The 120,589-nt window shown below is 38.6% G+C and overlaps 1 protein-coding gene across 2 annotated transcripts; it reads right to left on the minus strand.

The window, feature by feature from the left end:
- Positions 1-955: 955 nt before the first annotated feature.
- Positions 956-119,220, minus strand: KAT6B (lysine acetyltransferase 6B). Of its 2 annotated transcripts, none has more exons than XM_076338465.1 (17): positions 118,984-119,220; positions 110,670-111,565; positions 57,816-57,924; positions 51,372-51,487; positions 51,125-51,206; positions 49,972-50,104; positions 45,398-46,329; positions 44,359-44,480; positions 42,600-42,715; positions 40,392-40,533; positions 37,132-37,293; positions 34,551-34,644; positions 11,503-11,734; positions 9,217-9,376; positions 8,331-8,597; positions 6,780-7,089; positions 956-4,832 (listed from the first exon to the last, which is right to left on the minus strand). In XM_076338465.1, exons 2-17 carry the CDS (start codon positions 111,288-111,290, stop codon positions 2,347-2,349), a joined length of 6,084 nt encoding a protein of 2,027 aa, XP_076194580.1. In that variant the 5' UTR covers positions 111,291-111,565; positions 118,984-119,220; the 3' UTR covers positions 956-2,346. The 2 variants fall into 2 exon arrangements, with proteins under 2 accessions (XP_076194580.1, XP_076194578.1); XM_076338463.1 differs by lacking the exon at positions 118,984-119,220 and adding an exon at positions 117,105-117,165.
- Between the last annotated feature and the right edge of the window lie 1,369 nt (positions 119,221-120,589).

Raw genomic sequence — 120,589 nt, forward strand, 5'->3', positions numbered from 1 at the left:
GAATTACCATTTGACCAGCAATTTTAGCTCCCATTCAGATCCACTATTTTAGACTGCTGCCCCATCATATTAACATTGAACAGGTTATGCGCATAAATCTGTAGTATCCATTTCTTGATTTGGCAATGCCACACACTAAGGTTTTTATTTAAATACATACGTATTTCTCTGACTTTTGAGCATATAAAATATCACCTATAAAGCTGCTTTATATACTGGAACGGGGACATACAGTTTTCAGTCAAGATGACCAATCCTTTCACCTTAGCTACCAACCCTCCCGCAGTTTCAGTGGGCTAGAGGGGGGATTCAGTGGAAACATTCACATTAGAAGCATTTTGACAAATTGTTACAAGGATTTTTTTTCTGGTGCAGATTCACACGCACCCAATGTGAACTTGGTCCATTCACAAGCTCCACGTAGACAGCCTTCTTGAGTTTTACAGACCTTCTATTGCTAGAAGTGTTCATATATGTGTGTACGTGTTTGTGTGTGCACATATACATGCATATACACAGAACTCGGAGGTTCAATGCAAGATTTGTATCGTCTTGTAAACCAGCAACAATGACAAAGGAAGAGATTACAATTCTATCGTTAAGATACAGTCCAAAACATCATGTCTGTTACTATCATATACCCTTTTACACATATATTAACACTTTCTATAGGAAAGAAGTTTCATACATTAAATATTGACAACCTTGTAATGTATTAAATACATATTTATTCAATATTTTATTAAGATTATTAAAAAAAATAATCTTAGATACTCTTTATTTTCACAAGGTGTATGCAATTATGATGAGTAACCTACACTTAGGCTCAAACAGCCTAATCCAAACCCCATCAACTTTAATGGGCTTTAGATCAAGCATGTGAGAGCACTGTAACAAACACTGTTTCAGGAGGTAATTCCCATGCAACATCAAACTATGACAAGACACAAGAGGCTAAAAATGGCTCATCATAATTTATTTTATGTTAAAATGTACAGCTTGGGGGGGGTGTTTTTTTGCAGTTTTTATTTTTGTTTCTTGGGTGGGGTTTTTTTGTGTGTTTTTTTTTTTTTTTTAAGTGACTGACTAAAAAGATAACAGATAAATACAAGAGTGTCACTGGGTCCTATTTTTACATGTATCAAGCCTCTTCTGTTCGGCCCTTACAGTCACTCTGTACAGGTACAAAGGCTACAAAAAAGGAAGCAATATAAACAGACACAAATAACTTTTGCCTTTTTACATGCGATCTGTAAGCTTAGTTTGAGCTATTCACACGCTACTGCTCTATTTTTTCCCTTAAAAAATAACTCCAATATTTTATAAAGATAGAAAAATCTACAGATGGAATGAAAATGTAAAGTTAGAGGCATTTCCATAAAATAGCAACTTTACACCAAATTCACTACTTTTTTTTTAAATCCTGCCAAGTATTTGGACATATATGAAAATGTTTCAAAACTTGACAAATAAACACTGAGATGTTTCAATCAACAAAAAAACATAACAGTATTTATAAAACAGAAAGCTGCCTTTTTTCCTACCCCCAGCCCCAAAGAAACTGGTCACAAAAATGGAAAAGAGTCTCAACTTTACACTAAACATACAGCAATAAAACCCTTTGAACTAACCAAAATGTGAATAGCTTTTGCAGCTTTTTTTTATTATTTTTTACAAGTTTTATAATTAACAAAAATATAGTTCTGTTTTTTTTACCCCTCAAACTAGGGTAACCTAATCAAGGCAAAAAAATTAAGAAATGGCTTACTGTTAAGCACAACACTTGTACAGTACTACAAAATGCACTGTCACTAACAAAGACATTAGCGGCATGCGGAAGTGTCACCTTCAGAAACAAAATAATACAATAAAAGAACTGCTAAAAGGCATTTACATGTGGGGAAAGGAGAGAGAAAAAGCTCACGATCCAGTACTGTCTGATAGTTTTGGAGTCTATTTATCCACATTTTTAATGGGAGCAGGCACATAAAATGGCTCTGAACCATCAGCTGCTGTGTAATTGCAGTTCATAGAAAGAGTTCTTCCTTTCCAGAGAACTTCAAGCTCAATGAAATAAACAAAAAGTGGAAAACCACCTAATTCCCCCCAAAAGAAAAGAGAAGTTAAATCCCACAAAGTTAAAAAAACAAAACAAAAAAAACAAAACAAGAAATAAAGAAAAAAGAAAAACTTGTATAAGGCTTTCTGCTGCATACAGCTTTTAAATGGTGCCAACAAACGTTTTTGCATTCACACCAATTGCTGGTTTTGAAATCGTACTCTCCAAAAGATATTTGTGCAGATCAATCCAATATGCCAGTTTGGTAGTCTGTCTCTCCAAAGGGCCTACCTTCTCATGTAGGATCCATTAAGAGACTGTTTAGACATGCCTGTATTCATGTAGCCATGATGCCCCGGAGGAGTATACATCATGTTACTGTGGGGTGCTGTCTGCATTGGTTGCTGTGCATATGGCTGAGTTCCCATCATCCCCATCTGCATCTGCATAGGGTACTGGGGTGTTTGATTCATATACCCATGATTACTGTGATATCCACTATTCATCATCGGTTGGGACATACTATAACCATTCATAGCATTAAGGGTATTCATATTCATGTTCACTGAATTGACATTATAAGCTGGGGCTGGCATCAAATTTACACTCATGTTCATACCACGCTGCATTGTTAAGGTCCGCGCAGGCCCTTGCATGGCCACAGTCTGTGAAGCACGCCCATAAATTTGTGGCTGATGGGCTGCAGCAGCAGGTGGCAGAGGCGTGGATTTGGTTCTTACAGAAACATGACCTTTGCTGGCCATCTGAGTCTGCAGTCTTTGGGTGTGGGATATCCCAATATTTGATGAAGTCATATTACGCTGCAAAAGGGGAGGTGGCAAATTCATGGGAGGAGGAGTAAGGTTGGGGGGCGGGGTCATGGTAGCCTGTGCTTGGGGTCCTCCAGGAACAGCATGTGGAGACTGAGAAAGCTGAACGAGCCCTGTATTACTTAAGGGGGTGGACAAAGAGGCACTGTTTGCATAGGAAGTTACAGCAGCTGAATGGCTGTAAGGCAAAGAATGATCCATAAGCGTGTTAGTTAACTGTTGCAGTTTGGCAAGGCTGAAGGTGGCAGATGGCTGTGAGTAATGCCCTGCTCCAAATTCACTCTGCCCCATTCTTTCATATAATCCAATGTTGGCATTGCCAGTCTCGGGGATTTCAGTTAACTGCATAGGTGGTGTAAAATTAGCGGCCATGCTGCACTGGGATAACTGTTGGTTGCTGCTTGGAGGCCTTTCAACAACACAACCTTGGGGAGATTTTACGTTACAAGTGGGAGGAGAACTGATGTTTGTTTGTTGCATCATACTGCAGCTTCCATTAATGTTAGACATCTGCTGTGTCACTGCACAGCTACTCTGTGTTAGGTTACTAGATGTAAGGCTACTGTACGAGCAACTGTTTTGTGAAGAGTTGTTTCCACAGATACTACTACCCATTGTAGAATCGTAACTGCTTGGGTTTTCATAGTTTTCTGTTGTGCTCTCAATGCTCCCTAAGTCACTAAACCCACTATCCACAACTTGTTGCGAATGATCAGAAACTGAAGGGACATCCATCATTGGGCTGGTCTCCATGTTCTGTAGAGACGGCACAGAAATGGCACTTTGATCTGGGCTGATCTGAGCATAGCTGTTCTCTAAAGGAGCAACATTTGGACTATTAACAGAACGAACTGACTGGCTGGGATGAGAGTGCACAGATGAAACCGGGCTGCTGTGGTCAGACTGCTGACAATCATCCAGTGTGGTCATCTGGGGACTTTGGTCATTATGGGCATAGTTTTGCAAACTTCTACAGGCCTCTTGAGTCTCTGCACAGTCCTGAAACGTATCTTCATGTTCGCTTGCTTCTTGGGTTAGAGACTGTACTGCTTGAACTGTCTCTGAGTCAATCTCCATGGTCTCAGTACTCTCTCCCTTGAAATCGGAATGTAATTCTTCACCAGTTTTTTGGTCCTGGTTGTTATCTGTATGATCATCATCAGATTCAGGCACCGGGTCTGAATCTGGAGCAAGTTCCTTCTGGTCACTTTCACACTCATCAGCTGCAAGGTCAACACCACAATCCATTAAGTCCTCTTGATTTGAATTACCAGTTTGAACATTTACGTCTAAAAAAGATTGCTGTGTTTCCAGCATTTCTTTGAAAGCTTCACCAGGCAATTCCTCTTTCTCCACTTCTGTTGAACCCATGTGGCTATCATCTTCATCATCTGCATCATGATCCTCATTGTGAGAAGGTTCTTCGTCATCCTCCTCCTCCTCCTCCTGATCATCCAAATGCACAGACTCCTCTTTTTGCAAAAACACCTCTTCTGCTTTGTCTTTTTCTTGATCTTTCGAATTGATTCCACCTTCTTCTACATTGCTTTCTTCTTCCCCAGCTTTCATCGTATCATTTTCTTGTTTTTCAAAGGGTTCACTGGGTGGATGCAGAGGTTCAGGTTCTACCTCTTTTACCTCATCATCTGGCGGTGGCAATACTTCAACAGGCTCTTTAATCGCTTCCTCCGTAACAGCAGGAACTGAGCAGGGCTTGTCTTCAGCTACTTCCTTTTGTTCCTCCACCAGCACCTGATAGTCAGGCTCCATAGGAGTCTCGGGTGGAGTGTATAAATTAAGCTTAAAGCCAGGTTTTCTTTCTTTGCTTTGCCTCCATTTAGATGGACCACGCTTAACTCCTTTGGGCCAACCCTGCTTACTCTTTAAAGGTTCAAGATTGTCTTTAGTGCTTTCTTCCAATACAGCTGCATCCTCTGTATTATCTTTGGGAGGCAATAAATAGAGACAAAAGAAAAGTCTTAGCTTGCACAAACTAATCAATATTTTCAAACATAATCCCAAAAGTAATTATAAACTCAAAATGTATTAAGAAACTCTGGAACAAGAGTTATAAACAGATCTCAAACCACAGTAGAATGACATAATATCTACAGCTGAAACACACTACACAGATATGTAAAGTTCTTCTTGTTTGGTGGCCTTTTAACAGTGACCATCAGAAACACTATTTATACACTAGAAGAATCCCAGAGATTTACATCACAAGACATGTAAACTAAAGTAAAAATATTCTCCAAATATTGGATTATCAACCTTTGTTTTTAGAATAGAGGTATGCCATCACTTTATATAGATATTGATCTAATGCATATTCATCTTTTTTGGTAGTAGTAACACGAGAGCCTGGAGTTCCCTGTTTGGCCATTCTGGAGGACAAGGCATAGTAAGAATATAATCGTGCCTTAGTACCAACACTGAAAAAAAGGTCATTCATTCTGTTATCTTCTCATAGGCAGCATATCATGACACAGCTCACAATACATGACAAAAGCCAAAAGATAATTGAAATTAAACACAGAGTGCATCAGAATACTAAATTAATCCATTGGGTAGGGTTTTTTAATAGTCAAACACATTCACTCCTCTCCTCTCTCCCCAGATACCACTCACATATACACCAGAAAAAGGAAGAATTCTCAGGATATAACATGCTGCATTTGGGAGTGTAACGGCTTCAGCGATACTCCTTTGCCAAGTTCTGCCTCTCACTGTAGTGTTATAACACTCCTACAGTCAATTAATGTGATGACATGGTCCATGGACAAATACACAGTATCAGTCTAGTTAAAGCAGTGCAAACCTGACCACTGGAACATAGCTGGAACACTCTGAATTTGCTACTATTAGTTTAATTCATTTCTGTTGAGAAGCAGGAAAAAGCTGTAATATTCTAATGTACCTGTGCACCGGTTTGTAACAGCACCAACATTCGTAAGCATGGTTGCTCTAGTCGCACAAAAGCTGTTTAAAATAGATATCAGTGCATGATCCCTCAACTGAGGATCGCAAAGATTAAAACTTCCCATGCAATTATGAAAATACTGAAATAGTACCAACTAGCTTCTTAGAGAAAAATATATATATACCCGAGAATCCAGTCATTCATTCTGGAATTAAAACTTGTAAGTATAATTTGAGAGCCAGGAGGTCAAGGAATGAATATACGTTCAGAATAGCTCATTAGTTATTTCGCTATCCATCCATTAGCTTTTCTGCCAGGAAATATCCCTGAAATCAAACTAGATAAGCAGCTTTGAAAGAACACAGTTAAAACTATCCCTCTCTTCTTGGGTGAAAAAAATAGGGACCCCAGTGCTGAGGACATATTGTGCCCCAGAAACAACAAGTGTTTCACTGAATTACCAACAATGCTGAATAGAAAGATATTTGTGTAAATCAAATCTTACTTTTTGCTTGTATCCTTTACAAAGGATACAAAACCAATATTAGACAATATTCCAGTGATACCCCTGCTCTGTTGAGTATGAAATGCCCTGTTGCAGGGACATAAAAGTTGTTTTTGGCAACACGACAAGGATTGCAGTGCTTCAGATTGGAAAACATTTGTTTTCTGGATACAAAAAAACAGATTATAATATTAATGGGTCAGGAATAACAAAAGAAGTAAACACAATAGAAACAAAACAAGAAGTCTGATGCCACCACTGAATTTTAATAAACTACGTGCGATTAATGGCTCCAGGAGCATCTCTAAGCAGAAAGCATTATTAAGATCGTAAGATTTTAAGACCAAAATGGCTAAATACATCTCGTTAAAAACTTCCAGATTTATAACAAAAGTAAACACTGCCTTTGAAGGCCACCTGACAAATTAATTTTGTGAAGATATAAGAACATTTTCAGCTTACTTGTACAATTGTCATCACTCCTGTAACAATGAATATCTTTCTCCTCCTTGTTCTGCTCTTCCTCCTCCTCCTTCTCCTGTTTCTGCTGCCCAGGTTGATACTCAAAAGCTTTTCTAATCACAGGCTTCAAGTCATCATCTTCCCCATCCATCTCACAGGTAGGTTCCAGCTGCGGCATGGGACGCTCTTCGTCTGAGTTATCAAACGGCTCATTCAACACCTCTGTTGTTTCCGAAATTGTCTCTGTTGTAACACTGCTATTAATCCTTCTGCGTTTACGGCCCCTTTTCTTTTTCAGTACGAAAGGTCTCTGAAAAATAATTCCACAAATATAACTCTTCCTACATGCCTGTTTGTTAGCTTACTCTGGACATAAATAAATAAATTTTTGTAAAGTGAGTTTACAGTAATCTATTTACTCATTCAAAAAAAACCCCTTACATTGCATCAAATTCAAAAGTAGACAGAATATAGAAGTAAAATGTCTACAGTTAGAGCAGGTATGTATTTATACATGTACAAACCTTTTTGTAGGTGAAAATTAAGACTAGAATTTTCTACATATTGTAGTGACTTTTACCTTCTTCTGTCAAATAATATTCATAGCAATATTACATAAACTGTACTTACACATTTTTCCTCTGTAGATTTATAATTCCCCAACAACCTTCACAAGTATCAAAGTTTATTCTTCTACATTTCTGGTTTCTGCTATTTTAGAAATAAGTATGTATATAGAAAAACAGATAACAGCAAAGGAAGTGCACCTCAAGCTTCACATGGTCTCAACAATACACTAAAAGAATCCTACAGTTGGCTGCTATGAAGAAAAAAAATGTTCAACAGTTTATATTTCTATTATTCTGCATTCTCACAGATTTATAGTTAAAGTTTGCTCATCTAAAGTATAAACAAAGGGACACTCAATTCCCTAATTCTCACCAGAGACACCTAAATACATATGCTGAGTGCTTTAAAATTTTGGGATGCTTAGTTTACTAATGTAAACCATTCAAACAGTTGATTTTTCAAACAAAATTAAGAATTACGTAAACGCTGCAGTAATCAGATTTTAACATTTAAATCTCTTGGAAATTAGAAGAATATGGGTTAAAAAAACCCTTCTGTTTTAACAGCGTTTGCTTTCGAAAAACAGTATTCCCCTTTAAGGAGTTCCTATATTAAAAACAATAAAAAGACAAACCCCACAAGCTGGACTCCATCTTAAAATGAAAAAAGGAAGAACCATTAAAATATTGAACCAATACCAATGCCAAACAGCAGAGGGCAATCACTGGTTTAAAAATTAACAGGAAATTCTGATTTTGTGTGTCACTGGTACTTTACAGTTCTGTGAAAAATCCGAAAGATAAAAAATCGGATGGAGAGGAAAAAAAGAGAGAAGACAGGAGCTGTTCAGTGTCCAAACACTATAGGAAGGATTGAAACAGTCTAGTAAGTGTTCATAAAAACCCAGATTGTTATTTCGATGATAACGATTTGATTGAAATCAGAGATGAATGACTAAACCAAACCATTGAAGTAACACACCTTTCTTTTTATGGCCAGTGACTGTGGCTTTGTCAGCCGGGGAGGCGAACTTTGCTGAGTCTCATCCCCGCCATCCTCTTCGCTGCTTTCCTTAGATTGCTCTGTGGCTTGCCCTCGCTCCCCCACCACTGCCACACTTTCTGGAGGTCGCAAATATTTATTTTTAGATTGTACTTTTGCAGGTGATTGCCTACTATTAGTTCTCGTGGAGAATATTTCTTGCTCTTCCTTTTCCCAGCAGCTAGCTTGTTCCATCAGACGCTCAGCCTGAAGGGTTGAGGTTAAAATAACGGGTCACTGAAACAGCATTTACTTAGCCATATCCTTTACATTCAGCTAAAAAGTTACAATAAGTCGACCCTGATTAGCACCGCTGGCTAACCTAGCAACAACATTTCAGCTGAATCATCTAGTAGCTCCTTTACAACAGTTAGGATAACAAACCAAAGAAGATTGCATTTCATGGGATATTTAGCACTATTAATGATGCAGCGAATTGATTTAAGTTCTTTAGCACTACATTACATGCCCACTGACATGGATCACTTTGAGCAAGTTCATAACACAAAGAATCGATTGACACTGCAGCCCCTGAGCTCTGCACCAAATTTGATCTGATTACATGCTCTTCAACTACCTCACGAGTGATAAATACAGCTTCATGACAAGTGGTTCATTTTTTAAGTTTTCATATTCATCCCCCCAAAGTTACCACGTCTTGCTGCACAGCTTACAAAAATTGTGCATTACAATAGTATCGGTATCCTCCATCATTAAGCAGTGATCAAAGTTAAAACTACTCTGTTTAAGACAGCCTAATGTTGAATATTCAGAGTGATGAAATCCAAAGGAAGGGAAATTCAGAATAAGAAGTTTCAGCTATTACCTCCTTTTCTGCTTCTCTCTCTTCTTCAGAAACGGCAGCATTAGAAACTAATAAAGGAGTCCATCTCAAGCTTTCAGGATCCACTTCATTGATGCGTGGATTCGCTTTCAGTTTCTCCATATGACTTGAAATCAGCTTTTCCCTTCTAATAATTACAAATCTACAATCCAATAAACAGTAATTTATTTTATAAAGTGATCACCTTAAACAGCTTTCCTACAGTTTAAATCCTTTTGCACAATAACCTGTGAAAATAGATGGGTAAATAAATGGATACACCAAACTAAAAATATCAGCTGACACACATAGATAACATGCTTACACTACTGACTGTTTACGAAGAAGAAGTGAGGAAACAACCGTTTATGAAGTGAAAGCTCAATACTAAACATCACTAGGGCAGAGAGGAAAGTAAAGGTTTTATAGTTGACTACCCTAAATCCATGCAAGAGGTTTAGTGTTGGCACTTCAGTCACTGCCAGAACAATTTCCAATTTTAATATGACATACAAACATAAACAGAAAACAGTGTGGATCATCAAGTGAATAGTGAGAAAGTCGTTAATATTACAACTGAAGACGGCAACTAATTGGATAAGAAATCAAGTTAGAAACATAGATTTTCTAACAAAGCATAACAATGTACCTTAGTCCTATGCTGATGCAGTAGAAAACAACTTTCTAATTACTATGAAATGAAGTAGCATACCAAAAGTAGGTAAAGACTAACATAACAGCATACACTAGCACATATCCCACCAAATTCCCCTGTGACAAAGAACTATACAATTTTAAACAACAAAAAATATGTTGGGGTTTTTTTTTAGCAAGGATTTCAAATGCTGTAAAAATCAGGTAGGTTAAGTGACAACATTGCTTTTCACTGAGAGAATGTTTTTAAAAAAACCCATCAGATCCAGGTGAACCCTTTTCACAGAATTGTGACAAACCTCTACTTCACTACATGCAAGAAAAATTAACAAAATGTAGGAAATCGTAAGAAGCCATACCCGATTCTCAAGGTAAGTGTCTGGCAGGAATTTCAAAGATGTGATTTCTTTTCCTGGCTCAGCCACCGACCTTCTAGATACCTTTAGCCAGGTCAGTTCGTGTCCCTGTCTAAGCTTTACTACCTGTGAAAAAAGACTAACTGACCTTGTTCATAAAGTATTTTGAATTCTACAGATGAAAAAACGTTATTTTCTAACTGGGTGTCAGTATTCAGGGCCTATAATAATTTGTGACAGGGCAGAAGCTGCATGTAAGTAATGAATACATATTTGATTCTCCCTTAAAATGCCTTTGTCCCATCAGGTTGTCCATAAATAACCACACCAGAAAGTTATGGTTTTAATGCAATGACAGCACTCCTCTTGCTACTCTCGTAACACCATCCTGTAAGCCAATCCCCTTTTTGAAGAATTGCATTCTTACTAGTTCAAAACGTACTAGTTTTGAATGCTAGTGCTGGTGCACATAAAAGTTACTGGGGCTGAGCTATTCCTGATCTTAATTTTATTTTTTGGCAACCCACTGTTTGTAAGGCAGTTTTGCTTAATTATAAAGTTTCTACGATTGGAATATCCAGGAAGAATTACAAAGATCTTCAGAAACACAAATACCATTGAAAGTCATTTAAGGCATTTTATGAAGAAAAAAAAGCCTAAACAACAAACACAACCCACTTAAAATCTAAAATATCAATCAAGATCATTAGGAAAGGAGATATTCGCAAAACAGGAACTCACATTCCCAGTGCACTAATTTTCAACATTGATTGTAACATTAAATAGAAACTTTAAAAAGTCATTTGCATTCCCAGTACCTTGGGCAGGAGGACTTCATGTAGAGCTGATCTGATTCCATGGCTTGTGTGAATTCAGTAATGATTGAAAAAGGGGGTGCGGAGAGAAAGACTGCCACCCACAAACCCAAATTTTTCCCTCACCGGTATTCGAAGCAAAGATATTTGCAAAGCAAGAGTTGGGAACTGTACTTACGGAAGATGATACTGAATGAAACAAAATTCTTCACTGAAAATGTTTCAAGCTGGCCACACCCTTCTAATAACCATTAACATGAGAGAGGATCCAAAAAACCACCATTTGTTTAGGGAGAAAAACTCCTTATGCAAGACCCAGCCGTACTGACTTCTTCAGTAAGATGGTTATCATTCATTTTAAAGTCAGAATTTTACACAGACATTTTTCACATCAACTGTTTTGTAAGTAGAGAAAGTGAGTGTTTTGCCTCAGTATTTTTTAAATTTTTACAAGATTCACTGACCTATCTTCTCTTTTATCTATCATGCTATGTTGCTGCAGGGTTGTGGCAATATCATGTGGACACATTCCAGTAGCTCGACTCATTCCTTTGATGCTGATTTGTTTTTCATGGTGGCAGTTAAGGTATTCTAATATGACGCTTTTCCAATAAGCCAAGTATGAGAGACGACCCAGATCAGACAATGGCTTTTCAGGGGATCCTGCTTGACCCTCTCTTCTAGAGAGTAAATAGCCTAGAAGGAAAAGAAACAGAATACCTTACTGAGATAACAAAACTAAAGAATTTTAACTACTCCTTAAGAAAGTTGGTATTAATAGAAAGATCAGCATGACTGTTTACACTATTGGTAACTCTTGCAATTAAAGAAATCCTATCCATGAAAGACATTGGTTTTCATCATTATAGTGACATAGAAAAAGATTAAATCCTTGTAAGAGACTCAGATCTTATGTTATGAGAATCAAACATTAACTAACCCCCCCCTTCTAATCATAAGGCAAGGAGGAAAGAAAAAGCCAACACGTTTCAGAACAGGTCTCATCATACATGATCTCATGTAGAACTACAACTGTCTGGCCTTTTGAGAAACTTTCACACCTGAGTTACGTCACTGAAGCCAAGAATTTTCAGAAGAATCTCAAGAGGAAGTGTCATGGATAATATCAGTTAAGTCAGTTTTCTTCAAGAAGTCCCAGATGACATAAGTTTTTGATTAAAGTTAGTTGTTTTATTTCAGGGGTGACATATAATTCACAAGTTGAATTACTAGGAGAATTACTTAGGAGAAATAATTAAAAAATAATCTCCCTTAATTCACGTTTAAGAACATTCACATAATTCCAGTTTGCAGTCTTCAAGACAGTAACCGATCAGCTATTATACAATACACCACCTTCATTTTATATTCTGTGTATGTTGTAAGTCCTTTTTAACTCTCTTCAGCTTTAAGAAGCTTTTACAATTTAAAGTGGAACACACCTGCTTGGAGATAACAGAAGAAGTCTGGTATTTGCCACCATTAAAACTAATTCAGGAGAAAGAAAAAAAATAACACAATTAATAAAATGTATCCTTTCATGGTAATTCATCCCTCCATGATACATATTCTGCACTGTGCCTTTACAAACACTACCAAAACATGGGCCTTAAACATCAGGCTTACAAAAAGCTTATTCCACCATAAGCATAGACATCATGCTTATGCAATTACATTACTCAAAGTCATTTGGAATCCACCAACATACATGGTTCTTTTGCCTTCCAATATTCTTAAATACTTTTTTTTTTTTTTTTTTTTTTTTTTTTTTAGAGTTGGAATCCCTCATTTTATTTTTCAAAAAGATTCCTTTAAAACATATCTAGTACGGCCACGTCACATTTGCTAAACAAATCCTCTTGACATCTTCACAAGTTTCTCCTTGTCAAGGTAGCTATAAATTAAAAACGTATGATTAACATCCAGCTTTGAGTGAAGCAGTGGCTGTTTCCTTATTTTGCTGTATGTTCTACCATATACAAACTGTACACACATATCTATTTTTTTATATATATATAAAAATATGAAATGCACACATACATACATGTATATTTACTCAGCCTGAAACAACGGTCTTCCCTTTTTTGGGAGCAATACAAAAGGTCGACAGAGTTTGGAAAATATATATGCACTGGTCATCATACTCTAACCTCCAGTTTGCATAAAAATGTTTACACAGAAAAGCAGACATCCTACTACATTCCAAGTGATAGGTAACAACGTAGATACTGAAATAAGTAGTGTGCCCTTCATACCTATTAACATGATTTATGATAAAATGCCAGAGCTTCAGGAGGAACACCATCCCACATCTGCCTACTTCTACATAGCACACTGACGCCTACGTAAAGCCTGCCTACGTCTGCATGGTACCACTGGAAACTCAGCAAGTAAATTTATTCTGTTTTACAGAAGAAAAGCTACCTTAAAACTGAAGAAAAGGAACGTGTTTTAACATTTGAAGTTGCAGCATATTAAAGTTTTTTGTAACTAGATGATACATCTTAGTACTACATGTAACTGTTATTGACAGGAAAAGCCAAACGTCGCATTCAAAACCAGATTGCATCCTGAATAGTTTGAAGGTAAAGAATTGTTGTTTTACTTCCAGCTGCACAAAAGGAGACCTACAGCATATAGCCTATTCTGCATAATTTTAGACAAAGCTTCACTTGTACCAAGAAAGAATTTTGGATCAGCTTGTTTACAACATATAAAGACAGGTTTTATACTAAGACATCATTGCCTACAGAAAAACATGCAAAACTGCAGCAGTACAAGTAGTGATACAAGTCTCAACACAGGAAGAGAGGGAGAATAACCTAGATTTTTAAAATAAATCCATGAGGAGAACTTACAGTTGCTTCAAGTAACTTTACAGTTTAACCTACCAACTTCACATTCAAGAAAACTTGGGCACTAATAGAAGGTGTTTGTAGGCTGTTTACAAGACCTGGATGTGATTCTTGTATTTCACTATACTTTAAAATTACTTTGACAAGAACTTTCTTCCTCCACTTCCATTTTCCTCATACGTAACAGGGCTATAACTATACTTTCTTGGTAAACATCTTACGAGGCTTAATAAGAAACCACTATCAAGACTTTGGAATCATTAGTTAGGCAACCACAAGTAGCTTTAGAGTTTTACTAGCCTATCCTTGCTCATCGGCTCCTTCCAATGGCTGGGGACTTTGAGACTAGTTCTTAGTGGTCATTTTCACACGGTTTTACTCTACATTAAGGCAGTGAAACTTCACCTGCATGACAATAACATCTGTCGGTATTCTTCTCCTTCCATTCTACAATATAACCTATGCTTATCCAAGATACTCACATTCTATAGGATCAAAAATATAAATCAGAGGTAACAGTCTCAGTTACACGTAGCGAGCACTGAATGGAAAGTTTCTCTTAACCGATTCTGCGATTTGAATGACATCTATTAAATTAAACTTACCAAAGAGACGCCAAATAATTGATCTAAGTTGCAGGTAAATAAAAAACACTGATCTCGGTAGCTCGTGTATCTATCCTGAAGCATCTGAAATGAGTACAATATGCCCCTGTTAAACAGATACCCCCAGTGTCATTGTGTCTGTCTAATCTTAATAATGGATAGCCTCAAATTGGAAACCTGAAAGAACTTTCTTAAACTATAACCCCTACACAAGACTATGAACAACAGCAACATTCAGAGAACAAAAATATAGCTCCTCCCCACCCCCCCCAAGAGTAAACAAGTCAGACTGTATGTTACACAAAAAAAACCCCCACAACAAAATATAGGACCTAATCTAGAAGAACAAAGAGTTGTATATCTTATCTTCTGGGCATATGAGTGATAGTATCACAAAATTAAACAGCAAAAATACCATTAATGATTTTTATTTCTTGCCTTATCTCCAGCCTTCATCATGAAGCAACATGCTATTTACAGCCTTTGGTTTTTGTCATGCAAACCTCCCCAGAACTACTAAGGTTTTATCTTATTCAAGATTTAAAACAATTAGAAGAAATTAAATCTGAGAAAAGGAAAGTTAGTATAAGATGCATATATATTACGCCTTCAACACGAATTTAAGAGATAATCAGACATTAAACCATACATTTAAAGAAATTAACTTGAGCAGTATCTTGTAATTTCAATCTACAGCATTCCTAGTACATAACTCCCCTGAAATAGCTACAGCAGAGTCCACAACGCACTTATGTGAAAACAATAACTTTAATACATCTGTGCCAGTCTCCAGAAACTTTCAGTTAGTTAACTACTGATTTTGTGATGCTCAGTTCTGTCTCTTAAAACAAATTAAACAGCGTGAGATCAGAGGTCCAGCTTAATAGTACGCTGTTCTGACAGTAGCCAACAGAAAAATCCAAGGGACAGACTAAAACAGGCAACCATCTTGTGAAACTCACATGCAAACAGAATTAATCTGGCTCTGTCCAAACAAATGGAACCCGGCAGATGTGTATCATCCCCACACTTTTTGGCATTTTCTAAGAAGTTGGTAAGACTTGTTAAGTATCACTGTCTTTTGCAAGCAGCACAGAGTCTATCTTCCTCCTCCATTCACTGCATTTACCTATGTATTCACTAGTACAAGTCTTTATTGTCATGTCCACTAATATGCCTGGTACCGATGTGAACTGACTTGTATCTTCCCTAGCTGTCTCCTGAAAATCTCCTAAAAATCGGGATCGTATCAGCTCCCTTTCAGTCCTATGGCATGAAAGCATTTTATGCATACTTCAAGATACAAACTCCCATGAGCAGCTATTGCATTACTAAGCCTCTTTTATCTCCAAATCCCCAAGACACATCCTTCTTTCCCTGTCATACACACTTCCAAACTTTGCTACCTTAGCTTTCTAATATTAAGCATAAACCACTCCATGGTTTTAAGTAAGGCGGATACGATTTAGCTTGAGACAGCTGAATTGAATTTTATTATCTATTGAAGAAATACAGGCTTGTCCCTTTGCTTTTAATGTGGTAGCAAAGGCAGGCTAACCCTCAAAGGTTTAAGACAACAGAGATGCAGATTACTTAGAGGCCGGTGGCATAGGAAGAAGCAGCAAACAAAGACACTAAATAATTGAACTGGTATACTGAGAAAGACCAAGTGAACAAACTAAAATTGTCAGAAGTTGTCAAATGAAGTTTGAAGATATTCTTTAAGGACTCTCCTGCAATCTGTGTGCTCTCTATGTATGCTTTATATTCTACAGCAACGAACAAATCAATTTATCATTTCATTTCTGATGAATAGTCAAAGAAAAGAGATCTAGCTAAAAAAAAAAAATATCCAGGTTTTTTTGAGCGTGTTTAACTAACCACAGTCATTATAAAGTCATTAGATTTTCAAGTAAGCTGAGTAATTTAACTTGATTCAAGTAAACCACAAAACTAAAAACCCCAATCTTGTCCTCCCTTCCCTCCAGCCCATTTGCAACCTGGATATAGGTGTTTGAATTACACTCGTTTGCGTGCACACAAGAGAGCATGGCCACACTGTGGCTCAGTTACACAGAAGTAGTTGAACTGTGGTATGCATATTGCACAAGATTGAACGAACACTTCATTAGTGGTTTCCTATTCATCTGAAAAGCAAGAGAACTTAGCTAATATGAAGGTTTTGAACAAGTATTTCTGATATAATTGTGTTTACTATTTCTAAGAAACTTTATATCCTGGAACAATTCTAGAATGCTGTATTTTATATTAAGTACAAAGATCAGTTTGTTTAGCTTAAGAGTAAGCAATAGTCGGTTGGTTAGCATCCACACTTTGGAGAATAAGTAACTGTAGCAGAGTAGGTTCTGAGAAGGTGAAATAGAGGGCTATATTTGACTTGTAAAGTTAAGTATATTAGTCCTCTTTTTATGAAAGTATCACAACATCTCTTGCAATCTCCAATGGGCAATACAATTGTACATTTTATTGAAAATTCAACATAGCCAAAATACAATCCACCCAGAGCATCCTGAGGCAGTTTCAATGCAATATACTCTGGAAAATGCCAGCAGCTGAATCTCTAGTATAATTTCCTGTGTTCTACTATCCCCGTGCTCCCTTAATGAAGCGTCTGACAGATCAACCTCACCACACACAACAGACACTGTGCCATACGCAATGGACACTGTGCTGATCTAGCACAATTCCTCCACTCCTTGAACTTCACTGCTTACAGGTAGGCAGGTTCTCTGAGAACAGTGCCTCAAAGAGAGGCACTTCACTCTTGTGGGGACATCACATATGATGTTTAACTATTGCTCTGAAAATATCTTTCACCTCATTGCATCACATTGCAATGCACTGCATAGTCTTCAGCAGAAACAGATAGAATCAGCAAATCATGTCTGAATGGCAAAGAGAGTACTGAATCTCATTCCGTACCTGGACAAGTACTTACAAATTGCAGTTCCTTTCTCCAGTGCTACTAGCAACAAATTCACGTATTTGTTTTTCCACTTACGCAAGTTAAAAATTAAAACAAAGAGAGTCTTCGAAGTGGACCCTGAGGGTAGGGATTCACGAGTCCTACATTTCAGCTTGGATAGATTTTTTTGTTTGCTACAAAAAGCTGGAAGTAATAGTTTACACTGAAAAACTTAAAAGAAATTTATCTGAGAGCCCGTGATTTAGGAAACAGTTTTATCTATCAATCACATAACGCACTGGAGATAAAACGCAGTTCTGATCTTACTAAAGAAGTCATATTCAGTATCACTTTCTAGGAAATCAATAATATTAATCTCTCTGAATAAGAAAGTTACGAACACTAGTGAAGAAAGTCTGTTATATTCTTGTAACTGAGACAGAACTCAACTTTACAAAAAACCAAAAAGACAAACATCTTAAAGTTAGGATGTGTACTACCAGAGTATTCCAGAGTCCTCATCTTGGATCATCCTAGCTGTTCCAGAGAACACAACTCTTCACTCAAATTTTGTAATTCAAACTTAGATCTTCACTTTTTTTTTTTTTAAATCATCTGCAGATTAGATTGGCCTTTACCTTAAAGAAAAGCTGCAGTCAAATGCAGTGTTTCTTTCAAAAAAAAGAACCACACTGGTGGTAGTTTAATGCAAGAAAAGCAGCAGAGCTTTGCTTCACTGCAAACACTCATTACAGAGAAATGATTACATCCCATTTCATCCCTCCACATTCACAGAATTATTAATAAACATAACACACAAAGCTCTCAAATAGGACCAACTCTTACAGAGCACAAGAACAGTACATAAAATGCAACATAGCACAGGTCCCTAGATTAGAATAACTCCTAAGTCTTTCAGCAGTAACCCTGCCACTATAACTTATTGGACTTTGAACAGCAGTGGACTTGGCAAATAGGAAATCTTTATTCTATTCAGCAGGGCTTCATCAAGACAGCTTCCTTTTGTGCTTTTTAGGCTATCATCTTCCATGCTTCCCAGTAAAATTGCTTGATCACCATCATGGTACCTTGCTTCAAAGAAGAAAATTTCTATTGTGACTCTTTACTTTATTTACATGGAAGAAAAAGACTCTCCACCTTTTAAAGTACAAAGATCAAAATTTAAGAGAAGTATCATTGCAAAAGCATTAATTTATTGCTTATGTATTAAAATACCCACAAAACAGATGAAACTATATTATCACATCTGAATAATCTTCCAATAATTTTTAAACCCAGAAAGTCAGATGGTATTCTTGTAATAGATAATGACTGAGAATCAGGGTGGGGAATAAACCATATGAAGAACCAAATTCAAATCTATCAACCTTGGCTTCCAAAATTAAGTCTCTTTTGCCACTGTAATTCACCTCACAATAAAACACAATAGCAAACTTAAATGGTTCCAAACTTGCTCAAGCCTTGCCTGCATAGAAAGCCCATTTTAAAAACAGGTTTCAACTCACAAACAGGAATGACATAGCTTAGAACAACTGTCAGGTTGTCAGCTCTCACAGAGTCATGAAACAGCTACTGAGCTGCTACAACATACAGCATGTCATAGTAAGGTAAACCGTCACCAGCTTCAGTTTGCCTATGAGATATGTCATCTGTATGTACTGGTATTCAGCCGCTGAGTTGTAAATGGCTTAACTGCCTGTTAATCAAGGACAAGACAGACAACAAAGACAGAAGCACTGTTGCTATTCTAAGGGACGTGCTTGCTCTCCAGCTGTGCACTAAGGCCACCACAATCAAATTAATTTGAACAGCTACACAGAATTGCTGTCAATGCACAACTAAACTCCATTTTATCTTTCTGAACCTGTTCAGCTATACTAACAATAGTAATACATCACTGATCCTATAAATAGGCTTGAAGAAAGCTGCCAGTGTTGAGTACCACATCAAGTCCAGTTCAAAATGCACCTATGCAACACAGCACTTAAATGACAGCCTGCTGACAGCACTTCACTTCCAAACTTCCTGAAGTTTACTCCCAAATTAAGTTCTCCTACCATGAGCTAATCTAATGCTAACAGCAGAAGTTTCAGAAGACGGCATGTGTAGAAATACCTGCAGACAGAATTTAATATAGATCCAGAAGCACCTTAGCATTTGTTATGTGACTTATACCAAGTCAAATGTTCTATCATCTTTGTAATATCATGATGATACAAATCCATTTATTTCACTCATTGTTGTAGTTGTCCACTCTTGTCTTTTTTGAAAATGCATGTAACATTTGCCACCTTTCAGTTACTGAGGATGTTCCCCAGCTGCCATGACTTCTCACAGATGATAGGAAGAGGTCTCACAATCATGTAAGCCAGTTCCCTTGGGTGAATCTCACCTGGTCCTATGAGTCTGTATATGTCCATTTTACTTAAGTACTCTGTAACTTGATCTTCCTCTACCATGGATGGCATCTCTCTCTGCTCCTTAAGTTCTGCCACACCTGAGAACAGGCCCTGTCAGCGAAAGCCAAGGCAAAGAAAGTACTGAGTACCTCAGATCCCTTCTGAGATCTCCACCGCATCCCCATGTTGTTACACAATGCCCACTCCATTCAGCAGCAGGGCCATGTTCTGCTTACTCTTCCTTTGGCTGTCCACGTACTTGTAAGAGCTCTCCTGTTGCTCTCCACATCCCTCAGTTTCAACTCCAACCAAGCTTTGGCTTAATTCCATTCCTGCACATGTAATCGATACCAGTACCTTCTGTAGACTTCTGTTTTGCTCAAGTCAGGAGCTCTTCCTGCAGCCTAGCAGACTTACTGTCACGCCTGCTATTTTCAAGAACATTAGAATGAGTCATTTTTGCAGTTTGAGAAAACTGTCTTTGGAGATCAATGTGCCCTGTGCTCCTTTGCCCCGCACAGCAGCCTCTTACAGGACACCACTTACCAGTTCTCTAAACAAGGTAAAATTTTGGGCCTTAGTCTGCTAGTTGCCCTCCTCATTTCCCTCAGGATATGAAACCCTACTATTTCACAGCCACTACAGCCTGGGCTGCCACTGACTATTACTTCCCTGATCAATTCCTCTTTGTTTGTGAGTAGCAGAACCAGCAAAGCATTTGCCCTAGCTGGTCCTTCCAAAATCTGTGTCAAAATATTGTCCCAAACACCCTGCAGAAATCTGCTGGACTGCTTGTATCCTGCTGTGCTGCCCTTGAGCACAGTGTTTCAAGTAGTCCTTGAGAACAAGGGCCTTCCACTAGCAGATGTCATCCAGTTGCTTGGAAGGTTCATCCTCTTCCTTTTTTGATCAGGCTGTCTGTAACAAATGCCCACCACAGTATTCATGATTGCCACCCTATCCTCTGATTCTGAGGCATAGGGACCTGACAGGCCTATCACCCATCCCATAGCAGAGCTCCATGCTTCCAAGTCATTCCTTTGTGTAGAGCACAACCTCCCTTCCTTGGTTTCCCTGTCTGCCCTTCCTCAAGAGACTATTACCATCTATTGCAGCAGTCCAGTCTTCTGAGCTACCCCACTGCACCTCTGTAACCCCAATGAGGTTACAGCTCTATGACAGAGTACAGTCTTCTAATTCCTCCTTTTTGTCTTCAGGACTTGAGAAACTGGAATAATGGGATCTCAAACACAGTGCAAGAGGGCCTCCTTTCCCTGCCCAACCCAATCACATTGTCTCTTGCAAACCCCACTCTCCAAGAAGCCCAAGACCTGGATGGCTACTTATTCCCCTAGAAGTTCTGTCCAAGTTAGTTTCTGATGTGCCAGTGTGGTCATTCCAACTGGTGCCTGTGACACATCACCATCATGGTTGTTGTGACAACTCCAAACAGCTCTCCAGACCCTCAGGACACCCCATTCTGGGCCAACTGTTCCATTAGACTGCCAGGTTTGCACATCTTGGTCATCAGTGCTATCCACGTGTTCGTTAAATAGAAGCTGGACACAAGGCTACTCCACCTCACTTCAAGACTTCCTACTTGACCAGCAACTTCACCTGCTGTCTTTTGATTCCCGAACATAGTTCAATCACTTTCTGAACTAAGAATCCATCAACATGCTCCCTCCTTCTATGCTGTGCTCCAAAATGCTCATGCTGAATTCGGAACAGAATTAGTCGTACACAAACTTATTTCTCCTTAACCACTATCACACAGCTCTAAAATGCAGTGTCTTGTTCCATTTCCTACCATTTAGTCTGAATACTGCTCAGTACAAGAAACTAATACAAATATTCTATCATATTTTACAGTGTACTGAGTTTACAGCAAAGGTCACTGCATTTGTATGTTATTCTACTGTTATGAAAAAGTGAAAACAATACTTTAAACAAGTATGGGTCTCCATGAAGTGTTAAGGTAGACAATTATAAGAAAATTCACCAAGAGGCAAATATATTCTCCTATTATTTAGGATTCATCTTGGAGAGCACTTCTATGATCTTGTATCCAGACAAAGATTGGGGAAAGTTCAACACTTTTGTGTTTTTTATATTAACATTGTAGATGCATTTCTGCCCATTTTAAACGCTATTTTCCTATCAGGAAGTATTATATCTAGCATGAATATGCCCTCTAAACTATATATACTCACAGCTGTTTAAATAACAGATGACAAAGTCACAGGTATTTCAACTAATCGCTTGGTCCAGAGCAATTACATAATAAACAGGAACACTGGACCTCAAATGCATGGTGCACCTCTGCACCAGCTGTACAGATTAACTGCATTGCAAATCAGAGCAACAATACATGCAATTAAGCATTTGGCTCATATCAGTTACTCACCTCATCATGTTACGCACTTAAGCAGTCAGCAATGAAGTCCACTGACCTAGCCTATCTGCCAGTGAAGTCGGATCAAAAGTATCACCACTGACCAGAGCAAAGGGATAGGAACAGTATACTGATGTCATGAAAATGGGAGTCAAATAGGAGCAGGTTGCTTGGATCGTAAGAACAGATTTTAGCCTACTGATCCTTCCCCAGTTTTACACTGAATGTACCCTTCACAGCAGAAGTCCATTTAGAAACATACACACTACATCAGCAAAATGAGAAATTAACGCTGTGCTAGCATTCTGGACTTCAGTCTGATTTATAAGGATAATAGCTTTTCTTCATGCACTGTATAACTTAAACTTGTCAATCTCAGGTTCACAGTTATGCATGCACATCACAATCACACATATAAACATTCACATACGCTTCCGCACACAGCAAAGATATCCCAACACCACTGAAGTAACTCTCATACCGAAAACAGAATCAAGTTACTTATGAAAGCTTTCCAGATACACACTTTAAAGATGCCAATGCACTGCTGAAAACCCTGAGCAGACAAGAGCCGCAACAAAATCCAAACTACTGCCAGAAGTTGGAAACAGCTTGAGATCTACTTCTCAGAGGCCCCTAGCCATAAAATGGAGCCTTTCTGTAAGTCGTAAGCAATAGTTTGTGCTGAAAAGATTGCCCTTATGTAATCAGCACTGTTCAACTCCTATTTATATCTTATCAATATTTGTGTCAGAAGAAAACGTATTCATGAGAATCTATCCATAACAAAAGCAGCAACCAGTGAACTACTTGCCCTTGCATGTTCTGAGTTCTTCTCAGTCTCTTTAAAGGCCAGCCCCCACAAATGAATAACCAGACTCGGACAGATGGAATCAAGCACTTTTCCATTAAACTTTGTTTTGTTTGAAACATAACCAAGTAAAATAAGTCCCTTAATATGGAAAGGAAGAACTTGTAAGTTTTCATGCAATGTTCTGTATCAAACCAGAGATCTGAAAGAACAGCAAGTGCTAGTAACTGTTTTTATAATACACCAGTATCTAAAGTGAAGATTTCCCTCAAACCAGCATTTCAAGTTACCCTAAGAGACTTCCTTTTGTCTTAGAAAAGATCAAATACTTTGTTTTGAAATTATATGAACAGGTTGCGAAGACACAGGTTCAAAAGGGTAGTCAGAAAAATCAAAACAGCTGAGTATTCAGACAGGACAGCTCAAGGCAGTTAGGTCAGCTCAGCATTCCAAGTTCAGAGGTATGACCATGAGTGGAAGGCAGAAATAGGTAAGGTGAAAGTGTGAGCTTATTAAGACTTAAGATTCCTAAAACTGTAATTCATGTTACCGTTTTTTCCATAACTAGTCTGTGTGCGCCTCTGAACTGTTCTTATCTATGTCAACGGGAGGAAGGTCAAAGATAGAGGACCTTAAATAGGTGTTAGTACCCTCTTTGAAAGCACTTTTGAGGCAGCTTCAAAGGACTCCAATGCCAAGATCCACACAAACACTATAAAAAAAAAAAATAAAGACTAGCTGTAACTTGAGATGCTTAGATCAGTGAACAACCTGCTACATTCTCTTTCCTTCTTTGTCTGGTTAAAGAAAAGCTTTCTTTGTGATGAACAGAGTAAGCCAAAGATTCTTTCATTATTGTTACAAGAAATAATGCCTGCTCTCATTCCCCTCCACATCCTCAAGTAAACTCAACACAGGGGGCCCAAAACCTTTAGTTCCTTTATAGAAAGCTTCACAGAAGAGGTTAGGACTAAACAAACGCCCTTCACGAAGGGAAGGAAAGGTAAAGATGACTGCATTACAGTCAGACCAACAAAAGGTACCCTTTGAGTGAATTAATTGGCTAACACTTATTTTACCTGTGCCAGTTGCCAGTAAACCCCTTGAGTGGTGGTTCTGTGTACAAAGTGGACTACTTATAAGCGGAGTGAAAGCATAAGCAAGAAGAGGAATTGAAGTACCCTTAAAAGCAAGACTTGCATCCAACAGAGGGCATCAGTCCTGACTACCAATCGGATGAATAAATTTGTCAGTAGGTTAAGTAGTTTAGAAGTTCATTAACAAGGCTGGATTGTTCTCGACTTTATAAGCAATGTTTTAAGTTATTATTTAAATTTACATTTTTAAATTATTAAATAAGTGACACTGAACAGTAAATTGTTTACACAACTGTAACTGTTGAAGGAAATTTCCTTTAAGAACTGCCATTACCTTCTGGTGTTCGATGTTGACAGCACAAATACCGTTGTTAAAAAAATATATCAAACGTGCTAATTAGAAAATACTACTTGTTTGTCACCTTATAGGCTCTACGTACTCCTACAAGACTCAACTGACAAGACATGAAGATGGACCTAGGCAGCTATGCCTAATATAACAAGTAAACTGAATACGCCCAGAACCTTTACATGGCACTGGGGCCAACCGGCACAGACAGATGGCATCCATACCATCAAGGTCTGACTCTCAGCTAGAGCGTTAACCTGGCTGTTAACATAATTCTCCCAGATTCATGGCTAAGGAAAATTGTTATCACACTTGGGAACTGACAGATGCCCTGGAACAAAACAATAGCAGGGATGGTTTTAACAGTTTTACAGTAGATAACCAAGTTCTCGAGCCCGAGAGCTTTTCCTATCATTGTTTTATTCATACCTACAAAAGATAGCCTAGTAGTACACTAAAGAACGTGAACAAAAGCAAAATGGGGAGTCAGTACTGAGAAGTCAAAAGGCACATCTAGGATATCACTGCAAATACTGTATTTGCTCAGGTAAGTGGTCACGACACATACTTCATAAGGCACAACAGAAGATGCAAACTGCATTTTTGTCTTACATGAGCAGCAAAACGTCATTGTTGTTCATTTGCTCTACTAAAGCATGCTGTAGAACAAGGAATTAACCAAGTAAGATTTAGAAGAAAGAACCAACATATGAAGGAGGTTATGAGGGAATCTCATGGTGATGCCTAGTTAGCCAGCAGATACAGAAACTGCGTGATAAAAAAAGCACACATTATCTACCAAGCACCAAACACAAAAATCCATTTATTACAGCACACTTCAAAAAGCTAAGCCCAAGACATGGCAACCTGCTAAATATCTACTGTTACAGCAGTAAACAAGCAAAAAAAAAATTTCTTTACAAGAAGGCAGAACTGCCTGTTAAAAGCGATGGCACTGGAAGAGACATCAGTTAAGAAAGCCACAAGGTTCTCTCATTGAGGTGAGATGCCTCACTGTGCGTCAACAACAGGGTGACAGGCTACAAAATACCCAGTTTGTCTACTGACTTGCTGCAACAGAACTACACTCTGCAGTCAAAAGTAGGAATTCCTGATCATTAAAGATGCACTACTTCATTAAAATCTGTTTTCAGCCACCAGTCTTTGGCAGATGGCTTCTCCTGTTCACTAAGGCCCTATAAAGACAGCTTTGTCCAACAAACATTTGTTTTCATTGTTACCATGTTTGGCCTTGCCTTTTAGCCGTTTTCAATGCTATCTAAAATAAAGATGCTCTTCAGTTAAAACAGTCTTAGCTTCTATATCTGAAGTGACATGCCTGATTTCTTTTGCAGTTCTGATAAATGCATACTGTCTTGAAGCTATATAAAAGCGATGCCAAGAAATCCCAAGAGGCTGATTTTCTTGGAATAATCTTAAGTCAACAAAGCTTGATTCAAAATCCATCTTTATTCCCCCCTCATCTAAATCTCAGCTTGACAGAATGTTCCTTATTAGTTACTTAGGAGAGGCCAAACCCATGCCTTCAGGTCAGCAACATAATCAATCATCAAGAAAAGAACATAAAATAAGCAGCAGCATTCAGGCTCCCTCACAAATTCACAGCTCCCACAGACAGACATTTTCAACTCCCTCTTAAAGAAAGAAAAGAAAAAAGGCAGATAATTCAACCTTTCATTTGGACACAGTACATCTGTAAACACACCAACAAAAATGACCACAAGATTGACGTGACAGTGTTCTGTACTGGGGTACACAAGTAAGTCAGTAGTAAAAAAAAACCCAACAAACCAGAATGATTCAATATGGGCCACCACAGGTAGTAAGTGACACAGGCCTGTTTTATACAGATCCTTAAATCTGTGGTGTTGACTTCATAAGCATAGTTTGAGAACACATTTTTCCAATAAAGCCTATTAAAAAAAATCCTGTTCCTCTCCACCCTCAGCCTCTCATTCTCACCCTCCGTCATTTGCCACACCCTCAGCAGTAACAAAACAGTTCTTTTGGGACTGTAATGTGAGAAAGGGAATGCTGAAATGCTCTTGGTTAAAATAAATTTTATCTTAAAAAAAATTCCACTTCATTCCCATCTCAATTCTGTTTACAGAGCACAGAAAAGTATAACTGTAAATAACTTATTCCTAGATCGTATTTCTGCTGTATTTCAGTATTTGTTACAGCAAACTGTAAAACATCTTAACACCAGACTTTGGAAAAGAACAGTGTAAGGGTGTTTACAGAAAGACTTCTTCATTCCACAGCCACCCTCTTTTTTTAAAATGTTATATCTACTTCATATCCATATTTGAGTAAAGTAATTATACATCAAAAAAACATTCCTTCTGATTTTCTTGAAGTAGTTTTAAAAAAATATTACTTTCTGACCAATTGTATTATTTCCCATGACCAGATTAAGGGATTTAGACTATCAATTCTATATAAACACATACCAAAGAAGTAGATCCAACCACTTACAGCCCACTGCTGCTTCGGTCTAGCTCTAAACAGCAGGCAAGTATCAGAAGTAGTTCCCAGCAGTTCCGTAAGCATACCAGAATTTACATGCCATACATGTGAATACACTTCCTCTGACCTCTCCTAACAATTTGCTCCATTACAGCATCCACCTTTACCTTTTCTTTTTTCCCCAGTCAGCTTCGTTTTCCAGAAGTTAATTTATGAATTAGTATGAAGAACACAAGTTTTCTCAGTTCGAGGTCTGTGTCTTGTTTCCAGTTGAATACAGAGTTTTAAGTCAGTTGCGCCCCTCAACCTGTTACTACAGGGCAAGTCTACACAGCTACTTAACACAAGTCTACACAGCAAAGAAATTGTGTGAATTCATTATAACAAAGAAGAAAACTGTATGTCTTTTCATTACTTCTGCCCTCTTTTGCCCTTTTAGTGCTTCTATTAATAGTCTGTCATTGTTTCTGTGTTCAAGCAATGTTGCAAGAAGAAACACCACCATTTCCATACTGTAATGGCTTTGCTCGTTTGCCTCATTCCAGCTTCCTACCAAAAAAATTAAAGCCCTTCAGTAAAGAAAATTTGTCACCTTTTCCAAGGCTCTTCCTTTACTGATATAACTTTCTCAGAGCCACTGTAAAAGCCTCAGGCAGCATTTTTACTCTATCCCACCACTTAATTCCAACACATTTATTGTATTTTAAAAAAGTTACTCATCTTCAAAACAGGGATGACATTTTCTCAAATGCTAGTATCATCCATCAGCCGTATGTTGCCCTAAATGACAGGTCACGTGTTAGTCCATTACTAGCTTCAATTTTTGTTCAACTTTTTTTTTTTTTTTTTTTGGATGACTGCATAAACTTGGTGCTTCACAAAAAGTCATTGCTTTTCAGGTTTCCACAGCACAGTAACCTAATTTGCTGTTAAAGCAGAAAGCCTAGAAACACTACAGCAGGAACCAGAGATAAGAGAGTTATGAAATCAATCTTTTGGCACAGCAACATTTCCAAACTTTCTTAATATACCAAGCACCACAAAGGCAGCGTGAAAAGATGGAACTAGAAGAAGAGCACACTGTCCAAACCACAACTAGCCATGGAAAGCTCAACCCTGACTCCTTCTGAAGACACTGCAAAAACCCAGGACATAGTAATGGACATCAGTGAGAAAACTAGGTCCAAAATTGTCTAAAATAAATTCTTATTTTCAATAAAAAAAATAAGATTTTGTCTGTATCAGAAGACAGAGCTTTTGAAGTATTTGGGCCATGAAAAAGTTTCAAATCACTAGCTGATCCTAGAAGAGAAAATGCTGTTTGAATTGAGCATATTCAGAAATAAGCAGTTTTATTTTTGAACAATATTCATGGTTTTCTTCAAGCTTAGCAGAAATCAAACCTCTTCCCCTTCACAGAAAAACTTATCTTACAGCCTAGACCACCTCTTTACCAAACTTGTAGGGAGAACAAAACTGCGCTAAAGACCAGAAGAAAATCTCATACTCTTCACAATCTCCTTAAATTGTGCTTGAAGACTATCCTAGGTTTCATGCAGTGCAGTTTTTTCAGCTTGTTTCAAAACTGTCTCAAAACCACTGGCAATAAGAAATAAACCCACTGTCAATACAGGTCTATGTTACATGTCGATGCTTGTGGGACAGCTTTTGTGCCTGAAGTAATTCCCTGGACTCAATCCACAGTTCTTACCACTTCTGCATGACTGAGCCCTAAGCAACGGAGATCTTCCACATTTGCATAGAGATGCAGATCTTCTGAAACAAGTGCAAACTGGAAAGAATTCAAGAATGCACTTTACAAAGGTATTCATCCTTTTTTTGCCTATTCACTGCTCCATCACCATCCCTTAACTTCTCAGTGAAAGCGCATGCAGGATCATTACGTGATCCGGGTTTAACAAACACCTTCGAGGACATCTGTCCTTACTCCCCACCCACTTTTAGCCCAGAATATTTCACTGATTCAGCTTTTGCGCACAAAAGCCCCTAAACGGTTGCATGTGGACAAGTGATTGTAGGAATTTACAGTGGAGGAGAAGACAGGACTAGAACTGAGATCAAAGAAACAGGCTGTAGTTCCAGATCTTCAGTCAAGTTCTTCAAAGCTGGGAACAGCAAATGAACACTCCACCCTACCAAATCTTGTTCATAGGCCTTTGCTGAGCCGTTTCCTATTGACAAGCAACGTAGGCTAATGAATGTTGCCACTAACCTCACTGACTTCGAGCAAAAAAGTGGATCTCTCTCTCTCAGTTACCAATTTATAAATATCGGTAATGGTACTGTCCTCCTTTATCAATTGCTCTGATACTTACCCATTAAAGTATTTAGGAGGGAAGACATAACTTTTCATGATCAGTTTATTTTCCCTTTACTTGTAGAGCCAATTTTTTGTTCCTCTCATCCCTTGTAAACTTGCCTTCCCTGGTGTTACACATTAGATACAAAGACATTTAACAGAGCCACTTTTCCTACACCAGAATACAACTCCTCAAGTAATACAAATTCTGTTTGTTTCTTCCACTGCCAGGCTTGAATTGTCTTCCCCTGTCATGGTTTCCTCACAAAAAAAACTGAGCTACACATCCCAGAAGGGAATCAGGGGTTAGTTCAAGCTAATGGAAAAAACAAAGCCATTAAAAGTTGCACGCAATAAATGATACAAAAGGTCAAAAAGTCAGCACCAACTTTCCTAAACATACAGACAAGTGAAACCAAAAAAAACCCCACACACCCAAAACAAAGAACATATGTAGCCCAAATGGAATCCCAGCATCATTAAAACAGGTCTCCTCTCTCAGGCAAGACTAATCATTTCACAATGAACAGATAAATCGAATCAAAAGAAGGCATTCAGAAGGGGAGGAAGAAACTGCTACAATCAATTGGACAAGATAAACAACAGAAGGCTATCAAGGACTTCGCTCCTCAGCGTTGAACCCAGTTGTTACTGTGATGCAAATGAACAATCAACATACTAGCCAGCACAGTTGTAAAGGTTTATCCTAATATTGCCACATGCATTTTTTTCCTCCCACTGCTGCTGGGCCTCCAGCATGGAATTTGCAATCCAGTAAGCAGAAATACGGGACTGTGATGAGATGAGCTTTGTGAGGAAGCGTGAATCAAAGGATTGCTTTAAACTTACAGAAAACAAATATGAAATACTGCAGTATTCCATTCTAGAAATACTGAACTCTGTGTGTTAGATATGCCAAATAAAGAAATACTAATATTTTTTGGCACTGCAGCCTAATGAATAGAAACAGAAAGCATATGAAGATCCTAGGCTTTGTGAGAGCTCAGATCAAGAAAGTAAAGAAAGACTTCTTGTATAGAGAAGCTGCTGAAGTTTATAGAAGAAATGGGACTGCACGGAGAAGAGCAGCTACAACACTGTAGCTTCAGTACTTGCACTGTCAAAACCAAACCAGCAACCGGCTGAACTGACAGAGGACATAAAAAGACTCGCCCAAATGCAAGTATACGTAATCCTCGTGACAGGAATGATAGCTGTGTATCACCACAAATGGACTTATACATGGACATGAAGTGCAACAAACCCAGAATGGGATCTTGTAGAACAAAAGGTTGCTCTCTGGTTTATTTCTGGATCAACTTAAACTGGAGCCTACTTGCCCAAAATTTAGTTTGCAGCAAATACGAAAGATTCATGCAGAAGTCAATTGTTCTCCTTCAGGTACAATCCTGCAATCACAATCCAGTCAACCTCACAGAATAGAAGAACAACAAGGAAATGAAAACAACAAAAAAAGCCCAAACCCAAGAAGTTTGGCAAGAATTATCAGTCCTGTAAAAGGCAGGAAGGTATAAATATAACAAGCAAATTAAGGCCCTTATTCTTTTTCACGAACTGCTTTTGTAGATTTAAATACACTCCAAGTAAAAACTAGGTTCCCTATGTGAAAAATCAGACTGTTATAAAATAACATCTAATAAAGCATACTCAGTGTAAACAAAATGAAGACTTCATGTAAACCATTTTGTCTTCAGTATGACATGCTTCTAGAAAACAAAACAGGTTAAACTGATTTTATCTTACAGTAAAGTGAATTAAGCAAAATGAAGCATTATCAAGTCTGCAATTTTAGAAACAAACAGTTTCACCATTTGATAAATATTTAGAACTACATTTTTTTTCCATTTTTAACAGCCCAACAAATTTCTATCACAGTCAAAACCCATAACTTCCCTACCCCCCCCTCCCCCCCAAAAAAAAATCTTACCAGGCTTTAAAAACCAGAACAAATACAGACGCATATATCGTGTTTTTAAAAATAACATTTCTAATTTAAATGACCAATGACATACAAAAAACTACACATGAAATTTTTGCTGAAGACGATCAAGCTAGAGAGCTCAAGCATTTTACAGCACGCTTTCTTCTCACAAAAAAACTGAAGTACTCTTCCTAAAAATCTCTTTTCCACATGTGAGATTATAGATTCCTGAAGATAGACAGATAGACCTTACACAAAGCTTTATGTTGGTGTCTACAGAGTAAGAAATAACAGTATCATATCAGTTCCTATTTGAAATACAGCTAAGTTTAAATGTAGTTAGCGAAAAGTTAAGTTGGGAAAAAAATAATCAATAGTCAGACAAATACCTATTTTTCTTTTAGCAAAATGAAATAATTTGTTTTCCCTTCTCAAGTTATAGGATGACCACATAGACTCATCTGTAAAGATTAAATTAGCTCAAGACAAAGGAATGCATCACAATCTGAACACACAAATGCATTTCACTTACCGAAAAAGCAGCAAGTTATGTACCACAAACTACATTGTTACCAGACTGCTGACAAAGCAGAAGTTGCGTAGTGGCTTACGGCTGCGTTCTTTCCAGCCTTTCTAACTGTCAAATGTTGAGATATATACAAAGTAATGTGAGCAGTCAACTGCTTGCACACAGTTCTTGAGACTTTCCCTTTTGTGGTTTGTAACTATCATTTTCTGATAATTACTCGCTCAGTTACATTTTTATTATTTTAGTCTAAAAATTGTTGTGGTTATTGTTATAAGAGAGACAGATACCAGTGACTGCTTCACAGAATTCAAAATAGAGCAGGTTAGATGCATTACCCAAATGAAGACAAATGAAGACTTAACATTCAGAGCATAACATTTATTTTCCAGTAACTTTATGAGAACATGACCATCTAGATAATGTTACTGTCAAAAAATGTCTTAAAGTATTCTAAACTTGCTCTGTTCAAGTTTAGAATAATAACTGGGGTTTTGCTACATCCCATCTTCTCAAGCCAGTTGGAGCAACTTATTCTCAGGAGACTACAAGTGAACAGAAAGGATGAAGTACAAAGATGATGTTAGTCAATCAATTACAATATAGGAGGTAGAAACACAAATAAAATTCCAAGAAAAAAAAGTAAATAATTGATTCTGAGGTTTTTTTGTGTGAAGACAGATTTTGGACTCACTAATCCAGATGGGGCCACGGATGCCCCGTTTAATGGCATTCAGCCTCCACCCTGCAATAGGATATAAATACAACCAGCGAAAACAAGCCTTGAAGTTTTACTTTCCTTTCTACACCTAGGGAAAAACAGCCACAAGCAGTTCTCTCGCTACCTTTCATTTAGTTTGCACCTCACACTCACTACAGAGCCAGACTTTCTCCATCACCTCTTGGTTCTTCATTCTGTCAGAAACTGAGACAGTCTGATGCCCAGTTAGTTACAGGAACCTCTGTCCAGAAAACAAAGGGAAAACACTGTGGAAAGGTACTGAAGGACTGACTGTGTGCTCACAAAGTGGGCAGTCTCTTAGCCACAGCAGAAGCTAAAGCTAGTCTCTGGACTATGCCCAGCATGTATACAGCTGCGGCCTATACCTGTGATACGAACACGTCTGCAAAGAGGAAAGGCGTAATAGCAGCACCAGATAAGCTTCAAGCTAAGGATACCATTAGGTCATGTTGCAAGTCATCACAAAAATCCTAATGATTCAAACAACCCGATGTGCTTCCAGATTTTTCCAGAAGCGTAAGAGGACAGAACACCCTATTGATTTTTCCAGATTAAATAGCACATTTCACAGTAACAGACAGAGCACAGATCTAGAGAGACAGAATATCCATATCCAGACCTTCTGTGGAATCCACAGGTTTCATAGCTGTACCATCAGTTTTGTAGACATAACTTTTGCAAACTCAACCAGAATAATGTTTGTTGAGAGTGCTTTTTTTTGAAAAAGACACCACAGAGTAAAAACCAAAGAAAAAGCCTAGAAGTACTTACCAGTTGTGCCCAGTAAGAGTTCCCCATCTCCTTTTGCAAGAGATCCTAAACCTAAAATAGGGCCAATTTCTACCTAAGTAAGCTTTAAGTTCACTCCGCAGTTCGAGAAAGATGCAGTACTTCTCACTGCCTTTCCTATAAGGTTGCAGAAGGCACAAAATGGAACAGCTGTTGTGTTCCGCTCCAGTGATGGCTACATTTCAATGGTGGATCAAGTGGTCCGGAACCATCCTTACCTCACTCACAGGGGTATAGTGAAGACTGTTTATAAAGCCATACATGATGAGACATACTAAGTATCTTTATGAACTCTACAGTGTAGTCATGCTGGGCAGAACACTACAAGACACAGAACTTGAAAACTCTACAGTTACAAATTATTGTCTTTGTCCTGCTGTTATACTGCAATGTATTTTTATCTGCATTTTAATGTTCTTGCATACACCTTCAGGGCAAGAATCCTATTATATTAACTATCTCTATTGTCATGTAATTCTACAGTGCTTTAAAAAACATAAGTAATAATGAAAACTAACCACATACAATATAAGCTAATTCCTTATCCTCCCTCTAAATTACAGTAGGAAGTTGGGTTCAGTAGTACTGAGGACACGTAGCTGAGAAGTTTCTTTAGACGATTTTGTTTGGAGTTTCATTGCAGCTTAAAGATTTGGGGAATAATAAATCTATATTTAAACAAGTGTGCCTGAAGCTTTCTAACAGGTCAGGCAACTCGGCAAAATAAAGCAGCGAGTACATATACAGCCATGAGCACCTACACTTTTTTTGGTAACAATTTCCACTAAGGAAGTGATGAACTTTAAGACAAAAACCAAAACACATTCCTTCTATGTAGCAATTCTTCAGCTAAAACATATCTTCTTTCAGCTAAAGAACTAAGTTAGAAACATTAGAATGTAGAGAATGCCTTGGACTAACACCTTCTTAGCTTTAATCACAAATAATTGCCTCTTCTTATACTAATGAGCAAGGCAAAATGGAAAGTAATTTAGACAATTCATTCAGGGTAATAGCTTTGTGAGCTAGTATTACTGCTGAGAGATTCATTCTCAATTTCCTTGAGTACAATAACAGAGCAGCAGTAAGTTTTTCACTTCAGGAAGTTTTTCTATCCTATGTAAATATAAACAGGAATCCCATTATCTATTGATAAAAACAACAAAGCAAGTTTCATATGTTACAGTTTCTTATAACAGCCATCAGCTCCCTGGATCACAAGTGTAAATAAAACACTTCACTTACTGAAATCAATGAGAAACCTTCCAAATCCTTGCCTTTGGTATTGGGGCATGATCATTATGCAGGAGACATTATACTTCTGCTGGCAAAGCTTTTCCTGTGGGAAGGAGAAACAGATCAAGTATGTCAAAGCACTGCTGAAGTGGGCAATTGCCTGCACCTGCCACTGTCCTTGTAAAATATCCCAATAAGGTGAACAGATGCATGGGGTCAGTACCAAAGTCAAATAATTCCACGTTAATATTTAATTTTAAGAAGGAAGTATCAAACATACTCTTCAAAATATTGTTTTTATTAGTTAACTACTCAGCATCTTAAAAATTAAATACATTGTCTAAACAGCGTAAGTGCTGTAAAGGAAGAGGACGGGAGGAAGAGGGAAATATTTTCATGCTTCACTGACCATTCTGTCAAGGATATAAAAGTGGAAAATAATATCCGTACACATGTGTTTTGTGCAATTGCTATGCTAAGTGCCTGCTCGTTTCCATCTTTATTTTGTCTTCTTTCTCTGAATGAATATGGGGTCGGGGTGGAGGGGAGGAACCCCATACCCACAGAACTAAGAAGTCTTACTTGAAGCATACTAACTTTTTCAAAGCTGAATGCTTCTCACCTGAATACAAATTAAGGCAGAATGCTCAGAAGCCAGAGCTCTTTTAGACAGAATGAAGTCATATAACACACAGGCAATAGAGGCAAATATTACACTGATTGTTTAAGACAACAGAAGGAAGAATCTGAACTAGGACCTGTTCTAACAATGTAAGGTTATGGATTCTTTCAGATTTATTGATAAAAAGGAAGAGCCTTGAAGCCTTGTTACCTTTAAAAGATCACATACAAAAAAAAAAAAACACCACCCAAAATCAGCCCTAGGTAGTCTTGAGGGAGACCAAATAAACCAACCAAAAATATCCAGGTCAGCATAACTGACAAGAAGTTGTGGCAAGCACATGGATAGTTTAAGACACCACCTATCACTTCAGCCTCCACACATAAGATGACACCAGACCAGTGATGACACTGACAGGATCCCATGCCAGTATGTTAGTTCCCAAACATTTCTTCAGCTGTGAGAGCAGATACCTATGCCATATTTCGCAAGGTTTCTTAGTTTCTATGGTATGGTGAAGTATTTTCTCTGTACAGGCTTCCCAAACTCTCAAGACTGCTGCTAGTACAAAGTTCACATCCTGGCAACGTATTTGTAATCAGGGAAGAAAAGCCAGAGCACTTCTGCCAGCAAAAGCACACACACTTTAAAAAAAAAAAAAAAAGGGGGGGGGGGGGGGGAGCGGGGCAGGACAACACATACAGTTCAGTAAATAATTTCAGTACTTCGGTTGAATTTGAGATGAAGTTTTTGGTTGTTTTTTTTTTCCCCTAAGTTTTGGTAGCCAAAACATTTGTGATCATCAGATGTGACAAACAGACTGGCCAAAAGCAACAGGAGTAAAGCGGGGGGCGGGGGCATCCTCGCTGAAAGAAGGAACAAACATCAAGAGACACTCATCCTAACACCTGCAGTACCTTAAATAAATCTACTAGAAAATACTTGCCTATATCAGAGTTGACATGTTTGTATGCCACAGGAACTTCTGACTGACCTAACAGACAGTGCAAGTTGTGCCTACACATCTCACTGTTACCGTAATCCCAGGAAGGCCTGCATCTCAGAAGAATTGCTCAGACCCCCAAGAGATCACTATAATATACAGGTACTCTGACATGATTTTTAGACTTCTTTAAAATAATATCTTCATACAAATCACTTCTTAAAGAAAGAAAATTATATACTGAGGGAGGTGGTGACACTAGGGGCAAGAAGTACTGAATTTCTGAGTAACTATACCAATTCATCATATCTCTTATGGACAAAGTGACTAATGGAAGCTTTTCCTGTTGCAGACACGTCTAATTATACTTCACCATTATTTTTGGTCATCTTTGTCAAGACAGTCCACATAAGCATTATTTTTATCTATAGCAGCCATCTAGTGCTTTAAAATTCAAAGCAAAACCACAACCAATAAAGACATCCACTCTAAAGCAGGCATCCACCATAAAGTTAGGCACTGCATTCTTACACTCAGTGCAATGAGTAACGGCATTAGATCAGACTGTACACAAGAGAGGAACACAGCTGGCTGTTTATGTCCAAATAGCCAGCGTGAACTCCTAACAGTAAAACCATGAAAACACATCAACATTTTAAATACCTAGCACTTTTACAAGTTAGACTTGGTATATTACTGCAAAAATGGTAGGGGGAGGAAAAAGATTTAATTTTCAACTGAAACCACAACACATTCTGGAAAAAACAAAACAAAAACCAGTAAAACCCACAATCAAACCAACAAAGTAAAACCCCAATGCATGTGGCTGAACGCACATACAGTTTCCCAATTTGCATCAGTCTGAGACAAGAAAGTACGAGTATATTTGAGACAATGCATATTATATTTGAGATTTACAGAGAAGATTCCAAGCTTCTGAATTGTTTTAGTTTGCTGTTGGCACAATTATTAAGGAGAGCAGGAAATTACAAATGTTCAAAAAAACCACTTTTTTTTTTTTTTACCTTAGAGAAATATCCAACTAAATGGCAGCCTTTCTCATCATTTTTTGTAAGGACATAGAAGAGGAATGGTTCAACATCATAATACAAGGTTTTGTGGTCCAGAAAGAGCTTAGCTAACAAACAAAGATTCTGACAATAAATTTTGCTCACATTTCCATCAACCTAGAAAGCAAGACAGATGCAGTTATTTCCAATGCCACCAACATGTTAGGACAAAACAACTTCTTGAATCAATCACATCCTAGAAGGAAACATGACCAAGATGGTGTTACAGAAAAAAAAAAAACCAAGCAAGAAACCCCCCACATTCAGGTTCAGAAGAGAAACGCCCCAGTTTCTTGTTAAATAAGAATTCTCCAGTTAGTACTGATTACTTTGCATTTCGAAGTATCCTCCAAGGATCCGGATTTATTAAACAAAGTAACTTCACCTTTTAATTGTTCAAGTGAGACTTACCTCTTTCACTTCATTCCTGGAATGAAAATGAATGACTGGCAGACATCAAAAATGTTCTAGTTAAAACTACATTAAACTGTGGTTTGCTAGAAGGCAGTGGTGTACAACGACAACAAACAAAAAACCAACAGTGAAGTGTATTACGTTGAATCCTTAAGGTGTAAGGCCAATGAATGAGATGCCAATTACGTATCAATTACAGCAATGTTTTAGATAAATTAGACGACAAAATTTCTATGCTAGACTAAAACGCTATTGAGCAAGAGAAGTAAATTTTCAGGCTAAGTACTACAATTAGTCTAGGTATGTTACGAGTGTAAAGAGTCAAGCTGTGACTCAGACAGCTGTAGAAAAGCTAGATGCAGATTTCCTAGATCAATTTGTTACTCCCTGAAAGGGACAGCTCAGTCAAAGGCAACAGCATTTTTGAAATAATCTTCTTAATGGAAAGGTTTGCTTATACTGACGTTCTTTGATAAAGTCACTAGCTGTATTTCATTCACAGAGACAGCCAAATGGTATGCACACCGTGCCAAAAAAGAAGCCAGATTCTATTCTAATTTGTTTTCAGTAAGAATCCTAGTTACAAATCTGAGTAAAACCCAACCTTTTAGATATATTTAGGGATTTCAAGGTGACTTCAGTAGTATAGTTGCATTATCTGGATTAAAGAAAAAACATTTAATGGACAGCTACTGCTCCTAAAGGCATCAGAATAAACTTGCATACAGCACTTGAGAACCTATCAAATACATTAAGCTCTCATACAACTCACTCCATTTGTCCAGATGCTTTTTATCCCTTTTCACACTTATTAGCAAGTATGCAAATTAAATGCAAACATTAACCAAGTAGAAATCATCACTGGGTAAGCCATAAGCCTGAAAACCCAAATTATGTAAGCTATCATTTTCAGTAAGAACATTTGTATAGAAATGTAGGAAATTCCTTAAATTTCAGGCAAACACAGCTTGTTCATCAGTTTTAAATGCAAGAAAAAAAGAAAAAAAAAAAAGGACTGCAACTTCAAAAGCAAGCATCTGTCAGAAGTTTCTTGCATACAGCATAGTAGTAAACTCTGTCAAAGTCTTCTCTCAAATCTGTCAAAGTCATGCTATGGGCAGAGGTACATAAATCTTAAGTGCCAAACTCATTTCTATTTCTCTCAAAAACAGAAAGCATGAAGGAAACCACAAGCCCTTCATTCTGTCAAACAGAAAATGGCTGCACAGAATTCCTGAAAGTATCTGTGAGGAAAGACATCAACTGATGAGTAAGTTTCTAGTTATCAGAGTAACAACTGACATTGACCTTTGAAATAAAAAACCCACTTTATTTCAGAAGTCTTAACATAAGTGCTTATTGAAGCACCTAAAATAGAGAAAGGGAATAAAAGCAGTGGAGGAAGAGTCGGGACATTGCTTTCACATGCACCTTGTTTTCCATGCGTTTTTGTGTCAATCCCCCACCCGCCCTCACCCCGTTTCTCAGAGCTGTATTTTACTTTATTTTTTTAAGTAGTATTTATTCATGTGTTGGCAGAAGCTAATGAAAATAAACTGGAAAGCAGGATTTGCCTATTGTATGCTGCACAGCTCTTAACACCTGCTAACAGAGAAGACGCAAGTCATTTTGGACTGACTAGGACAATTTTGTTTCTTGATAGGAAAAGAGTTAAGTCTGTTTACAACTTAAGTCTTTCGTTGGCAGATCTACAATCTTTATAAAAACTGCTCAAGTCAGGAAGGAAGCAATCTTGATGCAGATACCTTTTTTTTTTTTTAATAGCACAAAACCAAACAAGTTAACCAAGTATTAAGATCTTGTTCTAATTTAAGTAAGGACTTCAAGACTGCATCTACCATTGTTTGAACAGATAATGGCAATGACCAAGCATGACAGACATTTATACAATATCAAAACACAAGTTTCAAGTAGAATCTATGATAGCTGCAATTAAAAAGAAGTTATCAGTATACACATCTCAAAACTGCTGTTGATAAACAGCCTCAAAAGAAGTCCTAGTAACCCCGGCAGTCTTTTTTGTTAATGCAATCGGTAACAACTCTTGAGACATAGGAATGTGGAGGTTAATGCATAGCTTTAGTAACTGCAGGCATGCTATTTGAAACACGGAATTCTATTGTCCAGGATATCCTTAAACCCCCAAACTTTAACAGAAGTTGTCCCCCAAGAGAATAGTTCAGATTATAAAAGAACACATATCCACAAGCTCAACTCTGCACCTTCTAAGTTAGAGGCAGTGTGTTCTGGCCAAAGGTGGACTGAACCTCCATCACCTAACCAGGATGTTTCAGGGCAAGTTTCTCCAACATCCAAAAGGAAGGCAAGAGCACTTCGTAGCTACATTTGTATTTTTAGAACAATACACAAGAAACTGCTTTGCTTGCTTTTATACATTGGAAGCATCTACATTATGATTAGTATTCTCCCTACACCCAAGATACTAAAATAGCCAGAAATGAATGGGTGCAAGAGGTACTTTTGCTGATATGCGAAAGGCAATCCAGTCAAGGAGCTTCCATTGCAGTCCCCATCTAAGATGTATGCTACACAAGTATCTTAAGAGATTGGGTAATGCATGAAGTACAAGTAAAGAAAGTTAAGAAACATGAGAGAACATGGCAGGGTGGAACAAGACAGGGAAGATGGACTTGTTTTTGCAGTGTAAGAAGAATCTCCAAGAAGTATTTAAGTATGTTAAAGTTTTTACTAGTTCTACAACTGGTCTGTAACGTCTACAAACCGGTTACTTTCAGAAATTCAGATTTTGATATACCTACCTCAAATACTGAAAGGTCATTTCTTCTGTAGATTTCATTGGCTGGAGGATGAAACCAGCCACATTTCTTTGAGTGCCTTAACAAAATGTTTTTACTTTTCATGTATTTAAGACAGAATTCACACAGGTAAAGCTTTGGTAACCTATATGAAAAGTAGAAAGATATTTTGTACAAAAATTTTGTTACATTCTGTAAACAAAAAAGTTACCACAAAGTCAAAGGCCCTCATACCCATAAGGTACCATTAGTAAATGCTGCTTAAGTTTGAAAAAAAAAAAAAGTCACATTAGAGTGAATGATTAAACATACACATCAGCCATTAGAAAAGGAAGATAAGGAAAGGTCAGATTCAATCAATCACAATGAACCTAATTCAGAGTTGGACTGTGGTCAGCTGTTTTGTGGTCCAGCCTCCGGCAGATCCCAGTTACTTCCCCCTTCCCACATTCCACCTAAGCTTTTGCTGTGGTCCCTATCAAAGCAGGCACACTGGAGTCATACCTCAAATTTCATCCTTCTTCCAATAAAGACAGAGGAGGCACACAGCAGAATACGGGGAATCTCCTTCCCTTTAATTTCCCTTATTTTGTACGTGGGGAAGGCTAGGAGATGCTTTTTCTTTCCACTGTCTTTGAAATACTTGGGTGGGACAGCAAACTGTAGGAGGATTGTACCCTCTTACCTCCACCTAAACTACCACTTTACTTGGAACACAGATGCCCATCCAAACAGTTTGAATATAGGCAAAAAGTCTCCCTTCCACACGCCTCCACAACACAGGCAACATAGATGTTTGTACTCCTCCAGGAAGGATGCAGTTCAGACTACATACAAGTAACCCGCATGCCCTGCGTAAGACAACGCTGACAAGTGTGCTACATACCAGAAACTGCTCCTTTCAGTGAATTTTATGGTTATTTACCTTCATTTTTAAATTACTGAAGCAGTGGAAGACTGCTGCAGAAATTAATTAGTCTACCAAGTTTTAGAGCAGAGGACAATCTTTATGTGCTCTGAAGCTACTGGCACATCCTGGGATCACACTGGGATCAAAGCCATGGTTTACACTACTCCAGTATTCTAAGAAAGTTTATCAACAACACAAAAAGTTTGAACTGTTTGTTCCATGATGTAATCCCACTGCACTCAGAGCTGAGAACCATACTGCCTCCTACAGATGCCATCCACTGTTGCCTCATACTAGTAATTATCCATCATTATGCCTCTATCTGGGATTAATTTACTTGATGGAACAGGTTACACTCTCCTTCATAATATGATATAAATTGAGGGAATAAGAAAGTAACCAAAATAAAACATTAACACTATAAAAACAGTAGTAATAAGAGGAAATCTAAATGCTCTCTACACTTGTTTTAGCCCTTGATTTTTATATTACCAATTCACGATATATCCCTCATTCCCACCACGCAAAGATGACGGTATCTAGGAATAAGAGGGATGGAGAGAAAAGGTAGTTTACAAAAACACTACGCAAAGGCATTTTGGAACAGACCACATAACTTAGTTGCTTGCTATAGTAGTAGAGCTTGAAAAACATACAGTTCTGAAAATCTCCACGCATGCCATAGATCCAACGGATTCATAAAACATTTCTTTTCAGCACAGGCAAAAATCAGCAGAGATCTGCTGAGCACACATACTAGTTCATGCTCTCTGCCTGACTCCAAGGTGCGTCCTGGCAAAGAAGGCCAGAAACGAGACGCTGTTGCCACAACTTGCTCACTTTGACTTTATTTATCTAGCATGTTCAGACTTCTCCCTGGTCCCTAGAAAAAGGAGGTTAACAAATTCTGGATGACGAACAAGACTAATTGCTCTAAATGGCCAGAAGCCAGGACATACCTGGTTGCAATAGTTTAAAGAAAACCAACACAAACAAAACCAAAATCAACAAAACAGAAAAAAAAAAAACCAAAACCCCCAAACAAAACCATGCCAATAGACAGTGCAACATTATGTTTATGCAGGACTAGGTAAAAACCCGTCTTTTTAATGCATCTTTGATTAGAACTATTTAAAAAAAAAAAGACAAGACAAATCCTCGCTCTCACTTATAATTACAAAAGCACATTTACTTTTAAAAGTTGTAAGTTATAAACAATTACAAAAGAGTAAGAAAATAAATTACAATTATCACATTAGTAAAAATTCCAACAATGTATGACAATCTTGACAACTCGCTACCTTGCATATTCCTGTGGGTAAGGTGAAGAGTACCAGGTCTGGATCTCGTATTTCCCAAACTCAATCACTGAAGGGTATCGCCCACTTGTTTCACCAGTGTTTTTACACCCAATTTTCTGTCAGGTGCAATAAAAGCAAAATATTAGTCATAGGAAAAATAAAAGGAAAGTTAGCTTTATATCCTCAGTTTCACCCAGCGAAGGTATGAGAAACCTGGAGTATTCAAATCAGTTGCTTAAGTTCTTCCAATCTGGACAGACAGACTTTGTAAACAGTCAAATATAAACAGTGAAAATGTCTTTCAAGGTGCCAAACAACTAAACATGAAGTTAAGCAAGCAGTGCTTACAAGTAAGTGCATACAAATAGACGGTGCACAGCCCAGCCAAATAAAAGGCACAACTGCCTCAGTTCTCTTCTTCTGCAGCATCGAGTGCAAGGACTTCTCTACAGTTCTGGCTCAAACTCACAGCTGTCCTTTTGTCAAAACAATGAGGGAGAAGGCATCAGCAGAACCGTTCTAGAGTCTTTGGAATTCACCTCATAACAGTCAACAGTATACGAACATACACTAATCTCAGCTATCATACTGAAGTTGAGCTGATCAGAAAATGAGTGCTAGACTCTAAAGGGCTGGCAAAATACAAAAAAGGAAGAAAGGTCAGGGGGGAGGGGGGGAATTATTTTCAATGCCACAAATTTTAGAAATCTTACCGCCTAACATTTTTGGACTACATATGAAAGACAAAGAAAGGAGATGAGAACCATTTCCACAAGCAAATGGAAGTACAAACTAATAATGAAGTTGAATCTTTAAACTTGATTTGGGTTTGTTGGTTAACACACTCTGAATTAAGACTATAAAAAGGTCACTGCATTGACCCATAGCAGGTAATGTCAGTTCTTGTACACTAAACCTGAAAAAAATTAAGTGACTTCCATTACTGAAAAAAATACAAGACATACTCATTTATGATGCAGTTTTATAAAAAGCAGCAGTTGAAACATTACATGCACCTCCCTTCTGACCCAGGTTCTCAAAGACACGGGTTGCTCATTTCACAGACACAGAAAAGTAAAAGTCTGTGTTGCTATAGGAAGATTGAGCTGCTGTGTCCAGCTTCCTTGGCACAGACACACACACAAAGAAGAGCTCAGTGTCCACAAGCTTTAAATTACCACTACATACCTTAAAGAAGAGCATTAACACCAGCTGATATAAACAGTTTTAGTCAGATTCAGCTCCAATATTTTCACTGCTAGAAAAAGTCTATAGTATTTAAACTCAGAGTGTGTTAAATCATTGGGTAAAATGAAGTTATGAACTCACTAAACCCAGTTTCCTACCAAACAGTATTTGCTGGGACAAACTTAGCCTTTCACAGTGGCTCCTTTATCCGCAGAGAAAAATCGTCAGGCACATTCTTACCAACCATCATCCTCTCAGTCCTGACCAGGATGTCAGCTATGCTTAATCTCTATACTTAATCAGCGGTAGTCCTGTGTCCAAAATGCTCAAATGTATCTTTCAAAAATCTATCCCAAGTGTCACTTATCATCTGACCCATTCCAGTGTGATGCCTTGTCTCCTACCTAGGAGAATGTAACTGTATATACAGTGTCACCCAAATTAAATTCACAGCAAGCATGACACACTACATCAAAAGGAATATATTAAAAATGAAGATGAATAGACGTATGAAAATGAACTGAGTTTTTATTTACAGAAATAACTACATTTTATGTAACATGATTCTTACCTCCAGGGAAAGTTCTCGAGCCTGCTTAAATACTTCCAAATCCTCCTGTGTAACAGTGTCCTTGCTTCCCACCAGAAATACATCTGTATTTTCTTGTTTGATGCTTAGTTTGATTTCAGTATCTGTTATTTAAAACCAGCAAAAAGTTTATTCACAGACATGAAGGTTACACGTGCCTTACCAAAGTGATACTCCTAAATAGGATTGTAGCAACTATAGCTGTTACGACTCCCCAGTTTAACTAAATTTGGGATTACTAAGTAACAGAAATGAAACCTTCCCCCCTTCTTGTTTGGTAGTTTGCTGTTGCATGAGCTATTTTTGGTACTTGCTTGTCTGTCTGTATACGCCTTTACAGTCCAGTTCTATTAAATCAGATTTGAACCTCATGAAATGGAGTATATTCTATCACTAGAACTATGCCACCTGATAAATTCCAGTATACTCTACAAGGTAAAGTTAAAAATAAGAGAAAAAAGTTGCCCTTAAAAGTTGGAGACCAATGCTAAGCTAAGTCTACATTCAAACATTGTATTTTTTCTTAAATAAAATTATAAAAAAAAAAACGGTAGTTCACAGCAGTACAGATCAAGTGTTGTGGAGACTGTAGCAGGATGGAATTGTTCATGAAAAAGCAATGGAGCAGAGGGAAATGAATTGAAATGCCCACCATTATAAGCACTGACAGCACACAATCATGATGACAGCACTACTGCCAGAGAAAGGGCAAGGGAAGAACAAGGAAGTAGCATGAAAAGTGGCTACTCATGCGGTACTACACAGCCATAAGCAACATTATGAAGGCATTGGGGGCTCCTAGGGTCACTACAGATGCAAAAAATAATAAAAAGGTGGTGTGGTATTAGTCAGAAAAAACATTTTGGAGATTTAGTCAGCATTAGATAAAAGGTCAAAGTTTCGTTGCTTTTGTATGAAAGTGAAGTAAGAACAAGAGAAATAGCTAAGACCTATGTGACAATATAAGAATTTTGGTTTTGGACGGGACGCAGGTTTGGTTGGCGCTTTGACCTTTGCTTACCATCATCCTGATCAGGTTTAATCCTTCCGTCTGCCAAGCTCCCCTTCCCTGGTGAGGGGGTCCCCATCTGAGGGGTCACTTTATACTTTAATCTGCCTAGAATCCTGTGCTTTTTAAGGAAAGTTGTTCTCTTGAGGTGAGCAATTGCTTTAAAAGCATGTCCTCTAGACACACCCCATCCAGAGGTACAGGCATGAGAAATAAACCTACTCCTAACCTCTTTCTTTCCATAGAAATGGCTATTAGATTTTGATGTGGAAGATAATTCTGGTTTACGACGCAAACGCTTGGGTGGTGCATAGCTTGGGTGTCCCTTTTTTCGAGACTGTCCCTGAGTGGTATAGATATGAGAGAGTCCATCAAAGAGTCCCTTTAGCTGACTGTTATTAGGAAGGCTACTAAAGGAGGGTACACTTGACTGACTGGAAGAACTTTGGGGAGAGTTAGAAGAAGTGGAAGTGCTGGATTTTTGCGAACTGGGGCTCTGACCAGAGATGGGGGTTGGGGGTAGAAGTGAAGAAGGTGGAGGTTTTAGCTTTTGTGTGGTACCTGTAGCCAACACAAGAGAAGTGCATGACTGTTTCTGAGAGACCTTTTTCCTTGGACGATAGTGCTTTGAAAAGTCTATTATTTCACCTCGTGATCTGCGACCATCAGGTGATGGTGTAAAGAACTTAGTAAGGCCATCAATGAGCCCTTTGGTTTTCTTGTTAACTTTAAGTGTAGAGGCAGATATGTAGGTGGAGGTGGTGGTGATTTTGGTGGTGGCACCAGGCCGAGTGGGGTCTGTAACAGGCAATCTGCTGCTTGAATCCTTCACAGATGCAGCATGACCAGATGAAGGTGTGGTACAGACTTTAGTCTTTTGACCCCTACCAGGTGACCCCCTTCCTGTGAATGCATTCACGGATCCTTCATCACTGGTTACAGACCTATGCAAAAATTTGGAAAATAAAAATCAGCATTAAAAAAAAAATCTGTAACTACTGCCAAATAGTACTACAGTTTATACAAGTTACTTATGCCACTGTACTTAAAAGTCTTTAAAGAAATTTAAAGACATATACACTTTGGAAATACACTTCACACTATGACATAACATCCTACTCTTTCCCCCCCCCCCCCTTTTTCTTTTTGTTCCCCCCACCCCCTTCTTTAAAAGATAGTCCACAGCACGTATAAGTAGAAGCAGCTGGGATAGCAAGATCTCCCAAGTGCACAGCCTCCCCACCTACTTTTAGGCATGGCAAAAGTGTGCTGCTTTGGAGAAAAACATCAATGCACTGTGTCCGAGTACAATAACTGCTCCATCACCATAGAGTTTATTGTACACACAAAGGAGATGCACATGTTCAGTGTTAAGAAATCACTGCGTATCAAAACACTTAACCTGAGACTACATTTGCTTAAACTGTAGGGAAAGTCTGTTAGTCCTTTAAAGCAATACAGTCAGTTTTCAAGAAACTGCTATTTTTTTCACACACTCATTGGATTATCTATGTCAACGCTAGTAGTAAAAATTACCGCCAGAGACCTAAAAGCAAAATGAGGTAGTTTATGAAGAGCATTACAACAAAACCAAAGAAATAGACTCTGTTTTCTTTAGAAATGGTAACAACAGCAAAAACAAAAATAGCAAAGGAAAGGAAAGAGCAAAACTGTAAGACCAAGCGGTGTTTGTAGAAAAGCCGTAAACCAATCAGGCCTAACACGGAAGGTGTTAAGAAGGAAGAGTGGTGAATGTTATTTTAAAGCTAGGAAGAAAAAGGGCATGCTGAAACCAACATTTGCAACAGCAGAAGTACAGGTTTAGCTGGTTGCTAATGACTGAAGAGAGGAACAACGCTGAAGGATACGCTGAAGAGTAGTATATTGTAAGTATATAGAAACAAAATGTTTAAAAAAATATTTGCAGTAAAAGAAATAGGTATCAGGAGGCATGACCAAACTGCAAATCCAAACAAAGCTATATAGTTGCATCAAATGCTTCCATTCCCTTTTCCATCCTGCTCTTTGAAGTTAGCTTATTTACTTTGCAGCGGAAAGTTTTCTTCCACAGATTTTGCCTTCTTAATTGAGATGCTGAAGTAATTAATTCCAACAGGTTACTTCTAATTAGAGATTGAACAGCCTGGGGCTACCATCTGGTTTACTGAACTCCAAGGGCCCACCAGTTTAAGAACTAGCCCCTTTTCCACTCACACATCCTTAAATTTGGTTAGCTCCTAAGTGGTAACAAAACCAAAAGCTTCTAAGTCTTTTGAATCCTTTGGTGCCATAAGCTTATGTCCATCACAAGACCTATTCTCACTACCAGATGTAGTAATCGCCATCAGTGCCAGAGGCCAACACACACCTGGTTTTAGTTAATCTTACACAGTAATTTGCCTGTGAAGGGCTTCCTACAGATGGTCAACAGGCAAAAAATTATTCCAGTACTACTGGACAGATTTTCTTTGTACTACACAAAAAGAACTGAGTGGCATTAGCTAACCTTCCTGTATTTCCTGTGACCGCATACTTTTATGTATGACACTGTCATCTTCTGTACCCCACAATCACTTTTAAATAGGATTCCATGAGGAAGAGTCTCTTCTCTTATCCCATCTCCTAACCACTATTTTTCCAGAACAAGATTACTTTGTTTTATATTTTTATATATATATATATATGACATTGAAGTAATAGAAATGTGCCCACAGTAATGCAAATATTTATTATACAAAGAACCCCCCCCCAAGTACTACTCTAACATGCTCATGTGGCTCACGTGCTACAAAGAAAATCTTTATAAAAATATTCATAATCATCATCCTAATGAGAACTTCTGCATCCTTTAGCATGACATTTATTTTAAAATAAAATAATCCCTTTAGCAAAATGTAATAGTAAACCCCTCACAACCTTTCCAACCTTTCTTTGACATGTACGAGGAAGGAGGAAAAGCAGAATTACTGTGTCAGACAGACATTCCTGCTAAATCCACTGTGGGAACCCAAATCAGGGACATGTTTTTAGAGAATTAAGATGGCAGTACTGTATTAGAACCCTAACCTCCAGTTGAAGGCTTAGGAGTTTTCAAAGGGGTAAAACCAGAGGTGTAGCTAGAGTCAGAGGTGTAGCCAGAGATAGAGGGAATATTTTTATTATGCACACACAATGGTACGTAGGAATTTCAGTTAAAACACCAAAAGTTGTACGGGTATTTCAATGACCTTCAAATTCCTAAGTTATTTAGTCAGGAGGAGAATGGAGAAGTAAAGGAATGTTTCACCCACTCTTCTTTTAACAGCATGTTCTCATGAGCCACAACTACATCTTTTACTTTCATGTAGGGCCACATTTCATCCTTGCCCTGTACTACTTTCCTAGAGCAACATACACTGAACTTTAGGACAAGGACCAAAAAGGCAAGACAAGAGATCCTGGCAGAGAGAGAGAGGGCAAAGAGAATATAGCAAGCTGCACAGCACCAAGTACATCAACTTGACTAGTACTGCGAGTATATTTTTTTCCCTTCTGTTTTTACATGTTGGCTCCACTGGCTCCAGAAATCCTTATTTTGCAAAACGCAAAGTTTTATGGCAGCTACCATGCAACTCTGAAGAATACCAGACAGGTGTTTAGACTATAGAGAAAAATGGTTGGGTAACAGCCACATGACAGAACGAGTAGTAGATAGAGCCGGAAAGCTTTTCAGCTGCTGAGTTGACATGGCCAAACAGATAGTTAAATAGGAGGAGAAGAAAGGTGTATGTGGATAGGAATATGTGATGGAGGGCAACATGCTACTGGAGTTAACACAGAATCTGTTCCTGTTTAACACTCAGTATAACGTCAACTCAGCATTTGAATGCTACTTAAACAATCCTCCAACCAAGCCTTAAGATGTCCAGCTACAGTGTTCCCTGTAAAGATAGATGCCAGAACAATGACAGCACTCTCTTGTCTTAGATAAACGTATTCCTGAGAAGCAAGAGGAATTGCAACCTCTTTCCCTAGTAACCAGTGGCAACTTAACAGCAGAATTCAAGTAGTAATTTTTTCCAGAGTACCACTGAAACCAGAACTTCTGTAATACTTGCATAGTTTGCTTTTTGAAATGGGTTTTGTGAGCTGATATTAACTAAATAAAGTCATTTTTATACAACTTTTGAACAGGTCTTTGAGCAGAACAGTCTCCTGAAGTTGGATATAAGTAACTCTCTATTATCCACTTCATACAGATTCTGTATGTACTTCAACTATTTGAAGTTACATTTAAAAGATAGCTGTGGCATATGTTATCATACAGATTTTCATTTGCATCTGCTATAGGTACAAGTTTTGTTAAAAAATTATGGGATGTAGACAAGTAAGTTACAGGAAGTTTTTTCATCACTTTCTGACATGACACAAAAAGCACCCACTGTAATTAAGAAGTTATTGGCCATTGGGCTGAAAGGCATATACTAGAATACTTGTCACCTACTTTCACCAACTTGAAATACAGTTAAAAACTGTAGTTGAACCTACATGAACTCTTATCTGACTACATTCTCAGAAACATTAAGAAAAATTCAAGAGAAACCTACAACATTCGTTGCTTTAGTTTATTTTTCGGTCGTCCAATAGGTTTTGCATATCGTCGCCTTATTTGGGCAGCTTTCTCATGAAGTAGCTTTCTTCCTTTCTTCTTTGGTCTACAGACCTGGCAAATCCACATCCCTGCATAAAGGAAAAGAAGTTTAATTGTACACAGTTTATTTAATCTGTACTGCAGGTGTCTACCAAGATACATGCCAAGTACACAAGGTCAACAAATTATCTTATGAACAGTGCATAGGGAAGGGGAAGTGGACAGAGAAAAGTGATCCACTTCTACCCATACTTTGAAATTTTTGAAAGTGCTCATGGAAAGGGGGGAAAAAAGAGCCAACAAGGATCACAGAAAAGATTGTGAGCAAATGGGTTCTTAGAAGAATTTCTGTTCTAGCTTGTCCCTCCTTATACTACCTAGATCTTTCTTCAGACACAATTAAGATGGGGGAAAAAATTACATGTGCATTACAAAGCAACCTAGGCCAGAGTGTGCTGAAGAAAATACCAGATCACACCTAGGTACATTTGTTTTAATATAAAACAAGGTGAATCTGACATCCTTTTAACGTTAAGGTGGCCATATCTGAACATGTATTTATTTCAGATAAGGCTGGGGACTTGGGGCGGGGCTAGGGGGCAGCAGGGGGGAAGCTGGGAAAAATCTTTAGTGTAACTTTAAGATTAAATAGGGAAAGCCATAAAGATGTGAGAGCAGAAGTGAGAAGTGCTATATCAGAAATATAGAGATTAGAGAACCTGAAGACACAGGTGTTTTGTTTGTCTGTTTTTTAAATTACTCTTACAAAAGGCATGAAGAAGCAGGCTCTTTCACCTGCTCTAAGGATTTCTTTGTCAGTGTATGTACTCCAAACATTTTAACAGCCTTCGTAAAACTTCACCTTCAGTAAATTGGCCAACAACTCAATACAGTGAATTCATCTGGTCAACTGACCACAGACCTTTACTATCTTCCCGAGAAAAAAAAAAATCTCCAGTAAAGAAAATTCAAGTATTGGCTTTGACATGGTTGAAATCATACTGTTTACCAATGCAAAAATAACTAGCATGCTCAAGAGCTTTTGGTCCCTTAATACGAGAAAAGACTGTGAATGAAAGTATTTTCATTGAAAGGATTTTTATTATCACCTTTTGGCATTCGGGAAAGTGGTGGGTCACAGCACTCCATGTGGAACCCTCTATCACAGGAGTCGCAAAAAAGCATGTTATCCTGAAGGGGGATGGGGTGGGGGGTGGGGGGGGGCGGGAAGAGGAAGAGGAAAAAAAGACTTAATACAGCATTGCTTGAAGTTGTACGTCAGTGATTTGTATTTGCACATGTGCTAAGTACAGAACTACAGTAAACAAAAGTCAGAGAACACTCAGTCTAACTTACTGCATTTTTGCCTTGGATCCTACATGCACTGCATGTCTTGCATTCAATACACTGCCATCTTAAGGCCTTCACATTTGTTGTTAACTCAGGACAGAATTTCAAACATGATGGATGTCCTAAAAGAAACCAAAATATTTAAAGCTTGAGATTTAAGATTGGTAAGATTGATTCTTAAGTTCAACAGGATGTAGCCAGCACCACCAGAACCCTGCAAGCACCAGCTGTTTTCAGAACTCTGCAACACATTATTTAACTCATCTACTTCATACAAATATACAGAATAACTGCCATAAAACTCATTTGTGAAGAGGCAGAAAGTTGACTTCTACTGTAACTGACACCTGTGAATGGTCTACACAAGTACCTGAAATTGAATTTTTATTTTTACTAGGTTATTTCCATAGCATATTAAACTGCCATTGGTTCTGAAAAAAGTATTTTTTACAAACTTGACTCCACTCCCCTTTCATAGCAGTGCAACGTAAACAGAAGAAATCTTTAGATAAAACCGTATTAGTTATTTTTTCTAAATATACTATCTATCAGAGAAACTTAATAGTCAAACTACATACATTTTTCATTCCAACTTATTATTTAATTATATACAAAGAACAACTTCAGAGCAGTAGGAAGGAAAAAAAAAACGAAGCAGGCAACTGGCACGAGAAAAGCTTACTGCAAAGGAATATTTAAAATGGTGGAGGCGGGGGGGAGAGTAGCTGAACTACCGCCTCCCATGAAACTGTATTTTATTCCCTGGCAGGACCATCCTCTTTTCATGGTAGCCTAGAAGGCCTACATGGTTTTTCCAATTAATACAAGATATGAGACAACTGAACACATACACCACACCACCTTAGGCAATATGGGCAGTTATGCTTCATGTCTTCAACAACCTCAATAGAGTGTACCCTTAATCCAGAAAAGATAAAAGCACTGCTAAATAGGAAGGGATAAGACTTCCCAGGGAAACACTTTTTGACAGTATTATATTCAGAGATTATCAAGAACATCAACCCACAAGTTGTCAGAGAGATAAGAATCCCTGATGCCATGCTGCACTTATAGATGGCAGCAGTGATGTGATGTGCATGAAGGATGCTTTCTTCTCACTGTCAGAGTCAGGATACGTGCTGTCTTCCAGGAAATGGTCTAGTCATGGTGATTCAGACTTTCTCTATCCGCTGTTTCTCAGTCCAAGACTGAGCTAAATCACCACAAACAAGAATACAGGCTAATCCATAAGCATTTGCTATTTTCATCTTCTAATAGACTGAGGCATGAACGGCAAAGATGACTGATGGAATGCAAAGGCCACTTTAATTAGTGCAAATTTCAGGTTTTATTTCCTTTTATTGTATGTACCCAAGCCTTAATCCACTTTTTGTTAAACTTTAAAGACAACTTATATTGTGTAACTAAAGCATATTTTCAAAATAAAATGCAGGAATATAATCTATTAGTAAAGAACAACCAATAATAACTTCGAAGAGTAGTTTCAAAACCAAAGATATTGAAAAAGCACTGACATCTGATTCTTAGCATACAGTTTAAGACACACTAACAAACTTTTGTGGTTAAAACTGAGTATGCACTTCAAGTGACTATTTTTCTTAAAAGTGACAAATATACTCTGTAACTGCATAGTTGAGTTCGATGCTACACTGTTCCCTTCAATAAAGCTTAACAAGTGCTTCATTTAAAAAAATCTGCTAAGAAATAAGAAAAAAGCTCCCTAGAGTGGCTGATATTAGTAATCAATATCACAGAAAGACTTATTCCATCAACCATGACTTAACAACTATATTAAACACATTAAAATGTAATCATAAACCAATTACCTCCATATAAGAACTGGAATTAAATGTAATCTACCCTGCACAGAAGTGATTTACTTCAAGGAGCAAGTAGAGTTGTGGTTTAAATTGCTGATTTTAACTCTGCCTTAAGTAAATACCTGAGAAGTATAAACATAAGAAACATCCATTCTCAGTGGTGGTAACTATGCACAGATTAGGTGTAATAGGATTTCTTTATTTCTCTGTTATCTATCAACGTAACATTTCTCATTCAATCAATTACACAGCTTAATACATTTGTTAATAACCTTAAGTGTTAGATTTTACTATTGGACAAAAATTCAAGAAAAAATCCATTGGTATTAAATATGAAGATTCTGCCTGCAACTCCCAAGTCCTTGACCCAGAAATAACTAGAGGCTGGAAGAGTGCAAATGGGAATCATCACTACACGTTTGCCATGTTCTTTTACTGTCTTTCCTAGGTATGCACTAGCAGAGACGGCACAGAACTTTTCAGATGTCAAAATACCATATGGTATTGTTCTTCGGTAGCTGATAATACTTACGCTCTTCATTTTGGACACAAATTGACATAGTGCAAATATAACAATAACAAGTAGAGGGTAATGCCTACCAGACATGAAGTAGTAATCAACACAGTTTTCACTTTTAAAAGGGACTCTGTTTAACTACTTTCATAGTTTAACAAACTTCTGTAGTCAGTTAAATGGAGTCACTGTGACCTTCAGTGATTTTACAGCTAGTTTCTTTAAACTTGAAAGAGTTGAAGAGGGAAAGCATGTTTCTGGCTTCAAAATTCGCAGCATTTCAGCTCTAACTGATCTAAACTGAAATCGAGAACATACTATCTTCTCCGTATCCAGAAGCTGATACATCTGCCAAGAGGTTTTCAACACTCGATCAATCTCTAGTTTGAAGTGTTTCAGATGGTAATTTCTCCTGGTTCAATCACTTGACTTTCTTTTAAACCCCAGCAGCATCAATATTTTAACGTAGCACACAAGTTTAACAGATTACTGGAAATTTAGACCTTTGAGAGCTGGCAATTTCCACCAGGAATACATATAGGCTTACTTTAAAATAAAGCTATTAAAAATTAAACGCTTTAAAATTCATTCTTATCCATCCCAGTTAGAAAAGGTTAAGATTTGTGATGCATTGACACAGCAGAAATAGGTGAGATCAGGAAAGTTAAAACAGAACGTCTCACTCCGTTGTGACTGAAGGCAACTCCTTCAACCTGCCCACTTTTGTTTCCTCATTGTGAATTTGGGCCTTGTTTATTCTTCAAAGGATTTGACAAAACAACTAGTCTTTTAAAAGAACAAGCATTATATCAGTGACAACAATTATGTACAGTGCTAAGTTACATACGCTAGTATCTCCAGTTATTTTTAACTTTAATATAAATGTTTGAAACTAATATGTAAGATAATTCACAAAAAGAAGAACGCCCTTGTGTTTGATAACCTTTTAGGTAGAAAGCATTATTATTTGGGGTGACTTTAGCTATGAGCAGAGAGGATCAGTGCACCTATCTCAGGCATGTAGGAGGTTTTTCCACCTGCAGGTTTCTTAGCAGTTAATTTTATCCAGCTAGCCAACATCCTCCCACAGACGGCAATAATTAAGACAATTCCCATAATCCCTTATTCTTAAAGTATACCCTAAACCTCCTTTATAAAGCAATCTCTGCACAGTCCTTTCCAAACATTTTCTGTCCCTATTCTTCTTGACCTGACTCTGTCATCTTTGTTGTTCTGCTCTCCAGCCTACCCTACCCATCTTTGATTGGTATCCCTCTGGCCTTCTCAGCCTAACATACTATTTGTTTGAACGGACAGCACCCACAGGTATTCTACTTTTAGCTACTCCCCCCGCCTTTTTTTAAGTATTTATTATAGTTCCCCAGTAACACAACTTTTTTTCCTCCTCTTTTTGAAACTCCAACTTCCTCTTAAAGTCTGTCAGCAGCAGCTCTTTAATTGCTTCTGCACCTCTCAATTGGGAAAATGGAAGTAGAGTTCAATTCCAGTTCTCAAGTCTATCGATTTTTCAAAATCAAAAGATAGGGAAAAAGGGGCGGGGGGGGGGGGGGGGGGGGGGTGGGTGGGGAGAGAGGAGGAAGGGAGAAGAGAAACAACGTTTGCTTTTGTAATAGGATTTTCCTTCTCACATCTGACATCCCTCATCTTACTCCTTTAGAAAAATGCCCTGTGCAAAGTGACATAGCAGTGCATCTCATTTCTGCTGCCCAAATACCACAAAATAAGAGTAATATCAATGAAATGTGCAGATACCCAGATAGTTTCTGCTTTCAGAATGCAGAAGCATTACCTGAAGAGACACAAGCAACTGACACAAAAACATAAAGGAAAGCAAGACATGCCAGTAGTGGGCACTGCAATTTAATCTCTGATGAACTGAACAATTTGCTTGTGTGAGCAACATGCAATTTCTTTTATGTTTGTTAGACAGCAAGACCAGCTTTTAGATACACTGCAATGTGCAAAATTACAAATCCAATTACAATAAACCTCCACTTGAGTGAAGTTTTGTTATTTATAAATTGCACCGAGATTGGTTTTTATTTTAGTTAGGCATCAGTAGCTAAAGTTTAACCATCCAGCAATCTGACTGGCAGTCTCAACATTTCATTCTTTATATCTAATACATCTGAGGAACTAATTAAAGATAATTTAGTCTTAATGAGGCAGAGAGAATGTATCAGTGTTAATTCAAATGGAAGCTGATCCATGAAAGTCAAGACTTCCAGTTCTAAAGCGTCTTAGAACTAACCAGGGGATTATGACACAACAGAAGAGTAGTGATATCTAAGCTCACCTGATTAATGTAAACTCTGCATACCAGAGTCTAACCAAGCACAAATCCTATTAAATTTCCAAATATTAGAATACAGATTTGAAAATATAGGAAACTGTAAACCATTAAAGGAAGACAGTTTAAAATCTATGGGGTTTGGTTTTGTGTACTGGGGTGAAAAAGCCACTTCCTTACTTCACTGTTTAATCATTTGCTTAAATATACTTAAAAAATACACTGGCTAAAATACAAAGAATCTGTCCAGGGTGACAGATTCAGAAGCACACATTCAAAAGCATGTCCTGATTAACTGGAAACACATTTTTGATCCACACTCTTTTTACTCAAGTACTTATGTAGCTATCACAGTACCCAAGACAGACTATCTTCAGTACACCTACAAAATGATGATATACATGAACTGAATTCGAAAGACACCGAAACAATACTTTCACTTCCAGCCTTCTCAAAAGCAGTGCTGGCTTACGCAGACCCTACCGTTTCTCTAATCATTTCCCTCCCGAGCACCTTCCTCTTCTTTCTTGTGGCATAGAAGCTGCTACGGCTCTGCAGTGAACTGGACTGGGGAACTGATCAAACTTCTTGTCTTTCAACTGCATTTGTTCCTCAATCCAGTTTATACGCAACCAGGTGCCAGCACAAAGGAGTAGCACCAAGCAGTTGGATGTTGCAGCCTGTGACTTTAAGCAGCACTGCTATTTTGTCTTTGAGCTGAGATGGGATGGTCTACATTTCGAAGTTTTACCAAAAGTACTTCCCAATACAGCTGTAAGCTTATGGGAGCAGAAGTTTTTTTTACTGGCACAGCTAAACAAAAGCAGTCCACTCAACTAACAAACTATACTGGCCAAATAACTCCTCTCCCAGAATAAAGCAATTTCCACAGTGGATTTTTTCAGGATAGCTAAACTGATCAGAGGATTTTCACATCCGGAACTCTACAGTTGCGCCAGAAAAAGCTTTATGGCATAGAGTTGCTAAAGAGATTTGCCCAAGTTTCTTAGCCAAATCCCTCTGTGAATCAGGAATAACCTAGGCCAAGAACACATCTGGTATCATCCACGCACAAGCACTGCGCAAAGCAACAGTGTGCTACAGTATTTCATTTTCAAAACTAACCTAGTTGCTCACTTTAAGGGAAGTGCCTGCATTCAGAACAGCCACATGGAGTCTGCAAGATCTGCTGTAACTCACAGGAGCAAGGTACATATGATCAGTAGAGAGTCACTATCTTGTGCCTGACAAGTAACAGGTGCCTAAAAGCTTTAGTATGTTATTTGAAATATTATTCAGAGTCCCACTTGAGTAACAAAAGAATTTTATAAAAAAAAAAAAAGAATTGGATACACAAGGTACACAACAGCAAAGACTGCTACACAGTTTTTATTATTATGATTATTCCTCAGCTCCTGAAACGTTGCAAGTCTGTGCAAGCAAAATTTTGGTTGTCATTTGATGTCACAATGCAAAACTGAGTTTTCAGATCAAACGTAGATCCCAAACAATAACAGAATTCCTGTATTTTACAAGTGTGGTTTCCCTATTAATTTACTCAGCAGATCTATACTTTTGGCATAAGATGAATTCACACCTCTCATTTGTAGTTATCCAGATGACAAAATTTTAGTAAAAAAAGGCTCTTCCACCCCCTGCATTGTTTCAGTTCTCAATCTATGTCCAAAGAGAGGATGACATTCAGAAGTTTAAAATATTTTTAATACCTTAAAGAGAGACTTAAACATAAACATTTCTACTAATTGTAAATTCAACCAACTTACCACTGCTGCCACAGTCTGCACAAGACAACAGCTCTTCTGGTTTTTTTTCACGATTTGATTCTTTCGTTCCCAAACAAAAGCTACATATCGGGATGGGATCAGCTCGTGGCTAGATTTAAAAATAAACAGACAGAGTTAGCTAGCAAAAAATAATTACCAAGACAAACAACCATTTTACTAACTTTGGAATACCAAAGTTTATTATCTTAACATATTTCATAAAAGTTAAGTTGGCCCATAATAAGCAACCTTGTGTACTAATGCATGTAAACCTCTCCAATATGAGACTAGCATTAATAAAAATGACGAAAAATTAGAACTTGGGACACTATTCTTGAACACACAATTTCAACTCCAGAACACAATCACTTGTTCCGATGTAATAGTGCTCAAAGATTAAGATGCAAACTGGCCTTTATTACAGATGAATATAGTTCCTTTCCACAAGAAAACCAGGAACTTTTACAAAAACTCTCAAATTAAAGACATACTTTATTACTCTTCCATCGAATACAACTCACACCTCCCTCTGAAACTACCATTTTCGGGTAAAAACACTGGATTCAACAGATCAACAGTTATCCATTCCAGTCTGCTGAGTCCCATCAGCTATGATACACAATTGGAATAAACCCATGCAAATCATTCAAAGCAATACACAGAACTTTTCAGAGAAAGACTTAAGAATTCATAAAAATTTACTTTCCGATCTTCCTAATCTGCTATGTGATAAACTATCAGAGATTAAATACCCCAAAACAGTTTCTGCAGTAAATTTTAGAGCTTTAATGAAACCACTTACCTGCATCATCCAAAATATTCATGTATTAATGCCTACATAGAAGTATCTGTAAACAGGTCTGTAACAAATAAAATGATGTGTAACTATTTCTCAAGTGGGATACTCAAATAATAGAGTACCTTCCCAGACTAGCTTCTAACAGCTAGTATCACAACTACTCAAAAACTAAAATAGTTTCTTTCGCAAATTCAGTTTCCAGATTTAGCTAAACAACGCTGTTAGTTTTATATATCAAAGTAATTATTTGTTGTTTTCACCTTCAATTTTTACATTTCTGCTCTATGCCACAATACTTTGAAAGCTGACAGACTATCTTCACTTGACCTATGAATCTGTATGCCATTACTGTTCTGGGAAGTGGGGAATGCTTGTTTTTAAGGGCATTCTTGAGAAGGCATCAGTTCTGTGTAGATATGCCCTTACACCTCAACACAATACAGAAACACTGAAACTAGGTTTATATTCTTGAGCTTTAGGATCATCTTAAATCAAGCAGCGGATTCCAAAGAATACTGACACCAGCAAGGTAAAGTTGTCCTACCCAGCCAAGAGGAGCACATGTATCCTTATGCCCTAGCCCACAACCACTTGCATATAAACATACCCTGAGGCACAGTACTTTTTCTGAAAGCTTAGTCCTCAGAAGGTCTGCCTGCTGTTCATCTCTCCACAATCCAATTATCAGAATATTGACATACTTGTATACCCCAAAGAATACACATAAAAGATGACCAGAGCCAAAGACTTCTCATAAGTATGGAGATGTCTGTTCTCTTCCATGAACTACAAAAGGGAACTGCAATATTACCTTTCTATAACTAATAGGAACAAACATTGTCTGCAGTCCTTAGTCTTACTAAGGCCTCCATTACGGATTATATGGATAGCTAAAATATTAAATTGCTACCTGAACAAAAATAATTGTTGAAGTTATAAAACTGGCAGATTTCCAATTTAGTCATGCTTTAAAAAAATTATTGATATTCTTTGTCAGTTTTGGCAGGATGGCATTGAATGAGATCAGTAACTCTATAGGTGGGAAAGGATATACCAATTACCTGCAGAATTTGTCACTTGCAAGTTAAAAACAATGCATATACGAATAAAAGAAAATGAGTTAGTTACTATTCTTGCCAGTAAGATATAATTCAACAGATCTGTCCCATCTTTATACTTTTAAACAGACTTGTATTTGGAACAAAATGATATTAACAAAAAAAAAAAGCATAAACTACACCCATAATCAGCAGCAGAAAAATGGTCCAGAGCTGTCCAAACACAACTGTTCACTTGCAGCATCTTGTGGATATTTCTTAACTGCTACTTAAAGTTTAATACAGATAATTTTAAAAGAAAGATTATTCTTTTAGTGGAATCCAGTAAAAATCTCCTCTTGGCAACCATACCATTCTCCTTCCCTTTGATATAACAGTGCTTTAGCCATTTCAGAAAGGCTCGCTCTGATAAATAATTTACAAAACATCACATATCATTCAAATCCAGGTCCACAATCTCATTTATCTTTCCAAGATTTTTTTTCTTGCTCTAGGAAAAGACATGGCCATTAGCCAACATTCATTTACTTCCCTATTTCACCATCCACCCCCCCCCCCCTTTTTTTTTTTGTTTTTAACTGAAGGTAAAATAAAGGACAAAGGTTGTTGGCAGTTCAGGGCTACAAAGACTGATGTTCCCATACCAAACCTAATAATAGGGAGCTTGCAAATCCTATCACTTCACACACAAGTTTTCAAGAAACTTACAGGCTCCAGTATATATTTTGAAGCCATTTACATTAATAACTGTATTACTGGGTCTGATCTCTGAGCTACTGAAAGTTAAGAATACACACATTCTTGTCAGCACAGTAAACAAAACGTGTTTCACACTGCTTCAGCTTGCACAGTCAAAGCAAAACTATATCCATATTGGTAGTAGTATTTCTGGCTCACAACTGCCTCAATTAGGACAAACTAAGTGGGGTTTGGGTTGAGTTTTTTTGATTTTTTGGGGGGTTTTCTGTTTGGTTTGGTTTTTTGACTGGGTCAGAATATAATCCAAACAGAAATGCATCTCCTACCTGTAGCTCTTTTCTTAATCACTAGTTTCTCTTCTAAAATATAGCAATCGAGTATCATTATCTTCTGAAAAACAATGATTAGTCACCAGGAAGATTATTTCCATTTCATCTCTTACAGGAACTAGTATGCCAGTTATTCAATACTGCAATATTTTATACCAGATGAACCAGTAATATTTTTCTTGTTATTCAACCTCAGTTTAAAAGGAAAATAACTTTTTCACCTAATATTTAAGAACCACATTAATAATTGTGTTACAGAAACTGTAAGACTATGGTGTCTGCTCTGTTACTGAAGATAGGTCTGAATAATGCTTATCCAGTAACATACTATTATTTCAACAGCGCTAATAAGCTGAGAAGAATTTTTCATTCCTTTAATTTTGGGAACAAGGTGAATTACAGGTTTCAAAAGGGTTTAGTTTTCTAGGTCACTAGAAATTGTACATCCAAATTTAAAAGGCTGCCCTGTTCAAGTAACTGTATTTCCAATTGCAGTAGGGGCAAATTTGCAGAAAATTCGTACCTTATGCCAACATGCAGTTGCATTCAGAAACTGAAGCTTCACAAAAAGCAGCCTGGCAATAGGATTTTTTTTTTCTTTTTTAATATATTATATACCATAGAGCAGTATCGGACCATCAACTCAGCACCTGTAAACAGGTTTTTTTTTATTTTACTTTCCAATTAGAAATTGAACAATACTTATTTAGGCATTATACTATCCAACTGTCATAGTCAATCAATCCTTTAAAACATCATACATCCAACCACAGTCCGTCAGTCCTCTAAATAGCGTTAAAACCAAGTACCACATCATGGTATTTTTACTGTCATCAGTAATTTTGGCTCAGAAACCCTCGTGATGCACACACTGTGATCATCTGCCCAAGTTTACGTTCCTAGTTTCCTACAGTAAGTAGGAAAGAAAGGATTATGTTGTAAAATACAGTACATAAATTTCTCAAATATATACGAGTTTTAAACAGATTGTGTTACCTTACACTGACAAATGAATTATTAGAATTTGGTAGGAGATACCTTTTTAATCCTGCTACACATACAGTACAAATGTTAAACCAGGAATTATTTTTAAGATTCACAACAGGAAGTCTCAAATATATCCCCCCTTCCCTTCGGGCAAAAATGCAGAGGCAAAATTATTCCTATAAACAACCACCGACTGCAGCTGATCAGAACACTGACGTAAAAAGCTGTGTGAACCAGAAAAGCTATGCAGGTACATTTTCAAGAGAGTGGCTTACTAAAAAGAGTATCACAGACTACTTAGCAGGCCCCAGTCAGAGTCTCCGCTTTAGGCATTGTATAAACCCTACCTCTGACCTCATAATGCACCACCTTCCTAAAAAGGGCACTAAAAAGGAAGTAGTAAGGTCTGCAGTCCAGTTACTCCCAACAAAAATTTGGTATACCATATACACTGTGATTTTTTTTGTGCTGCATAAAAGACCCCACAAACAAACCAAAACTATCAGAACAAGTATCATATCCAAGTGCCCGCCATTAAGTATCTAGAAAGGCTGAAGACCATCAGATGGTCAAGTTCGAAAGCAACTGACTTTCATCAGGAGGGCAATGCAAACCCATTAGTGATTTCACCTCAGTGTGCCTACATATCCTCAACCTGAGTGATGGGAGAAGGAAGATTTCTGAGCTGTTACCCAACCATGGAAAGCAGGAATGCATGAACAGCAGAACAAATCATGGGGATTGGGGGGTGGGAGGAGGAGGGGGCAAGGGGAGACTGCAAGTTGGTGCAGCAGGTGAGGTGGAGAAGGATAGCGTCACAGCTCATCCTCTTGCATGCATTTGATACAGGGTAGAAAAAGGAAGGAAGAGCAACCACCCACATAACAAAGGGAAAAAAAAAAAAAAGAAAATGCATGATTGACATCATTCACCATAAAGAATCTAAAATATCATCCAACTTGAACATCTGGCAGAGCAGAAAGAACAGGGAATTAAAGAGCAGAGATTAGTGTTTCCAGATTTGGGTTACTGCAGTAATTAGAAAAATACATGGGCTACCCAAGAAATAGAGGGTTTCAGGCCTAAGAAGGATGCTAGCCCCATGTCCACAAACTGGCAAGGACTCAAATTATAGCCCCAAAGATGTCAGTGGAGCATTGGATGCTACAGCAACCTTACCTTAAAAAGTTCAGGTTCCTCCCCCACACCCTAATCTTCATTTTAGAATAAGCACACCCCCAAAATGGAATTTCATAACATTTATAGTTTTAAACCCATTTTAGACAATAACTGTGATTATCCTAAGACTGTGTTCACTAAAAATTATACGAATGTGTGTACATTAAATTGTGATTATAGCTTCATCATTTCAGTCACTTCAGAAAACAACAAGAAAAAAAACATGCTTAGTGAGTTTGTGCTACAGATAAAGGCTAAAAATAACAAAAATACTGGTTTTGGTGACTTCAGGAAGTGTTTTGTACTTGATTAAAAAAACCAAAACAAAACATGAGTTTCAGCTATTTAGCATAGTTTACAAGTTCTGAAACATTAAGAACCCACTATCCTTACTGCCTTCTCACAGTTTTCACGTATACTGCAAACCCTGAGATTGGTCCACACAAAAATAATACTAATTTAGAAACAACAACATAGTGCTAGCATTTAGTTAAACTAGTGCGGTTTCCATACTTAAGCAAAAACTTAAAAGCCATTTATGCAACCAGTAAGTGATTTTATTTATTTTAATGAATCACAGCTACCTGTTCTGAGGAACTAACAGGCTTTGCCACTGCATAAAATGAATCCTTGATAAAAATTCAGCTGGACGTCTGTACCTTATGCCAGAATTTGTCTGAAAACTCTGGCCCAAAATAACAATTTTTCTCCTACTGTTGTTTCTGTGCTTGTGGAATTTCCATGCTCATCTGACTACATTTGTAATTCCCATTAAATTCCTAAAGCGTTTAGCATGTTCTAACATCCCACTCCCAAAAAAAGTCACACTTAAGTCCTGAAAAGTCTTATTTTTGAGTATGCAAAGTTACCCACAACTATAAATCCCATTGAAAGCAAGGAGATTACTATTTGCATTGCTATAGCACTCTGAGGCTTTAAACAGATTGCCTGAAAACTGTTAGGCATTAGCTGTGTACACACAACTATGGTTCTAAGTGCCAGTCTCATTAAATGTCACACACATTAAAAGAAATGTAAAGTTTCACACGCACGCCCAAGAAATTTAAGTTTGAACAGTAAACCAAAAACCTCAACTGTTCAACATTTGCAACTGTCTCTCAATGCCTTTTCAGAACCGACAACCTGCTGGAAGACACATCCTTATACATGATACACAAATATTAGATCTCTATTATCCTATGAATAGAAACAGCACGCAAGTAATTTCAGGGTTAACAGAATACAGGGGCAAATTTTATTGAAAATGGGAACTGCCACAACCTTCGCTAGGGATCCACTGTTCTGGTCCCAATCTTTACCCTACTTCAATAACTATTTCACCATTTACAGCCTTAGGAAGGACAGAAGCAGCAAGCTTGCTTTCTCAGAATATCTACATTTCACAAAGCACCTTCATGGGCTATCTGCCTTTTTTAGGGTTTTTTTGACCACCACATCATAGTTTGGGAAAAAAAGAGAAGTCTTTGAAAAGGAAATACCACCAGTAGCATCTCTAAATACTGTTTTATAAAAAATAATATTGAAAAAACAAAAACTGAATGAGCGACAGGTACTGGTTTCTAGTTTCAGCTACTAAAGCAGTTGCTCTTGGTCACAGGCAAGGCAAGGTATTATGAGTACTTTCAGGTGCAATCCCCTTACTGCACCCATTTTGCGGGTAAAAAATTGAGTTTACTCTCCACATCTGGGGGGAAAAAAAAAAATCCATCACGTTTCAGGAACTAGTTATTAGAAGGTAAGCTAAACTTTGATTTTAAAACAACTTCTTAATGACAACTGTCCCGTAGGTCCCATGTTAGCTCTACAGTACCACAGAGGTATCACATGGTAAAAAGTACACATTAACTCAAATGGTGGTAAAAACATGCTGACAGGCTGTTACTGCGGAAGTGTGAAAACATTACACCTGCTACAAACCTTAGTTGTAGCACCTATACATTCAGAGAGCACAAAGCAAAAGCCAGCACAAGGGCAGTTCCAAGAAAAGAGAACATTCCAGCGTGCCAATTTTTTTATTACACCTTTAAGACAGTAAGTTACATAAAGTGTGTGTTGAAGGAGAACTGTAGTCTGAAGCTTCTCCTCTTTCCCCAAAAAAGTATCTTCACTGCTAGAATAAAGGTTCGTGTTCTCTTTTGCTCTATAAAACCTCTATAAAACTATTTCCTTACTACACAGCGGCTTCCTCTGCTCACATCCCTCTCCTGTACTTTCAAAGGGTATGTCTGTATGGGAATTATGATATACAATGTAACTGTCAGAGGTACGTAAATTATCCAAAACGGAGAAGTTTAAAACCCTTCGTGTCCTCCTGGATTCACACACCCCAAAAGCATCTAACTGCAACAGTGATACTAGATTTCAGAGTTCGAAACGCATTCTTGCAGGTCCGTGACCTCCGCTTCGTGTGCGCACACATAGAGCGATCAGCAGGTGACTGGTGAAGAAGATTGTGAGAGCACACATATAAAGACCATCTCTCATATAATGTTCTTGAATCATCTTGAAAACTGGAAATCTCACTTACATCTTGCACTCCTGATGAGGTGGGAAACTCCTGAAAGTGTGTCCAAATTGGTATATTTCTACGGGTAACAGCAGGAGGGGGAGCACTCTCCCAGCTCAGCCCGTAAGACTACGGTTCCTTAAACAGGCTTAAGAACTCTATTCACCTGAGCACGCTAGTCCCCTTGCAAACCAGAGCTGAAGTGATGTGTGCAGAGCATACAGTAAGTTATTCCTAGCTTTTTCATTGTTCTTCAGCTAATAATTCCATGTAATAGCCTTAAAACAACTTTTTTTTTTTCTTTAAAGCTAAGAGGCGTAAAACCAAAAAACTTGCCTCTTCCTTCCCACCCTGAAAAATATGGCCAAGCCTACAATGCAGACTTGTATGTTTAGAAATTTCTCTCCCAGAGTATTTTAACTAGCTCTTACAGGAAAAGATACCATCTACCTCCCTGGACATGATACATCCCACCTGAACACAGCTCTCCACATCACTTTGTGTGCCTTACTGTTAACCTCATCAGTCAACAAGCATCACTACAGCTGACGGAACTGAATAGACAAAAAGCTAACCTGCATCTTCATAAACAAGCACTGTAATGAGGAAGACACACATGAAATAGCATACACTACTAGACAGTTTTCTAAATACAGTTTCTATTTTTAAGTTACTGAAAGGAGCATTCCTGCTTCCTCTTCTAAACTGTAAAACAACACAACCTAGAACAGGAGAGCTCGCAACAATTACTGCTTAGAAAACAGAACGCAAGTTCAGGCTTCAAAAGTCTCTTTTCCTTGCAATATGGAAGAGACAATAAAAGTCAAATTCTATTTCAAATGAGACTTCTGTTGTTTCACAGAATAGTACAAGATATTAGAAACAAACCCAAAACTAATTTCAATGTATTAAAGTTGCTTCAGCTGTATTCAAGAAACTAAGATTAGTGCTCTGCACAGTGAATATTGCTCAACATGCAGAGAAGAAGAAACCCTGATCAAAAAAGCCACAAAACCCCCACAGAAACACACACACACACCCCTTTTCTAGAAAGAGTTTTATTCATTTGCCCCGGTCCTCTTAATTAGCTTCACATAAGCCAACATGCATTCATGTTTTATTTGCAGTTTATATCCATGGAAAATTTTGAAAATCCACTTTCTGTTGAAAAACTACCACCCAAAGCAGATCTCCTGGAGAACAGTGCGAAGCAGCAGCTCAGAAATACAGATAAATCTCCCAGTCCTCTGGAGGCTCAGCTTTCATTTTTAAACAGAATCAATCTAATGCCTCCTTGCAGAGGAGCGGCTTTCAAACCATATTCCAAGTTTAATAGACACACAAGACTATTGTAGACAGCCTAAAAACACCACTTTGGATATGCGTAGACCCGACTATCATGTCAAAAGTTAGCGAACTCAGATACTTTACTTATTTAAATTGCATCCCTTCGTCAATTCCTATGGCAGCACTACAGGAGAAAGAAGGCTCTTCCCTCCTGAATGGGAGGGAATTTGTTATTTCGTGTGTGGGTTTCCTGCTTTGGTCCTGCAACTGGGACTAAACAGTTAAAAGATGTATTCACCTGTCCAATATTGTAGTAGTAAGAGTGTTTTTAAAATAATTTAAAAAGTCCTGTAACCAAGGCTATTAATATAACTGGGCTATGAAGAAGGCTATCCACAAGTCCCCTTTTCTGCGTTCTCCACTGTGAGATTAGAGCCCAACTACAGATCCTGCCACTAAGGGGTACTTACGCTTACCAGCCAGGTTATAAACAGCTTAAGCTGTAAATACATCTTATGTACACTGCAGTTTTCTAGTTGCATCTTCCTGCAATTCTGATGACCATCACCTACATTGCGCAAATCTAACCTTGGGCCAAGCAGTCTTCAGACTTCTTGAAATCGTCTCTTCAGTGGTTTTTAAGTGAAAAGACATGGGGTGGGGGGTGGGGTGGGGGGGAGGAGTTAGTTTAGTACTTTTCAGCTATGTTATTGATACTTGTGGCAATGTATTCTCTTCAGGAATACACCATTTATAAGTTGTCTCTATCAAATACATGAGACTGAAAAGACCATGCACCATCAGTACTGCGTGCAGACAGTGTTCCCCAATTCCACATTCAACTACTATTGGGTTTGTTACCTTCTTCCACCTTCTGCAAGGTACCCTTGGGAAATTAATTCAAAACATATTTCTAAGTTAGATTTTATATAAAGATAAGTGTAAAGAAAATGGATCCAAGTTAAGATGTAAAAAACCTGATGTCTTCAGACTCATCCAAAGGGATATTTTGATAACAGTTAAAATTAGAAGGGCTCCAAAACTTTTTTCTTTTTCAACTCCAAACTTCACCCTTTCTGTTCCCTTACTTGCCTACATTGAGACCAGCAACTGGTTCAAAATCTATGTATCTTCGACTCCAGTTTCTGGCTAAAAAAGGACTTTTTTTTTTTGTTTGTTTAAATTAAACTCTTCAGTCTGGCACACAAAACAACCTCAAGTGTACCAACAACAGATTTGCTTTTCTTCATTCCCTCTCCAAAGTAGTCCATTGACTCCCACAGACCAAAGTGAAATCACTACTGCAGACCCAGCCAAGCAGATTATACCTAAAGTTGCATTACTCCTTACACAGAAATCGTTAGTTGAAGTATGAGGTCATCTTCCAAGTGATACTTTTGCTTTTTATGTAGCTCCAATTCTTTTTCCCAAAGGAATAAGTTTTCACTCTTCACACCTCCCTCAAAACCCAATCCTTTAAATCCATCTAGACATCTTAAGAGCATCATACATTTCTGTTACTCCCCATGCACTCTATCTCTGTCACAAAAACGATGCACTTAAGCCTTAGAACAATTACCTACCATTATCATCCTCATCATGACCTCATCTTGTATACCATCAACCACAATGCCATCAGTTGTGTTTGACAACATGCAGTTTAAAAAAAAAAAAAAAAACCAACACCCACACATCATCCACATCATTAGTATGTAACCCTTCCAAGCATCTCACCTTTAAGTACACTTCTAGGTATTCATTCAGAGGTAAACTTAATTACTTAAGTATCTAGCTTTCTACAATCCTGCTCATCACTTGTTTCTTATTTTCATATTTTTTCATCTCTCTCAGTTTCTTCATATGCTTAGGAGATTTCCAAACTTTTTTGCATGGAATCCATTGGTTTTTGTCACATGTACATACAGTTGTTTGAATGGGATTGCATTTCCTAACTCCAAATTCTACCTGTTACTGCAATGTGACTAGAATGAAGCAGGCAACACATCTAATCACACAGGCAGGCAAGCAGTGGTGCAATTCACAGACCATGATCCCATGGGCATGTCAATTTTTACATTCTTTGGGGAAAAGTATTGCTTTTAAGCAGATTAAACAAACTCCAGTATGAAAAGCACACACTTCATTGCCATAATATTATGTTTACTCAAATGTTTGTATATATGCATATTTTTATTCATAACTTATTACCAAAGTCATCCTACATAAATGTGTATAATATGTTTGCAGCGTGGCACAGGATAATTATTAGTTGTCTTGATGCTAATTGCTCAGGGAAAATGTTTAATTGCATATTAAATTGATCATATGCATATTTTATTTAGTTTACTCTTTGGGGCAAGTTTACTGTCAGCACTATCTAGATTTGAGTAGCACTATACAAAATACAGAAGTAGGGCTTTATGAGACTGGGTTAGTGTTTAAAATGCATTTTTAAATAAAACAAGCAGAGCCCCGTTCTACTTCAAGATGAAGCAGCTGAATTTCTGCACAAACTCAGGAAATATCCTGCCAGTTGCCTTACGTACCTAAAGGAAAAAATATTAGGATCAAAGCAAAATGATTAAGGCTCCAAATTCCAGAATCTGATATGGCATTACAAGAGAACTATTTCTTTACATTTCTTCCACCGATGCGATTATGAAATAGAAACTTTAAAGAGAGCGAGCTATGGTTTGTTTTTTTTTTTTTTTAAAAAAAGGATTTCGTTTTAACACATGCATATAACTTGACATCCTTTCTGCTTGAACAATTATTTTAAGAGCAGATGTAATACAAATAATGTCACTGTAAATAACACAGTCACTTCTCTTACTGAGGCCCAAGCGGTAGAGAACTAACATAGCTAAACACCTATATTCTTATGGGCAACAAGTGACAGCAGCTAGGCCATTGACCTTTCTGTTGCTGAGTCACTGCTTTTTATTTGGTAAAAACACATACAGCATATTTTATACAAGACCTAGGAGAATAGCAGTTTTTCACTTGATCAAATGTTGAAATCCATGGCAGAGGGGTAATAAAGGTGAATAGGCAAAGTAGCCCTATACCCCAAGGAGTTACCTAAGAGACTGGCATTTCAAACTAATGAAACAGATTGCTCTAGTAGTCCCTGCTTCTTTGTATGTATAGGTAATGTTCAATATTGACATACTGTGAAGAAATTAAACCCCCCCCAAATCAAAATGTAATTTTATAATTAAAAACCCAGATCACTGTAGTTCATGTTACAAACACAGTAAAATTATCTCCATTAGAATATAATAAAGCACTGTTAAGTAGCCATGCTGTAACCCAGAGCTCAAACAGCTCAGAACAAAACCAGTAAATATTTCACAGAAGACCAGCTTTTCTTAGAAAGGTTTCCAAGTAGGCCTATTAAATAAAGTTAAATAAGTGTCTCTTGAAGGAAACGGGCTTGAGATTTGCCTTCAACTATTACATTTAAGCCGGGGGGGGGAGGAGTAATTATTGCAGCAATTTGTATTGCGTGGCTTCTGGAAACAAATCTAGTCAGACTCTCAAACCCTGGTTTTAATCTATCTCCTACGTTATTTCAAAGTCTGTAGTATCAAACAAAACCTATGAAGTCCAAGAGGCCATTCTCTGTCCTACCAATAATATTAAAGTGCCATACTACTCAGGGAAAGCGTACGAGTCCTAGCATCAGAATTTGTACAACAGAAAAAAGGATAGAAGGGTCATAGCAAAGTTCATTCAGCCAGCAGTTTGCTTGCTGTAATTTTGTGAGGGATTTTTAAGCAGTGCTTCAAGGTGGTTATGCTCTGCCTCAAAAAAGGCAACTGTATTGCTGATAGCCTACAGAAGGTGGTAAGAAACTTCCACTCCAAAAAGGCATAACTGAAGGAAAGAATGTATTAAAAAAATCATCTCCTAGCAAATCAACCTAACAATACCACTGGACCATGCTCAAGTTTGAAATTGAAGTCTTCTAGCATCAACCTCCCCGCAACACTGACAGGATTTAATGTAACAGGAAGCTGTTCCTGATCACTTCCATTCAATAACAGAACTAAGTAATGAAATAACCTGTACCTACAACATCATCCACAGTTAAGGGCCACTGCCCATTAAAACAAAAGTCTTATCTGTAATACTCAAACTACTTCCACTGCAACTTTTCTTCTGCAGTGCAACTGCAAAAACACTTACTTTCATCTAATTCCAAATGAATGCAGAGCATGGTTGGGACAAGAAACACTGATAAACTCATGTAAGACATACTGCAGGAATCCACTTCATGAGAAGATTTTCTGTGCGGAGATCTTTCCCTTGCCTCTTCCTTCACATACAGGAGAAAATGAGGTATTCCAGTGGAAACAGGGAAACAGAGAAGCAGCATGACAAGGGCTACCCTGTATAACTCACTGAACAGTCTTTAGGACTGGATTAACCTGTAAGACCAACGGACAAGTAAACAAGTAGGTCAATTTTTCACTTTGTGTACTCACTGTTCAGCTGTTTTAGCACTAGCAGATAAAAACAACAAAATTCTGGCCTTGATCTCTTGCAAGGAAGCCTGCAATTCTGATCTCTACAGACTCTACATATTTTAGGCTCCCTTATAGGCTAGTGTGAGAAAAGTATCTCCCTTAACCAGTCAGAAGTAGCAAGTAGACAGTGGATCCAGAGGCACAAGCAAGGAGACAGGCTATACCGCTACTTCTTAACAGTCTAAAGCAAAGTATTATTTACAGCTCTTGTACTTTGGTGACTTAACTCTCCAGTATTTATTTAAAATGCTTACAACTAAGCATCTATGCTTATAGCATAAGAAAGAATGCCACCAATTTAGTGAAAACAAAAAGTTACGTGGTGTTTAACAGCAAAGCTAATTTAAATGAGTAATTACGTTTAGGATGAGCACAGTATCTCCCTCAGTTTTGCAAAAAGCAAGCATTTGTGAAATATGCCATGCAAATCAGATTTTTTAAACAGCGTAGGAAAGGTTTTGAAAACTACTTGTCTAAAACACAGATCACTTCAATAATAGCCTATAAAGAATTCTATACAATCCAACCCACAGAAGCGGCCCTTTCTCTCTCTCTACTTTGATGCTTACAATATAACCTAAAAGCCTTCATTACTAACAAGAAGTCTTGCTAACCAAGTCAACATCTGAAAGATTCAACATCCACACCTTGGCATTTTTTGAAGATAATTTAACTGTACTGGATAGATTTCTTGAAAACAAAAACAAAAAAAACCCAAACAACCAAAAAAACCCCCCACCCTGCAGTATAAATTGTACAGAAAGTCCTCTCCAGACTTAAAATTCTGGTTGACATCTTGACTCCACTGTCGTCTGAGAGCTGTGCCACTGATGTCAATGAGTTCGGATATAACATATCATTCCCCTATTTTTTAACTTCTTGCAAAATTTTCTTTGAATATGCCATTTGAAGGGTGCTCAGCTTTAAGCAAACAACTATAATTTTTACTGTTTGGGAAATAAGATATACTCGCAGCCCAAGCTAGTTTCCTTTAAAGTTTATTTGAACCCAAACACGGGGTTCACATTAACTGACCAATAAAAAAGACATACATTTCACGTTCCAAATGTAATCAGGTAACGTATATAATAGTTAACACAAAGCACTCTAAAGTTACTTGATCTGACCAGAGTGCCTTCTACCACTGCCAAATAAATAAAAAGTATGATCTAGTTATTCCACACACCCCAAAATAGTTTCATGATAGGCTAATTAATCATGAACATAACTTTTCAGACATTACATAATTTCACACAGACTTGCTTGTAGCTCCTGCCAAAAAACCCAACAATTTGTATGAGAAATAAATCTACACTTGAAGAGAGATGACAGTGACAAAACATGACGAGAGGAAGAAAAAGAGGGGGGAAAGGAAGGGGAAAGTACTAATATCGCACAAAAAACCCTGTATAATTTTATTACTCAAAACACAGCAAAGCTTAAAAGCCAAAATACATGAATCAAGTGAACCCAGCAACTGAAAATAACTTTTCACTGTAATCTCTCTTATTTTTAAAAATGACAGACTATTTCTTGAAATGATATTTGATAGAACTTCAGAAACACAACCTAAATCATGCAACTTATTCTGTGACACTTATCTGAGATCAGGAATCTCCTAATAACAGTGGGTTTATTTCTCATTTGGGATAGATCTAGTAGTACTCAGATCAAGTACAGAACAATTCTGTATTTCAGCAAAACAATCTTAGATTTACATTTCCAACCTGCCAATAAATTAATATGTGATTAATTCAAATTCTATGTTAAAAACATATACAAAGAAAACCAAAAATCAATTTTTCCTGGTAACATATTTTTAATCCCCCTTGTAGGACCCTCTGATAATGCATTCAAACCCCAAACAGCCAAGGGCTGTTATCACTCTAACTGATAAAGTAACAACCATGAAGGCAGACAGAAGAGTTGATTTAGGGGGCAAAAAAAAAATGGGGGGGGGGGGGAGGGGGGGGGGCACGGGACCGGACCAAACTGATATTCCAGAAGCATTAATTTCAACTCCAAGGGTTTACAGCAGCTACCTAATTACCTAAGTGACAACACAGACATGCAAACATGGGACTCTTACCTATGACACACAAAAACCCCACAATATAAGCCTATGAAACAGCTATGTGTTAGTGACCAGATTGCTTTCTTCCATTAAAAAAAGGAAGAGGGGGGTGGTGGAAGAGGGCATGTTTCCAGTCATTTAGGACATCTGTAAAGGTGTTGTATTTCTACTACTCTTACATTCAGTATCTTCGATTACGCAGAGAGAACAGCACCATTCTTTGGTGCTGGCTGGGAGACTTGAAGGCTGCACACATCATCTGCCAGGTTCCGATGCACTGTAGCAGGAATTCCACAATTTGTTCACCAAGTGAATTGAGAGCAGGTAGAAAGGACAAGTACCTTTGCATCACAACAAATACTATTTTCTTTACAGACAGAACATTTAAAACATTACTGGCCACTCAGTACAGATTTCAGTTAATTTTCTTTAGTAAAGTTCATTCAGTAAAGTTTCATTATACCTGAGAAAACAAATTTGCACTTGTAAGATATCTGTAAGATAATAGTTATCACAGCTGCTGGTTGGCAAAATTAATGAGCTTGTGGTAACAGAGGTTTCTTAGAAATTTCTCTGCTACATACTGAATTCTTAGGGACAGCAACCCCTTTCCTTCTGTGGGGGAAATTCATGGGTTGTAATTCTGCTGCTACTGACCACTAAACACAGCTCTCCTCTCCTCTCTTCCCTCTTCTTCCTGTCCATCAATGAATCAATAAAAACACAGTTGAAATGCCCTCAGGAAGAACACCACGACTACAGTCTCTCTAGCTTCCGCTTTTGTAGTGGGGGCAACAGTCCCTCCTCTCCCAGTGACAGCAGAGTAAGAAAACTTACTCCCACACACACCAACAAAACTCACCTAACCCCGAAAGAGTCAGGAATTTCAACTGTTAAGAAAAAAAAGGCTCTCAAAAGGTCTCTCTTCAAATCCCATATCAGTGACAGTCCACACAACCTGCAGATTTATATACCTTTTAATTATATCATTGCAATTTAATGATTCTGTATTCATATGAGCACAATTATAAGTTTGCCAGTTATTCACTGAAGTAAAGTTTATTGTTCAAAGTGTGCTGGAAAAGATTGAGAACTAGTAACTTTGTTACCTATCATACCTCATATCCCTTGCCAGATTAAAAATAAGGCAAAGAACATATCCATACCAGAAGCCACCACTAGGAAAAACCGCAGCTGTAAGATAAATTTGCTGTTAATATCATGATTCTGTAGGTGTTTCATAACATCTTCTCTCTCCCAGAAGCTCAGGGGAAAGAAGTTGCACTGTAGCATCCCCAAAACGTCAACATTAATTATGAGATCTTTCATGCATTCACAGTATCAAATGTTGTCTTATGGATGATAGGGAAAAGGAAGAATGGATACAACTAGGTATGTTCCCCTAAATACTCAATTTTAAACCCAAAAACATTTAAGGTCTGCAAAATTTAAAGTTAAACTAAAAATGCATAAATTTCTGCTTTAAGATCTGCATCTCTTCAAAGTTTAAAAAAAAAAAAAAACCACAAAACCACACCACACAAAAAAACCCCAACAGACCACAGAAAGAAAACACTACCTACTCCTTCACAACAACTACAGATAATACCAACAGGTACAGAAGGAAGTAAAAAAAAGTTAGGACATCTGGCAAATTCGTATTTGTTACTTTTTTTGCATCTTGTCATCTTCTCCATTACAACTGCAGGAGAAAATATATTGCAAGAGCCTCTCTACATTCTAAGACTTCTATTTCCTGGGAGAAAATGCTATTCTCCTGCCCATAATCACAGCTAATCACACAGTATAGTCACTACTCCAGCACTGCCTTCTAGGAAAAATCAAGACCTTCACTAAAATGTCTGCCCTCCTCATCAGAAGTTGCAGAATCTGCTGACACAGCATCCTCTAGAGCATCTGCACTGCTTGGAGGGGAAAGGTGGAGTAGAAGCAGAACAGAATACTGAAGCCATCAGGTTAGGCAAAAGGTATTCCCCATACAAATCTATACAGCCTCCCGAAACCATTGTCTCTTAAGTTCACTGTCTTTTCCCCAGAATACCTCTGTTGAATCATCTCCGTAAGGAAGTACGAAGAACTTCTATGGTGTGTCCAGAGAAGGAGACAAATTCATAGTAAAAACTAAATTGATGTCAAGTCAGACAACAGGGAAACATGGCAAACCAGTATCAGAGTTCTGAACGCTGCCAAGGATGAAGGTTCAACAATCTCTTGGGCAGCCTCCTGACTTTTTCCAGGAATAAATCCTTCTACTATCACAAGCGCATTCTCTAAAAGCTTGAAATCTCCGAATTCAAACAGAAATAAGAATCTTATACAACCTACCAGCAAACAGATCACAATGGTACCACCTGACAGAGTTGCATAAGATGTCAGAGCTATAGTTGCAACTTTTGTTTATACAGGGGCATAAATTTATTACTGCACTAGTTAATCCCCCATTCCCTCACTTAACTGTATTTCCACTACAATACCAAACAAGTATGTTCAGTTCAATGTACCAGGGCATTTTTACAGCTTTCTCAAAGTCCCATTTAATTGAAAGCATCTGAGTTAAGCTAGAAACAGCTGCTAGAATACTAATTCAGTGAAGAGATTCAGCTTCTGGTTTGGACCTGTGATTTGACTCCCTTCAGACTCTCTTTGGATAGCTGATTATAGTATCACTGTTAAAAAAAAAATACTAGAAGAGAGTGCTGCTTATAGAACTTAGGGACTGTTCTTTCCTCTTCCAGCAATGCTTAAATACCACCAGAAAGAATCCAGCACCTAGGAGTTATGACCCTATCCCTTGAACTGGGGCTGAATATGCAGTTGGACTATAGTTCTGCATGCACAGAGAGCCAGTGTCTCATGGTCGGCAGAGAGACATATCCTCTAAATGACATATGAGGGGAAAAAAGGAGAGAAGCCTACAGCACAGTTTTAGTCAAAAAGGTGTCAGCTCTGAGGAAGTAACATAAGAAATTAATATTGATTCATTCTCAGCAGTTGTTATACCAAGAACTTTTCGGCTTCAAGATTATAAGTTCACAGAGACAGAGGGAACCTCTTCCCCATCCCAAACCCCCAAGTACCTAGGAGACAAAAGTGAGGAGACTGTGCAATAACTGTCAAAGTGAAGAGTTTCTGGGACACCTCCAATATAAAGCAGTTTAGAAGTGATTGTCAGTCTTCATTCAATGCTCTATTTTAGCAGAGTTAGTGAACATGCATTCATCTGTACTCGATATGCTCAGAGATCAAAGCAAGCATAATTTCTCTGAAGAAACTTCACTATTTGCCCTAGACACCAGTTTAGTATTTTAAAACAATTCTATTCTTAAGACAACACACCCACAAACTAATAAGCTATTCATAGTTTTAGACTATCCCACCTTGTTTCACAGCAAAAAATGTAACACCTTTCTTCAACTGACTCTTCCACTCATTCAGATATATCAGGAAGAATTAAGGGAGATGCCTTCATTTTATTTCAGTTTGAAAAGTGATCATCTGACAACCAAACCCTTTCACTTATTTATAAGAATAGGTGCCTATTAGGTAGGCATAAAAATTGCATTGACTGTGTAGTCCATAAAGAAAAATCAATAAAAATATTTTGTCATGTCATTGGGGGGTTGGGGAAACCAGAAATCCCAAATTTCATTTTTGACCATGGCAGGGGGAAAAGGGAATTTCTCAGTGTCCCCAGAATAGGTTCCCGGGTCCAAAAATCATCCAGCATTTGTCACCTACAGTGACACATCATCTCAGCATACATAGTTTATGTGGACAGAAGTACTCAAGTTTAGCTTACGTTACTTCAGCAAGTGAACTAACTAATGCTAGAAGGAGCATTTCTGTGTAGCAATAAACGTGTACAATAGTCTTAAGCCCATTAAACATGTTTTTGAAAATACACTTGCCATTTAAACTGTTTTTTTTTAAAAATAGCATGCATGTCTAACATAGACCTCCCCATTGCACGAAAGGACCTTCTCCAAAATTCAGATTATAAAAAAGGTTTTGTCTATACATTTAGATTATGAAGTATGCATAATATATGTTAAGCGCTTAAGTGCATCAGTATTTCCTTCTGAATACTCTACCCATCTCCTCCCTAAGGGAAAACCATAAAAAGGAGTTTAAAGGAAAGAACCGAAGTCTTGCGTATATTGTTTTGCCTCCTGAACAGTTTTTAAGCCTACATCTTTCCCAATAGTTCCTCACTTGTAGCTCTGCAAAAGGAACAGCATGCCAGAGCTGCAAACTCTTACCACTGCTGTCTAAGCACTAGTAATCTAATCCCAAATCAGAAGTTACAATACTTAACGATGCTAGAAATAAAACTGCTGAACAAATTCTGTGAATGTGCAGGCTTAACGTATACCAAATTGATCTAATGTAATGTTACTCTAAATTCCCCAATGACATACAACAAATTGTGTTGGAGCAAGAAAATATACAACATGAGCAACAGAACTGGTTTATATCCAAATTAGCAGGGAGGCAGGGGGGAGAAGGGAAATGTGTACACAGGTGCATACACTTGAATTCTGCATGTAAGACAAATAAGGAGGCAACTGATGCAGCCAGGTTCTGTTGGAATATCATCATAATTTTGATACTGAGGACAACAACTACAGCCAAGCACTTAAACCGATTTGCCACTTCTAGCTTCTCAATTAAGTACACAATCATCTGATCGCAAGAAGTGTGTGAAGCAAGACTGAAGGGTAAATATAAGACAAGATCAGCAAACGATCATGCTTTAGTAGTAAATTCAAGGATAACTGAATTGAAGGGGGAGGAGGGGAGGAGGGCACAGAGGGGGGTGGTTCCCTGTCAACGTTAACTCAGACCTAACAGTCTTCCAGGAAGGTTAAGAGTTAAGACAAAAAAGCAGTAGAGAAACACACCAAGAGGAGACAGTGAGAGAACGTATTGTAGAACAGGAATAATGCTGAAATCACTTTTGCCTCTTTAAAGCTTAGTACCATTCATTTCTGTATGAAGCTATGTAACGTATTGCAAAAGCAAGGAGGATTAAGCTTCACACAAATAGAACTCTCCCAAAACAAGCCACTAATAAAATGACAAGATGTGTCTCTTGGATGCATCTTTAAGTAACAGTTTCAAGTGAAGAAACTCTTAAAATAACATGCGATACCCTCACTCAGAACCACAAAAAAAAAAAAAAAAGCAGAAGTGATAGTACAAGCCATGTTCAATGCTCAGGCTTATAAAGAACATCCCTATTTGGAAAAGGTCCTACCCATAGTTATTACAACGCCTTCCTGTAAGAGGTAAGCACATTTAAAGAAGTAAAATGGGTGTTACCACTAATTAGCTATCATTGCCTTTTGTTTCTTTATTACTTATTATACCTAAAAGGCATATTGGTCAGGAAGCAATGCAAGACTAATAGTAAAAGTATGTTTTTAATATAAAATTGTATTATTATTGGGAGGGGATATTTTTGTAAACAGATAAATAATCGTTGTATGACAAAGAAACAGATGATGTCAAATGTGAAAATATGGAACCGAGTTAATATGAACCGAGTTAATATGAACCCTGATCCTGAACACAAGCATTGCAGTAAAACCTATGACCTTTCATACTTATAGTCAAGTGTCTAAAAATTGAATGCAAGAGTAACTGTAAAGCAGCTTTTTATGAAAAAATGCTCCAAGAACCCCAATAAATGCACAGTATATTAGACATTATTACTTTCCATCAGCTCTTTTCTAGACCTATTTCTCCCCCCAATTTTACGTCACTGTCAAAACCAAGTTCCTCTTTTTTTGTAAATGAAAAATTTTAAAAGTTTAATTTAAAGCATTGAAATTATAATCCTATTAGGAAATGCAATAGATAGTTGAGCAATTTCTTTGGTCTGGTCATCCCTACTGGTAGCTACGTTCAGTAGGGTAAAAGAGCAATGATATACAGATACAGAACACAATCATCTTATGCAACTAAACCAGGTGAGTGCTCATGTCTGTAACTGTTAAATTCTGGCAAGCGATGAAGTTGATGCAGTAAGTTCCTGCCGTGGTCCAGCTGATGAAATTCAAATCCCCTTCTCCAGCTGCCAACAGATATAACTAGCATCTGTTTCACTAGCCTACTGGACTATAATTTTTACACATTGCAGTTTGTGGTCTCCCCTCTTCCTCCCTCCCTCCCTCCCCTTTCTATCCATAAGAGGAGCCTGGTGGGTTTTGGTTTCCACTCGGTTCTACTATACTAACATCTGGACTCCAGTTTTTTTTCCCCAGTTTTGATGGATTTATCAGAGAAAAGTAACTGCTTTCTGACAATATATGCAGGAGCACATATTACAAAGTCATCTGGTTTCCAAATAAACCATTGAAATAAGATGTAGACCATAATCAAACCCCTTTCAACTGCTCAGATAAAAACCTCTTCCCCAACTTTTATCTTGTGCATTGAGCATTGTGATGGCTTCTCTTCAGTTGCGCTGTAATAGCTATCAGATCTCCTGCACTAAAGGCCATTTGAATTTTTGAAGAAACCAGATGCAAGTGGGACAAAGAATTCTTCACCAGTTGTGTAGATTTATCTCTAACTAACATGACCTGCCCAAAGTAAGTTACAATGTTGAAAATCCCAGACTGCAACATTCTTATAGGAGAGAGTTCGGACTTCTTGTATCTTGAAGCAACCCCTACCCCCAAATCAACATCAACAAAAAATATTCCACCACTAGCTGACTAATTTGTTTGAACAATATATTGTGTAAGGTGGTTTTTTGTTTGGTTGGTTTTTCTTTTTTTAAAAACAGCAGATTATATATCAGTTTTCTTCAAAATTACTTCGCCATCTCTAAAGCTCATGCACATAGACAATTCAAGCACTTTAGAGACTAATCTTTTAGGGGGATGGGAAAGGCAAAAAAGTAGACAGGGAAGGAGGATGGATTTCAGCATTTCTGAAAGTCTGTCCTGGAGTCTGTTCTGCCAATATGATTTTTTAGTGTAAATTACAGTTGGCACATTTATTTGGAGAAGGCTCTGTGGACCACACTGAACAAAGAAATTAAGATCTCCACAAAGGATCTTTCCATGCTGTCTTTATAGAAGTGCATGCAACTGTAGCTTTATGGAGGTAGAACATGAAGTACACAGTGTGTACTTTTGTATACTTTTTGAGTACACAAAAAGAAAGCCCTTTAATCCTACCCCCTAGTACCACAACCCTATAAACTGGTGAGCTGTAGTGGTAACGAGTCAAGAGCATAGTGTTGCAAGCACAACCTTTTGAGATGCTGTCACCCCTCAAAGCTAAATCATGTTGGATCCCAGGCTGAACAAGCACCAGCAACACTCAGGTAGCCAGGAACGTAGAAGTGCAGCCATTCACCACTACTGCTGCCAAAACATAGGCTAAGCAATAAAACAGTGGCATTTAGTCCTCCCCTTAACTGACCTTTATCAAATACTGACTGGGGAAGAGGGTCCTCCCATCCCATATTCAAGATGCCTGTCCCATTCCTTAAGTGAGCTATGTAAGAAGCATCCACCCCAAAGAAAAAGATTAGAGTGCAATAGTCAAAGCAGACTGAAGTCTCAGAAAACATTAACACCAGCAATGCCATCTCTTTCATCCATTTTAGCCTGGTAATATCTGAGAATCAGGAGATCAAGTGTTGGAAGAGTCAGCTCAAAGTTAATATTCCACCCCCCAATACCCAAGATTCTTCATTTCAGAAAAAAAAAGTTAGCTTTACAAACAAAAAGTAACATGATTCAGACAGCTTTAGATGTAACAGGGGGATGAGATGTGGACAGGGAGATGAGACTTAAAAATGAATTAACTGACAGTAGCTGCAAAACATATATATGTTGTTTCAGAGCAGCTCAGTGCCAAACATAACCACCAATCAGATACCAAATTACTGGAAGAGTAACCCCCCACCCTCCATGATCAGTGAAGACATCAGTATTACAGTACCCCAGACTAGGGAGACGCACAGAGGACAACTATTTTGGGTATTAGAGAGAGGAGACATAGGCCCTTTTACCACTGTTTACACCTGTTGTACAGAAAGAGCTGTTTCATATTTATTAGTTGCATTTAATTTACTGCAGATCTATATAATAAAACATCTATTTTTAAAGTATCGTTAGCCTATTAGCTACACGAAAACCAGTATTGGATTTCCCCCCTCCCATGCCACCTCCCCCCCAGCAATACTTCACTTGATACTCATTCATCTCCAGGATTATCATATAACTACCAGTTTAAAGCTGGATCAATGTTTTTTCACTTCACTGAACAACCCAATCAATAGCAACAAGGACATTCTGCTGTCAAAGTGAACTGCTGCTCATGCTGCTAGTCCCCCCTGGGCTTGGTGTTACAGAACCATGTTTGATAGATCCTACCATGCAGCACTCAATGTGACACTGATCACTCTGTAGGCATAGTGCAGGGTATTGATACCAAGAACACAGCTAAATCAACGCAGCTAATTGCTTGCGCCTTCAGAAAATAAAGCCATAGTCATGACAAGCAAGTTGTAAAATCATTTTCACCTCCTACTGAGGGAACTAACCTAGTCTGATTCCTGTTTTAGTTACGTATGCATGTATTTATTTTTCAGGAAGGCAAAGCAAATGGAGAAGCTTACAACAAAATAATGCAAGTGCGTTTCTCTCATCAGTACGTTAAGTTTTCAAATTTTTCATCCCAACCATTGGAAAGCATACCACTCTTTTTACAACTCTCCAACTTCTGGAGAGCTCTGCAAATCAAAAATATCACTGTATACTTTTCAGACAAAAATCATGTTTTGTACTTATATTACACAAGTTCGGGGGGGGGGGGGGGGGGGGGGAAGTTGTATATACAAGAGATTCCAGGGGTAATCTCTTAAGAATGCATGCCAAACAGTGTAACCAAAGCAAAATCCACTCACTGGGCTGTCTATTTTGTATTCAGTCGGGGGGGGGGGGGGGGGGGGGAGAGCTTACATTTGACTCCTGGATCATCTTATTAAATAAAATTAAGCCAACTCCTAGCTTTGTTGCATCTTCCATTAAGGTACACAACTGGAAAAATGTGTTTCTTCAAACCAATTCTGTGTAATAGGAACAAGATGGAAGAGAAGAGGACAGAAAGGGCAGAGACATCACACCAAAGAAATGAAAAGTATTTTTCCTTAGTATATCTGGCTATCTTAGCAGGCTAATTCCACAGCCTATGCTAAGGGACAGAATATGCAGATCCTTTGTTTAAACAAATGATGAAATCTGCATCTGTTGCTATAAAAGAAGAAAAACAACACTCAGATTTCCCATTTTATTGTAGGCTATGAAATATCCCTTAAACCCATGAGATTTTCAAAGTATTTAGTTTCATAATAACAAAGTTAGCTTAACCTAGAGTCTTGGACCTTTATGAACAGTTCATTTCCCAGAACAACACATCTAGAGAAATCTGGCTTCTGACTGGACTACCTATCCTGTATTTCCTTCACTACCTCCTCATCTCCAAATTCTCAAACTATATCCCTCATGCTCACACTCGCATCCCCAATATTCCTCCTCTTCCTCTCTATTTGCCCTGGGTCTCCAGCTTACCAAGAAGGAACATGCCACATCTAATCCAGGATCATATATGAATTGTTTAGCTGACTACAACCTCTACCATTATCTGAAATACCAACAACAAAGATGTAGAGCTGTCCCTCCTTTTCTTTCAGCAATAGTGCCTCCAAAGGCATCTCCTTGCCACTCTCAATTTCCATAAAACCTACTTGTTATTTTTGGTTGAGTACAAAAGCTAACTGTTTGAAACTGGCCCTGAAGTTAAGTTTTACTGAGGGAAGATGGGCAAAGTACATCTGACTGACATTGACTGCAGTTGCAATGTAACTGCAACTTTTTTTTTTTAAATGTAGGAAAGCAGAAAGTAAACTAGCAAGCAGGTAACCTTGCCAAATGTACCATTTTTCCCCTCACAGAAATTTTAGCTCCAATACTTTTTCTTCTCCTGTATATTGGGCCAGCCTCACCTTAAGCATCTCTATTGATTCCAGCAGTATATATCCAAGATGGAGGTATTTCAGAAGAAACTAGCACTGTCGAAAGATGCATAGAAACTAGACACTTCCCATCCAAACAAAACCTGTCAATCTGCTACAACACTGGAATTGCCTCCCCCCCAGTTTTACTGGGCTGCATTTTAAAACAACTTTACACAAGTCAAAACTTGGACACCTTCTCCTCAGGCCCAGCTACACCCAGAATTAGCAAGCTGTCAATTTTTAAATGTAGTTAATCTAGCTTTTAATAACCACAAGATAGAGGAAGTACATAGTGAACATTCTTGCTAATAGCAGCATTCATATTCTACAAAGGCATGTAAAGATGTGGCCTGGAAGCTTCTTGGAGTTTCACAGGAACCCAATCTGCCCACACACTTAACTTCCAAGGAAACATTTAATACCTTAAACAGTGTCGCAACTTCATGAACTATGAGCCTGTTTTGAGAGAATGAAGCCTGTGTTCCCCCTTTTGTTATATTAAAAAAAATAACTAGTAACAAGTAGTCTGAAAACTCACAGGACATTCATTTTAAAAAGATAAATTAGATCTTGAGACTAGTCTGTGCATCCTACCTCTACATCTTGGGTCTAAGAAGCAGCCACACCTGTCCCCATGAGTCATGCAGTATTTAACAGCCAGCACCTGCAAGGCCCCAGGTCCTACCAAGAAAATGAGACAACAGAAGAAACCTGCCAGCTTGCTATGGTATCACACTGTAGCAGCCCTGGGGAAAGGGCTATATATTTTTAGCATCTAGAACAAGTACAGCACATGAAGTTTCCTCAAATGTGTTTATCAGATGGCTTCAGACACATTCTAAGGAATCAAAACAGGGATGACTATGTTAAAGGCCAATACCTTCACGTGTTTCCTATGCTACAGGAAATCAATAGCCCAGACTCTCTGTTGAAACTTGCAAGACCATGAAGTTACCCTGATTAAGTCTAAGACAGACACCTGTTCGTGAAGAACTGGACTGAGACTCCCTGGCATTTACATAAGCCTGCAAGTAGCCAAGGTAATGTCCCATAGTAAAGGGCCTGACCCATATTGCAAATAGTCCCCTGGAGGTGAAAAGCATCACACATCATCAGCCTTCTAGGGTAAAACCAAACAACAATAAACTGCCAAAATGCTGTCAGCTAACATTTCAACAGCCAAAGCAGAATCTGAAGAAGATCCACAAAAACACAGACTGAAACCGAAGTCTTGCCAGAGGTTCCCAATACTAACGCAGAGTTGACAGCCGCTTCTTATCACTGGTGTCCTTACACTCATGCTAGAGTTTTAGTAGAAATGCAAGCTTTAGAAGCAGCAGGCTACTGCGCAAGACAACAGTGATGACAGATCAGAGAAGCAAACTCAAGACTGACAAATCATTATCAAGCTCTCAAACCACAGAAGCAGTTAAAATCCCTAAACACAAGGTGTCAATAAAGTAAGTAACTATTAGATGAAAGAACACTTATTTTAGAATTTGTTTTCCTTTCTTCAGCCACATAAGCCAAAGACCACCCACAACTAGCTACGCTTCAGCGAGGTTTAGCAGAACTCTGAACAGCTATTTCCTTTTAATGCCTTTGAAAAAAAACTGATGATTGTGATTTCTTCAACGTGCTGGACCCACTCTGGGGCATCAGTCAGTATTAGTGTAATTCTTTATAATGCATGGTCAAGCTTACCCTGATCTATTGCTTGATTCTGGAAGAGAAGTGTTGAATGCATGCACCCATACATATCATGCTAATCAACTGCATCCTAGGAATACGAGGAAAGCTGTAACGTAATGTCCTACATCAATGTAAATTCCATTACATTAAAACTGGAATGATCTTACTGAACTTGAGAATAAAAGTCACGTTTTGCTAGAGTGAGAAAAGGGGTTTTAATGAATGATTATTTTGTTTGGCGTTGTGAGGCACGTTTGTTACAACATGTGGTAGCTTTCTGTGAATATATGCAGTCCTTGCCAGATTGTACTTTCAAACTATATTAATACTCTTTAGCAACAACCATATGATGTTTTATAATAACACTGTAGCATAACGTGTTGCTATATTTTAGAATGAAAATTATTTCAAAATAATTCTCATTTTAATATTGTTATTTAAACTACATAGCCTCTGGAATTACTAAAACACATGCTTAACCTAGGGAAGCAAGACAGTCAAATAAACTGTCAAATAGCAGATCTGATGACAAATTTTAAAAGCAGCAGAGTCTGCCCAGTCAATCTTTAAGTCTGACAATTTTATTAAGCCTCTGAAGATACACACAGAATTAGAGAGATATGGATCCTGATGATGTAACCATGTAAATTTCTGTACTTCAACTTCCTCCATTTTTCTTCTTAACCGGCAGTTCCTTGTCATTTATCTCCTTTCTTCTCTATCCAAACCTTAAGTCTTCTCTAGGTAATGCTCAACCTATACCTGTAATCTCTCTCCAGTTTTACTCAGGCTGCCCATAGACAGATTGTTTGGTTTGGGGGGGTTTTTTTGGTTGGTTTTTTTAAGTGATTTGAGAACATTATTAGGCATACCTTAAAAATAAACAAGCAAAACTCTGTGGAAGTGTAAGCAAAGCAGAAAACATGGGTAGGGGAAAACCCACGCACATGCACAGCACAGAATATTTCTCCATGTTTGACCTAAAGGTTGCTGTAGAATTTAAAACTGACATATAGGTCCAATTCCTTTGGAAAAATGAGACCAGAAAAAACAACCAAGTTTTTAGTATATGCAAATCACATTTAGCATAACAAGAGGGACAATTTTACAGCTTCCATTTCATTCCTAGCTTGGTGATTAAATTTAATGAGTGAGAACAACTCCTCTGTCTCAGGATCCCTCTCTCTCAATATTACATAGCCTGCTTCATTTAGAACCCCAGATACCACACTGAAGCCTACTTTGATGCTCACTGGTTATCTTTCTTCTACTCCATTGCCACCTCTTTTCACAAAAGCTTAGCTAATACAGTGACACTTGTTCACAAACATTCAAGCACTTGTTTCCTGGGTCCCATCGTTTTGAGAAACATGCCAAAGTTTAGAAACATTTTTGCAGGCACAAGCAGGAAAAAAAAAAAGCAAGCATTCCATTTGCCTTAAGCTGATGCAAGCTCTACTGACTTTACTGAGGCCAAACCAACATATACCACTTGAGAAATAGCTTCCTAACCCTAAGAAAAGTTCTGGCAAGAGATGAGCTACAGTACAGTGATTGTCAGGGACCCTGTCACGAGAGAATGCCGGAAGACATTTGAATAAAGTAGGTATCTTCTGGAATCCCTTCTTTAACTATAATCTAGGACTAGCAACTATCACACAAAACTTCTTTTGCTATTTATTTTATTTTTATTACTTCATCTGATTAAAATCTTTTTAAGAGCAGATAGGAAGTTTTTCCACTGCAATAAAAAGCAATCCTGGCCAAGAAAGGATTTGCCCATTAGCCGCACTATCTCCACAAAGACAGCAGCCTTATTAAATTACAACTGTTTGAACAAGGTCAAGCACTCAGGGTTTAATTCAAACTGTTTCCAGGTATAATGCTGTCAGGTCAACTTAAACAAGCCAACAGAGGCTTTGAGCTTGATTAAATATTAAAACGGAATCTTTCACATCTGTTTTTACCCAAGGATGAAATTACTGTACATCACTTCAACCAGCTCATTAATACACTAAACACATACCTTGCCTCAAAAGGTTACAGGAATATCAATGCTTTCAGAGTGCCTGCAGTGAAACCTACACAACTCAGCTAGAAGTGAGGTCATTGCATACTTTAGCAGGATGTCAATATTTCTTTATAAATGTGAGAGGTAATCAGTTAGACATAGGTACATTTTAAATTAAAAGATGGGAGCCTCCAGTGAAGCTAAATCAGTTGCCTTTGATCTGAACCTTTTAATCACTCATCTCATTTTCTTTGATAGATAACTTGATAACAGACATGGAACAGAAAGTTTGATCCAACAGTAATTATTTTTCAAACCGGAGGGCTGTCATGTCCAACTAGAAATCTGCTTTTTTAAAAAATTTGCACAGCACAATTTTTAATTGAAACATAAAAAGGTCTATCAGGATCGTCTATCAGGATCATCTATTTCAACACCTATCATTTCTAATGATACTTTGATGCCATGTTAGGGTAGGGGAGAAGAGAATGCATTTGAGGATACAACTTCTTTGACAATGATAAATACACTGTATTAACTACTCCACATGGCATCTGCTGCCCTTTAAAACACAACCAAAAAAAAATAGGTACTCCTCTAGCATTATCTTTGCATGAGACAGGAGACATTAGTCAAATCATGTTTCCTGACTGCAATCCATAAAATGCACAGAGACAAATGAAAGTCATCTATTTAGAGCAACAGATGTACAAGACAAGACTTGGAAGGGAAGCAATGGGAAGTGTCTTGTGTCTAAACTATGCTTAACCCAGATGAGAAAATGGCCTGTAAATTTGTATACACTGAAATTGAGCCTAAACGTCTTATCACTTGTAAACTAAAATAAATTAAAAAAACTAGTGAATTTGCCACAAAACATTCAAACTTACTATGCAGTCTTAACAGCACTTTCTTACGGCAGGGGAGGGGGAAAACATTGCTTGAATACAGATGTTCTTACATAATGCATATGAGAAACCCACTAAAAACAATTCTGAATGCCCTAGCATCTATTCCAGGAGTCAGAAGTATACATTTTAAACACTGGTAGTTAATAAGGCATGAGACAATTTGCTTAAGACAAAATAAAATTCCAATACAACACAGTCTTCTACCACCCACTAATTTACACTTGAATAATATAATCAACTAGACCAAACTATGCTTAATGTAAAGTCAATAAATTCCTTTTTGGCTGTTGACACAAAAACCTACTGGGAATTAAACACTTGAGGAAATTAATCATTATAACACTCTGGCTCAATGCACATCTATATTGAAATAATTTGGTCTTTAATTCACTTTATTTGTAGTTGGGTTTGAAACAGCAAATTTGACAGAAGCAGGCCTCATTAAACAGATCCAGTTCAAACTGCCTTGGTGAATGTGAACAGTCAAAAAGAGATTCATTTCCTTTAAAACAATTGTGCATTAAAAAGTAACCCAAACAAACCAAGACTATTAATACATAATACAATAAAGGCATTTACATTTGATCTGAGCAAAAGCCAACATTAATGATCTATTTGCTTTCAATACATTTTCTTGAGGCACAGAGATACTCTTTTTCTTACTGACCACAGAAACTCCCATTGACAAATAGGAGGAAGACCACCAAAATAAAGTGTCTAGAAGCCTGGGCTATTATGATAAACTCCCAGCTTCCTGTTTTAAGAGTTGTGTTTAATTCTTCTCACACAGCATTGTGGCTCCCAGAATTAGTTGGCTTGGAAATCAACAGCAGCAACAGGTGGCTTATGCAAAGCCAGTTTGGGAGACATCACATCCATGGGCTGGGGAAACTTGTGCAGAGTCACTTGACTGCAGAAAAGTGACAGATCCAGCTAGGAGAACTATACCAACACTCCTCTCATTCAAAAGCAGCAGCAACTCTGCAAAAGGTGGCAGCAGTCACAGCTCCGTACATAGCTGCCAGGACACGCTGAACAGTTCAGCAGTCTGGGCATGTCTCCAGCTTGAAGTCTTTACCCCAATCTCTTCCAGGACAGGGCACAATGGTCACTGTATATTATCACATGAGCCCCGATGCCTGCATAATGCAGTATGAAAACCTCTGGCAAAACAGAGATAGTTACACTAAAAATGTGCTGGAAGATGTGTGCAGTAACTCAAGAGCATAATGTTCATCACTTCTACACACATTTACCTTTCTACTCTGTTCTTGTTTAAGAGACAACACGCAGTACACTCTGTGCAAAGGGACTGCCTGCTCTCAGGTAGACACTCAAGCAAAATCCTAGATGATTTGAGCAAACTGATATATCCAGTGAAGATTTGTATTTTCTCAAAGTGCACACACATCATCTACTTCTGAAAGAATATATCTTCGATGTGATTTCAAAAAGTGGAAAAGTTCACAATTTAAATTTTTATCTTCCCAAGACAATGCTGTGTCCTGTCCCATCCCCACCGCTTTCACCACACATAGTTTATGCCTCCATGTCCTCTCTTTTGGAAACAGAAACATGCACCCGTGTAATTTCAAGCCTTACTATGAGATACAGTACAATACCTATGCCACAACTGAGTTGTAAATAGCAGTCACATGTTAGGCTGGGGTGGGAAGGAAGAGGGGGATAACCTAGTACAAAATACAACAGTATTCTTAGCAATTAAAAAAAGCAAAAATCCCCACTCACCCTGAGCCCTTATGAAAAGGTTTTCCCATTCTTCAAAACAAACAACTACTACGATCCAAAGCTATTTAGTCATGCTACTTTCAAACCAATCCGAGCTACTACTACGTGCAGGCAATGAAACTACTCTGCACGAGAAAATACAGGACACCACAAGTAACAGAGAGAGGTGCTAGAAAACATGCCAGTGGGCAGAATCCCCTCAAAAGTACATCCTGATCCTTGCAGCTTTACAGCACGGTTTTCATCAGGAATAGTCTGAAAAGCAGTCTACACAACAGCAAACTGCTTCTTTACAATCTGAAGGCAGAGACACCACCTTCCAGCCTTACTCCCCTCCTCTTGCAGGAGGAACTAGAACAGAAAGGTCATTGGCTCCTCCATGCCATTTGCATGTCAGTGGCAACAGCACTACCTATGGGGAATGGAGAATTCTGACTCTTACGAACATGGCACACAGAAGACACGTGATGAAGGCTGGCTGTCAACAAGCCAGGATGGCAGGAGAAAGTCTTCTGGCAGCAGATTAAGTTTGGAAATTAAGGTCCTTAAGACGGACCAGAAAACCAAGGACCAGCTCTGCAAGGAATATAAAAATCTCTCAAGGCTTAATTTTTCAATTGGGAAAATTCAGTAAATGCAAAGCTTTATTGCAAAAAATAAATTTGAAGGTGAAGGAAAAGCAGTAGTTGGTAAGCTGATGATCAGAGCTGGTTACCTATGATCTTTACATGTAATCTAAAGATTTCAGTGAAGCATCACTGGTAGGCACAGAGACAATGACAACTCTGAAAGTTCTCAGAGAGCGTGCACAGAGCATGAGCTAATTCTCCATCACTTTAACCAGCAGAATATTTAAGGTGTTCCAGGTAAACACATGACTTCACAAATTATGAATACTAGACCAAAAGAAAGAGGGAAGGACATAACTAGCTTGTCTTCCTCATAACCTTTAACCATCCATAAGGCTTAGTCTGGTATACTTTTGTGGCTCTGAGTTCTGAATTGGGATTCAAGTACCTAGAAATCCTTGCCCACCTCCAAAAACAGACATCATAACAGCGTTATTTAAGTGATGTTCAGGTTTGCAGTGGGACATGGTGCCATGCCATTTGTTACAGCAACCCTGCATCTTTTGGCCCAAGCATCTGCAGCTGGCTGCAGCGATCACCAAGTTACTCAACTAACTTGAAAAGACAAGTTAAAAACATCAACACTGCTGAATGGCTGCCTGTACCTGCTCTCCACAATAAAAGTCACCATTGTGAAGTTAACAGTTAACAAAGTTTTTTCTTCTTTCACCTTTCTTTCATTCCCTGTAGCCTTCTGTTTTTCCCTTGCACCCTATTTTTAAAATCAAAATCTGTCAGTCTTCACAAGATGACAAGGTTGGTAAATCACTGTATGAATGAGGGTAATGCAAATAAAACATATATATATACACACACACATTTGTGTATGAATATAAGATATGTGTAAAAACAGAGTACCCCAAGGCACACAGAAATCACGTCTCAGAACAAAAAAAAATTCTCTTCCCTGGAAGCTGTTTAAAACAGTTATTTGCATCAATTCCTGAATCGCTACTGCTAAGCAGCATTAGAATGTAAAATCACACTCCTACAGTTTTCTCCTCTCGAGATTTACAGTTAAATTATAAGAAAAATACTTCCTGGTTAAATTGGACAGATAATGCAATACAGCTTTTATCAAACCAATAAATATGTTATAATACACAAGCCTCTGGCCCTAAGAGACTTCCTTCTTCAGGTGCTGGCAGTTTATAAATTAGCTCATTTGTAGCATAGAAAAAGCTTCATAATTAGTACCTAGTTTATCATTAAAACCTTGCATTCACCGTATGATGTCACAGACTAATGAGTCTGGCTCTCATTTACACACTCAATTATTTTCTGGCATCTCAGTACAGTCGATCCCATTATTTCCTATATAATTGACCAACTTCAACAGCTGCAATTCTTCTCTTGTAAATACAGAACACATTGCACAAGACAGGATCATAGTTATCACTCTTAAAATAATTCCACATAATGTACAGTTTAAGTTTGAGAAGGCTTAAGATGCTTTGCCCTGCAGCCAGCAAAAGTTTGATTTAGAAAGCACTGTACAGTAATTAGATTTAAACCACAGAATTACTTAAAGCACCACAATCATTGACTGGTAGAGCTTTTACTGCAGTAGATTAGACTCATTACTTAGGGACTGAAAAGCAGCTCAAGATTCATTTACCTTTGGTACTAGAAATTAATACATTTACTTCTGATCACAGCAGTGAATAAGACATGCAGATAGAAGTTCTGCAGGTCCAGCCATGCCAGATACCCTCCTGGACTAACAGGGAGCAGGAAATGTCCTAGCTGACTCAAATCTCAATTAGTGACCAACATGCTAAATCCTCCTAAATCCTTCTAGGAAAACCTGGAATGCATGTTCTTAGAATTTCTTCTACCCAAACAGCTTGAAATGGCAACCCCCTGTAGCGTAGACATGGAAGACAATGGATGATTCAGTAAGTAATTTCAAATAGCCATGAGAAATCCTAAGATGTTTTTATCTACTTCTGCAAAATCTTTATCTCCAAGAAGATCTGAGAAAATACCTGTATCTTGTTTAGCATAAAAGGTCTGAAAGCCTAGAAGCCCCTTCTTATTGGCCCTCAACAGATATCATGAATGCTCTTCAATGAATCAAAGGAGAAAGCAGTAGCAGGAAAGAAAGACAGGATTCAACAGCCTGCAACTGTACTGTACAATACCCTTTATCCCTACAGAGCAATGAGGAAAGCATGCTTTTCAGAGTTTAACAGTTTGCATACTGCCATGCATATGCACAGAAGACAACTTTCATAGGAAGGTAGTATTTTTCCCCCCTCACTTCTACCCTTAATTTTATAGCATGAAAGTAAATAACGGTCCTTTTATGGTTTCTTTGCATCTTGCTTGGAATTTAAAAGACAACACCTGTTAACTGCATAATACAGCTTTTTGTTATGGACTTTTAGGGTTTTGTTGATACTGTTTTCACATCAGGTATACTCATGATGGCTTGGAATTTCAGACAATTTAAAGTATTTTATTTTGTATTACTAGGAAAAACAAAAAAAACCCAAACCAACAAAGAACAACAAAGCTGCTTCCTGTTGGGAGGCAAAAGACTCTGCTTTTTAGTTGTTGCACTTTTAACATGTGTCACTTGTCAACCCTGACAGCCAGCACAGAAAAACCTGCTAGCACTCACGACATTTTCCTCCAGAGAGAACATATTTTATCAAGGATAACATACTAGCCAAATGTCTCCAGAAGTTTTCACAGGTAGGTGTCCATCAGTACTGATGACAGTTGAAAAGGTGTCTCGAGCATCTGCTGGTATGGTTGCATTGTCTGAAGCATCATTCAAATGAAGCCATAGAATCCATGGGAAAAGGGAAAAGAGGGAGGGAAGATCCCACCTCAAAACCTGTACACTGCACTTAAGTTTTGATTTGGCATTCCTGTTTTACACCATTAAAGATACTTCAGGTTTTCACCGCATAAAAGAATGGCAATACTTAAGGTCACTATGGATCTTGCACATAAAAATCTGTACTCGCCAACTTCAGGAAGTCTTCAAAATCAAGGCAAACAGCTCACCCAATTCTACAGGATGGCCACATGATATAACATAGCAGTATCACTGAGCTCTGTAGCACAGCATCCTTTTCTTCCGGCCCCATATTTTATCATTTAACATAAATGATTTTATCATTTATCAATGTATCAATTGTAACACACATTTGTGTTAATCTGCTACAAATAAAAGAGCAAACCCGCAGCAAAACCTTACAGCAAAAGAATAGTATTTTAATTATACAGCATTACAATTTCAGTATGCTCTAACTTTTGAGGAAGAAACTGACCTTTGTGGTACAATGTTAGGCACAAAACAGGAAGTTTTTAGCACTCCGTTAAAAAGATTTGAATATTTGTGTTCAAGACACAAATTCAAACAAGACATCCTTACGAGAAATGTATCCTTTAGACATGGATGAGGCAGCTAGTGAGGCTAGTCTTCAGATTCCTCTAATCAGTGACCACAAAACAAATTCCAAGTTAGATACTAGCATACATTAATTAGGATCATATACGGATAAAGTTGAGGATAACAGCTTGGTCCTCTACAAGGAAACATTACTTTGTAACTTGTTATATCCTGGAGAAGAGTTAGGACCTTCTTAAGTCAGGTAAATATTTCAGATGTTAAACAGAAAAAACCTACAGAACTACAGAAGTGCTTCTGCAGGATAAATCAGGCTACTCAATTCTGAGTAGTGTCCTATTAACAAAATTCCATCTTTTTTTTTTATCTGTTTGCAGAACAGCTCTCTCCTATAATCTAGGTAAAAGCCTTTCCATCCTCAAATAAAACACCTGCATGACACCTCTCAAGACAGAGTATTTTCCCGAGTCAGAATAATTAAGCATTAGGCTCTAAAAAACGATCTTCACTGCATTCATTTGGTCTTTTGATTCTACTCTAACGGATTATCTATTTAACTTAGTCACAATTTAATCCAGTGTTATAACTCATGATAAGGAAAGATTATTTTAATCCAGGTATAAAAGCTTGAGCTCTTCAGCTAACACATGAGATAGCACAGGTGAAGCTTTAGAATAGGGCTACTACCACTGCAGACCCTGCAGCACAACATGCCATGGATGGGACTCGTCAGTCCCTTCCCAAGGCTTTGGAAACTTAAGCACTGCCTTAAGCCTGCATTTTCTAGTGAATTCTACTCTAGTCAAGAAATACATACATTGTAGTCAGGGCCTCAAGCCAGCTATTTTTTTAGGCTGTGTGAACTGATGGTGCAAGGCAGGTAGGTGGGTGGGAGAAGCTAGTACCAGTGAAATAAAAAGGTGAGAAAGTTTTTTCCCTCCTTCAGCAGATGAACAGTCCAACACTTACCATGTATGTTTCCCATTTCCCCAAATTATTTTAAGCTAAATATTAAAATATTTAACTCTGCAAAAGAACCTAATAAAGATTATGACATGTCAGGAAACAGCATGAACCACACTGTGTCCTATACTACAATGGTAAACTCACATCATAGTTGGCTTTTTCCTTCCCCTAATTATGAGCAGTGAAACCACAAAACCCATGTTAAGATCAGTTAAGGTCTCCTCATGGGAAAAGTTCAGGAATGGTTGTACAAAGAAATTAACACTGCTTAGCTTGAAGTTTCTGAAGTAACCACAAATTTATAAGAGAAAGAATGAAATCTGTCCATCTTGACACTATATTTGGGCCTCGTCTATCACTTGTGCTATTTGTATTAGTGACTTCCTAATCAGCACTCTGGAGAAGCATTCAAAGTGACTACAAAAGTGACAAAAAACCACAGTATACCGTTTTCACTGATGCTGATAGCTCAGTGAAGTATACTCAGAAGTATAGAGTCTGAATACAAACTGGTAATTTAGGCAAAAGAACCCTGAGAATTTAGCTAAATTGTACATAGTGTGAACAGGTTTTATATAGATTATACATTACTGCCTCCCACTTTCAGAACAGGACACTTAGTACCTCCGTGGAAGCTGCATAGCTTTTCCCCTCAAGCTTTACACTAATGAGGCCAAACAACAAACACCAATCTCAAAAAATGTTTTCAATGCACTTCCACTAAGTCAGCATAAAAAGCATTTTTTAAAAACAGAAAACCCTATGTTTTGCTATTGTTTTCACTAAGTGGGTTATCTGTTCTAGATTATGTGGCTCTTAGAAAAGCCTGAAAAGTACTTGGAATCCCACACCTAGGAAACAGAAAGCCAGGCATACAGCATAAATACCAAATCTGTCTTCTGTGGTAATAACCACAGAGGGAATAGGTGCTGACAGCAAGTATAAGCTGTATCAAATAGACTTGTGATGGAATTTAATAGATCTACTAAGAAAAATATTTTTGTAGACTAAGTTTTTACTGTTTTGTGAATACAAATGACTGCAAATAAAATATAAACATTACTTTCTTGTAGTACTACTTTAAAGACTCTTAGCAAAACTGGTATTTTTACTTCTATACAGAAGTCAACATATCAACACACTACAGGAGAAGAAACACACATTCACATAGCTCTTTACAAGCAATAGCTGCTGTCTTAGTTTGAAATGCAGTTCTAAGTCATGCTTCCCTGTTGCTGTTTTGCTTATATCAAAACATTTGTCATTGTACCTCTGCTAATATCAGCCCCAGTTAAGAATTTAATTACCCTCTCTTACTGGCTTTATAGTCTAACAGCCTTTTTTCAATAAAGAGTGATATAATAAGGTAATATACAATATTCCCTGGAGTACCTCCTCCTGGTGAAACTCCTTCCAAGAAAACTGTTTAAATTTAATATTAAGAAGTCGGGGGGGGGGGGGGGGGGGGGGGAGGGGGGAGAGGTCTCCAACTGTAGCATTTTGCAGTATTTTATTAAAAAACTACCCAGAAGCAAGCACCCTTTACTACAGGACTTAAAAAGACCTGAGGTGAATGGGACCGCTAGATCACACAACCAAGTAAAACTTCCCAAGTTGTAACAAGTATGCACAATGCTTATCTGTGCTATTTTTGACCACACTATAGCACCACCAAGAAACAACAGTGTTGTAACCCAGGCTGTGCCGTAAGCTGTCATTTAGAACTCTGATACTAAAAGCTGGTACTTTTGAAGTTATCATGCAGCCTGTGTATCTTCATCCTTGTCTCCAATGAGTCCACAGTCCCTCACAACTGAAAGATACCACTGCATGAGCTATTATATTTTGGTCTGGTTTGCCTGAAGAAAGCATTAATAATCAGTTTACCTTAGTCACCCAATATATTCTAGAAAAGGTTGCCAAGAGATGAGAGATTTGATTTTCATATATACTATTATGCAATAGTTAGTTGTGACATTGGGGCAATCACACAGATGCTAAGCAGACCATTTTTTAAAGCTATTTCTCTATGACAGTATCTCAGATTTTTATACCCTATGAACACGATTAGCTTTCAAAACATGAACCAGGTCACAAAACAAACCTGTTAAATACTTAATAGAAGTGGAGAGGAATTCTTGGAAATGTACTGGAGTTAGATGTCAGCATTTCAGTAAACTAGAGGGGGGGGGAATCTATAAAAAAATTCCACTACGTATTTGGAGTGATTTCTTCAGTCTGAGAAGCCATTTCAAACATTTATGATGGAATGTATTCCACCTAAGTGTTAACACTGTATTCAGAAGTGGAAACTGATTATTAGGGCAAAAATATATTGGGGGTAATCAAACAAATATGAAGTCGCTTCCTTCTTCCCATAATTTCAAAAGATGTATCATTTGACTGTGGTATTTTTACAGCAGGGAAACATTTCAGCTCCCAGGCTTCCTGCAAAGATTTCTTCAGTATCATATGTTCATCTTACTATAGTTTTATGTAACAAATAAAATTCATTCAACTTAAAAATAGATGCATTTCTAAATTCTATACTTCAAATACTGATTTTTAATCAGCTTTTTCATTATAATCCTGACATCAAAATAGACTTTCTAATTTTTGAACTTCTGTTGAAATGTAGTTTCAACAGAAACAGCCCAACAATACTTCTTGAAACTGCATGGAAGATGGGCAACTCTTTACTGGCAAAAGTTTAATCACTACATATGATCTGGGTTGAGGGGAAACAAGAACCCATTAAAACATTATATACTTGATGAAAGTGTGGGGTGTTTATCTTTTTTTTTTTTTTTTTTTAAGAATGAAGTCAAAGTTACACTTAAGCAGGGCAGGGAAGATGAACCCAAACTGGAACCCAAACACGGTTGGACTCGATGATCTTAGAGGTCTTTTCCAACCTCAATGATTCTATGATTCTATGGATCTCAGAAACACCGTCTCCTATAAGGTGCATCGGACAGTGACCCTTCAACACAGACCCTTAAAACTCTTAGCCCTCTTCTCTTTACCTCTTACCCTGGAAAAGAGGTACTGTACTACCAAACACAGTTACTTCTATTTCTAAATCTCACCAAGAGGACCATAATGCCTTGAGAAAGTGGCTCTCTAGAAGATCCCTTAAGTCCTCAACCCATTACTATTACAGAAGAGAATATATTACCCTCTTCTATACAGCACAGTATACAAGTATACCCCTTTATATATAGTTGCTATAACTAGAATAAGGTATTGTTATATTTTATCCATTTTATTTCCGAAGCAAAAGAATTAGTCTCAAAAAAAACCCACCTTTCAGAGCCTTACAAAATAGAATTTTCTTGGACAAAAACTATACTGATCTGAAGACCTTAACTGTTTTTTGAAAGTCTGTAAACACTGTCTAACAATCCAGAAGTGTTTTCGCTTTCTGCAATCCAAATAATTTAAGCTTTACCTGGGGAATGCTCCAATTCCTTCCCCAATCCCTTTCCAAAATTCTTCAAGAAACTAAATACTTTATTTAAATCTTGAAAACAGTCATTAATAAGGCAACCTAATTGAAAACCTAATTCTGCCTACTAATTTGTTTTCAAAAGGGCAGGGAAACAAGTTTACAAGCAAGTTTTAACATGACAGTGAACTATCACCTTTAAATACACCCCCCAATAGATGAGGTGCACACTCACAAGTGTAATCCAAAAAGTAAATATGTATTTATGAACTTTATAACCATCAGATTGCTTAAACTGTTTTTGAGGCATGTCTCATCAATAAACTATGAACTAGTTTTAAATGATTTGCCACGTGAGCTAGTATCAAATCAGACTTGCGGGGGAAGACGCCAGAACAAAACACAACCCAAAACTAATAATACAAAAAGCAGGCAGAAACAAGAGTTACTTCCCTTTGCACCACTTTAAGAAAGGCAGAGGGAGAGAAGTAGGAGGGAGGAAAAAACAACGGCTCTTTGCAATCTCTTTCTGACATACTTCCAAAGTTTTAAAATATCAATGAGCATGTGGTGACAACAAAGCTGGAAAATACAGTTTAGTCAAAATGTTGAAGATACTGTCTTACTGGATTGCCCTGATTACTAACACACTGAAGGTAGTATTAAATAAAAAAATTCTTACAGTGGTCCAATGCTCAGTACCTGGAACAGGACTAAAACCCCTTTAGCATAATCTTTGTATTCACTAAATCCAGAATTCAACAGTAGAGCAGCTGCTCAGTGCCTGGTCTGCAGAATTCAATGAACGACAAAAGGTTACCTTAATTCAATGAGATAATCAGCACACATTTACCCACTACCAAGAGTTTTCCAACCATCTGCAAGGCGGCAGAGCTAACTGCCTATAAAACAACTGGTAGCATGCTGACATGTCCTCACATCCCTCATGTCAATGAAAATTTATCTCTTAGCAACGGCTAAAAAGAAGCTGAACTTCCAGAAATATTTTAGATGCATCATGAGCCAACAATTTCTTCGTAAGTGATTTTGATTGCTACTCATCTCCAAACAGATGTCTACTCTAATTGGTAAAATCTATTAAATACATACTTAAAAAAAGAAAAAAAAAGTCAAGTTGTCATGGCTTAAGAAAGCAATAACAATGGGAGTCATTATAGCTGTGCACATAAAAGACAAAAGCTAACCTTATTCAAAGCTGCTGGCCTTGCAATGATATCAGTAACAGTGAAGTAAACAAAATGCATGTGTTGTGGGGAGAGGAAAAAATTTGCTATTAAGGCTGTTGTCAGAAACTGAAAGGTAAGACACAAGTCCACTAAAAACTAAAACAAATATTTTCGAGAGGAAAAGCAAGATAAAGAGATTCAAGGTTAAAACCACTTTAGCTACTAAAACTATTTTAGGATTCCCTCCCCTGCTACACAGGCGTGAGAAGGTTACTTTTGTTCTCTTCTCCAATTAAGAACACCAAGATATTTATATCTTAACTAACTCTAAGTTAAAATACAAAATTTTAAGGCATCAAGCTTTACAAGTAAATTCCATATAAAACTTCTAAGAAAATTTGAAATTCACTTGTTTTTAGTGAAACTCACTTGTAATAGCAAAATATCAAGCAAATTAGAATTTTACCACCAGACAGAGATCAGGAAAGGGAAAAAGCTTGTCCTCAGCTATATTAGTAGCTCTTCTCTAGAAATCAAATCTTTCATAGGTCTCTTCAAAATACATCCAAACACAGTATTGAGAAACAAACAATATAAATTGTTAAGATTCAGTTTTATGTTAGCAGATTATGGGCAGTTCTGCTTAGAACTACATACAGAAAATTAAATATGGCATGTTCACACAATGAAGCCTAAGCATCCAGCTTTTTTTTGTTTTCTTAGGCAGAATAGAGCTGCCAGCTGCCAAAGTCATTTTCTCAAATAAAGTCAACTCCGGCAGGTTTATTAACATAAAAACAGATAAGTCAGTTTTATTTCTAGTCTAACTCTGAAAATTATCAATACCTTTTCCATAACAGGCTGAAGGTGCCTAACAAACATGTTGAAAATGTTACTTAAGAAGGCAGAGATATCAATGAGAAAGAGAGGTACCAAACAAAATTCCAGTACATCCCCCTCGCACCATTAGTATCTTCTAGGAGACATAAAACAAAAATCTGTCAATCCTGGGCTGAATGGGAGCCGCAATTATTTCCTTAAATTCACAGGCAGAATTGAGGTACCATCTTGAATTCCGAGCGGTATACAAAGTTGGGAACTCAGGGGAAGATTCCTCCAGTGGTTTTTTATTCCAAATAAAAGACTCCTACCATCCATCTCATGTTCAGATCTGAAAAGACCACATAAATTCCAAGTGGCAAAGCCCAGAACAGAACTCACATTTTCAGATCCCTAGTTCTTAAATAGTTCTCAATGAATGTAAAGCAGAAGGACTAGCTAAAGCCAGGATTTTTTTTTTTTTTACTCTTTTTTTAAAAAAAACAGCTACTGCATTCCATGTTTTATCCAGAGTAAAATACCTTTGACTTTTCATCAGGAGAAGGTAAAGTTAAATGCATAGATGTAAAGAGGAGGAATTGCTTGACTACAATGGAAGCTGTCACCTTTACAAATGTAGTAGTTTAAAATTTGTTATAAGAACATTTAGAACCATTAGAAGACATAAGTACCAATAATTTCCTTCCTCATGAGTATGGCAGACAAGCATGTCAAGTGACCCAACAAGAGGAATTCTTTAGAATGGCCACAGAAGAACAAGTCACTGGTTTCTAAGACAGTGTGAGCTCCAATATTTTTTCATGTCGTTAAACATATGCATATACAACCACAGTAACAGACCACTCCATATGAACATGGCACGTGTTGCTATCTAACTTGAGAATCTACCCTGTGAGTAGTTTTCTCTAGTCATTTCTTGACTGATTTAACTATAATTTTTAGACCTTCAGAAAACATCTAATATCTGAAACATCTGAATGAAAGTTTGCTTTGCTAAATCAGCAGAATGTGTGCCAAACATGTCAAAATAAATAGAAATTGTTTTTAATACCCAGTTTTCCAATATTAAAGCAGTATTAATATTCGTAAAACAGCATTAACAAGTCTTCAGTGACATTCAGTTTTCACAACTGGATAAAGAGGGAAGGGAAGGGAGCTGGACAGTTCAAGGCAGAGCAAGAATACTCAGATCAGAAAATACCATGTTTATGTATAACCCCATTGTTTATTACATAAATCTCCATGTGTATTTATAAACTGACTGATAACCAAATACTTACTTGCAAGAGTCAATACACTGTCCTCTTCCTCTACCACTAACATTCTTGTTAACCTGACTCCTACAGCAGGTATACTAGTGTCCAGAGGACAAGAGAAAAAACAAAGTAGGAAATGAAAGCTGAATATATTTTTAAATTTGGAACAGAAGGGTGGGATACAACAGCCTTTATACCCATAGAACTTGTTAACTAACTACTATTAAGTTCAGTGATTATAATGGAGATTACTTAGGCTCAAACACTGCCTTCTCCATCACCCTTTAACTGTATTTTTGTATAACCCCTTTGCTAGCTACTGCTCATTATCCACTAATCCTAAGCACTTTAAAGAATTCCACAATACTTGCAAGTTAGGCGTTACTCACATTTTTACAGATCAATATAAAGGACAACAGTTCTCCAAGCAGCATCAGATAAGGTATCCACACAACATAATGGTGGAACTTAAAATGAAGCCTAGCAGGCTTCAGACCCAGCCTCCTGGGTGTGGTATATAAAGCTAAAAGTTCAGCGACTTTAAGTTCTTTTCTTTCCAGATTTCAGGGAGTCCCAAGAAAGCAGAAATCAGGATGTTCACTATTCTTAAAAGCAATACACACAAAATGCACTTATGAAAGAAACTTTAACAACAACAAAAAAACCCAAAAATAAACACACTGAATTCTCCAGCAATGGTTTTCCCAGATGAAGCTTCCATCCCTCTTGAAACTTCTTTAGCTGACACTTTGGCTATTTGATGCAGCTGTCTGCAAATCTTCATCATCATAGCCTTGCATAAAGAAACTATACTTTCTGTTTTATTAGCCAACAGTTAGAAGAAGCAGGCAAACTTGCAATTCAAGTTGAAATAGAATATTCTAGGCTGGGAGAGACCTCTGGAGCACGTACCCCAACCTACCACTCAAAACAAGACCAGACACCAATATTCCCTCAGGTTGCTCAGGACCTTGCCTCGCCAAGCTCTGACCACCTCTGAGGATGGAGATTCCACAGCCATTCCAAGCCCCTGTTCCATGTCTCTCCATGCTCACTATGAAGGATTTTCTCCTTCATTTATCTCAAATTTCCCTTGCTGCAACTTGTATCAGTTACCTCTCATCCTTTTGCCATCTGAGAAATAGCAGTCTCCATCTTCACTATAATCACACGATAGATAGTGCTGAAAGGGGTGCTTTAACACAACAGTGCCACACAAAGACAAAAAAAGTTCTACACAGCTATGATAAAAATCATCTTCACTATACTCTTGTCAACTCTTACTTGTAACTACTCATTCATTAGTTAAGACCTATGTCTACTCAATATCTGAAACACAGGTGCCACTGACATTTGTCTCTTACTGAGTCAAATGCAAACACTGCTAGTTAATGTTGCCACAGATACATGGACATTACATAAAAATTAATTCCTAAAACTACAGTCAGTCATTTTCACCATTTTGGAAAAAAAAGAGCTGTGAAATTGAAGCCAACTTCAAAACACCACTGGTGATGAAATTAAATACTGAAGAGATGTGGAAAATGTGTGGCAAACTTATCACAGCTTATGCTAGCCCCCACTTCTATTAAGGATTCTTCCTAGATGAAGAAACATCTCCCGTGCCTCCCAGACAACTTAGCTGAGCTCATACACAGCTTTTCTCCTGTGCCAGAGTCCTGCGGTTAATTAAAAACAGAAGTCTCAAGCCTACTCCACCTAGTACTGCATTAGTTGGTAACTGATGGGCTATACCACCACAACCACAAGGGGAGATAAATGGGACTCTGCCCCTCTAGAGCCAAAACACTTAAGAAAGCAGAAATTCCTGCACATGTGTATCTATCACTGCAGAGACAAGGCACAAGGGTTGACAATTTACAAGTCTGCAGTTTCCCTCCCCCCAAGGACTTCTTCCTTATGTACCATCTTCTCTACAGCGCAACCTGAAGTCAAATAATCCGCACAAACCTAGAACTAAATGCAGCAGCCCTGGAGTTGCCTATAGAGACATCCCTTTAACAGTTCACACCATTCATATTGTAAGAAGGCTGCCTGTGCCTGCCAATTCAAAACTTTAAGCTCTTCTGCAAGAACCTGCAGAGGAAAAAAAAAGAAAAAAAAAGGCAAAATCTATGTGACACCAGTTATAATTTCCCTCAATGAGGAGGGATATAAGCAGACAGGTAAAAAACCAACAACCACCACCACACACAAGTGATTTTGCAACCAAAGGAAATCATACGAGTTTAAAAGTTGCTTTGTCTCTTACCAGGTAACCACAAAGGACAGCAGTGCATCTGTCAGCTAAGTGGTGCCTGATTTGATGTGCGCCATCCTCAGAATTCTACAGCCACAATCTGAACCCTAATAGTGTTGTTGCAGCACACAACAGCAACTCTCTCCATTTGGTTCCAGAAAGTCCTAGTGTCCTGGCTTGAAACAAGCCCTCACAATCATAGGAGCTACGGGTCTGTCCTTACACCCAAGCAAACATAGTCCTGAATACAGAAAAGAGAGTTGGTCCTTGAAAGGAGATGCTAATAGGACCATAAATGGATTCAAAGTTGTAAAGACGACTTTTATACCGATTGAGTAATTATTTTCTCAATGCTAGCTTGAAATTCTTTCAAAAACAACAGTCTTTTGCCATTTCCAACCACCAAACTGGAAAACTATGGTTGATTAGTGGTTGATTTACACCTGGGGATCTTTCTTGAGAAAAAAGTAATCTGTCAAAAAATTGCAAGACAACTGCAAGTTATCAAGGTTTTTCATCACCTGTTTTATAACAAAGTTCCTGCAACAAGAAACAACATGGAATTGTTATCATATTTCAACTGCCACAGAAAAAACACCCAAGAGTCAAGACTATCACTATTGAACATAGAAGAGGAAAGACACTTAAGATAGGTAAGGATACAGCACTGAGAAAATATGAAAGGTAGCTCTCCTTAGATACAAGGCAGACTTCTGGTATTTCTGTATTCTAGAAGGAATCTTGACAAAGGAGATATCCACATACTGAGTAGTTAAAGAAAAATTAATCTTGGAAAAAAATGCAAAGCGTAAAACCTCTAACTGTAGTTTCGGAATCAAATGTCACTCCCAGTTAAGACAGAAGAGCTCACAGAAAATAGCATAGATGAACAAACACAAAACAGAACTGCTGGAACTACACAGGATTTCTTTAACTCATTGCTGTCAGTTTCAATACAGGACTCACCGCAGTACATCACACCAATTAATTTTAAAGAGAAACTACCAAGAGAATCAAATTTTAGCAAGCCTGAGGATTAAACAGCTTGCAGTGTAAGGTTTGGAATCACTCCGTGCAGTAAACAAGAACCATGAGCATATCATGCAGAACTATGTTCCAAAATATCCAGCTTGGGGAAAAAAAGGATGGTCTTCCCTGATGGTTCTATAGGAAACTGCAGACAGATGACCTGTTTGCAGAAACTAAGTCACTGACATCAGAAACTGGAACGCAGCCTCCCCCCCACCCTGCCTTATGAAGGAGCAGACCAATGTAACTTAGGAAATAGCAGTTTTTAAGTTTCCCTCCCACCATACAATTCAAGAAAACTTTTACAAGCATGCTGCTTGGTTTGATCCAAATGTGCTGAATCGTAGAACACAAGTGGTGTTCTACATCTACAGTGGTATGAGCTGCTTCTCCATGATATGGGATGACAAGACTTTTCCACTTCAGTTTTAAATGCTCAAAAGATGGGGTAAGTCATTGTTTAATGCCTGGAAAGCTCCAGTCTCTCAAGTGTGAATAGGATCCATTTATAAGCATTCAATTGGCTTGTGCATGGAGCTGGTACTTTTAGCATTTCAGAAGCTACAGGGACAGCAGAGAAATGAGCGCAAGCAGCAGCACCTAGCAATCATCCCAGAACTTCAAGGACGAGCTACAGGCCACCCTTCCAAGAAATAAAGGTATCTTGTGAATTGAGATAGTGAGAAGCAGAAACATGAGAGTTAGCGTTTGTCAAGTAACACTAACATTCCTCACTCTTCTGTCACCATGAAAATGTTACAAGGGAAGAAACACAGGTTGTCTCTAAAGACAATAGTATTTCATGAATTGACAAAGTTCAAGCCTAGATTTCATTTTTCTTTTTTCATACCCCTGTCTACAGTCTCTTCCGACTGTAGCACTGCAGACACTCTCTCACAGAAACTTACCTACCACTGCATTTTAGTGCTCAGACCCACCCTCAAGAGCACAGACTCCACATAAAGCCAGCTCCGAAGTTAGACATTATGAATATCCCCTTACGTGTAAATCAGTAAGATACATTGTGTAGCACTTCCTTTCTGCCTAAGTTTTCTGTTTCTGCTCAGTGGAAAGTCTAGAGGCCAGAGGGAACAAGGTAGAGCAAGCAAAGAAATCTCAGCCAAGAGTCTCCTGTTGCCTACCCACAGGAAGGCAGGAAGCTGAAAAACTGAGCAGGGAGGAGCCTGGATGCCAAAAAAGCAATTCTCTATAGATTGGCCCTTTGCCTGAAAGGCAGAAGGAGGAACACCCAGTGTCTGCACTGGCACAAGCTACATACCAGAAAACTGAAATTCAACCCATGCCAAGTTACACTTTGAAAAGCTACATGTACGTAGGCCAGTGAAAACAAAATTAGATAGGAGTTCAGAGTATGAAAAATTAATAAAACAAGTTTGGTTTTACATGAAAGTCAGCTTAGAAACACAAACTGAAAGTGAAAGGGGGATTAATAAAAATTTTCATGCCAAGAATCAGATGGAAACAACTATTAATACAGTTGCTGAGCTGTTCAAGAGAGTGTTCAGTAGGACCAAGAAAACGCTGTATGGATCAAGTCATCTCCATTTGCACCGCATCTTTCAAAGTATACTTTAAGTAGTAATTATTCTGAACATAGCAAAGATGTAACCACCGAGATACACTACGCACTCCCACAGTTCTCTGAAAAATGTTACAATAGCCATTGCCTATTCACCTTTTAAAGCTGGATTTATCCTTTTAAATTATGTTTAAAGATAAGTAAGTAAAGAGCTGTCTACAGCCTACAAACATCTGCTTCTTCGGGTTTATAGTCATGCAGCATTTGCGCTCAGGAAATGGCTAACTCCTAAGACCTAGCAGGTTCCATGCAGTTCCCAAACTGCAGAACCTTCCTAGTGCTTGTCCAAGTGACAAGGAAAGCAAGGAACACCACAGTGCGCACACACACAGAAAACACCACCAATATTGCCATTCTACAGTCGACACCATTAAAGATAAATTAAACACCCATTTAAAGACTAACCATAACTCTTAAATACCACTTCTCCACTTCCAGAAGTATATTTTAATGCATCAACGGCTTATCGAAAAGCTAAGTATCACTCAACACGTTCAGGTTGATTTTCCTCTCTGTTCACACCCTTTCCTACTACGTTATCAGTTTTTACACTGCATTTTCTGATTAACATACTCATACAGCCCTTTTCAGAAGATGCTGGATGAGAGAAGGTGTGAAGCACGAGAGAGAAGATATCTATGCAAGATACTCTGAACATAAGGAAGAACACATAAGAGCAGTTAAATTGTTAAAACTAACTATGCACTGCAATATAGTGAAGTGCACAAGATCAAACTACTAAGCAACAAATTTCCTTCTTTTTCTGCTTTCTTGTGAGTGTGGTTTTTGGTTTTTATGTGCGGGGAAGAAAGAAAAACACTGCAAGTCTTCATCCTAAAGGACACCACTGTTTTCAGTTTCCCTTCATTGTTAAGACAGCTCCACCTCTGGCTGGAGGCTGGTCCTTTAACACACAAATTTAACCCTTTAAAACAGGCATCTTTTCAAGTGCTTTGATTCAAGTTGCCTGTCCGCATCAAGTAAGCGTCTACCTTAATGTAAACCCCAGAATACTTAGGATAACCAGGATATCCTTTTGAAATGTAATTTATACCACTCATTACACTTTACATGATATACAGCCTAGACACCATATAGCTGATGACAGCTACTGACCTTCCAATGGAATTGGTCCTTCCCATGAGCCTTGTGCTTGCATCTCTCCATACAGAAGTGAAAAAGCAACCCTCCACACACACTAGGGAATGGAAAGGGGTGGAGGAAGAGAAGATTTAAACAGCTGCACTGCATACTTCCACTTCCTGTAACTTGGAGCTGACACGTCTTTGCCTAAATCCAGAAGTCAGGATAACACTTGAAGGAAACATACCATTTTTACACAAATGCTTTCTTCCAGGCCTATGGATAACAGGAGGAAACATGGCAATACAAGCTATGTAGCTGTAACTAACTGCAGCTATTTCCACAACTAATGAGACAAGATGACTACATCTAGTTGCATTGGATCACCCAGTTAATATGAAGACAAGAAAAGCAGCTCCATATCATCACCACCAAGAGGAAAATTTAGCACTCCCAGCTCCCTGTTCCACTCAGTATTTCATCGAATGCAAAACACTCAACACCGCTGTAACATAGTCAAGGCTCCAGGTCTGCAAAACTAACTTAGATGCCACTGCACTGCAACAGTATCTATCTTCCCAGTGCACTAGATACTCTGATGCCGGGGGCGGGGGGGAGTGGAGGGCGGAAAAGGAAAAAACAAGAACCCACACCAAAACAAAAACCACAAAAAAAAAAACCCACACACAACCACACAGGCAGTACTACAGCTCTTCTGATCCCCTTTTACTCACTCAGGAAGAAAGGTTCAGAGTCTGCATTTGGTACTGTGAGTGTGAAAGTTCAGATTGCCAAAGGGAGAGCTCTGATGCACTTCTAATACACTAAATCTTTTAATCATCTCATCCGGATGAGATGTTAATTATGCATTAAAAAAGTCAAAATTACTCATACAAGTTTTGAGTAACAAATACTCAAACAAGATTACTCTGCAGTCATCTAAACAGATTTCTCCACATCCTCCTGTTCTTTCTTCTCCTCAAGGAAAGGCAACAGGAGAGATACTTGAACTTCACCTCTAGTTTTTAAAAAACAAAAAACCCAAACAAACAAAAAGAGCCACCCAAACAGAAAAGCAGCTCTTACTTGTGCTAGCTGTATGAACAGCCAAAGAAACTTTAAAATACACCAATCTCTTCAAAGACTAGCCATTCCCAAGAGATGCCAGTTGGCTACGTTTTACTGCATAAAATGGAATAATCAATCTTGACATACCCCATACTGCCACTTAAATACTTCCAATAAAAACAGCCTAAGTTTTCCTGCAGTGTCCTTCTGCTTATTCATGAACTACCATCAATTTCAAATGAACATGCAGTCACATCCCAATAATAAGAGACACCTATGTACAGTTACTTTCAGAACTGTCCTTTAAGTATATTTAAAGCCATACAGCTTGAAGACCAGCAAAAATCCCATATTTAAACCAAGTCTATATATATTTGCCCAGTAACCCATGCCACAACTAGTACAACTAAGCAGGGCGCTACACTGATACGCAACTACTGATTCACCAACCTTACATCAAAACTATTTTTGTCAGGAAAAAGTGTATGCCGAACCGTTTTTAAACACACAAGTCACACTGCTAATTTTGAGGCACCCAAATGAAAGCTTATTTCTTGCCAAAGCACTTGCTAGAGAACAGATTTGTTTGGCTAACTTCTAAAAGACAGATTTATCCTTATACCAGTATTTTAGTATGGCAGTAACGGCTTTTTCAGCACTATGACCCAACTAACATTCCTTGCAATGGATGCCAGTCCCAGTAGGTAGCCTAACAAGGGAGATTTTTGTTTCCACGGAATTCATGTGAAGCACCATAGTATTAAACTATTTTGGTTGCTCAGTACTCCAGCCTTCAAATCTTTCATGCCACTAGAGTATTAGAATTACGGAAGAATCTCTGAAAGTACATAAACAACACACAGCTTTATCGCTACAAGTAATTAAATCTTTATAGTGTATGACTACAGCAGTAATCGCACAGTGAGCAACACTTCTGAATTTCCATTCTGATTATTGAGCGTGAAGCTCCATGCATCCTCCAAATACCCAAGAAGTCCAATTTGAAAGACATATATCCACATATAAAAGCAATCATATTTAACATATATTTAGAGAAGCTCACAAAAATCAACCTACAGCTACCACCATTTGTAGTGTCACTTCTGACAGTCCCACACACAACAGTTCTTGTAGGCTTTACTAAATATTTCTAACACAAGCACTTTCTACTCTGCACCCTCCAGCACCTTACAATCAGCTGAAGGAAAAAGTTTCTAGAAGGAGACACTAATGGCACCTCTGCAATGGCAAAGTTGTCTGGGTTATTCCATGCCAAAAAGAACTGCCACCAAACTTTACCACTGAGAAGTGGAAAGAAAAAAAAAAAAAAAAAAAGAAAAACAAACCACCAACTTACCAATATTCTAAGAAACTTAATTCAAATAGAACAGGTAGATTTTTTTCCCCCCCTAAGTACACTGAAAATTCAAAACACACTTCACCATACTAAATGGGGAATGATCAAAGAATGCCTACCGACATGTCTTTGACTCTATCCTTTCATAAACAAAACACTGATGGACACCCCCTTCTCCCCCAAGGCTTAAACCCTGTGAATAATTAACCTGAAAACAAGGCCCAAGTAATAGCAAAAATAAATCCATGTAGAAAGTCCAACAAAACTGAGATACGAGGAAGATTCTGCAGTTTAGCTCAATTTGTCACTCTGACACCTTCACCTGTATTCCTAGAATATTTACGTTAACTCCAGTTCCTATTAACTATAGTTTTAAAGCTAAGTATCTACATACAAATATCTTTAAAAATAGTAATTCTAACAGTCTTAAATATCAAGAGTTCTACTGGCAGTATTTCAGGTGGTGTTTGACCTACGAGAAAATCAGTACACCCAGGCGTAAAATGAAGGTAAAAGGTCACAAACAAATCACACTGCGTATTTCAGCAACACCAGCCTGCCAGGCAAGACAGAACAATCTCGTGCCTAGAAGAAAGCATACAGCCGTACTCTTCCCTGCCGCTCTGTTTATCTACTGAAAATCCAAAGAGCAAGCTATCCAACGCAGAATGGCAGGACGCAGGGAGCTATGTAAACTTCCTTTACCAGAACTGATTCTGCACGGATCTTTGACATGCATCCTCACTTATATACATTTAAACGAGTAAATAAAGAACAAGTAGAACCATTATTTTTGCATTAGGTAAATAAACAAAGAACAAAAAAAACCATCATTTTTTTATTACTACATTTGCTCTCATTTTTCAGACTTACCTGATCTTTTTCATGGGGTAGAAGGCTGACAGGTGGAAGAGAAGCTGGGAAAGTGCTGGAGTATTTTGGAGCTCCTTTGCTCTCCAAACTGCCATAATTCACTCTATACTGAGGCCCATCCTTCAGTAATCTCCCATTGTTCACAGCACGTTTGGCCCCCAGACGCAACCTCTGCTGGAAGGCAGGATTGTTGAAAATATTTGCTAGGTCATTTTGATTTCTCAAATATTTCTCTATGTTTTTCAGGGAGGAGCCATTTGGTTCTTGAAGCCCTTCAATTGCTCTTCTCAAGAGTTTATTCCAATCCACATTACGAAGCTCATTACAAGCTCCTCTAGATCCCTTAACAGATTTAGGAATAGTGCCAGGTTTAACAGATGAAAACCGTCCAGGATTATCTGGGTCCTTGTAGGATGCAAGGCCTTTGTTGGTAACTTTAAGAATAGAACCATCTTGAACACTAAGTTCCAACTGTTCCGAAACAGTCTTCTTATCTAATCCATGGGAAGCACAAACAGCATGACATATTCTCTCTTCAGAAGGCCTTTGCTTTTGCTTTTTAACTTTTTGTATAGCTTCAAGAATCCACTCCGTATAAAGAGGGTTGGCAAGTTTTACCATGGTTGACCAGTAATTGTTTCCAGCCAAGGGTTACCCATAGAGGTTCCTCCTTATCCTTTTAGCAGATCTTTCAGAGGTTGTTCACACCTCAAACACAAATCAAAGGATTCCACACACTGCTTGGCTGCATCTCAAAAATATCCATCCTGAGGAGTCGGAAAAGGCAGGGAAATATCTGCTGACCGAAACTTCCAATTACTTTACCGTTATGGAAAAGTAGAAAGGATTCATTCGTGATGATACTGGTACATCCTTACAAGAAAGTTTATTGCAACCTTTAAAAAGAAAAAAGAGGCAGGGAGAGAATACAGTTAATGCTGAAGTAGTAAAGAAAAACAGAATGCATTCAGACATGCATTCATACTGTAGATGCTGCAGTACGCAAAAATCTCTGAGATCATATGAAATGTTTGCCAATTCCCACCCCACACCAAACAAGTCATCATAAAATCATTCCACTTCTCCTAACATTCAGTTGATTCAGTTTTCCTAAATTCCATCACCCCAACACTTAACCTACTACTGACTTGCTGGACAATTTCCATTCAGGCAGAGATCTGAAAACATTCTCTAAAACTGCCTACAAATCACTTCCAGACCCACTGGTATAGGAAAATTACCATCTGCATGGATTATACATGCACCAAAAAAAAAAACCACCCTACCACCACCACAAACAAAAAACAATCCTCAACCGATGAAAGTCAAATTATTAACCACTGCCATTTCTTACAGTATGCTGTCTGTAAGTGCCATGCCATATGTTAATTATACAACTCAGAAAAATCAAAAGCAAAATATCAGAACTGAGTTCCTAGTATTACATACTTCATTAATATGTAGGTACCATACAATACAGAAAAGGAATCACAAAGGCACTTCTCATTCTAAGGTGTGCAGTAAAGAGGCATGCATTTTTGATACAAACTCTTAGGAACATAAATGAATATTAAGTAACAGGAAGCATTTTCACATAAATACACTGTCATCATGAAGACATATAAAGAGGTCACATTGACGAAATATGTTTCAGTGACCCACAGTTTAACAATTTTATTTACTTATTGTGGAATATGTAACTCCCAACAGAAAATTCAGTGGCTACCAAAAACTTATATAAGAAACCTGAAAGAACATCTTGATCAGTTTATTAATTCTGCAGGACAATATATATTAAAAAAAAAAAGATTAAAGAGCCACACAAATTAAACTAAGACAGTAGTCACCTAATGAATAAATAAATATATTTGAGGTATTAGTTTTTTCTGCCGTGAAGTGTGAGGGAGAACTTTTGAAGACATTAACAGAACTGTATAATTACTTCAAATCAAAGGAAAATAAATAAAAACCAGAAAAGGAAAATCTTTATTCTCAATAAATGGGTTGTCTTGTAAAGTAGAAAATTCACCAGTTTCACAGCAAAATCTAAAACTGAGTTAATCTGAAACTACATTTATAAAGCTATGGCAAGCAGCCTATAACTAACAATAATATCTATAATTACACAAGTCTTGGACCTAATTTTTATTCATTTATTCAAGTCATCTTGCATTTCAATCATGTTTAAAACTTGAGTAAATTATAAATAGAAAAAAACCTGAATTGATGCAGTAATCTAAGTTATTTTCAACTTGTTAAAAAGCTTCCTCTGCAACTGTGATGAGAATGAGCACAAAAACCACTTTTGGTCCCGTATCTTCTCCTCCTTCTACCCCCTCAAAAGTCTCTTTAAATATAAACTCCAGATCATGTTTCACACATTATTACACCTACACAACAGGATTAGTAACAAAAGAGCAGCTGGTTACTGATGAACATAAAATTCTTCTATACCCAAATAGTAGAAATATTAACCAATTCATTTTATGAATTTGTCATTCTTCAGGTTTGATTGAAGCTTAAGCATTTTCAGATTTAGAAATATGAAAGTTCAACTGACTGCCAGAATGAAAAGACACATTCCTGATAGAAACACAGGGCCCGAATGTTTGATTGGCTCTCATACTGAACCCTATTGATCTACATAGATTGGATCCTGTTTCTTGCTTCCAGTCTGTACTCACGCAAGTTATATTTGATAACAGTTCTGTGTATTTCAATAAAATACAGTATTTGTAATAAAACAATAACTTGTTCTGTAAACAGACACTTTAATTTAATCCAGCTAGCAAAAGCCATTCTTTCCCTAACAGCATTGTTTATACTCACTGTTTTCAGATAATTCCAAAATAACACTGTAGCTAAAAATGCAGACAAATACAGGGAAGAAAAAAATTTCCATGGTATTATGAATCCTACAAATTCTCTCGCAACTCTGACACTGAAAATACAACACCACAACAAAGTAGAACACTATATATAGTGGATGCTCACTCACATTGAGACTTTTTTATATGCTCTGCCTATAGATTTGGAAGTCCTCTGTAGCTACATATAAAGCCCCAGATACCTGGTTTTAAGTTTAAAAGTTATTTAGTTAGGCTGTTCTACTGTGAGTCTTCACGAAGATAGTCAGTACTTAATTAAATGCTGAACACTGCATTTGCTGAGTCAGATGTACTTGCCTCATTTTTAAACCTACTGCAGTACTGTTGTATTAGATTTCATACAAGCAACCACATCACTTCCATTAAATTCCAGAACACACAGTGCAACGTCTGTTCCAAGCACCTGGACACCGATGAACATTTCAGTATAAATGCTGTAACTTGTGGGTTACAGGAATTTTTATTGGCCAGTGACTGTGGCAAAAGGTGAGCATAAACCTGTATCTTCATGTAAGTCTGCTGCTTGGTAAAGGAATGTCACAGCAATATACATTCAGAACTACATTTTTACTTATTTACTTAAAACTCCCTATGTGTAATACAACCTCCTGCATACTAGCGCCTACTAAATCAACACTAGTTGAGTGTATCAGCAGGAGCATAGAGTTTCCAACACACAGGGCAGGATATTTCAAGGGGAAAAATCAAGACATCTTAAATTCACACCTTCCAACGGAAACTAAGTTCATTCTGCTTTAGGAAGCCATGCAAAGCTCATCCGACCCAATTCTGGAATTGTTTTATGACAACCTAGAGTTTCTGTTATTCCGCCACTTTGACTGCATACGTACTTGAAGTGTAGCACCCTGACCTCCACTACCAATATGACAAGGTCTACCATATTTAAGATTCAGAATAACCTCTTAATAACAAACGTGTTTGCCAGCAATATAGTTCAGCTCAGTGATCCTGGAGCTATAAGTTAAAGAGCTCTTTCATAAATCAAGTTAAGACAGGTTGATCCAAGATTGGCAATACAGAGATACATACATATACATGCTGAGTGACTGGATAAAGACAAAACTAACTGCTTTAGAAACAAACTTTTCAGATTCAACATAAGAGGACACACAGAAGTTCAAAATGACATTCAGGTTTCTAAGTTTAGAACTTAATTTCACCAAAACCACAAAAAGGTGGCCATACATCATTTACTATAAAAAGTGTGATGCTTAGCCAAACAGATTTTGAGGAAATACCAATTTTTAAGAGTGATTATAAATTAGTAGCAGACACTCATGTCTATTTATTAATTTTCCTCCCCTTGTAATTAAATAACTTTTAATCAGACCCTCAACAGTACCCATCCAATCACAGATTAAATTTTCCAGACTGTTAAGTCTGCAGGACCACTTCCAAGTTTTATGGCAACAGTCATTAAGCTCTTTCTATGTCATATTTCAGCCTCTACACTCTATGGTATCTTATTCTGAAAGTAAGAACATTTGAGAAAGTTTGATTACACTATACTACTGACCAAGTCTGTTAACAAATCTGCTACTGAAGAGTTGCAGAACATAAGCATTCGGAGGGTTAAGTACAACACATTATGTTTAGAACATGAAAAGCCATCTCTAGTCAAGGCTTGTCCCTTTACCCAAGTCATAAACTATCAGATAAATACAAAGAAGTTGCAAAATTGCAGCTTAGGATTTAGAATGAATGCAAATATGTCCTTAATAAAGCACACACCTATTGTACAGCTGATTCTAATTAAAGAATGCACTGACTGAACATGTCAATCTCAGGTGTCATCAGTAATCCTACAATCCTGTAATAAGGTATTTTTTAGACTGAACTAGTATCTGGAATTATTTCCAAGTGATCCAGATCATGAAAACAAGCTGTGTAGTCAGAAAGAGGAAAAAAAAAAATTAGCTATGCTCCTCCCCGTCCCGTTCCCCCCCCCCCCCCCCCCAAGAAACAAAACTAAAAGTTATTACCCAAGTATCAAAAAGCATTTCACAAAATACAATCTAAAGTCTTTTTTGGGAGAAATTCATGAAAAATTCGTTCTGGCTGTCTTAAATGTAAATGCAGTTAAACTTTTAAAAACCGAGGTTAACACAGCTACCAAAAAAATAAATAGAAAAGGGGGGGAGGAAGGGCAGAGAGAGAGATGACAGCAACTTGTGCAACCTGCCGGTGACCTGTGAAGCACAATTTCATTCTGCTCCCTCCTACCTGCTCTGCACACACTCGGGAGAAGCAGCAGCAGGCCAGCTCTCTGCTGCAGCATCAGGGTCAGGTAAGGATTGCAGCAGAGAAGGAGGAAAAAGAGAAGACTGCCATTGCATTCAGTAAGCTTTTTGCCATTTTTCTTTCCTCCAAGCCATTACTTAGAATTCTGCCGCTAATAAACTCTGTATTCCACCCCCACCTCAATTAATGATGCAAAAGAGGCAAGATACTTGTTTCCCCGTTGCAAAATACATGCACCTACAAAGAGAGAGAGAAAGCAGATCCTGGCAAGGACTCCCAGCACACATGACACTCTTAATCAGACCATGAAGCCAGCTATTGTATTATTCTTTATACAACACACAGTTTTCAATTATAACAAGGAAGGGCAATGACACTTGCACATGCTTCAAACAGACAGATGAGGAGACATTGTAGTAACTTCAAAACTACACCAAAAGACTTGGGGGGGTGGGGAGTAAGAGTGGTACATGTGAATCAAACTGATGAAGTGCTTGCACTCTGCGATACCCCACAAGCTAGTTTAAGATCATATGCTAAAAAGCAGTTCACAACATGACAGCAGCAAGCACCACCAGAGGAAACGACATCAGCACAACATGACACCAGCAAAATCACCCAAATTCACCCTTCTCACCCTCTTCTATGGAAGTTCTAAGCGCTTTAAAATATAGTACTAGAGAACATCAGGGAGCACGGGAAGGTAATATTCACTGCCAGCAGTCAACCTGGGCAGAGGGTTTCACTGAAAACATTTCTTCTTGGGATAGTGATTTTCAACAGAAGGGGTATCCTTTTGCTTTTTGCAGAGCAGGTTATTTTCAACGCTCAGTAACAGAATGCTAAAGGTGAGGTCTGGGCAAAGAAAATACAGTGTGAATATCACTTCCAAAACGCGGCTTTACAGGCTTGAACATTCCCCTCCCCAACTTACTTAAAATTTTTTCGGTATACCCAAGCCATGGAGATTTGCAACGCCTAGTGCCAAGGCATTGTTGTATTTGATAGGGGCCGAGCCGGGGCCGGCTTTCGAACCCTCCAAGCCTTACTCCGGGATTTTTCATTTCAAAGGCAGAAACCCCAAGCCCGCAGGCTCTGCTCCCCGGGGCACGGCGACCCCGCAGGACAGGGCAGCCGGGAGAGGACGGCGACGGCGTGCACCTGCACCCACCCCACGGGGGCGGCGGGCGGGCGGTGCCGGGGGCGGCGGCCCCGCCGGCCCCCCCGCCGCGCCCGCGGGCGGCAGGCTGAGAGGGCCACCCCCCCCCTCCCCGGTACCACTCACCTCCGCGGGACCGGGGCCGCGGGGGGAGGAGCCTCCTCCAGGCGCCGCAGCGGCTCCCCCTGCTGCCGGCTCTTCCCCTGCTCCCGCTGCCAGACTGCGCCGAGGCGGCTGCCCCCGCTGCTGCGCTGCCCCCCTGCCGGCGGCCGCCGCGGCTCGGCTCGGCTCGCCTCGCCTCACCTACGCCGCCATTTTGTTTCGCCCTGTTGTACTTAACGTGAATCCGACATGACACTGATTACAGCCCAATGGAGTCTCATTAAAACCTTACCTACCCCCGCGCCCCGCCCACCGGCGCCCGCCATTGGGCCGTCCTGCGCACGCCGCTCCACGCTCACAGGCCGCGGGCCCGTGTCCATCAACCGCCCACACTGGCCCCGTTCCGCCCAGCAACCAGCCTGTCTCTCCCATTGGAAGGCAGGGAGTGTCAATCACGAGGCACGCCCCTTCCCTCCACGCGCAACCCCGCCTATCCGTGAGAATGGGCGGGGCTGGACGCTGCCATTGGCTGCCACCGCCGCCACACACCCGCATGGCCCGCCCGCCCGCCACAGCCCAGCCCGCCTCATTGCTGGGCCTCGGACGCCAGCGATTGGCCACCCGCCGCAAGCGGAGGCGAGAGCTCTCGCAAGCCCGCCCTCCCGTTGGCTACTACTGCCGTCCGTCTGGTGTCCTCCCCCCCCCACCCCGGCCTCGCTACCCTCCCCCACCCGCCACCGCCCCACCCGCTCCTGAAGTTTGTTCGAGAGGGTGATCGCTAGCGAGAGACACCGGCGGCGGCCGCCTGAAGCAGCCCGGCAGGGCGGGCGGGCGCGCGACACACACTAATAAGCAGCCTTAGATATCGAGCGTCACGCGCGTGCCTCAGATCCTGCCACTCGCCCGGGCGGGCGAGATGGAACAGCGTGCTCCCAGCATAACCCTCCCAAGGTGCCTGGCACTGGCAGCCGGTTATCGCGCACACGCACACCCCGCGCCGCGAAGGGAGGGGAGGAGGGGGTGGGAACGGGGACGGCGACAATGACTCCCAGCTCCACAGCCACATGCAGGTCCCTGCAAGTTTCGCCATGCGAAGCGCAGGGACTTCTCTGTCACCCCGTCTGCGAAGGAACAATTGCCGCCTCAGAAAGACAAGGGTGGGAGCATGCAACACAAAAACCTCAGCCATCCCCTGCCTCCCTCCGCCACTCCATTCCCCCTCTCCCCACCCCATCCAACCCAGCCATCACCTCCTGCTGCTGCTCCCCCTCCCCTGCAAAACGCAGAGCGTTGCAATGCATTTACCAAGCACAAGTGTCTGCAAACACGTGCATCAGCCTCCAATGCAAAAGAAAAAAAAAAAAAAGTACCCAGCCTAGTGACAAGCCCCCTGCACTGAGAGAGGGAGGGAAAGGGGGTTATTACGGCAAATTGCAGCCTGTCACCCAATGCAAAACAAAACCCATCGCATGCTCCCTATTATCCCCCACATAAACTCCTGGGAATCTAACCTCCGATGCAGGTTTCCCCCCTCTGCTTGCAGTGACCTCCTTTCTCTGCCTGTGTCTGTTTCTGCAGCAGCGGTTCCTGCGGAATGTGCTGCCCCTGAAACGCGATCGCGGCTCCTCTCTCTCTCTCTCGCTCGCTCTCTCCTTCTCTGTCTCTCGCTCTCTCGCTCGCTCTCTCTCCTGGCTGCAACCAGAGCCAGGAACACAACAACAACACAACCTCCCCCCACCCCCTTCCCCAAACACATACACACTGAAGAGACCCAGCCAGGAGAGCCAGACGAGCCGGGGAGGGGGTGGAGGGAATCCCCAGCCAGCGGATTGATTGCACCAGTTACCTTCTCTAAGCCCCTTCGCGAGAGGGGAAAAAAAGAAGATGAATGCGGAGAGAATACCTTGTCTCCCCTCCTCCTCCTCCTCCTCCGCGGGGCTCCTCTTCTCACTCCAAAATACTAAAAGGTGGACGGGCAGATCAGACACAAGCGTTCGGCTCACGGCGGGGGAGGGGAACCACACGAACAATTATCGTTAATTTAGAAATTAAAACAGAAACCCACCCCAGACCTCCAGCCTTCCCGATGCCGAGCGGACGCAGATTGCGAGGACTGGTGCTAAGACACAGGACCTGATAACAGCTAATTGAAAGGTTAATCTACATAGGCTGTGACAGAAGAGGTCCCTCCCCACTTTTTTATCTGCTGTTGGCAAGTGGGAAATTGAGCTCCCCCCACCTTTTTCCCCTCAAAAAAAAAAAAAAAAAAAAAAGAGGGAGAGAAAGGGTAAAAAAGGCAATAAAGTTTGGGGGGAGGCGCGTCCCCGCGGCGGCGGCAGGCCGCCAGCGCGGCGGCGGCGGCGGTGGTTTGGGGCTGAGGGACGGGGCGCGCGGGTGGCCGTTGCGGGGCGCGTTGGGCGGGAAGGCGGCCTGAGGGGAAGTGGTCACCGCCGCCGCCCGGGGGGCCCTCACGCCGTCCTCGGGGGTTTGGGTTGGGGTTTTCGTCCGATATGGGGTGATTTAAAATGTCTGGATGGAAGCACCACCACAGGCAGGCTTTGGCAAATCCTTCCTAAAAGGGCTTGCACAGTTTCTCAGTCCGGAGGAAGAGGGCTGTGCTTGAGGCAACCATAATTAGGCTGAGGGATGAAAGGAGGGTGAACAAATTACAGATGTTGTCCTCCCATTGAGTTTGTTGTAAATGTAACAAGATGTTATGAGGAATATATTTTAAAGGACAAGGTGATAACACATACGGACTTAAAACTCACTTAAACGTTTTTTCCATGCTGTCTTGAGCCATGCTGCCAAAGGCCACTCACCACATCAAAGTTTTAATACTACTCGTGATGGTTTTCTCAGCTATGGCTAGCAAACACCACTTTTCACCGAAGTACGGCATGACAAAATACTGTAGGGTATATACCATAGGGTACCACACAAGGGAGGAAAAGGCAATCTACCTACCTGAGCATCTACTCAAGCAAGCACCAACTAGACACCCCCCATCTTCCCAAATTTGAAACATGACCCATCTCAGAGGTCTCCTAGACATCCTCTTTTCCATGTCTTGTGGGTGACATGTTGCGTTAGGTGCCTGCCTGCACAGTTTTCTAAAAATATCTGGTCCTGAAGAAGAAAAGATAAAAGAAAAAAAAAATCTCCTTTTAGAATGGGTGGAAAATGACCTACAATAAATTAAGAAGGTCTTTCCTAGATCACGTACTGCATGTAGACTAGCAAGCGAACAAAGTTTCCGTAATAAAATACTGAGCATTAAGGTTTAGTGCAACTTGTTCAGAGTCAATTGCTGGAGATACTGTGTAAGGAAGCTCTTTGGTGATGTTTTAGAGCACTGTAAAACTGAATGACCTACTTACAGAAAGCTACCAGGTGAAAATAATATTCCAGCATGTATCTATCATACCATACCTGTTGACTGAGGTTTTAGTCTTTTAACTGCCAGGTGCAGCCTTTTAAACATAGAGCGGGAAACTGAAATGTATAGT

Source organism: Aptenodytes patagonicus, chromosome 5, assembly GCF_965638725.1.
Source record: "Aptenodytes patagonicus chromosome 5, bAptPat1.pri.cur, whole genome shotgun sequence".
NCBI classification, from domain to species: Eukaryota; Metazoa; Chordata; class Aves; order Sphenisciformes; family Spheniscidae; genus Aptenodytes; species Aptenodytes patagonicus.

Excerpts from the sequence above, each read along its gene's own strand:
- KAT6B (XM_076338465.1), bottom strand. The coding sequence starts at position 111,290 with ATGGTAAAACTTGCCAACCCTCTTTATACGGAGTGGATTCTTGAAGCT. Across the intron at positions 44,481-45,397 it reads TAAACCTGATCAGGATGATG|ATACTGAAATCAAACTAAGC; the intron begins GTAAGCAAAGGT and ends TTTAAATAACAG. Across the intron at positions 34,645-37,131 it reads TAGTTGGATATTTCTCTAAG|GAAAAGCTTTGCCAGCAGAA; the intron begins GTAAAAAAAAAA and ends TCCTTCCCACAG.